The 144,179-nt window shown below is 44.0% G+C and overlaps 3 protein-coding genes and 1 pseudogene across 4 annotated transcripts; all 4 read right to left on the bottom strand.

Moving 5' to 3' along the window:
- Positions 1-23,300: 23,300 nt before the first annotated feature.
- LOC126177045 (cuticle protein 18.7-like) lies at positions 23,301-50,848 on the bottom strand. Of its 2 annotated transcripts, none has more exons than XM_049924280.1 (2): positions 50,822-50,848; positions 23,301-24,156 (listed from the first exon to the last, which is right to left on the bottom strand). In XM_049924280.1, the coding sequence occupies exons 1-2, from the start codon at positions 50,831-50,833 to the stop codon at positions 23,428-23,430; spliced, it is 741 nt and encodes a 246-aa protein (XP_049780237.1). In that variant the 5' UTR covers positions 50,834-50,848; the 3' UTR covers positions 23,301-23,427. The 2 variants fall into 2 exon arrangements, with proteins under 2 accessions (XP_049780237.1, XP_049780236.1); XM_049924279.1 differs by lacking the exon at positions 50,822-50,848 and adding an exon at positions 28,775-28,908.
- On the bottom strand, positions 47,862-76,044 carry LOC126177046 (cuticle protein 18.7-like). Its single transcript, XM_049924281.1, has 2 exons — positions 75,979-76,044; positions 47,862-48,564 (listed from the first exon to the last, which is right to left on the bottom strand). Exons 1-2 carry the CDS (start codon positions 76,027-76,029, stop codon positions 47,950-47,952), a joined length of 666 nt encoding a protein of 221 aa, XP_049780238.1. The 5' UTR covers positions 76,030-76,044; the 3' UTR covers positions 47,862-47,949.
- Positions 50,240-50,356, bottom strand: LOC126177781 (5S ribosomal RNA; annotated as a pseudogene).
- Positions 76,045-88,461: 12,417 nt separating the features above from the next.
- On the bottom strand, positions 88,462-92,519 carry LOC126177047 (cuticle protein 18.7-like). Its single transcript, XM_049924283.1, has 2 exons — positions 92,468-92,519; positions 88,462-89,167 (listed from the first exon to the last, which is right to left on the bottom strand). Exons 1-2 carry the CDS (start codon positions 92,477-92,479, stop codon positions 88,571-88,573), a joined length of 609 nt encoding a protein of 202 aa, XP_049780240.1. The 5' UTR covers positions 92,480-92,519; the 3' UTR covers positions 88,462-88,570.
- Positions 92,520-144,179: the final 51,660 nt, after the last annotated feature.

Here is a 144,179-nt window from a genome sequence, read left to right on the forward strand (position 1 = left end):
AACATCTCATTAATAACTTAACCACCGCACGGAGTGGCCGCTCGGTTTGAGGCGCCATTTCACTGATTGCGCTACCCCTCCCGCCGGAGGTTCGAGTCCTCCCTCGGGCATGGGTGTGTCTGTGTTGTTCTTAGCATAAGTTAAAGTTAGTTCAAGTTGTGTGTAAGTCTAGGGACCGATGATCTCAGCGGTTTGGTCCTTTAGGAATTCACACACACACACAAACACACACACACACACATGCAGAACGTAACAAATCCATTAATCACAAACTAGAATTTACCTAAGTTCGTTTCCAGTGATAGAACTTCTTATGATCAAGGCAGGTCGGAGACAACAGGGTCAATAAAAAATATAGAATACCGTAGAGAGGCAACAACACGATAAGAATGCAGCAAAGTTAACAGACCTCCACCATGTTTTTGGAAGTCAAAGCAGAGGGGCATGGTACCTGATAGTGCGCAAGGAAATTAAGAAACCTAGCGTAAAGTAATAAATTGATGTATTCAAGTTAAGAAAAAAAAAAAAACAACGAAGTTCTTTCTGTGCTGGTGTATAACAAAAATTAATAAAACCACCAACAGACAATATTTTTAAACAGCACGCACATGATTTGAGATATCTTCGTTGTTTCCTGCTTTTGTGCGTAGAGTTACACACAGCGCTAACTTTAGGTGTGGTTTCGAAAAGAAATTTGACAGTTGCGTGTCTTGCAGGTTCGCAAGCGTACTATATCGCTTTTAAAACAACCACAGATTGACGAGTGACTAATATGAGGGAGCCATAATCGCTTCCTACTGGTGTTCGTCAGAAATCGGAAATCGCTCACGTGACGTCCCACACAACTTAATTTTTAAAAGTTCGTAGTTCGTCGTCTCCGGATTATAACTTGCATGATATGACAGTTTCAGGGCAGTGAGGCACTGAAGACTTATCACAAAAAGTCAGTCTAGATTCGATTTGTTATAATTAAATATCAGTTACGGACATATCAACTGTGAAAGTCCTTAGGAGATTTTAAGACGAACGACAATAATTTCTCGAAAGTGTAACCGATTTCTGCGCTCATGCGGTTGGAAATGTGCGATAGGAGGGACTACTCTGGGACTTTCTCATTCACGTAGCAGAATTACGTTCCGCGACGCTCGATCGTATCTGCATACAAGAGCGTGCTCTATCAGGAATTAGTTTCTTCGATTTAGTGACTTCTTTCGGATTAAAAAACGATAGATGACGCTGCTGTGAGTGAATCAACCAGCGATGACATTTATGTTCTTTCCTGTCCCAGATATTTCACCTGTTTTTCAGAATATTTCGTGATTTCAAAGAGTGTGGTTGGAAATAAAATTTAATGTAATTGTAGCGAGAGAAATGAGAAGCAATAGTATTTATATTCTTGCATGTTACAAATACTTGGTTATTTATTTCCGAATGTGTTGCTATATCCGAGGTTGTGGATACGAAGGAACCTAAGAGCACAGCTTGAATTGCTGCGAATGAAGAGAGCAGCTTTCATATTTACAGTCTCGTTCGCCATAAATATTTAGCTGCCATAGAATCCTTAACAACTCTTACGAGAATTTGGCGGTCAAGACCAAGATTTCACCAGGCAGCAAGCAGCTAATGTCACGTGACCGATTTCCGAAAGCCGGTTGCACGCGGCATTCCTTTCTCATTTAAACACTTGTACGCAGTGACTTCCGGAAGTCTGGAGCATAATAGTACAGTGCGGCACCGCAGGGAGCGCTGAACAACGTGACACAGCTGCTCTCTGTATACTCTCTTACGTGAGTGCTGTTGTGAAGAGCAACGACCTTCGACACAATGCAGCTGGTAACCTGGCACAAGGCACGCCTCGACCTTCAGAGCCGTACTGCAATTTTCCGGTGACCAGCCGTTACAAGAAAGACGAAACACTATTCTTGCAGTTACATAATACACTACTGGCCATTAAAATTGCTACACCAAGAAGAAATGCAGATCATAAACGGGTATTCATTGGACAGATATATTATACTAGAACTGACATGTGATTTTTTTTTCACGCAATTTGGGTGCCTATATCCTGAGAAATCAGTACCCGGAACAACCATCTCTAGCTGTAATATTGGCCTTGTTACGCCTGGGCATTGAGTCAAACAGAGCTTGGATGGCGTGTACAGGCACAACTGCCTATGCAGCTTCAACACGATACCACAGTTCATCAAGAGTAGTGACTGGCGTATTGTGACGAGCCAGTTGATCGGCCACCATTGACCAGACATTTTCAATTGGTGACAGATCTGGAGAATGTGCTGGCTAGTGCTGCAGTGGAACATTTTCTGTATCCAGAAAGGCCCGTACAGGACCTGCTATATGCGGTCATGCATTATCCTGCTGAAATGTAGGGTTTCGCAGGGATCGATTGAAGGTTAGAGCCACATCTGAAATGTAATGTCCACTGTTCAAAGTGCCGTCAATGCGAACAAGAGGTGACTGAGACGTGTAACCAGTGGCACTCCATACTATCACGCCGGGCGATACGCCAATATGGCAATGACGAATACACGCTTCCAATGTGCGTTCATCGCGATGTCGCCAAACGCTCATGATGCCGTAAACAGAACCTGGATTGATCCGAAAAAATGACCATTTACCATTCGTCCACTCAGGTTCGTCGTTGAGTACACCATCGCAGGCGCTCCTGTCTGCGATGCAGCATCAAGCGTAACCGCAGCCATGGTCTCCGAGTTGATAGTCAATGCTGCTGCAAACGTCGTCGAACTGTTCGTGCAGATGGTTGTTGTCTTGCAAACGTCCCCATCTGTTGACTCAGGGATCGAGACGTGTCTGCACGATCCGTTACAGCCATGCGGATAAGATGCCTGTCATCTCGACTGCTAGTGATGCGAGGCCGTTGGGATCCTTACGGCGTTCCGTATTACCCTCCTGAACCCACTGATTCCATATTCTGCTAACAGTCATTGGATCTCGACCAACGCGAGCAGCAATGTCGCGATTCGATAAACCGCAATCGCGATAGGCTAGAATCCAACCTTTATAAAAGTCGGAAACGTGATAGTACGCATTTCTCTTCCATACACGAGGCCGGAGTGGCCGAGCGGTTCTAGGCGCTACAGTCTGGAATCGCACGACCGTTACGATCGCAGGCTCGAATCCTGCCTCGGTTGTGGACGTGTGTGATGGCCTTAGGTTAGTTAGGTTTAAGTAGTTCTAAGTTCTAGGGGACTGATGACCTCATCAGTTGAGTCCCATAGTGCTCAGAGCCATTTGAACCACTTTTGAACAACGTTTCACCAGGCAACGCTGGTCAACTGCTGTTTGTGTATGAGAAATCGGATGGAAACTTTCCTCATGTCAGCAAGTTGTTGGTGTCGCCACCGGCGCCAACCTTGTGTGAATGCTCTGAAAAGCTAATCATTTCCATATCACAGCATCTTCTTCCTTCGCGTCTGTAGCACGTCATCTTCGTGGTGTAGCAGTTTTAATGGCCAGTAGTGTATATACAATACATCTTGTTTCGTAAAAATTCTTACAAAGTGATTTGATCCAATCCTCGCATAGTACAATGTTTCCGATGTGAGTTGTCAGACTTGAGCTTATTGCATGAGTCACGAAGTGCTTCATTTCTGTAAAACGAGAACGAAAACATTACGACTAAGGAAACATTGTTTCATAGATGGTCGCGTAATGGTATCGTAACCTCGTTTTATTATGTGCTTGAAAGGCAGTTTAGAGTTGAGCGATCATTTTATTTGTGACAGTAAGTGGATCACATACGTTTAACGTCATCACACAGTCACCTCAAACAGAGTTGTGTAATATCTCCGTCACCATATCACCAACATCAATACAGTGTACCGCATCAACCTCCGATCACACCGCCTGTCCGCGTACACCAGTCTAGGGGTCGAGGATGCTGGTGCGTCTGGTCTTACATGCCACTGTGGGCAATGGCGAACTGCATGAATCCTCCCCAAATATACAGCGATGTCTAGTGAATAAGTTTTTAAAATGTTGAGCGCTTTGAGCGACCGTGTACTCTAATCTATCAGACGTGGCGAAAAGATAAGCTTATCGGCGAAAGTGAAGCTCATAATCAAATGGAAATTTTAAATTCAAATAGTGATTCTCTTATTAATTTAAAGAGTGTTGCTAACACCACGTTAACATATATATGAAAGCGGAAATATCAAAACACTAAGATGAAAATCTACAGCACAGTGTTATGCCCAGGAGTAATGTGCGGTTCAGAGACACGGAGCATGACTAAGCGAGAAAAGGAAAAACTATTAATATTTGAAAGAAGAGTAATGAGGAAGATATGGGGACCAGTTTTAGATAACGGAGAATGGAGGAGGAGGAAAAACGAGGAAATCTACCTTCTGATGCGACAACCAACTATGCTACAGAAGATAAAGAGCTAAAGAATACAATGCGTGTGCCATGTCGCCCGTATGCCAGATAGAAGCCAGGAGAAGATGGCACTAGCGGGGAAACCAAACACCAAACGCCCCATTGGACGACCAAACAGCGCTGGATGGACGACCTGGCGAAGAACCTAGCAGCCCTAGGAATCGAAGACACCTGGAGGAACCGGCCACAAAACAGGAAGGAATGGAGGCAGTTTGTGGAAGCAGCGCCTGGTCTGCAGGGCCTGTGATCGCTGGATATTAATCTATCTAACTTCTATACAATCTTGCAGACGTAATTGTTAGTTGGAAGTGATGCATGGCTGCTTCAAGGAATTCTGAGAAAAGGATATTTTCGGGAACTTCACTGTTGGAGCTATTCCACCATACCAAGGGTTCAAATAGTAAACATAAGCCTCCTAAGTGACATAAGATACCTTCTATCACCTAGATTAACTTCTAAAGAGAGACGGTTGTACAGCATTCTCCATTAGAGGTACTATGCAAGAGTTGGAATACCAATTCGCGTTTCCGTTGGCTTCTGTCTCGTTAAATTTTCGCTGACAGCGTTTTCCATCAACTGTATTGACGTTTCATTATAGCAGTTTCAACACTGATCCTCCTGTTTTGCATCCGAGTACTGGAAAATCCCTTAAGGACAAAACTGCGATACTGATACTGCGTTAATTTCCTTGTGCTTGACGCATTATTTGAAACGGTAACAAGATTGTAAAATATGACCTGTTTTCACATTTGGACAATTTAGGCGTTAAACAGTTATCTAGTGGATAATTTAAGTGTTACAGGGCACGTTACTTACATGTGATTTCCCAGGTAGTATGAGAATTACGGATAGGTACGAAATAAAACTTAATCTTAATGCTATAATCTGATGTTCAGAATTGAATCACAAGAATAAAGTATATTCAGTGTATCTTACACATCCAGGCTAGTCATTGCAGTTCTCACAGAGAGACTCCAAATGCTATGCTATCTATGCTGTGATATCATCTGATTCTTCAATGAGTTCCAACTCCTTTTATCAGTTCCTTTAATTATCAACTTTTCGGCAGTGGATGTGGAAGTGTTCTCGTAATTGGAGATATACGATTTTAGCTGCAGATCTGCCTGTAAGGATGAACTGACGTTTTTTGTTGTACGTATGCTGCAATCTGTTTACACAGAATGCACGAAACCATCGATTTCATCCTTAGTCGGCTATTCTATTTAAACTTGTGGTTAGAAGTGTTAATGTCAGCTTTAGCTGTTTGAGAGTATAGAGGAATCATTCTTTTCCCACATCAACTTGACAGCTGATGGAAGTGAGAAGAAAGTGGATAGCTTCCGAGCCATGTATAAGGAGCATTCAAAAAGAAGCGAGCCGGATGCTGTAAAATGAAAACACATGGGAGTATTGTAATGTAATTGTCTGAGTAAAAAAGTACAGACCTCAAAAAAGGATTGAGAGCCCAAACTCACCGCTAGAGGCATACGGCCGCACATCCACGTGACGACAGAACGAGCACGTGCTTTCTTTCAGTCGTGCTGAAAGCAATGAATTGGGGTCTTCGAAAGAAGAACAAAGGGTCTAATGCGTTTCCTGACAGCGAAAGGAGTGCTACGAACAGAAATTCATCGAAGAATGGCACAAGCTTACGGAGAGCACTGCATGTCCTTTCAAATATTCAAGGCGTCTCAGCCGGCCGTTGTGGTGGAGCGGTTCTAGGCGCTTCAGTCTGGAACCGCGCGACCGCTATGGTCGCAGGTTCGAAACCTGCCTCGGCCGTGGATGTCTGTGGTGTCCTTAGGTTAGTTATGTTTAAGTAGTTCTAAGTTCTAGGGGACTGATGACCTCAGATGTTAAGTCCTACATTGCTCAGAGCCATTTGAACCAAGGCGTCTCAGAAGAGATTCGGTGAAGAACATATGTCGTCGGCCTATGATGCATTGTCGGAACGCCACGCCTCGTTATTGATGTCATTGTCAAACAGATAGATGCCTTTACCTTTCAAGAACAACAAGTTCCAGTAGCTGCAATGTCACAGAGATCGGAGAGGTTATCGAAAATGTTCAAGCTGTCATTAAGGACAGTATGAAACTGGGCAATGTGCGCCCAGTGAGAGCCTCAAGTCTTCAACCAGCACAAGAGGCATGCGGAATGGGATTCTCTCTTGAACGTGTGCAGCGCTATATTAAGGAAAGCAACGAATCCCTGTCACGAGTGGTCACTGCGGAAATGCTGTCGCTACTTTGGACCCAAGCCAAAACAGTGGAAGCACGCAGGATCGCAGTCACGCAAAAAATCCGAGGCTATCCACACAAGTGCGGGTAATCGTATGCTCGTTTTCTTTGACATCAAAGGCCTCCTTCTTATCGAAATTCTGGAGCATGGGACAGCGGCGAATGCGTAGCGATACTCACAAATCTTGACTTCCGTTGTAGAGACAAGTCATGTGGAACACATCGTGCAGCACACGTTTTTGAATACGGAGCTCAGCAGCTACGTCATCCCATGTAGACAACAACGACATCGTCACGATTGTAGCGGCACAGGATCATCGACACTGGATCACCCGTGGATCAATGAAAACGTCTCAACTGGTCGAATGAATAACATTTCTTGTTACTCGAAGTCGATGGTCGGGTCCGGATCCGTTATCATCCAGGCCAACTGCTACGCGAAACATGCATGGTGCAAGCCACTGAGGCAGCGTTATACTGTGGGGGGACATTCACCTGGGCTGCCACGGTACCTGTGGTTGTCATCGAGGGCACCATGACAGTTGTGGATCACGTGGATGTTGCATCCCTTCTTGATGACTGACGGTGAGAGCATTGTCACGGGGTGTGTCGTAAGTGCATAATCGTGCTACATTGGTTCGAGGATTATTATAGTGAACTCGCGTTGATGTCTTGGCCAGTAAATTCGCCTGATCTGTCTGATTTAACTTATCTGGGATGGTATCGAGCAACAACTCCGCGACCACGAACCACCGTCACGTAATTTAAGACATCGCACGATATCTGCGTAGACAGAATGTTTTCTCGAATCTATATTACGTAGAATCGCTGTCGTATAACGTATAAAAAGTGAACCAATATCCTATTAAACAGATGGGCATAATGTTTAGAATCATACTCTATGTTATGTGGATGACGTGAAAGTAGAGATCTGTATTACGAAAGGACTGCATTATGCTCTCCTAGAGACACCCCACTGGTTTGTATATTTAAACTGTATGACCAAGACTGTCCATGTCACTATTTTTTAAGTTTTCGTTCAATGGATTCAGCCAATGTATGCCATGTTCAAATCTATAATTTAATTTTATTTTATTTACACGTTAAGTTCCGTAGGACCAAATTGAGGAGCAAATATCCAAGTTCATGGAACGCCTCAGTAAACGAAATTACAACATAAAAGTAATAACAGATAAAAATTAATGTTTATGAACCCGAAAAAAGTCAGTCCGTAAGTTTAAGTAAACGCAATCAATAATACAATAAGAATCAGCTTAATTTTTCAAGGAACTCTTCGACAGTATAGAAGGAGTGACCCATGAGGATACTCTTCAGTTTCCATTTGAAAGTGCGTGGATTACTGCTAAGATTTTTGAATTCGAGTAGTACCTTATTGAAAATGGATGCAGCAGTATACTGCACACCTTTTTGCACAAGAGTTAAGGAAGTCCGTTCCAAACGCAAGTTTGATTTCTGCCGAGTATTAACCGAGTGAAAGCTGCTTATTCTTGGGAATAAGCTAATATTGATAAAAAAATGACAGTAAGTTATATCTATATATATTTTGAGAGGCCAATGTCAAAATACTCAGACCCGTGAACAGGGGTCGACAAGAGGTTTATGAAGTTACACCGCTGATTGCCCGAACTGCCCGTTTCTGAGCCAAAAATATCCTTTTAGAATGGGAAGAGTTAACCCAAAATATAATACCATACGAGATAAGCGCTTGAAAATAAGCAAAGTAGAGTAACATTTTAAAATTATCTGTATGCGATAAACAATAGTAAATGAAATAGGTATTAGTGAATGTCTGTCTCTACTTAAAAAATCTTCGTATACACTGGTGCACGTCGTCAACTGAACCATTAGCGGTGCCTGAGAGGTTATACATATAAAGGTAATTGTAGTATCCTGCCCATTCGTCTAATGCAGAGCGCCCAGGCAGCTGTTTTCTCGGATTTTGTGTATTCACAAGGGTATGTCGCAGCCAAATGGCGACATGCAAAAAATCAATCTCCTTTGCTACATACAATTTCAATACAACCAAAAGAATACAGTTTATAAGTCACTGCTATAGCGTTTGTATGACGGCTCATCTTACACTCCGGTCGCGGCTAGGCGGAGCGGCGCATATATTCTCTTCGTATAGATGCCGCCCCTGCCTTGGTGTCGTCCTAGTCAGCGTACTATTGGCTGACGTCGTCTCTCAGCCCTCTCTGCTGTAACGTTCCATGACGACGTGCCGGCTCCTGATGATTCCTCCCCTGCCTCCTCCTTCTCACAAAGCGACGGCCAGTCGTCCTCTAGAGAGCGAGTGCGACAACGGCGGGGGAGGGAGGAGGGTGGACGCTTCGCCGGACCAGAAGTTGTGGCTGCTGGGGACGCCAAGCTTCCAGTCGTACCCCGCCATCCGGCCTTCGCTCTGGCGGAAACGTCACCCGGAAAACGACCAGATACGTGCGCGACCACCCTCGGAGGACAATAACCAGATGTAGATGGCGTTGAGTGCTGCGCGGTGCCGCGGGTTCAGCTCCATCGGCAGGACGAGAGGAGGCGGAGGAAGCGAAGGCTCCGTCTCCATGTGGTCGTCACACGGTGTCGCGAAGACATCTTCTGGCTTCTGGTGGCTGCTGTGACCGCGGTGTCCTCGGGATCCATGAATCTGGGGGAAAAGACACAAAAGGATCTCTGCGCACATGACAGTGGCGAAGTTGATTGTGATGTCGGCGCTGCAGCCCTTCTGGACCTGAAATGAGATATATGCAAGCGGTAAGGCGACGGACGATCTCGCCACGCGCCCACCGTCTGCCGCCGCTAAAACTCTGTTCAACACAATATCGTGAGGCGCGAAGCGATACTTGAGGCCTTCCTTTGCCGCCGGATGCTGAGGAGGCTGGAGCAGGTGGAGCGGTGTCCGACGGCGGCGGCCGTGAAGCAATTCAAAAAAATTGAGCACTATGGGACTTAACATCTCAGGTCATCAGTCCCCTAGAACTTAGAACTACTTAAACCTAACTAACCTAAGGACATGACACACATCCATGCCCGAGGTAGGATTCGAACCTGCGACCGTAGCTGTCGCGCTGTTCCAGACTGAAGCGCCTAGAACCGCTCGGCCACCGCGGCCGGCGTGAAGCAATTCCGCAGGCGATGGCCCACCTCATGGGTGTGAATGATAGGAGGCGAGAAACTGTTGCAACGCTTGATACCTGGTGTGTGTGTGGAGCGAAGTGTATCCATCTACTGCTTGAAGCTTGTGACAAAACGTTCGCTTTCGCAGTCAGACACTGGACGGAACGGTGCACTAGTTAGATGGTTCAAATGGCTGTGAGCACTATGGGACTTAACATCTGAGGTCATCAGTCCCCTAGAACTTAGAACCACTTAAACCTAACTAACCTAAGGACATCATTCACATTCATGCCCGAGGCAGGATTCGAAACTCAGACCGCAGCGGTCTCGCTGTTCCAGACAGTACCGCCTAGAACCGCTCTGCCACCCCGGCTATACGCCATTGCGTTCACAGAAAGTTTCAGATTCATTTGACGTGAACTGAGGGCCATTGTCCGACACTATGACGTCAGGTAAACCTTCGAGGCTTAATACAGATGGCCGTGCGGTTCTAGGCGCTGCTGTCTGGAACCGCGGAACTGCTACGGTCGCAGGTTCGAATCCTGCCTCCGGCATGGATGTGTGTGATCTCCTTAGGTTAGTTAGGTTTAAGTAGTTCTAAGTTCTAGGGGACAGATGACCTAAGATGTTAAGTCCCATAGTGCTCAGAGCCATTTGAACCATTTTTTTTTTTAATACAGAGGACAACGCCTGAATTGTGCTACGTGACGTAGTCGAGTTCATTGGAACAGCGAAAGGAAACCACATTCGCCACGAGTGTTCCAAAATGGTCCCGCAAAGTTTTGTGCACAGATTTCCATGGCGATTGCGACCTAGGCCAAGCAGAGAATTTTTGCGGAGGAGTGCACTGATTTTCCGGGTATGAGTGAGACTGTGACGTCATATGTTCTGTTTGGGTGTCCATACCCAGCCAAGAACAGTGTCGTCGAGCTAACTGTTTCGTAAGAAGAATCCCCTATGTCCTTGGTGAAGTAACTGCAACGCTTATTTTTGCAAAACTTTAGGGATCATCACACGTGACTGCCCCAGTCATTTTGAACAAGAATCACATCTTTCTGTATAGCGAGGCTTTGCCGACGAGCGAAGCATCGGCGCACTACAGAATTCTATATGCTACGCAAGGAACGAGGCGAAGAATGCGAATCTATGTTAGCAAAATGTTGAAATTTAAGTCAGCTTCCGTGACCTGTGCAATTTTCCTATAGTTCAGCAGAAAAAACTGAGGCGATTCAGAATCCTGAGCATCGATGTGACAACAAGATGCAGCACAAGTGTGAAAGTCTGTATCAGGGCGAATTGAAAGACGTGAAAGTGTGTCCGCAGTACCATGTTGATCTGTCGGACGGTTCAGAGTCTCGTTCTGCTGCTGAGACAATAACAAAGCCCATCTTTGCAATTCTTGGGCAGTTCGTAGAGGAACCGGTTTCTTCGGATGATACACGGACTGCAAAGACTTGTGATACGTTACTAAGAAGAATTTCCTGCCATAGAAGTAGCGGTGAAATTTGGTGACACCATACACTATAGCCGAAACCTCTTTTTCTATTTGTGAATAGTTACCCTGAGCTTTAGATAACACTTTCGATGTGAAAGCAGTAGGCCTGTCTTTATCACCAATTCTATGCGAAAGCACTGCACCTATTCCGTAAGAGGAAGCGTCAACTTGCAAAACAACTGGTTTGTCAGGCTCAAAGTCAACTAAGCATCGATCACTCAGCAATGCAAAGCTACTTAGCACTCATCTGACCAAAGAAAGGGGACATTCTTGCGAAGCAAACAATGCAATGGAGCTGCGATTTGTGTAGCATTCGGTATGAATCGAATATAATAGCCAGAATGAGATTTTCATTCTGCAGCGGAGTGTGCTCTGATATGGAACTTACCGGCTGATTAAAACTGTGTGCAGGACTGAAACTCGAACAGGGGACCTTGTCAAGTGCTCTGCCATCTGAGCTACCCAAGCTAAAGGCGAGGTCCCGAGTTCGAGTGTCGGTCAGGCACACAGTTTTTACCTGCCAGGAAGATTCGAATATAACAGTTCATTCTCCCTAAGACTGACTACAATTCTGTGACATGGCGAGATACTGACAGGTCGCATGACTGAAGAGGATACTGTGCTGGAACGTCACATATATTTATTATAAAACAAATGGAGTTTTGTATTCTGATGAATAATTCGTCGTGTGATGGTAGAAGTGTTAAAGTGCGATATGTTTTGTGCAACGAACGTTAACATTTGGAAGACAAATCTAGAGAACTAAAGATAATGATACCGAACCTTCCTTATTTTATTTGTGTTGGTCAATGAAAAAAGACCAGAGACATTGTGCCATGTGACCCACTCTCTTGTCTTGGATTCTTATATGTATGATAGGAGCCATTGTACGCTGGATATAATTGTGTGTAAGTTCCGTAAAGCTATTCAGAATATAAATAATATTTCGATGTAATAAAATTTACTTTTTTACAGCTCGCACCTCTCACATCAGTGAATCAATATTTTCTGTAAATTCGTTGTTTTAGCGTGTGCTCTGGAGGGGACCACCATTTCTCTTGCAGCATAGGTCGGCCATTACGCCGGCAAAACAATTATTCTTATTAAATCATTTATTGAATGTAAGTGTAAATGTAGGAGAATTCCCTGTCTTTCTCATTCACTATTCTAAAGCCAATTAATTTAAAGTTACAGTCATTAATATTTTAGTTGCATTGAGTCTGGTAAATTTTCGATTCGCCGCTTAACAGCAGATGACGAGAATCTCCTAAGCTTTGCTTGCTAATGACAAATAAACGGATCATTTTATTACTTTTCATGAAAACAGAAATATCTCAGGTATTAATTGTTGTTTTAAATTGGCACATAATTAAACCAGTTGCCTCCCGAGAACTAATTTTTATTATTTATTACAACATTCCGCGTGATTTACGCAGATTTTTATTAGTAATAGCAGCCACTCAAGCAAACCTAACCGTAGGAGGCGATGAGTCGCGCGCAGTTTTTCAAAAGTTGTTACGCACGCACAGCGGAAAATCCAGGGTATATGTAAATGCTTGTGGCGGTATAGTGTTTGCATAACAGTCTCATGCTAGCCAAAATCAGAAATCAATGCAAATGATGACCACTTCTCTTTAAATCAAGCACCACAACAGAAATAGGAAATTATAATTTTACAGAGTATTCAGAGTATTATCACACACCACCAAATAAAAATTATTATTTTTTTATATATACCACCACAATGCACACATTGACTGTTTATGGCATGACCTAGATACTGCAAGTCAGGTTTAAGAAAATCACACTTGTCCAGTCTACACTTTAGTCCTGCATCAGACAACACAAACACAGCACATAAATTTGCAATATATTCTTCAGGTGTACGACCTGCTACGATAATATCGTCCTAATAGTCTGAACAGTTTGGTACTTGAGCAGTCAGTTGTTACAAATACCATTGGAAAATGGTGGGTGTGCAAGCGCTGCCAAAAGGGAAATGCAAATATTTAAACAAGCCTAAATCAGTATTCGTTAACACCACACTTTTTGAGATTCGTTATCGAGCGGTATTTGAAGATAAGCATCGCACAAATCATATTTGAAAAGTAGCAACCAGCACATAATCCGTCCATGAGATACGCTGGGCGTGGCAAGGAGTAAGTATCTGTTACAGCGTGTGGGTTGATCGTAGACTTAAAGGCAACACAGAGGCAAATGCGACCTGAAGGTTTGGGGAACAAAACCAGTGGACTTGCCCATTGACTAGCTTGATGGGCGCAATAGCTCCACTGTCTTGCAATTCTTTAAGTTCAGCAACGACTTTGTCATATAATGCAATGGGAACAGCTTTGGCCCGGAAAATTTCGGCTGAGTATTGTCTTTCAGAGTAATATGAGCAACAAAATTGTTAGCCCTGGCTAAACCTTAGGTAACGAGTTCCACGAATTCTTTCAGCAAGCTACCTACACTGTATTTTGCATGGAATGCAGATACTGAAAACACGTTGTCTTGAATGTAAAAGCCAAATGAATCAAGACCAAATATGTTCTCACTATCACATGTTTGAAGCACAGTAGAAGTCACTTTTTGGGTACGTGAGCGATACATGGCAGACAAAGTACATTTTCCGAGAATGGGAATGTCTTGTCCATTATAAGCTGTCAGGTGAGTGCTACTTTTGGACAGGCTTGGGGAGCTTAACATTTCATATGTGTGACATTTCAGTAATGTAACAGAGACACCCGTGTCCTACTGAAATTTTCCTCGCTTCCCAGAAAGAAGCGAATGAACAAAAAGTTCGTTGGACTGGAATAGCACTGAATAAACTGCTTGCTTGCTAGTTTTACTAATGCATGTTGCAAACTCTGAATATACTACATTAGTGACATCGGCCTTGTGACTAGATTTTTGTCAGTTGGCCGAATTGTTATGTTTGTTCCATTGTACATGTCCATTCTTGTCACAATCATAACACTGTGCTTGTTGAGAGGGGGTCTTGGCGTTCGTGCCGTGAATAGCATCGAGGGCATGACTTAATTCTGTCTGCCTGTTTAGCGAGATGTTTACACAGTGTGGAGAGTTGTTTACATGGCGGGCGAGTGCAAGCTGCCGCTGCCGATAGGGCGTTCGCAAACAAGGGAATGAACCCAACAAATTGCTGGCTGCTCAGATTTATAGGCCGACAGGACACCTGACTTGTACTAATCTAGTATCTGCACTGCTTGCTGAAATGATGGATAGGACTGTTTCAAAACCTGTTCTCTGAGTTTGACATCAGGTATACTGTATACAATCGCATCTCGTAACATAAAATCTGAGTATAAAGTATTGCAAGCACATTTGAATTTGCATATCCTCATCATACCCTGCAAATCCGTTACCTGCTCGCGATAAGTTTGTTCTGACCGTTTTCTGCAATTAAAGAATTGATAGCTAGCTGCTACCAAATTCACTTGTTGGTCATTATACACTCCTGGAAATGGAAAAAAGAACACATTGACACCGGTGTGTCAGACCCACCATACTTGCTCCGGACACTGCGAGAGGGCTGTACAAGCAATGATCACACGCACGGCACAGCGGACACACCAGGAACCGCGGTGTTGGCCGTCGAATGGCGCTAGCTGCGCAGCATTTGTGCACCGCCGCCGTCAGTGTCAGCCAGTTTGCCGTGGCATACGGAGCTCCATCGCAGTCTTTAACACTGGTAGCATGCCGCGACAGCGTGGACGTGAACCGTATGTGCAGTTGACGGACTTTGAGCGAGGGCGTATAGTGGGCATGCGGGAGGCCGGATGGACGTACCGCCGAATTGCTCAACACGTGGGGCGTGAGGTCTCCACAGTACATCGATGTTGTCGCCAGTGGTCGGCGGAAGGTGCACGTGCCCGTCGACCTGGGACCGGACCGCAGCGACGCACGGATGCACGCCAAGACCGTAGGATCCTACGCAGTGCCGTAGGGGACCGCACCGCCACTTCCCAGCAAATTAGGGACACTGTTGCTCCTGGGGTATCGGTGAGGACCATTCGCAACCGTCTCCATGAAGCTGGGCTACGGTCCCGCACACCGTTAGGCCGTCTTCCGCTCACGCCCCAACATCGTGCAGCCCGCCTCCAGTGGTGTCGCGACAGGCGTGAATGGAGGGACGAATGGAGACGTGTCGTCTTCAGCGATGAGAGTCGCTTCTGCCTTGGTGCCAATGATGGTCGTATGCGTGTTTGGCGCCGTGCAGGTGAGCGCCACAATCAGGACTGCATACGACTGAGGCACACATGGCCAACACCCGGCATCATGGTGTGGGGAGCGATCTCCTACACTGGCCGTACACCATTGGTGATCGTCGAGGGGACACTGAATAGTGCACGGTACATCCAAACCGTCATCGAACCCATCGTTCTACCATTCCTAGACCGGCAAGGGAACTTGCTGTTCCAACAGGACAATGCGCGTCCGCATGTATCCCGTGCCACCCAACGTGCTCTAGAAGGTGTAAGTCAACTACCCTGGCCAGCAAGATCTCCGGATCTGTCCCCCATTGAGCATGTTTGGGACTGGATGAAGCGTCGTCTCACGCGGTCTGCACGTCCAGCACGAACGCTGGTCCAACTGAGGCGCCAGGTGGAAATGGCATGGCAAGCCGTTCCACAGGACTACATCCAGAATCTCTACGATCGTCTCCATGGGAGAATAGCAGCCTGAATTGCTGCGAAAGGTGGATATAAACTGTACTAGTGCCGACATTGTGCATGCTCTGTTGCCTGTGTCTATGTGCCTGTGGTTCTGTCAGTGTGATCATGTGATGTATCTGACCCCAGGAATGTGTCAATAAAGTTTCCCCTTCCTGGGACAATGAATTCACGGTGTTCTTATTTCAATTTCCAGGAGTGTAGTTAGTTAGCGGATATGGAACCTGATCATACGAAAGTTCACTCGGAGTAGCGTTAGTAAATAACTTCTGTAGGAGGCAGAACACTGCACTGCCTACCATGGACAATAGATAGGGAAGTTTCACTGTACCTGGTACATTGTGGGCAATTACGTGGGCTTCAAACTGTTACAACCCCTTGAGCCACTCCTCTTCTTGTTCATGAAACTGCCAAAAAGGCGGAATAGCACTGGGAGTCGGTGTTTCTTGTGCTGCAGTAGTAGTTTGGTTCGCCAGGATATGCTGTACAGTGTTTCAAAAATGGTTCAAATACCTCTGAGCACTATGCGACTTAACTGCTGAGGTCATCAGTCGCCTAGAACTTAGAACTAATTAAACCTAACTAACCTAAGGACATCACACACATCCATGCCCGAGGCAGGATTCGAATCTGCGACCGTAGCGGTCACGCGGTTCCAGACTGAAGCGCCTTTAACCGCACGGCCACACCGGCCGCCGTACAGTGTTTAACAGCGAGGATATTTGCTGGCTCTGAAACTGAGACATGTGCATTAGCTGCATTGCATCTAATGCTGGCAGCGATGGCTCCTGAGAGGGAGATGGGATAGGTGGCGGGAGGGGCATATTGGAAGAGACAAATGCAAGGAACAGACAAGGCGAACAAGAAATATAAGTACAAAAGCAGAGAACATTTATGCAATGCTCAGCAGAAATCACTGATTAGCCAAAACACGAAAGGTATTAAAGCAAAGTCCGCAGCTCGTGGTCGTGCGGTAGCGTTGTCGCTTCCCGCGCCCGGGTTCCCGGGTTCGATTCCCGGCGGGGTCAGAGGTTTTCTCTGCCTCGTGATGACTGGGTGTTGTGTGATGTCCTTAGGTTAGTTAGGTTTAAGTAGTTCTAAGTTCTAGGGGACTGATGACCATCGATGTTAAGTCCCATAGTGCTCAGAGCCATCGGTCCTTTGGTAATGTTAACAAATGATGTTGTTGTTGTGGTCTTCAGTTCTGAGACTGGTTTGATGCAGCTCTCCACGCTACTCTATCCTGTGCAAGCTTCTTCATCTCCCAGTACGTACTGCAGCCTACATCCCTCTGAATCTGCTTAGTGTATTCATCTCTTGGTCTCCCTCTAGGGATTTTTACCCTCCACGCTGCCCTCCAATGCTAAATTGGTGATCCCTTGATGCCTCAGAACTTGTCCTACCGACCGATCCCTTCTTCTAGTCAAGTTGTGCCACAAACTCTTCTCCTCCCCAATCCTATTCAGTACCTCCTCATTAGTTATGTTATCCACCCATGTAATCTTCAGCATTCTTCTGTAGCACCACATTTCGAAAGCTTCTATTCTCTTCTTGTCCAAACTAGTTATCGTCCATGTTTCACTTCCATACATGGTTACACTCCATACATATACTTTCAGAAACGACTTCCTGACACTTAAATCTATACTCGATATTAACAAATTTCTCTTCTTCAGAAACGCTTTCCTTGACATTGCCAGTCTACATTTTATATCCGCACTACTTCGACCATCAACAGTTATTTTGCTCCCCAAATAGCAAAATTCCTTTACTACTTTAAGTGTCTCATTTCCTAATCTAATTCCCTCAGCATTACCCGACCTAATTCGAGTACATTCCATTATCCTCGTTTTGCTTTTGTTGATGTTCATCTTATATCCTCCTTTCAAGACACTGTCCATTCCGTTCAGCTGCTCTCTCAAGTCCTTTGCTGTCTCCGACAGAATTACAATGTCATCAGCGAACCTCAAAGTTTTTATTTCTTCTCCATGGATTTTAATACCTACCCCGAATTTTTCTTTTGTTTCTGTTGTGTATAGACAAGACAGCCTAGACACAATGAGAGGAAGCCGAAAGGCACGCCCTTAAGCTCACGCAGGCTGGCGTGAGGTCTGAAACAGGATACGTAATGAATTCTATAAAGAAAAGTACGTAGCTTCTGGAATACTTAACTTTAATCCACATTTGTAGAACATCGCTCTTGATGATACATTAATAGAATCTCAATATCAATTGAATTCGGCGCCTTGCTAGATCGTAGCAAATGTAGCTGAAGGCTATGCTAACTATCGTCTCGGCAAATGAGAGCGTAATTCTCAGTGAACCATGGCTAGCAACGTCGGCTGTACAACTGGGGCGAGTGCTAGTACGTCTCACTAGACCTGCCGTGTGGCGGCGCTCGGTCTGCCATCACTGACAGTGGCGACACGCGGGTCCGTCGTATACTAGCGGACCGCGGCCGATTTAAAAGCTACCACCTAGCAAGTGTGGTGTCTGGCGGTGACACCACAGTTTCCTTCACTGTTAGCTCAATATACAGATTGAACAACATCGGGGAGAGGCTAGAACCCTGTCTCACTCCCTTCCCAACCACTGCTTCCCTTTCATGTCCCTCGACTCTTATAACTGCCATCTGGTTTCTGTACAAATTGTAAATAGCATTTCGCTCTCTGCATTTTACCCCTGCCGCCTTCAGAATTTGAAAGAGATTATTCCAGTCAACATTGTCAAAAGATTTCTCTAAGTCTACAAATTCTAGAAACGTAGGTTTGCCTTTTCTTAATCTAGCTTCTAAAATTTGTCGTAGGGTCAGTATTGCCTCACGTGTTCCCATTTGATACAGTCAGTGACGTCCCAAATGATACAGTCACATTAATGTAACCGCCCCTTGTGCCCGATGTCAATGAGCAATAATCACTTACAGATGGTATGTGGCAACACTAGCAGTGTCAGGGGATGCGAAAAACACTGCAGTCTTTGTCGTAATGCGCAAACAGAGGCATTTATCTGTAGCCCAAAGGGGCGTGATTGGCTTTCTTGACAGTGGTGGAAGCATTTAGGAAATGGCTGTTTGTAAACTGTTCCCATGCCACCGTGGTTTAAGAATACCATACATGTCAAGATGGAACTACTGAAAACTGGCGCCAAAGGCAACCTTGACACACCAGAGGCAATAGATAACAGAAGTGAACGACAGCTGGGGAGATGTGTACAGACGAACAGAGATGCAATTGTTAAACGACTTAACACCAGCAACTAATCACACTGGTGAACCTGACAGTATCTCCCCAACTGCCGTTCAGCGAACGTTGCTGCGTATGGGCCTCCATAGCGGGCGCCTGATTCAGGCACCTGTGCTGACTGCTATGCATCGGTGACAAAGGCTGGAATTTGCACTGCAGTATCGCAAGTGGAGAACCACAAAGCGGCGACATGTGACCTTTCCAGATGAATCACATTCTATGTTCCATCAGGCAGATGTACAACTCTGCAGCAGTCGTCGCAAGATTCTAGGCCGCAAGAGAGAGCGTTATGGTCAGGGAATGTTTTCATGGCATTCCTTGGGTGATATTGTCCTTCTGGAAAGAACAAAGGATCAGCACTAATATACATCTGTCCTTGGCCACCATGTCCACCTCTTCATGTAGTTTGTGTTTTCCTTGTCACTAGGGCATCTATTAGCAGGACAATGCAACAAATGCTCACAGCTCACAGTGTAAATCGTAGTTCTAAGAACACTAGAATGAGTTTACCGCAGTGCCCTGAACACCAGGCTGCTCGGATTTACCCAATCAAGAATTTGTGGAACGACTTTGATCGGCTGTTCACACCACGTATTCTCTGCCAAGAAATCTAGCACAACTGGCCACGACACTGTAGCTGGCGTGGCTCCACACCTTTGCCGGTACCTTCCTGAAACTCACTGACTGCGTCTCATTATCGTGACTGAACAGTGTAGTTTGTGAATACAGAACCGTTATTTTCTTGTGAAAGAATAGTGAGCCATGCGTGGCTCGTGTTCATGCCGTTTATATTTTTGTCATCTTCTCTTTACGGTACTGCCGCCTCGTTTTCTTATTCGGTTTACTGACGTCACTAGGTTCCTGTCTTACCTGCCCGTGAGTGGCAGCAGCAGCGCTTATCGATAAGTGCACTGTCGTGCTATCTCTGGAGCGACCGTTAGTATTTCCGGCTCGTCGTCCGTCGGGAGTTCAGTTGGGGGGACGAAGCAGTCGGGGATGGAGCGCCAGTGAGGCGCGGACAGCCAGTACTTGCCGACTGCTGGCCACACATGTGAACTGTCAGACGGAAGGAGACTGGAGCGGGAACGACCGCCGATTGATCTCTCGGTTGGTCGTCTCATTGGGCGACGTGTATTTGCTCTTTTGACCGTTTTTGGCCCTCCTGAGTTGGTCATCTTGCCGGCTGTGGGTCGGTTCCTTCCTCGGGAAGAGATGTCGTCGCCGATGGGCAAGTGTTCCCTCTGCATGGGTGGGTTGGAGCCAGTGTGCCCGGGTCACCGTATCTCCGACTTCCGAACGGACATCGAGTTGAGTCGCGTTGGAGCTGCAGTGAGCTCCGGACATCCAAGACTCGCCCGACCGTTGCCGACATTCCTGACTTGAGTGGGGACGACCTTGGCTGGTCGTTCGGCCGGTCGTCTCATCGGACTACGTGTATTTGGTCGCCGACCGCTTATGGAAACTCTGTGTGTGTGTGACTTGTCATTTCTCCTTGTCGTTCCACGGTGATTGGTTTTAGGACTGTCGGAGTTTTTGGTGCAAGTGTTTACATGGAACTATCTGTAGCTTCTGTTATATCCGCTGAGCAGATGAATGCTGTCTGCGTACTGGAGTAGCCATTCAGTCGATTGCGACAGAGCAGCGTGGAAGGGAATTCATTAGGTTGTTGGTTGGTTCTTCAGCCGTCCCTAGGTCGTGCTGCCACCAGATTATTTAGTGTTACGCTTGGCCGCCTGTCTCCCCTAAACTGTTGTTAGAGTTTCCTCCCCAGGCCGACCCTTGGAACACTTCTGAGCACCACAGTTCTGTTGTTTGTGATTGTGATTTTCTTCTGTCGCAAGTACTGTGCCAGGCCTTCAGCCGTGTATTAATTCTGTCTGTTCTATGTTTAGTATATGGCCTTCAGCCGGACTTTATGTGAAGTATTTTAAGATTAGGCCTTCAGGCGTGTTTTATTTAAAATTATTGTTTGCTCTGGATTTAGGCCTTCAGCCGCGTTTGTGTTAAAATTTGTGGCTCTCAGCCGTAATGTGTAAATTCCTGTCTGTAATGTTTCTCTTTAATTATCTCGAATTCTTAAAAATGGCCTTCAGCCGTACTATGGAAATGCTTATCATAAGGTTTGTCTTTAATTATTTTGTATAATTGTTTGGGACTTCAGCCGTCAAGATATTCCAAGTTTTCTTAAGATGTTTTTCTTTTGTATTGTGTAACCGCTTGTCTAAAGGTTGCCTTTTATTATGTTGAAATATTGTTTTGCTTTCAGGCGAGGAATTAATTTAAATTTTCCTTAATAAGGCTCTTAGCCGAGATTTGTAGATGCTTGCCTTTGAAAGAATTTCCTTTGCTGATCTGAAATATTATTTGGGCCTTCAGTCGAGAAGATATTTTAATTTTACTTAAGTAAGGCCTTCAGCAGTTTGTCTAAATTCTGGTGCCTTAAAAGAAATTATTGAAGGATATTTTAATTGTACTTAAGTAAGGCCTTCAGCAATTTGTCTAAATTCTGGTGCGTTAAAAGGAATTATTTAAGGATATTTTAATTTTACTTAAGTAAGGCCTTCAGCAGTTTGTCTAAATTCTGGTGCGTTAAAAGGAATTATTTAAGGATATTTTAATTTTACTTAAGTAAGGCCTTCAGCAGTTTGTCTAAATTCTGGTGCGTTAAAAGGAATTATTTAAGGATATTTTAATTTTACTTAAGTAAGGCCTTCAGCAGTTTGTCTAAATTCTGGTGCGTTAAAAGGAATTATTTAAGGATATTTTAATTTTACTTAAGTAAAGCCTTTAGTAGTTTCTATAAATCCTTGTGTTTCAAAAGAATTATTTAAATTTTATTATTGAGAAGTTACTTGGGCCCTCAGCCGTGAAGTGATCCTTGTTGTTTTAAAGAGAAAACTGTGCACTGGTTTGAGGAATAAAGTTATGTGTGTTCTTTTACAAGTAACAGTAATTGACCTTGGCCCCTTTCCACAACCTGATCCACTCTGTCCTGCGAAACCACATTCCAAATAGCACAATACAGACCGAGTCATACTGTACTCCACTCAGCTGCAATAGTCAATTGCAACTCGGGCGAAGTAGGTAACCAAGAGGATTTTGCCGCTGTACCACCCACAACATGGACGTATATCCACTTGTATACTTGATGCTGTTTCTGTAATGCAGGTGGTAAAGGAAATATCCAAGTCTTTTTAATGACATACAAGTTACCACCAGGATATGTTGTTCACTCTGACATAACGATTATAGAAACCAGTACTCACAAGTGCATGCTTATCAAACCACGTTCGTCATACTTGTATCAGTTAGATGATGATCTTTCAGCCTGAGATATTCCCCGTTTTGAGGCTTTACAAATGTTATAGACTTTGGCTACTTCTACCTACTTGGCAAACAGTTGCATTACGTATATGATGCCATGCCTGTTTATGTACATGAAAGAAGAGAGAAGTTGGAATTCAGTGCCTGCATATCGTCTACTCCTTTCATAAAGCACGAAGATTTTCACATATGAGATAAATGGATTACCAGTAAGATTGTCAGTTGCCTGGATCCTGTGAAACGTAAGAGAGAAGTCTGCGTTTTAACAGAGGATATTATCACGTGTATCCCACCAGCTCTATGCCCTTGGTAACTAAATGCTGGTGGCGAAAGTTTCTACCAGTCTGAGGGTTGGACAGGGCCTCCTCTAGAACAACAGTTACTTCTCGAGCGCTGGAGAGATCGGCTGCTTGCACGACGCCTGTTGTGAGACTGCATACATGTTGAAATAATCCAGAGTATAACACATACTCTGAAGTAATGGCTAAGTATCCAAAAACAACTTATTGCTTGTACAGTTCCGGGCAGTAAAGAAGTAAGAGCATTTCGCAAGTGGAAGAAGCAAAGCAGTGACTACATGAGTCCATCAGCAGAGCACTCATGATTGGTTCAGGTAGATCCCATTTTCTCTGTACCTTCCAAGTTTTAGTTGCCTAAGGTTAAAAGAGAAAAGGATCTCTTATAAGAATGTCATAATGTACCACACAGTTTCATGAATTTTCAGGTGTTTCTTTTTATAGCTGGAAATAAATGAAAACTACTCTTTCTCAAGTAATTGAAAATGTACTTATAACTTATGATTTACATATGTACAGAAACATGATGGCGCAAGCGTGAGATGATTGTTCCAGGGTCGTTATCGAAGAATCACGTTCGTGTAGGCAGACAGTTCAGCCCAGCAGGTCACCGTTGCGGACCTTGGCTTCTACGTGAGCGACGGCGTTGGCCACCTTGCCAGCAGCTACCTCAGGGGTGTCCAGAGGCACACCGTTGGGTCCGATGACGATGTTGGCCGGGCCATAGGCGGCGTAATCGGAATGGACGGCGGAGTAAGCGACAGCTGCAGGTGCAGCGGCAATGGCGGGGGTAGCGTAGGCCCTAGCAGCGATCACGGCGGGGGCGGCGGCGATGGCAGGCGCGGCGTATGTCCTAGCAGCGATCACGGCGGGGGCGGCGGCGATGGCAGGCGCGGCGTAGGCCCTAGCGTCAATTACGGCGGGGGCAGCGGCGATGGCGGGGGCGGCGGCGACCACAGGGGCGGCAGCAACCACAGCGGCGCTGTTGATGATAGCGTCGCGAGCCCTGGTCTCGGCGACGGCGTTCAGGTGGGCGGCCTTGGAGGCAGCGACCTCAGGGGTGTCGAGAGGAGTACCGTCAGAGCCGATGACGATGTTGGCGGGGCCGTAGGCGGCGTAGCCGGCGTAGTTGGGGCCAGCAGCCACGACTGCAGGGGCAGCAGAGTAGGCCACTGCGGGGGCGGCGGCTGCGATGGCGGGGGCGGCGGCGTAGGTGTGGGCCGCGGCCGCGATGGCGGGGGCGGCGGCATAGCTGTGGGCGGCGCCCAGTCCCAGGTATCCGGGCTTCGCCACCGCCGCGGCCACCACGGCGCAGAGTATGACCTGGAATTGACAGTTATCGTGTCATCATTCGTCATCCTGATATGGATTTAAAATGTATCCAGTGGCTATATGGTTCGATTACAGATGTTTCCAAGGACTGTACTGTGATAGGAAGACAAGGTATGTGGATAGTATACAATACATGCAGGAACCAAGAAGGAACGATAAGAATGGAAAACCAAGACCGAGGAGGTCAGATTACAAACACTGTAAGACAGGGATGCTTCCTTTCTCCAACATGATTAAATCTGTACATCAAAGAATCAATGACGGAAATAAAAGTATGAGGACTGAGATTAAAATTCAAGATGAAAGAATATGAATAAGTAGACTCGCTGATGATATTGTTATCCTCAGTAGAAGCAGGGAAGAGTTACAGTACGTACTGAATACTGTAGAATGAACAGTCTACTGAGTATAGCGAATGAATTGAGAGGAAACCAAAAAAAGATAAAATTCATGAGGTGTTGCTGGAATGGATTCAGTGATACACTTAGCATCAGAATTGAGAACTATGAAGTTGACGAGGTTTGGCAGCTGGAAGCGATGAAGTAGGCGAAGAGAAGGAATTCTGCTACCTTGAAAGAAAATAATATACGACATACGAAGCAAGAAGGACAAATAAAGCAGAGTAACCTAGGCTTAGACTGCACTCATGACCGAAATAAGACTGCTAGTACCAAACAGTGACCTTAACTGACGAATGATTGAGATAGCTACTCAAAAGAAAACCGAAAGCTCGGTTTTGGAAATGCTCGCATCTACAATGTCCTAAGCTGAGACTGTTCTGTACTCGCATCCAGTTATATCACTATCCAAACGTACTAAAATCTTCTGCATATCCATTACACAGCCTACATGAAATGATTTATTTGTGCGCATCTAGACAATAGGCCAAAATGTTACAAAAGTTGTTTGTGTCAGAGATGTAAGTGACGTATGAGATGTAAAGCATAAGGCAAAAGAATAAATTTAGTAGTATTTTATACTATTACATCTGACTAGGTTCAGATTAATGGAATAATTTTAAATGCAGTGATGCTGCAGTATGTTAATTGCTAAGATAAAACAGAAAATGTAGTGGTACCATTCAAACGAAGAAGAAATCCATATAAATCTCGACAGAAAGTAGAGTGCAGATATATGAAAATAAGATTATGAAGACTTGCTAGGTAACACGGAAAAGAAATGAAACAAAGATGGCAACAGAAAAATGTTTGTTCCTGTAGGTGGGGTGAATTAAAGGAACCACTGCTAAGGCTTTAAGAAGTTAGTCTTATGACTGTTATGATGCGACCACCATGATTTCTTCTTGAGTGCCAGTATCCATCTCAGAGTACGACTTCTGTCCAAAGTTCTCAGTTGTTACGTATGTAATTCTTGCTTCTACACATTTTAACTACTACAAATTTTTCTAGGACCGTGAAAGTTATTCCCTTATGTGATATCACATATTCTATAATTTATCGTAGTTAATGTTTTCTATATGATCGTTTCCTCCCTGATTCTGCTGCGAACTTCTTCATTCCTTATCTCAAGTACACAGTTAATTATCAGCATTTTTTTGTGATACTATGTCTCAAGCTCTTCGATTAACTTCTTCCTAGCTTTCCCATCACCCGTAACTCCATACTCCACATGTACATTGCTGACAAACTGTAGATGTACACAAAGACTACAGTAAGTGAAATAGATTATGTAGTTTCCTTCAGAATTTCACATCGTTCCCCTGTTGCTTCGTTTCATATGTTCTACATCACATCAGAACTCTTTATCTAAAGACAGTTTTGGTTGCCAGGCGTAGCATGGTCAGCTGCAGGTGCTGCAGCGGCGGAAGGAAGGTACAGCCTAGAACGGACGTTGTATTCGACACGTGGCCATGTGGCCACTGTAAGCGCTAAACTATTTTCTTATAATTTGTTTGGAGAAAATGATTAATATATTAGCGAAAATCTCTTTATTAATTATTGTTATGATTTATACTGGCAACCTATCACTTACGAAGGTATAAGGCTATGTGCGAACACGACTCTGAAGTAGCAAATATTTTTCTAGTTTCGCAGACAAACGAAGATTCGTTACTTAGATACTGTCTCCTTCACACCTTCGCATCAGTCGATCGCAATGGAACGAACAGCAATGATTGATTAGGCTAACGACTCAGTCAGAGTCAGCATGGTGATGTAGGACGATACTAGATTTTACCTGATTTCGCAACAGTAAACACGGGTACTTTCGATGTTAGACGGATGTAAGCACAGGGTGTTTTGCAAACAAATTCAGTCGCTTAGAGACAGTATACGACATTTGTATGGTAGCGTACTTGCTTTCCAATCAAAGCTATGTTTTCTTGTACTTGCTTATACAGTCAGGTTACGGAGCAACGTAGAAGTATGGGAAAACCGACAGATAGTTCTTATCAGGTAGTGACTACTACAATGTTAGGTTCCCAGATATGGTAAGGTAGGTATTAAAATGTTATGAAGAGTGACGTGTTTCGTGGACGTTGAGATGAAAAGAATAACATTATTAAGTAAGTAACAGATGTCAAAATAAAAACTGTTATTAAACTGATGACATTAAAATGTGTAACAGAGAAAGATAATGGCATGAACAAATTTAGAGTCTAGTTGCTAGGATAATATTTCGGTAAGGTCTATGAGAATGTATAAAAAAATGGAGGACAGGTAGTTTTAAGGGGGAATCTCTGAAGGAGGGACGGCGTCATTTGCACAAATTTCTGATGGATAAATTTTGAGAACTTCTGTTCTAAGAACAGTGCACAGTCATAATGATACCGCCGTCGTATATCTTACGTGCCACGCGGGATTAGCCGAGCGGTCTTATTTGCTGCAGTCATGGGCTGTGCGGCTGGTCCCGGCGGAGGTTCGAGTCCTCCCTCAGGCATGGGTGTTTGTGTTTGTCCTTAGGATAATTTAGGTGTGTAAGCTTAGTGTGTAAGCTTAGGGACTGATGACCTTAGCAGCTAAGTCCCATAAGATTTCACACACATTTGAACTTTTTTATATATATATATCTTACGTAGAGACCATGAGAATAAGATACGAGAGATTTGGGGGCGAATGTCGTTGTTGATGCTGCTGTGTTCAATCGGAAGGCTGGTTTGTCTTGTGCAAGTCTCTTAATCTCTGTATAGCTACTGAGCCTACATCCACTTGATCTACTTACTTACTTTAGTCAAATCTAGATCTCTGTCTACAGTTTTTATCTCCTCCGCTCTTACCTCCATTACTAGTTTAACTATTCCTCAGTACGTCTCCTATCAACAGATCCTTTCCCTTAGTTAGATTGTGCCACAAATTTCATATCTTCCCAATTTCATCGAGTACTTCCTCATTTATTTTCTCATTCACTCCACTGATTTTGTGCATTCTTCTCCAGAACCACATTTCCAAAGCTTTTATTCGTATGCCAACTGTTCCTCGTCCATGTTTCAATTGCGTTCAAGATCTTATTCGATAGACGTTGAGGAAAGGCTCCTTAAATGTTAAATTAATGCTCGACGTTAACAAATAACTCATTTTCAAATATGTTACTCTCGGTTGTGGAAATCAGAGTGTTATGTCCTCTCTCCTACTGCCATCGGCAGCTATTCTGTCGCCCCAGTAGCAAATCTCATCTACAAGATCCAGTGTCTCATTTTCTAATCTAATTCCCTCAGCATTACCTGACTACTTCGATAAGATTTCATTACCCTTGTTTCATTTTTGTTGAAATTCGTGTTATAGCCTCTTCAAAAGCCAATATGTGTTCCATTCAAATGGTCTGTCCTGTTCAACCGATCTTGCAAATTCTTTGCAGTCTCTAGACTGGCTTTTCCACTCCCTCACTACACGACTCTACCACGACAGAAAAACTCTGGTAGTGGTAAGGTGTAGCATCAAGCACTGTTCAGTGTCTTGCGGAGTATACAGGATGATTAAACTGCCGAACTGCGCGACAGCTACGGTCGCAGGTTCGAATCCTGCCTCGGGCATGGATGTGTGTGATGTCCTTAGGTTAGTTAGGTTTACGTAGTTCTAGGTTCTAGGGGACTGATGACCTCAGAAGTAGAATCCCATAGTGCTCACACCAATTTAAACCATTTTTGATTAAACTGCGCCTACCAATGTGTTTTATGCAACCTGTAACGCCTTGAAATACCATGTGCATATTTACATATTGTCACTCTCACTACATGCAAACTGTTATTCTAGCAGAAAAAAATTAACAGAAATTTTTCTAGGAAGTTTAAGGTAGTTAAATTTTATACTTCGGTACATTTTCGCTAGAGACCGTAGCTTTAGAATTATTCAAGGAAAACGCAGGAAAGTGACCTTCAACATGTTTTCTCTTGAATAAAGTGGAACTGCGGACCCATGGAAAAACGTACCACACTACAGAATTTAGCAACATTGCCTACAAAAGAGACCTGTTAATTTTTTTTCTGTAGGACTGATCGTTTCCACGTAGCGGGATAACGATATCGGAATCTTCCAAGATGTTTTTGAAGGCGTTGCGGGTTGCATAAAACTTACTGGCAAGGGGAGCTGAATACCGCTGCATGTGTACAGGCAGATGCAGAAGACATTGGTGGGCAGTCTGAGGCGCCACTTACCAGGACCTTCATGCTGAGGAGAGCGTGTGGCGTCTGCAGCTGCTGAACTGTGGCTTCTTCAGCGCGCGTGACGTTTATATAGCGCGCTCGTCCGGCGTGAAAGGGCCGCGTCCTTCTGCCGGATCGGCCAGTTGGGCGGCCCCGGGTCTCGCAAAAACGACGACGACTGCCCCTGCCGCCTCTAGCGGCGTGGTGCCCACTTAATTATTTATTCCCGTAATTCCGGTGACGCCGACATGAGGGTTACGGTGCAAACCTCGCGACCGGCCGGCGTAAATTGGACCCCGGCCTGGCTGGAGTCGTGCTCGCCCAAGTACCGCCCTCGCTCAAGGCCGGGCGGCTACTTGCGGAGGTATTTCCACGGCTCCTGCACTTCGTCACGGCACCCAGTCCACTTGTTGCCAGCGCTCTCTCATTAACGTGATAGTTCAGATGCAGCAGTGGTACTCCAGTTCGTTACTGCGTCGGACTTGATCGTGTTTGGAATAGTCTACCACTTTAATATATTACTAGAGCTCGCTATAAATTTATTTGTGTTGATCGTAATATAGTTCTATAACACGTTTCAGCCTTTGAACGACCATCTTCAGTTCTCCAAAAAGCAAACAGAAACGATTATGGCTCTAAGTACTATGGGACTTTACATCTGAGGTCATCAGTCCCCTAGACTTAGAACTACTTCAACCTGACAAAGCTAAGGACATCACACACATCCATGCCCATGGCAGGATTCGAACCTGTGACCGTAGTAGCCGCGCGGTTCAGGACTGAAGCGCCTAGAGCCGGCGAAACGATTATCAAGGTGGAAAACCATACTGGGAAAAGCTCGGGGTACAACAAAGTATTCTTTTCGTAATATTTCAAAATTAAGACAGGGTAACGTATCGCAGCTCCCATCACTGGTATCGTTTATCAGATTGAGGATCGTAACCAAGAAGGGTGCACTGCATACAGAAAATTGTCCAGTCATTCAAATCGTGTTCACCACAAGATTGGCTCTTGTGCGTCACTGTCCGCCACCAGAGAACCGTTTCCAAATTCAACAATTAAGTACCGTTCAAAGTAACCCAATTACAATATAAGTATAATAACAGAAAGCACATTTAGAATTCCAGTTAATAGATACAGAAGAAAACAAATGAGGAAGCATATAACTTGTTAAATCTTACCTACTTGAATGTTACAAGAGATGTCACTCTTATTAAAATGTACATTCAATAATAAATTAATTATGACGATGATGAAGTCCCATACTCCTTGATAGCGCATAGGGGACGATGCGGCAGACCCGCACCGCTGCACTAGGCAAGGTCCTAGCGTTGGTGGTTTGCCATTGCCTTCCTCCGACCATAATAAGGATGAATGATTAAGACGACACAACAACACCCAGTCATCTCGAAGCAGGTGAAAATCCCTGACCACGACGGGAATCCAACCCGGGACCCGTGCTCGGGAAGGGAGAACGCTGCCGCGAGACCACGATCTGCGGACTAAATTTATTCGGACATACGAAAAATGTATCCCCAGAAAGAGAGACAAAACGAAATTTAGACGCTCCGTAGGTGAAGCTGCTAAAACCACAACAGTAAATATAATTCGTTGCTGCTGCGGTCGCAGGTTCGAATCCTACCTCGGGCATGGATTTGTGTGATGTCCTTAGGTTAGTTGCGTTTAAGTAGTTCTAAGTTCTAGGGGACTGATGACCTCAAATGTTAAGTCCCATAGTGCCTAGAGCCATTTTAACCATTTTTAATTTTAATTGCCGACACTAGAGTTCGAAAAAAATATAATGTAATTATGTACACAGAAGATGAAAATATTACGAAGGCGAAGGAGTAAAACTAAACAGCCAAAGAATCTGTTGATATCCACAAGTACACTGTCTCGGCCGCCTGCTACGTTGAAGGAAACAGTTCGTCACTTCCTACAGCCATAGCCCGCCGAGGAGCACTTGCGAATCAATTTCGAGGGACCTAAGGTTTGCTGCAAAATGTGGGTTCACCACAAATATTGAAAAAGTAAATGACGTAATTACATTTCTTGTTAAAGTTTTATGTCTGACCCTAAATAATAGAGGCATCAGTAGAAGACAGACGGAAATAGCTCCAAACAGGTACTACTTGAAAAAAAAGACGTAAATCAGTTACAAACTACGGAGTGCACACACTTTATCCAACATGTAGACGTCACTACAGATATTCGAATTTAGGTTATTACATGTTCGATATGCCTGCCATCATTGGCGATGATGTGGCACAGATGAATAGTGAAATTCTGCACGACCCGCTGAAGTGTCGGAACATCGATGCTGTCAGTGAACCTCTGAACGGCTGTTTTCAGCTCAGCAATGGTTTTCGGGTTATAGCTGTACGCCTTGTCTTTAATATATCAATATATCCTCACAAAAAATAGTCGCATGTGTTCATACCCGGAGCATTGGCGGCCAATCTAAACCCATGCCAGTGGCCTCTGGGTACCCCAGAGTAAGGATGCAGTCCCCAAAGTGCTTTTCCAGGACACTAATCACTCTCCTGCTTCGATGGGGTCGAGCTCCGTCTTGCATGAACCACATAGTATGAAATCAGAGTCACTTTGGATAATAGGGTTGATACCATCTTCGAAGACTTCCATGTGCCGTTCGGTAGTCACTGTGCCATCAAGCAATATCGCACCGATTATTCCTTGACTGGACGCTGCACACCACAGAGTCACCCATTGAGGGTGAAGAGATTTATCGATCGCGGAATGCGGATTCTCAGTCCCGAAATGAGTCAGTTTTGCTTACTGACAAACCCATCGAAATGAAAGGTGGTTCGTCGTTAAACCAACCATACAGCGCATACTAATTCTCATCATGCCCCTTGGCCAACCGTGTATTTTGAGCGCCCTAACGCAAACCGTTCAGAAGTTATGACGATTTCATTTCATACAGCTCAATAATTGTCACCCTGTATTTCAAAACTGTAAATAACGTTTATCATGCCATTACAAAGAGCATGTCTTCCTAGCCGAAATTTAATGTCCTCCGTTGCGTTTTTCCGTTTCTATGTGAACGATAATCTCAAAAACTTCTGTTGGGATTCTGATATGGCTTTCACCAATACAACGACTCACGAGGAAAGTATGTGTATATCACTACATATAATAGACAAATCGTCCAGCAGTAGTTACTGAGTGCTACCCGTGTGAAGCCAGGGCGAGTCGCTGAGACTCGAGCTCGGGATCTTTGCCTTTCGCGGGGAATTGCTCCAACATCTGAGCTACACAAGCATAACTCTCGACCCGCCCTCACAGCTTTACCTCCGCCAGTATCTCGTCTCCTGCCTTCCAAACTTCAGGAGAGCTAGTAGAATGTAAGATTAGCTACACAATGTCAGTAAGAATTGCACATCTCCTTAGTGAGGGCTACCATTGAACCCCCCTATACAAGTAAAATAAACATGGAGAATATGAGAAGTAATGCATTCGCACATCGAAATGTGGCTTCTGGAATACAGATGTAGGTGTAGAACAAGGATGGCAGATCGAACCGGCCTATCCTTGTGTGACTTACTGAAGACAACATCAACATTAGGATGGGTGCCCACTCCTTAGGGGAGCGATTCAACCTCTCAACCACATCACTGCCAGTTGTTGATGTTTAAAACCTTGCTGCAACATTTAATTTATTGCGCCATTGTGTTCAGCTACTTGTTGTAGTATCTAAATTTCGTTACTGCTTTTAAGGTAACGCTTCAGTAAGGCTAATAACCATCGATTTACATACCTCAAGCTCTATATTATATTTATATTCTGCTTAAAAAGCTAATGATTGGTTCAACTAATGTGAAGATAGTAGAGAAATAATTAGTTACGGAATTATCTCTAATCACCTTCGACCTCTTATCCCTGCCGTGGTTGACCAGACAATTTTGTTGAACTAGTTCCCAAATTTACAAACACACACACACACACACACACACACGTGCACACGAAAGCAGCACCGGAAGTGTTGTGGAGCTATGCTCATCCATGAAAGCTTTCCGGCATCCAACATTTGTAGAGAATTGTCGATGCTGCATCCAAGACCTGCACAACCTGCTCTATAGATTCCACAGTGTGTTCAAGAAGATTGTGGTGGTTTGACCTGTAAGCCAAAACTGAAACGTAATGTGCATGGAGTACGTTACCTAATTAGTGCGGCAAATTGACTCTGGTGTGCTGCACATGAAAAATAAGTTGTACATGATCGGCAATAAAGGACAATCGAGTAGTATCAACTGCCGTATTAAATCCTGTGTGAACATATCCCGTAAGAGAATACCTCAAAAATCGACATGAATGGTGCCCGGGTGCTTTTTGGCTTACTCATAGCCTTCCATTGTAGCAACGTGCACCAACATGGGCCGCCCCAAAGGATGTTCTTCCACTCGGACTGTCTCCAATGAAGTTCCTACACCCATGCATATTATGACGCGTTACGACAGGGCCGGCTGTATGTTTATTGTAGAAAATGCGTCCCTTCGATTAGACAAACAGCTTGAGCAATTCACGACCTAATATTTCTCTTTTGTCTCGCTGTAATCAATGGAAGCTGGTCGCACGCCGTTTCTCTTAAGCCCAAATCGTATCATGTAATAAACCTTGGAGCCTTTTTAACTGATGTGAGCAACAGGAAAATAAAAAAAGGAACAGGAAGTAAGGAGTAAACAAATTTTTAAAAGGAAAGTTAAATATGTAAAAAGGATAATGGTGTCGTCTACATTACGATAATTTGAATTTTAACCAGACATTTATTTAAAATAAGTTTAAAACTATGTGTAATGTTAGCTACTCATTAGACTAATAAATTAAATAAACAACATTCAAACCAGTGAATGAAATATGTTTACGCTATGCCAGCATATCATTTATATACAGTAGAAAGAGTAGACTAACCGCATAAGGCCATGCATTATTAGAATTCACAGCGAGATATAAAGTTCTTTATCAAGAGATTTATTGTGAATAATATCGAACAAGTTCATCCCTGAACTGAAATCACGCAATCATAGCGTGTAGGCTTTCACGGCCGGCGTCTTCAGTAATTAAAACTTCCGGGCTAAGAGGCCGTGGTCCAATAGTAGAAATACTTCTCCCTGACGTTTCGTTGCCAGCTGCGTGCAACATCATCTGAGGTGAGTCTACGACTGGCTGCTAGGCAGTGGAGGTTCTGTTTATATAGAGCGTGTAGAGGGCGCCACCACTCGTCACGTGTTGTCAACAGTTAAACTATCTCTTAGCCCGGAAGTTTTAATTACTGAAATCACGCAATTCGTAAAAATCACTAAGCTTCACAGCCGCATATAAACGGTTAAATAACGACCAAGTTCGCATGGTTGTAAAACAATCACTGAATGCAACTTGAAAATTCTACGTCCAATCAGAATTCAGCCCCCAGATATTTACAAGCATTCAACGTCCGATTACAATATTTTAAGTCCCACAAACATAGTCTGAATCCCAGCGGCGCTCTGGCCGCCCAAACACGACACAAGACCTTACCAAACTGAAGAACACCGTCCAAAAGACTATACGAGCCCTGCTCTGCATGCTTATTTAAAGATTCAGCCAGATGACCACTACGGTAACCATCATAAAACCGCAGTTCTATCCGTTTGAGATTAAACTTAAAATAGGCAGATATTGTAATACGGAATAAATATTCATTCTCAGTTTACAACATCGCTATAGAGTGCTTTTACATCATTATTAGCTTACGTGAACACATATATGCCCAACAGCCTTCAGATCACCGAAATTAAGCGCTGTCGGGCTGGGCCAGCACTTCCATGGGTGACCATCCGGTCTGCTGAGCGCTGTTGGTAAGCGAGGTACAATCAGCCCTTGTGAGGCAAACTGAGGAGCTACTTGATTGAGCAGTAGCGGCTCCTGTCTCGGAAACTGACATACGGCCGGGAGAGCAGTGTGCTGACCACGTGCACCTACGTATCCACATCCAGTGACGCCTAAGAGCTGAGGATGACACGGCGGCCGGTCAGTATCGCTGGGCCTTCATGGCCTGTTCGGGCGGTGTTAGTAACTTAGGACACATTTATGACTGTTTCGACACATCTGGCACTGTGGCGTGATTCTAATCAAAGCACCGATTTTAAATACATTAAAAACATCGAATAATAGTTAATTAAACGTGATAGTCAGTTGGCTAAGGAAGTGGGGTAGTCATAGTGGTCCGATGGCATATATTGATATGGAGGAATGTTAGTTTAGGTATGTCTTCGCATTGAGTAAGTTGTTTGTAATTATTCTCTGATTTGTGTAATTGTAGGACATACTTGTCTTCGTGATTGCTGGCAGGCACAATACTACCATAGATCACCTAACCGGAGCGCCCCCTGAGTTGGTGTCCTCCGCTCTCCACCAGGGAAACACCTCACTGATGGCTGCTTATTAATGCCTATCTCTCGCTGACAGGACCAGGCCTGGCTCATATAGTTTGGCCACAGTACGGCCACTTGTTGGCCACAAACCGCCCATTCAAATATTCAGCGCTCACACAAATACACTTGCGATCTAGTCGCTGGTAATCTCACAGCGTGGCGACCAGAGTTACACGTGTAGGGTGTTGGTTCATCTACACTACAACGGGATGGCCTTTCTGCCAGATATAAAAGTCTGTCGTAATCAAACGCGAACCATACGAGTTCTAAGTTCTCTGATTTTTTTTCTCTGGACTGGAAAGAGATGTTTTAAAATGAGGCCGCGTTCATTGTCAATACGTCCCAGAGATGGCAGCACCGTACGGCAGATGGAATTTTACCGCCAGCGGCGAGAATGAGAACTGTTTTAAATACCTAAAATGGTGACGTTTTCCTTACTTGAACAGCGTGCAATCATTCGTTTTCTGAATTTGCGTGGTGTGAAACCAATTGAAATTCATCGACAGTTGAAGGAGACATGTGGTGATGGAGTTATGGATGTGTCGAAAATGCGTTCGTGGGTGCGACAGTTTAATGAAGGCAGAACATCGTGTGACAACAAACCAAAACAACCTCGGGCTAGCACAAGCCGGTCTGACGACATGATCGAGAAAGTGGAGAGAATTGTTTTGGGGGATCGCCGAATGACTGTTGAGCAGATCGCCTCCAGAGTTGGCATTTCTGTGGGTTCTGTGCACACAATCTTGCATGACGACCTGAAAATGCGAAAAGTGTCATCCACGTGAGTGCCACGAATGCTGACGGACGACCACATGGCTGCCCGTGTGGCATGTTGCCAAGCAATGTTGACGCGCAACGACAGCATGAATGGGACTTGCTTTTCGTCGGTTGTGACAATGGATGAGACGTGGATGCCATTTTTCAATCCAGAAACAAAGCGCCAGTCAGCTCAATGGAAGCACACAGATTCACCGCCACCAAAAAAATTTCGGGTAACCGCCAGTGCTGAAAAAATGATGGTGTCCATGTTCTGGGACAGCGAGGGCGTAATCCTTACCCATTGCGTTCCAAAGGGCACTACGGTAACAGGTGCATCCTACGAAAATGTTTTGAAGAACAAATTCCTTCCTGCGCTGCAACAAAAACGTCCGGGAAGGGCTGCGCTTGTGCTGTTTCACCAACACAACGCACCCGCACATCGAGCTAACGTTACGCAACAGCTTCTTCGTGATAACAACTTTGAAGTGATTCCTCATGCTCCCTACTCACCTGACCTGGCTCCTAGTGACTTTTGGCTTTTTCCAACAATGAAAGACACTCTCCGTGACCGCACATTCAGCAGCCGTGCTGCTATTGCCTCAGCGATTTTCCAGTGGTCAAAACAGACTCCTAAAGAAGCCTTCGCCGCTGCCATGGAATCATGGCGTCAGCGTTGTGAAAAATGTGTACGTCTGCAGGGCAATTACGTCGAGAAGTAACGCCAGTTTCATCGATTTCGGGTGAGTAGTTAATTAGAAAAAAAATCGGAGGCCTTAGAACTTGAATGCACCTCGTATTAACAACACGTTGCTTTCCACGAAAGTTTGGTGGCGAGATTTTTCCGACAATCGAGCTACTCGCGATTTACTTCTAACATGCACATCCTGGAAGATGGAGTGTCACGGGCGCTGGTCAGTCGCGTTCTTGGAGTGCGACGAGTGCTGATCACTCACGATCTGCATAGGATCGGATTTGGTGTTGTGACTCATCAAATATTTCCGGCGTATTGAGTAGTCCTTGAGGTTCCAGGCTTTCAGCTGGATGATGTCGACATCTTGCCACGATGTCAGCTGAGAATCACTCAGCCATCTTCAGATTGATTTTACTCAAAGTTACTTGAAGATGGTTGAATGGCTGTCGTTCGAAATATCGTGGCAAGATGTCTAAATCAGCCGGCAGCAAGCCCGAAATCTGACGGAAATGGCACTGATGTCTTACTTCACGCTGATCGTATGCTTGTGTGGCAAACCGATGACCAGTAAAAGGTATTACAATATAAGTTGTAAAGTGATACTCGAACCGTGCTATTCTGTCACTTCGTTGCCGTGCATCTACAAAACATGGTACTAACCTGATCCCTCCGTTCATGTGGAAGGTTTTCATGCACATTCTAAGACAAAAAAGAGAGTACCATGAAGAAATAATCTGAATGGGACGCAAATTGGCACATCTGATGTACATGTATAGACAAATATATGATAACAATTTCAGAAAAATTAGATGATTCTGAAGCGGAACAAGTAGTGCGCTTCATTGACGAAAGTCACTGGTGAACAATATGATTGACAACTGCGGGTAGATAATGAATTGATTAGTTAGTTACAAGTTACTATTAACGCAACATCGGTCTTCATTTTTATTTTTTATTTGCATACGCCAACTCTTGGACATAGAAATGGAACAAAGCAGTGTTTTATTTCGATAAACGTAGTTCTGAGTCGCACTTCCTGATCCTTTCCATGACCCTCCTCCTAGGTGTAATAGCGTAATGATCTGTGAAAGAAATAAAAACTAGAAGGGTCTGTGTAGCTGCAAAGATAGGTAGTAGGGCAGTAGGCTTCTGAATGCAGAAACTAGCCAGGCTCAAAGCAGGAATGGGCTGCGGTGCTTGAGACAAATCAGTTGGGCTAGAGCAGAGAAGGCACCGGTCGGCCATCAGCCAATGAGAGCGAGAGATTCAAACAAGGAACGTTGGGTCTGGTCAGCAGCACTCTGCAGTGTTACCGTTAGCTGGAGCGAGCTGGAGAGAGGACGAGCCGCGGAGGCGCTGCGGCTACAGTGTGGTAAGATGAGGTAAAACTACTTCTGTAGGCGCTTCAGTTGGTTTCATTCTAGGAGTAGAGGTACTGAACGGGACAATAATTTTTCTAATTTTGGCAGATTGCTTGCTTTTCTAGGTCATAGTCATAACAGCTTTGTACTAGTAAGACCAAATAGGTCTTGGGGAGTTTAGACGAACAGCAGATAGCAGTATAGTTTTTGTCGTCATAGTATAAATTATTTCAGTTCGTGGTATAAATTTTGTGGGGAGAAATTAATTATTTACGGTATTTTCTCTGTGATGTGTATCGGGGCGCATGTTGGCGCGCTTTCCCAAGTGGCACTTTAGTGTCCAAAGGAAGGCATTCTGTGAGCAAACAAGGATAGGAAATGCTCTAGATTAAGGCCAGGAGTTGTGTTGCCGTAAGTTTTACGTACCTATTTTGTGAACTTTGATGTGTTCCTTTATGTGTTGTGTTCGCGCCACGTGTCGTGCAGACAGGAATCCGCGCGGCAGTAGTAACAGTATTTCGCTTTAGCAATGTTCCTCGTGTTAAGACATTAAGATAAATTTTCTGAAATAAGAGGGGCCTGTTTACTGCAAGTTTCGTAAATTTTCCGGTGGTTTTCTTTATGCGAACACTGGTGTTTGTTGCTCACACTACATGGCATGTGAGGGTGGCTCCTGACTTGGTGAACACATGGACACTACACGTAGCCACTTATTAGTGCAATTCTCAGTGTAACAATTTTATTTCCTCTCGTAACTTTTGCAAATTTTGTCATAGTTTTGTATCCGAGCCCGCCAAGATTGCGATACTGGACACTGTGACCACGTGATCAGTTTGTACTTTGTTTCGATAAGTACTCAGTACTTAATTATTTCGAATGATCATGGCACTCAGTCATACCTGTCGTATTTTACCTAGCCGGCCAGAGTGGCCAAGCGGTTCTAGGCGCCGCGCGACCGCTACGGCCGTAGTTTCGAATCCTGCCTCGGGCATGGGTGGTTGGTTGGTTGGTTTGGGGAAGGAGACCAGACAGCGTGGTCATCGGTCTCATCGGATTAGGGAAGGATGAGGAAGGAAGTCGGCCGTGCCCTTTCAGAGGAACCATCCCGGCATTTGCCTGGAGTGATTTAGGGAAATCACGGAAAACCTAAATCAGGATGGCCGGACGCGGGATTGAACCGTCGTCCTTCCGAATGCGAGTCCAGTGTCTAACCACTGCGCCACCTCGCTCGGTTCGGGCATGGGTGTGTGTGATGTCCTTAGGTTAGTTAGGTTTAAGTAGTTCTAAGTTCTAGGGGACTGATGACCTCAGAAGTCAAGTCCCATAGTGCTCAGAGCCATTTGAACCATTTTTTTTGTGTTGTTAATCCCAGAGCTTTTGCAGTATTATTTCCGATAAGAGAAGTTTCTTTGCTCACTCCACCAACTTACACTGGAATCGGCTCAGCCGCGACGGAATAAATGACAACAACTGCTGTAGAAACGCACTTTAATTCGATTTACTAACAAGTTGGATAACGAGTAATTCTTTTAGTCCACTCTTTGATTTTCCTTATGGAGCTCTGCACTTGCTGCTCATTGCGTAGCTTATCTGGTTTCTCGCATTTGCTCTTTGCGTAGCAAATAGAATAGCAGCGCCTTGAGATAATTTATGTGTTTTGTGGCTTTTTTAAAATGAAATTATCGGATTGGTTAGAGAAAGAGGAGAATTTATACCCCACCAACATCCCCATATTGTGGTCCACAGTAATTCAAGTAAAAGACCATCGGGATAGTTTATTTAGATTTGTGTATAGAGCCAGATGTGTGTAGAATCAAATGAACGAGAGATCTGTTTAAGTAATAAATGTAAACTCTATCTCAATCAAAATTATGAAGTTCTAATCGAAAATGAGATACGCTTCCTAACCAGATCACTCGATAACCAATCAATAAGCAATGAAGGATAGTACTACCCAATTAAAGGTTTCAGTGACAGTAATTCTCATAGGCCGTATTATTATCAGGTTCAGACAGTAGTTATATCCCTGGGTCAAGCATGCTTATAGCACGCAGTTATCGCCTACCCGTATGCGTTGGTTTGGTGTGCAAAGATAGTTATCCGTTGCGAACATTTTTCCTTTAAAAGTAATGAAATTCAGTTGTCGTTTATACGGCTTGCCTTGCATCTGTAACCATGGTATATGGCACGGGTGGAATTTTGTAGCCCTGTACCATAAACAAAGAGAATTAGAACCATCCAATGAAAATACAAGCTTTTACTGCAAGTCTGGCAAATTAAAATTTAAGGGCCACAGGCTAGAGGGCAAGGGCGCAGTTTATTCAAGGGAAGGAGATTCACAAGTTGAACAAGTCAGTAACGTGTTGGTCCACTTATGGAGCTAATGAAAGTAGTTATTAGCCTTGGCACTGACTGACAGAGTTGCGAAACGTTCTCTTGAGGGATATCGTGCCAAATTCTGCCTAACTGGCGTCTTAGGTGGTCATCCCGAGCTGGGTCTAGGGCCATGCCCATAGTGCTCCAAACGTTCTCAGTTGGGGGGAGATTCAGAGATCTAGCTGGCCAAGTCAGAGTTTAGCAAGCATGAAGACAAGCAATAGGAACTCTGGCCGTGTGCGGAAGGGCGTTATCTTGCTGAAATATAAACCCAGGATGCCTTACCATAAAAGGCAACAAAATGGAGTGTATAATACTGTTGACGTTCCACTGTTCTGTAAGGGTGTCGCGGATGACAACCAAGAGGGTCATTCTTTGAAATGAAATGGGACCCCAGACGATCACTTCTGGTTGTCGGGCCGATTGGCGAGCGACAGTATACCACAGCTCCAGAGCGTCTCCAGACACGTCTTCGGCCTGGTATAACAATGACTGGGGTAGAATTGTCTTCAGTGATGAGTTCGGCTTCGAAATAAGCCCAGATGGCCTGTGAAAGCTCCAGACTGCTGCGGGATTCCAACGCTATTGTCGCGGGCCATGCGGACCGACAACCAGTCGTGATGGTCTGGGGTACCATTTCATGAGGTGGGAGCGCCCTTCTGGTTGTCGTCCGCAGCACTCTTACAGCACAGTTGACGATATTCTACGCCTCGTTTTGTTGTTCTTTATGTCAAGCCATCCTAGGCCTACATTTTAGCAAAATAATATCACTAGCACCTTAGAGGAATGGTAAATGAGACTCTGTTGTCAGTAAATACATAAACAAGGCAGTATTTGAGTTAATTGCTTAAATATAAAACAAATAAACATATTCAGGAGTGTAATTTACATTTATGCAGCTAGAGTGTAATAGTTACAGCACCTATTGGCAGAAGATTAATCTTCTAGAAACAGATGCCTGAACAGTAAACAAATCTCATTCCTTACAACTGATGAGAAATTATTGGAGAAAAATTATTTTCTCTAATTGCTGTTCATGAGATGTCTGTAATTGGGCTCTCTAACATCGAATGAAAAGCTTGGAAAATTAATCGTGCATGGTGAGCGTGAAAATTATTGAGGATAAAAATGGTTCAAATGGCTCTGAGCACTATGGGAGGTCATCACTCCCCTAGAACTTAGAACTGCTTAAACCTAACTAACCTAAGGACAACACACACAGCCATGCCCGAGGCATGACTGTAGCGCCTAGAACCGCTCGGCCACTCCGGCCGGCCTATTGAGGATAAGGACTGGTGTAACCTATTCACGTACCTCTGGATTCACGAGTGTATGTGTGACGACTCTCGCAGATGTGTATGGGACGCAACGCAGTAACAATATGTTTCTGATGGATACAATACATGACGATTCCCACTCAAGATACCCGAAAACCACGCCCCACCCAGCCCGCCTGGCTAGCCTCGCGGTCTAACGCGCTGCTTCCCGACCGGAAAGGCGTGCCGGTCACCGCCACGAATCCGCCCGGCGGATTAGTGTCTAGGTCTGGTATGCCAGACAGCCTTTGGATGGTTTTTAAGGCGGTTTTCCATCTGCTTCGGCGAATGCGGGCTTGTTCCCCTTATTCTGCCTCAGGTATACTACGTCGGTGACTGCTGTGCAAACACGATCTCCATGTACGCGTACGCCATACTTGTGCTGGGGACCTAAAAACGACAGATAGGCTTCGTCCCCGCCGTAGCACACAACCCCACAACAGGCTACAGCAGTCCACTCACCCCACCGCCGCCCCACACCGACCCATGGTTATTGTGCGGTTCGGTCTCCCGATGGTCCTAATGTGGTGACTCATTACTCTAGATATCCGCTGAATAATGAGATTCTGTCCAAATAAGTATTTTATGTACGACAGTGGAGCAACACATCTGTGTTGTCAGCTTCACAGTTGCAGGTTGAAATCAAGATGCAGTTGTGGACGCCATCTTCTGTATGTAATCCTCATCAAACCTCAAAATTACTTTATCTCCCATTATTGAAGTTCTTCAGTACGAAAGTGATGTATGTTTGTGTTACCTCCCCATCTTCAGGGGATAACCACCCTTGGTTTAGCGATGAAATAATTGCACTCTGCATAATCTCGTGTTATCAAATGGTTCAAATGGCTCTGAGCACTATGGGACTCAACTGCTGTGGTCATCAGTCCCCAAGAACTTAGAACTACTTAAACCTAACTAACCTAAGGACATCACATACACCCATGCCCGAGGCCGGATTCGAACCTGCGACCGTAGCAGCAGCGAGGCTCCGGACTGGAGCGCCTAGAACCGCACGGCCACCGCGGCCGGCAATCTCGTGTTATCCTCAGATAAATTATTATTGCGGGAAGAAAATGTATCATGACATTTCGCATCTGTATCTCAGTCGAACTGCTATTCTTAAATCCAGACATCATATTATCATAGATCGACATAATGAGCACATCGCATTACAAACTAATCTAATACAAAATATTATTTAAATCACCAAGTGTACGTGTTGGCGACTTGTAATGTACTATTTGTTAATACTCTGTGTAGTGTGCAAGTTATATTACAAGAATTCTGGGACTGTGCGTTAAAGGAACTGAACAAGCTACAATACACACATATGAAAACCTATTTTCAGAACAAAGGAACATCGTCGTCGGTTGCTCTGATTATAGAGGATATACCAGTGTACATACGTTGATGGCTACGACTAAGCACGTTCTCACAAAACACCCCAGTAACGTGACTATCAGAAACTCTCTAGGACGTTAGAATAACAATAGTCATTCTCGTAGTACGCAACCTTACAATAATAAGCTACTACCAATTCGGAACATTAATACATACTGTTCAACAACAACACGGTACACTAGGTTGCAAGCTCCCCTGGAACGCATCTTTATTAGGAAAAATCTAGTTTACATGGCCTTATTGAGAAATTGTGCTGAAGACTTCCAAATAATACTGGCTTTCACAAAACGTAGTTGGAAGAGTCAGATTCAAATTCGTCCGAAAAGCTTCATGAATCCTTTGACAGAATTTTCTACCCGCTAACGAACACTGCGAAAAAATTATCTTTACGTAAGGAAATGTCAAATTATAGAGCTGAAGTATTTACAGCTTGTAAAACGTTTTCCACACTATGTTGATCATTGTGTTAACAGAATCCAATTCAAACAGTGGGCATACAAGCCAAACATACAGGCTAACAATTTTGCCAAATAACCTGTGTCGGCTGGAAGATAGATTTATCCTGATGCTCATTAATTTTGCGTCGTACTAGCCGACGTCATTGTTGGTTTTACTTTCCATTGACTTATATTTTCGCTTCCATTTTCCGCTGCCACATAAAATATGTTGCCACAAAAAAGAAGCTAACATACAGCATTCACAAAAAATTCTAGAAAACAAAAACAATGTGACAATGAATGACAGTGTAAATACTCCAAAATTTCTAGTTTGGTTACAAAATAAAGCTGTCCAGTCGTAATTTTTTCTGCAGCTAACTAACAGTTATATCTTTCGTTATTGCAGCTAATAGTAATATGCCTCAGACAGTTGGTCGTCTAGTACCTACAACTGTCTTTATCTACTAACTCATACGCCTTAGTTGGTGACACTGTGCAGTAACAAAGACTGTTCTGGTTAACAGCATTTGACAGGGCTTAACAATCTTGCAGGCACGAGATGCATTTCTTTATGTACTGAATCGTGGTTAGAGCAACTGTTCCAGATTTAAGACATGGAAAAAATGTTGGAGAGTCCACATAACGTATTTATTTATGGTACTACTGTTCCAGATTTAACAGACTGGGAAACAGTTGGACAGATCAGATAATAAATTTATGTACAATTCTTTAAGACTGTAATACATCGTTAGAAGTAGTATTCCGTACTTCTCTGAATTAATAAATGCGTTTCTAGTTCTCCCATCAAACACTACATGATATGCACGCAGGATTTTAGGATCGCCGTATTAAGACAGAACTCTTTTCTTGTCGTTCCTGCGTCTACTGTTAATTTCTGTAACATCCTTGGTTTCAATACACTTTTAAGGATTTAATTGTCAATATGACTAGGGAGGAACTACATGATGCTGTAATTTGTTGGTGCTTGATAGAAGGTTATTGATGAAGAAAAGAAAAATAATTCGCTATTGAACTGTCACCAGAGTTCTCAGTCATTATGTAAAAGAATTGTGTTGTGCAAGACATAGCTGCTTTGTAAAATCTGAATACTTTTTCTATGTATGTTACTTTTGAAATATAGAGTACAGTTTTTAACGGTTTAAAGTATTTAATCCCAGATAGAGGCAAACCCGCCAGGTTAGCCGAGAGCGCTAATGCGCTGCTTCCTTGACCCAGGTAGGCGCGCCGGCCCCGGATAGAATCCGCCCATATGATTAACGACGAGGCCTGGATGTGGTTTTTAGGCGGTTTTCCACATCCCACTTGGTGAACGCCAGGCTGGTCCGCGCGTCCCGCCTCAGTTGCACGACTGGCAGACATTTGAAACATGTTCGCACTATTTCACGATTTACACTAGACGCAGACAACTCAGCTGGGGTACACTGTCGGGGGGGGGGGGGGGGGGGGGTTACAGGGAGGCGGCAGGAAGGGCGTCTGGCCCCCAGTTCACACTAACATGGCCATATCCGATTGTAATGACACCGACACTGGGAAACCTGTGGTACAAAGGCGTCAGCAAAAGAAGAAAGACTCCCAGATAAAGGTATCATAAGTAATGACTACTCTCGGACTGCCAAAAATTCTGTATCTCCAGAAGATACTGAAAATATTACTACACATGGAAAATATCTGCTGTTCCTGAAAACTGAAACTCTGTGCTCAGTGTGGAGACAGCTGCAGTCTCGAATAAATACACTCCTGGAAATGGAAAAAAGAACACATTGACACCGGTGTGTCAGACCCACCATACTTGCTCCGGACACTGCGAGAGGGTTGTACAAGCAATGATCACACGCACGGCACAGCGGACACACCAGGAACCGCGGTGTTGGCCGTCGAATGGCGCTAGCTGCGCAGCATTTGTGCACCGCCGCCGTCAGTGTCAGCGAGTTTGCCGTGGCATACGGAGCTCCATCGCAGTCTTTAACACTGGTAGCATGCCGCGACAGCGTGGACGTGAACCGTATGTGCAGTTGACGGACTTTGGGCGAGGTCGTATAGTGGGCATGCGACAGGCCGGGTGGACGTACCGCCGAATTGCTCAACACGTGGGGCGTGAGGTCTCCACAGTACATCGATGTTGTCGCCAGTGGTCGGCGGAAGGTGCACATGCCCGTCGACGTGGGACCGGACCGCAGAGACGCACGGATGCACGCCAAGACCGTAGGATCCTACGCAGTGCCGTAGGGGACCGCACCGCCACTTCCCAGCAAATCAGGGACACTGCTGCTCCTGGGGTATCGGCGAGGACCATTCGCGACCGTCTCCATGAAGCTGGGCTACGGTCCCGCACACCGTTAGGCCGTCTTCCGCTCACGCCCCAACATCGTGCAGCCCACCTCCAGTGGTGTCGCGACAGGCGTGAATGGAGGGACGAATGGAGACGTGTCGTCTTCAGCGATGAGAGTCGCTTCTGCCTTGGTGCCAATGATGGTCGTATGCGTGTTTGGCGCCATGCAGGTGAGCGCCACAATCAGGACTGCATACGACCGAGGCACACAGTGCCAACACCCGGCATCATGGTGTGGGGAGCGATCTCCTACACTGGCCGTACACCACTGGTGATCGTCGAGGGGACACTGAATAGTGCACGGTACATCCAAACCGTCATCGAACCCATCGTTCTTCCATTCCTAGACCGGCAAGGGAACTTGCTGTTCCAACTGGACAATGCACGTCCGCATGTATCCCGTGCCACCCAACGTGCTCTAGAAGGTGTAAGTCAACTACCCTGGCCAGCAAGATCTCCGGATCTGTCCCCCATTGAGCATGTTTGGGACTGGATGAAGCGTCGTCTCACGCGGTCTGCACGTCCAGCACGAACGCTGGTCCAACTGAGGCGCCAGGTGGAAATGGCATGGCAAGCCGTTCCACAGGACTACATCCAGCATCTCTACGATCGTCTCCATGGGAGAATAGAAGCCTGCATTGCTGCGAAAGGTGGATATACACTGTACTAGTGCCGACATTGTGCATGCTCTGTTGCCTGTGTCTATGTGCCTGTGGTTCTGTCAGTGTGATCATGTGATGTATCTGACCCCAGGAATGTGTCAATAAAATTTCCCCTTCCTGGGACAATGAATTCACGGTGTTCTTATTTCAATTTCCAGGAGTGTATATCCTACTTCAAATCAGATAGCAATATTGTAACGACATTTAGTTAGGTTTACAATGCAGTGTCTAGAGAGGAGGGCCTGCTATTCGCAGATTTCCAAATATGTGTTCGTAATTTCATATTACTGATTTGTATTTTATTTATTACTACCACATGGTGTTGCTCTTCTACTTCTTGCAATTTACTACCTCTTGAATTACAACTGGAGGTTTCTGTTCCTAGTTTCTAATCTAACGACTAGGTACTACTAAGATTACTAAGTTTCAACCACGTTTGACAATCCAGTAAGTAGCAGTGAATATATTCAAACGTAGCTGAGCCAGAAAAGACCTATGTGATAGATGAGGACGAAGCAAAAGCAAATACAGGATGGTCAGAAACAGTCTGTATGGGTGTTTAAGGGGACGCTATGCTGATAAATAATTGTGAAGAAAAAAATATTGATACGCTGCGCCATTTCAGAGTTAAGTAGGGTGAATTCAGTCAGTCAGGTCGTGGGCGCAAATTGAAGCAGCCTGCCAGAGAAGGCGTTACCAAACATGAAACGTGTTCTTCGTTTAGTTTCCTCAAAACCGACCGAACATAGCTTTTTCTAATATGGCTTAAATTTGTCACTTCCGAAAAAGGCACGTTTTTACTGGCAATGAGAACTTGAACATGTTGTAACCTATGGGCACACAGATGTCTGATCGGTATCGCGTTTTAACATTTGCAAGTGCTTGAATTTCAAGTGCTTGAAAGCTGGCTACTGTGGCTGAGCGGTTCTAGGCGCTTCAGTATGGAACCGCTCGACAACTACGGTTGCAGGTTCGAATCCTGCCTCGGGCATGAATGTGTGTGATGTCCTTAAGTTAGTTAGGTTTAAGTAGTTCTAAGTTCTAGGAGACTGATGACCTCTGATGTTAAGTGCCATAGTGCTCAGAGCCATTTGAACCATTTTTTTGAAAAAAGGGCTTGAATTTCCTCATTGGACAACTTCAACGCTAAGTAATTCGTAAATGGCATAAAGTATCAAACTATCTTCTGAACAGTTACTTCTTAGCACAACCTCTATACTGCACCCTTCCAAGCTTTTCACACTCTTTCTGACCAACCTGTATATTGTACTTCAAATCAAGGGATATAATTTTTGAATGAGTTGAAAGTAAATCGTTTCTATGTAATGTACATGTTTTATTTACAGCACGAATGTTTGTACAGTTCTGAAATGTTGTGCAAGAACTCTTCAGAGCAGGACAGTTCAGATGATCAGACCGTTGCGGGCCTTAGCCTCCAGGTGGGCGACGGCGTCGGCCACCTTGCCAGCAGCCACCTCAGGAGTGTCCAGAGGCACGCCGTTAGGGCCGATCACAATGTTGGCCGGTCCGTACGCGGCGTACCCAGGGTGGACGGCGGAGTAGGCCACGGCGGGGGCGGCAGCATAGCGGAGGGCGGGGGCGGCGATGGCGTGGGCGGCGATGGTCCTGGCGTCGATGACAGCGGGGGCGGCGGCGGCGATGGCGGGGGCGGAGATAGCGGGGGCGGCGGCAACGATGGCGGCGCTGTTCACGATGGCGTCACGAGCGCGCGTCTCAGCCACGGCGTTCAGGTGGGCTGCCTTGGAGGCGGCCACCTCGGGGGTGTCCAGGGGGATGCCGTCGGCTCCGAGGACGATGTTGGCAGGGCCGTAGGCGGCGTATCCGCCGTGGATGGGGGCGGCGACGACGGCGGGGGCAGCGCTGTAGGCCAGCGCAGGAGCAGCACCGTAGGCCAGAGCGGGGGCGGCGGCGATAGCGGGGGCGGCGGCGATGGCGCGAGCTGCTCCCAGGTAGCCGGGCTTAGCCAGGGCCACGGCCAGGACGGCGCTCAGGACGACCTGCAAACGTCGAGATTTCACTCTCTCTTTCCATTGACTTTTGTAGACACTGTCGAACTCATTAAAATTTTCATATGAATAACTCAAGTGTTAAAGGAAACACTCTTCCACACATTGCAGTCATCTCTGTTGTGCCTTTAATAAATATATTTATTATAGAACTTTATTTTTCCCTTTTACTATCTACTTTTATGTCTTACTTTTCGAACTAAATGACTCTAGGTGTTAACATTTTTGGGCTATATTTCTTTTCTCCTCTACTAGTTCTCAGACGAACATATACTCATGCTTCCAGAATGAGATTTTCACTCTGCAGCGGAGTGTGCGCTGATACGAAACTTCCTGGCAGATTAAAACTGTGTGCCGGACCGAGACTCGAACTCGGGACCTTTGCCTTTCGCGGGCAAGTGCTCTACCGACTGAGCTACTGGCAGAAGTAAAGCTGTGAGGAGGGGGCGTGAGTCGTGCTTGGATTAATCAGTCGGTAGAGGACTTGCCCGCAAAAGGCAAAGGTCCCGAGTTCGAGTCTCGGTCGGGCACACAGTTTTAATCTGCCAGGAAGTTTCATATACTCAAGCTATTGGACTGTTCTATGACCATATAGGTGACTCAAGTGTATACTGAAAACATGCAGACCACGTACAACAGGTATCAGTCAGCCCTGACTACTACATTTTAGCAATTTCTCCCCTCTGCCCGTGTGTAGGGACCGAAGCAACACTTCTGGCAGTGAATTCCAAATCTGTGTCTGAAATTATGCACGTAAATAATGTAAATAACTAGCTTACATTGAAAGATAAGCAGAATGCTTAACTTGAGCAGTTTCTGTGGGACAGCACAGTATAATACAATTTGGTCTTGATAAGACATACTGCGCTTTTCCTAATCCTATTTAAGCAATGTAATCTACACTACACTGGCATAAGTCTTGAAATCATCGCACTTCCGATGTACAAGATTTAGAGTAGTTTGATCTAGTGATAGCAATGGAATAACAACTATGAAAAGTAGTTATATTTGCTGTATTATTTTCTGGAACAATTCTACAGACAGTGAAGCGAAAATATCATAGCACATTCTTTGGAATCATCATCAAACTGTAATCTCACCACTTTTCAATTATGAACAGGTCAATGGTCGTTCCTTCCAGCAAATAACATGTGACATGAGACTGAAATTCTTCCTATTCTATTATACTCACTGTTGAACCAGTAGTTTCACAGAAGATTGTAACTGAAGTCAGAATCCGTTACAGTTATATCCAGGACACGCTGACCACGGTAAGCAAAGCGGACAAAAATGAAAAAAAAGAGACGAAAACAATTCTGCATTGCAATCCGTTTCAGCAGAAGTACTTTGGCTGTTCTATAATGGCCTGTACAGGGGACAAAAATCATTAATAATGGAAAAGCGGATTGGCCTCTTAAAGCACGATGTTTAAATGTCGAGCTGCCATCCTGCATCGTCTTATAAAGCACTCCGTCTTCAGCGCTCGAGTGGCCTACCGGGACCATCCGACCGTCGTGTCATCCTCAGTGGAGGATGCGGATAGGAGGGGCGTGGGGTCAGCACTCCGCTCTCCCGGTCGTTATGATGGTACTCTTGACCGAAGCCGCTACTATTCGGTCGAGTAGCTCCTCAATTGGCATCACGAGGCTGAATGCACCCCGAAAAATGGCAGCAGCACATGGCGCCTGGATGGTCACCCATCCAAGTGCCGACCACGCCTGACAGTGCTTAACTTCGGTGATCTCACGGGAACCGGTGTATCCACTGCGGCAAGGCCGTTGTCCACATCTTACTATAACACACTGAATTATAAAATGCGAGTGGACAGAGAACGAGACCGGACGCATCTTACATATAACATCGACAAAAGGGAAGAGAACGATCAACTTCTCTACCATATGTTATGCATTGTGAAAGGCTTAAACTCGTTGGCATTAGCCTGAAGTGTTACGTTACTACATGTTTATCTCCATGATGAAATCTCGCGATGTGAGTTGAAAAACTACTACATCTTCAACTAAAATTTCATCGTATTCCTCACATCTTATCTTCCAGCGTTGTTCTAAGAGTCTGTCAGGAGTCGCCGGCGTAACTCCTTCCTTACAAGACTCCAGCAATACGTCTGAAGAAAATGAGAAGGAAACCTGACGAAACGTTCGCTCGAGACGACGCCGTTAACGGACGCGAGAACCAGCTGCCAGCACGAGCGCCTACCGACTCTACTGCAGCAGGTGTGGAGAGCACTCACCAGGACCTTCATGCTGCTGTGAGTGCGGGATGTGCGGCGCTACAGCTGAACTGTGCCGATTCGGCGCCCGCCTGCGTATATATAAGAGGGCCGACTGCCCGTGAAAGTTGCCGGCCGGCGCGTCCTTCCGTGGACCGGACCGGACCCGCCCGAACGCACTTGCGTGTGACCTCACGCCCCTGGGGCCTCCTCCAGCAGGCGCGTACGTGAGCCACCAACCAGGGCGTTGCCTACTGGCTTTTTTTTACCCCAAACTGTGCAATCGGTCTTTCAAGGACTCTCACTGTTGCCAACTGTTCACCGACGTTTCTTTTTAATGAAAGACTGGGACAGCTTCCTTTAGTTTGTCGGGCCTCTGTTGCTACTTTCGTACACTGAGTGTTATAGTGCAGCCCACATTATGAATTTTTACAGACAATTAATCGCAGCAAATGAAGAAAAAAATGTTCGAATGTGTGTGAAATCTTATGGGACTTAACTGCTAAGGTCATCAGTCCCTAAGCTTACACACTGCTTAATCTAAATTATCCTAAGGACTAACACACACACCCATGCCCGAGGGAGGACTCGAACCTCCGCCGGGACCAACCGCACAGTGCATGACTGCAGCGCCCCAGACCGCTCGGCTAATCCCGCGCGGCGCAAATGAAGAACTCAATTACTTTTTGTTGGGGGAGGGGGAGGGGCGTTCATCAGTCTTGCAGTTGCTTCTATGGCTCTGGCATGAATTCCTCCCATATGCTAACATACTCGTATCAGAGTAGCACTTACACCTTACCTTCTCAATTATTTGTTTGATGTATTCCAATCTCTGTCTTTCCCTTTAGTTTTTACACTCTGCAGTTTTCTTTAGTACGATGGAGGTTGTACTCTGATGTTGTAACACGTGTCCTGTTGTCCTGTCTCTTCCTCTTGTCCGTGTTTTCCATATGTTCCTGTATCCCTAATTCTGCAGAGAACTTCCTTATTCCTTATCTTATCAGTCCTACCAATTTTCAATATACAGAGTGATTATAATTAAGGTTAAACTTTCAAACCGCTGTAGAAATATCACCACTGGTCAGAAGGACGTCAAATTGCAACGGAATATTATTGGAGAAGGGGGAAAACGTGTGGCAGAAGAAAAATAAATAGCTACAAAATGTAGCAATAGCTGTAAGCATCATAATTTAATAGTGGTCGACTATAAATCACAAATGAATCATACAGTAATGCTTAAGGCGTACGTTTGACGTTAAACAAACTGTATTACTCAGTGTGCATGGGTGTGTAGGAGTGATACTGTTAGTTATGTAAGCCCATCCACCACGGCAAGGTCATATAACATCGTATGGGAAAAATCGGTTTTTAATTGTTCTGAGGCTAAAATTGCATAAAATGCATGAATCACATCGGCTTTTAATTGTACTGAGCCAAAAACCGCATAAAAAGCAACAATCAGTCTCAAATCGAATTATTAACTATCGTATGACTGGTGAAAAACATGTTTAATATGCTAATTGAATCAAGACCCTAAGCTGTTGACAGGCGTTGATATATACCAAAGGGGACAGTTGAAAATGTGTGCCCCAACTGAGACTCGAAGCCGGGATCTCCTGCTTACAAGGCAGACGCTCTATCCATCTGAGCCACCGAGGGCACAGAGGATAGTGCGACTGCAGGGATTTATCCCCTGCACGCTGCCCGTGACACCCACATTCCCACCTAATTTCGTAGTGCCACTATATTCGTAGTGCTCCTCCCATCACACTCATTACTCGCGGCAGACAATCTTACCGAGTCCCCTAAGAGTTCCGGCAATGCGTGTGCATCCAGCAGAGAAGAAGAAGGTCAATGGCCGGTTAGACTTAACTACATGAAGATGTTATCTGTTCTCTGTTCTGTGCTGGATGCACACGCATTACCCGAACTCTTACGGGACTCGGTAAGCTTGTCTGCCGCGAGTAATGACTGTAATGGGCAGGGGCACTACGAATGTAGTGTGTGGACATTAAGTTGGGAATGTGGGTCTCACGGGCAGCGTGCAATGGATAAATCCCTGCAGTCGCGCTATCCTTTGTGCCCTCGGTGGCTCAGATGGAGAGAGCGTCTGCCACGTAAGCAGGAGATGCCGGGTTCGAGTCGCGGTCGGGGCACAAATTTTCAACTGTTCCCATTGACATATATCAAAGATACCAGAACAGATACCATCTTCACATATGATTAATATGCTGTCCAACGTTTTCTGCAACAAGTTGAAATCGAGAAACAGCATGTTTCACAACTGACCGAAGCGTTTCCGAAGTCACGTTCAAAAAGCGTTGCGCAATACGTGCCTCCAATGCAGCTAAGTTTGCAATCGGAACACTGAACACAACATCTTTCAGATAGCAACACAGCCAGAAGTCACACGGATTAAGATCGGGTGACTGAAACGGCCAGGCTGTAGAGAAACGGCGGCTGATAATTTTAACATTTCCGAAATGGCACTTCAGCAGCTGCTTAAGTGAATTGGCAATGTGCGGAGGTGGCCATCTTGCATAAAAATGTTCCTATCCAGACATCCACGCCGTTGGAGAGCTGGAATGACGTGGTTGCGCAAAAGACACTCATAGCACTTACCAGAGACGATACAGGTTACAGGACCAGAAGCACCTGTATATTCGAAAAAATGTGGCCCCATGATAAATGAGGTTGATTTGCGTGTGGCTGTCCACCCGCTTAGCTGAGTGGTAACGTGCTCGCGTCCCAGGCAAATGGGTCCAGGTTCGATTCCCGGTCGGCTTGGAGATTTTCTCCGCTTGGGGACTGGGTGTTGTGGTGTTCTCATCATCATTTTATCCTCATCACCGGTGCGCAACTCGCCCAGTGTGGCGTCGACTGAAATAACAATTGCACTTGGCGGTCGAACATCTCCAGATGGCGCCTTCCGGCCAACGATGCCATAAGCTCATTTCCTTTTTTTTTTTTTTTCCTTCTCTCTTTTCATGTGGATTTCCCGTTGCCCACATTCGACAACTCTGTGTATTGACATACCTATCAGATGGAAGTGGGCTTCGTCTGTCCACAAAATCTTCCACGGCTAATTACTGTCCACTTTCATGTGAGCAAGAAACTCTAAAGCAATGGTCTCTCTTACTGGCAGGTCAACAGGAAGCAACTCGCGCACATGTTTCGTAGGATTTTGCGCATCGTGCTCACGGGTATGTCCAAAGATCGGGCAATTCTCTGGGCACTACACGTTTGGGCACCACCACTCGCCTCCTACTGCACTGCTGGGCCACTGCCTCCACTGACGTCGAATCAATACGTTTCCTTCCTCTACCAGGTTGGACGCGAAAAGAACCCGTCTTTTCGAATTTCCGAATCATTTCCTCCAGACCCACAGCAGTCATCGGACCAACGCCTTTTTTCAAACCCTTCATTGTCTGGAATATCTACAGAGCGACGTGTGCGCAATCACCATTCTCGTAATACAGCTTTACAAGCAGAGTGCGATCCTGCATTGAGACAGTCTTGGCGAACGTCACACACACGAAAGGAGGAAAATCCGTGTACCCGGCGTGTTTATACAAACATGAGTCTTGCGCATGACAGATGTTTTCATTTACGTATTCTGACACATACAGCAGCATCTGTTGATCAATTTTAACACTATTTTCTTTCTTCTGCTACTCCGATAAATTCCGTTGCAATTTGACGTCGTTCTGACCAGTGGTATTATTTCTACAGAGTCTTTAAAGTTTAACTTTAATTATAATCACCCTTGTAGCACCAAATCTCAAACGCCTCAAGTGTCTCCTGTCCAGATTTTCCCATCGTTTATGATCACTACCATACAATGTTGTGCTCCAAACGTACATTATCAGAAATCTCTTCCCCACATTAAGGCCTCTGTTTGATAGCTGTCGGCTTCTCTTGGCCAGAAACGCTCCCTTCGGCCTCCTTTCTTCGTCTGCCGTGGGTTTTTTGCCTCCAGGGTAGCAGAATTCCTTCACTTCATCACATTCGTGATTGTAAATTTTGAATTAAAGTTTTTCGCTGTTCTCATTTCTGCTACTTCTCATTACTTTTGTCTTTTTCCGGTTGACTCTCATTCCATATTCTACACTCACTAGACTTGTTCATTACATTCGGTAGATCGCGTAATTCCTCTTCACTTTCAACCAGGATAGCAATGTCATCAGCGAATCTTATCATTAACATTTTTTCACCCTGAATTTTAATCGCCGACCCTGTGACCGAGCGGTTCTAGGCGCTTCAGTCCGGAACCACGCGGCTGCTACTGTCGCAGGTTCGAATCCTGCCTCGGCCATGGATATGTGTGATGTCCTTAGGTTATTTGGGTTTAAGTAGTTCTAAGTCTAGGGGACTGATAACATCAGATGTTAAGTCTAAAATGGTTCAAATGGCTATGAGCACTATGGGACTTAACATCTATGGTCATAAGTCCCCTAGAACGTAGAGCTACTTAAACCTAACTAACCTAAGGACATCACACAACACCCACTCATCACGAGGCAGAGAAAATCCCTGACCCCGCCGGGAATCGAACCCGGGAACCCGGGCGTGGGAAGCGAGAACGCTACCGCACGACCACGAGCTGCGGACATATGTTAAGTCTCATAGTGCTTAGAGCCATTTGAACCATTTCAATTTTAATCCCATTCCAGAACCTTTCTTTTACTTTCGTCATTGCTTCTTCGTTATACAGACTTAACAGCAGGGGCGAAAGACTACATCGCTGTCTTAAATGTTTTGTAATTGGAGCACTTTGTTCTTGGTCTTCCACGCTTATTGTTCCCTCTTGGTTCTTGTATACCGGCATATCGCATATTTTCGTACAGATGATGTCTATTTTTCTCAAAATTTGAAACATCCTGCACCATTTTTCAGTGTCGAACGCATTTCCAGGTCACAAATGCCATTGGAAGTGTTTGATTTCTCTTCGTCTTGCCTCTGTTATCAACCGTAACGTCAGAACTGCCTCTCTGGCTCTGAGCACTATGGGACTTAAAATCTGAGGTCATCAGTCCCTAAAACTTAGAACTACTTAAACCTAACTAACCTAGCAACATCACACACATCCATGCCCGAGGCAGGATTCGAACCTGCTACCGTAGCGGTCGCGCGGTTCCAGACTGTAGCGCCTAGAACCGCTCGGCCACCTAGGCCGGCTTCATCTAACAGATCCTCAGTTTTCTTTTTCGTTCCTTTGTATATTATCCCTGCTAGTTGCTTGTAGATCTGAAATGTTAAGCTGATTTTTCGCTAATTCATGTACTTATCGGCTCTTGCTATCTTCGGAATCGTGTGGATGATATTTTTCCAAATGTCTAATGCTTTGTGGCCAGTCTCATAGATTCTATACACCAACATGTGCAGTCGTTAGTAAAAAACACAAAAAAAGCCGTTTGCTGTGAGTTCATCTCCATTTCATTTTATAGCCTACCGGTTTAAGCAATGTAATACATTATCAGGCCATAAACATCAAATTTACAGCGGTATTAACAACCAGAATAATATAGAGCAATGATACTATTTTGACCTAAATAGAGGCCGTTATTTTACTACCTTATGTGATTTACATCAATTTCATCCATCGTAACCTGTTGTGTTTTCCGTAATATTTGATTAACCATTTCTCATTTTAACGCCACTAGCGTACACCTTTCATTGAGGAGGCTATTTAAGGTATCTTCAGTTAGAAAATACAGTGTGCCCATACCACGACAGAAAAAATTATGGTTAATGTTATTCGAATAATTTGCTACTTAATCTAGATACTAGGTCTACATACGCGCAGTATAGTGCATTCTGACTGGTCAGTTTTGATGTTTCATTATAGGTGTAGATGTCATTGTTAGTGGTTTGTTCTCTTTGAAGTGCATGTGCGCATTCACGTCTCTTCTGTCATACAACTCCTGAGGTGTATAATATTTCTTCAGATGTAGTACTGCTACCACTTTATTTATTTCTATTTCCTTATTTCATGTGAGTACAGTACAAGTAATACATTGTAGTCATTAATCTGATTCAAGCCCTTTGTTTCTGTCAGTCTGCCTACGAAAACGGCAAAGTTTATTAAATTTGTATTTTTAGGGACTTTATTGTATTTAATGAGGATGGCATGTGCTGATTAATATTATAAACATACCTTATACCTAGTGAACTATGTTGACTTGACAGTATACAGCTACGAGGGTTCTCACTTCTAATAACACATATATTTCAAACATACACATCGTTTCATTCTTTCCAGTCTCTCTCATACAGCTTCTACTCTATTTTTTATACCGAATAAGCAGCTTCAATTGCATACTTTGAAACGTCCCCTTAGAAAAATTGTACAGGACTGAGCTTAAACTGACACACAATATTTTTAGCGCAACGCAATCTGACTTTCAAAAATCCCTACAAAAGAATGGCCCTGACTAACATTAACCTATACCTTTCACAAATCACTTACCTCACAAAAATCTTCATTACTCGAACTACTGCAATACAGCGAGCGCCACTACTGCCAGCTAAATAAAAGATTCAAACTACGGAAGGCACTAACTACTGACAGGCATAGTTAGCAAATGAAAGATTTTAATAGAGAACAAACACTGTATTTACTTAATAATCATAATATATATATCAGTTCATGCCATCCAGTATTACAAATTTCAAAACTCCGTCATCTCTCTCCCCACATCCACCACTGCTGGCGGCTCACCTCCAACTGCGCAACGCTACGCGCTGTTCACATCCAGCTGCCGCTGCCCAACACTATAATGGCAGACAACAATGCAAACTAGCCACAGACTGCACACAGCACAGCCAGTGATTTTCATACAGAGAGCGCTACGTGGCGGCGGCGTTTCCAATATAAGAACCTAAACAGCCTACTTACATAGCCTACTTACAACTTGTAGACATATAACGTTTCAGTTTTGATCACTCTTTTCGCCTATGCGCTTTTTCATCTGCTTTAACAGTGAAAATCCCATTGCACTCTCAAAGTTACCACCCCTGCTTTTAATTTTACCGAGGGTTGTTTGACATGTTGAGTCAGTACTCCCGACAATTTTATTTTTTGGTTTTTTTTTTCGATTTCCTCACATTTCTTCCAGCTATTTCCCCTTGGGTATCCTACACGTCCTATTTCATTCGTAAGCGACTTATATGGATGTTTTACTCTCTTTCCCTACACATTTTCAGACTTTTGTCTTTCGTCGATCAATTTAAGGGACAGGAGAATTGTATATTTTCCATAACTAGAAGGTTTCGGAGTTTGATTATCATTATTTATGCGAGTAGTCTTTGCTCTTTATTACACACTACTGTCGCCTTCCTTGTACCTATGTTTCTCCGTCCAACATTTGTGATTTTCCTATTGAGAGATATCCACTCTTCTACTGATCTGCCTACTGTGCTATTCTTCATCGCATTATCCACATCCCTAGCGAACTTCAAAAGCGTCTTATCATGCATCAGTAATCCAGTATCCCACCTCCTTGCGCACTGATTCTTCCAGACGATTATCTTACATTTCAATCTACTTTTCATCATTAGTGCCGATATTGACTGCATAAGATTTATTTCCAATTTACTACGCTGGACGGGTGTCAGTGCATCTCCCGAGCAGAACGCTGTATCCATTTGTTGTAAGAAGAATTCCGCGATCAGTTGCGAATAATCTGAATTAATTGCAGATGATTTCGACTGTAGAGTAGTTATCATCAGTACATACATCCCCTGAAGTGCTCACATCCAAGTTGTGTTTAAAGGCATATATATTCCAAATTTGAATATATAGGCAGACCTATAAACATAAAGAGAAAAAGAAGCGGCGTATGTGACAAAATAAGAACATAATACCGCGTTGGGTGATGTATGCACTGATGATTGCTATTCAACAGTCGAAATCTATCTGCAATAAATTCAGATTGTATGCAACTGATCGCTGTGTTCTTCCATTCGTATACCCAACGGTCGCTTCACACGGGAGTCTTATGGATTCCAACACAAATGCTATTTACCTTTGACGAGCAAATAGGATGTGGACAGTCCTTTTTGTACAAATGCCTCGGTATTGACAACGCGGTTGTATGTCGTTCATGAGGTTTTTCTTTACATAATCCATTGACATGTCGACAAAGTCATAATACGAGGATTGGCAAGAAAGTAATGCACCGCATTTTTTTCTTCTACTATTCTTTGTCGAACATAGCGAGAATTACACACACGAAAGAACAGATTTTCATCTTCACGCGCTATTTTTACAGGTAATCTCCATCCCGTTCTATGGCCTTCTTCCAGTGCGAAACAACGGCGTGTATGCCCTGTCAGCAGCAATCCTTGTCCTTGTGGCGGAGCCAGTGCTCATCGTCCTCAAAATGCCTTCGATGAATTGACAGATGCAGTTCCAGCAGCCGAGTCGTAATGCGTCTGTCCTCGCGAATGGCAACATCAGATCGATGCAACAAGTTAGCTGTGAAAGCCGTGGAGGGTCTCCTCGATAGTTGCAAATCGTGGAGCTCCGCCGAACAGTCCTGCGACTAAGTGTACTACTGTCGGCAGCAGATTCTCCATAGACTCTGTAAAAGCGTTTTTGAATATTCCCCACAGTTTCTTTCTCTGCAGTGAGAAATCCAATGACGTCACTTTGCTTGTAACGTACATCACCTGCACACGCCATTTTAAAACTGTCCTGTAGCTACGCCATCAGTCGGTAGTGACGCAAATTGGCGCGCTCACTCAGGAGACTTCATATAACACATAAGTAACGTTTCGCGTTCATAGAATTGTTTTCAGCTGAGTTAAAATAATGTGATGCATTATTTTCTGGACAACCCTCTAGTTACTGCCCCCCGACGAGTGCTCTGCAGCCTCTTGCGAGACCAGCGAAAGAAAAAACTGTAAATCCCTAAGCGCACAATATACTGAAACGCTTTAATGGAGCAACGAAGCTGTGTCAACTGATTCGTCAACCATGGGATGTCTGGTAGGGTTAGTATTAGGGCCAACGCATTTGCAGACCATCTGGCGAAAATTGTCCAGTATCGACTTTCCGCCCACATAGCCCTACAAGGCAATGATTTTCATGGTACATTCGTCAGTCAGGCAAATACATAGTGGACAATGTTAGTGGACAATTACCATAACGTCAAAGACGCCAACAGATTGTAACGAGTCATTACTTAAAATCAGTAATCTATCCAAACTGTGGTACCTGCTGCACTGATAAAGACATTGTACATGCTGTATATTAACAGCATGTGAGGAAAACAGTAATCCAAGAAAAAGTGCACAATATAATATTTTAAAAATAAAAGATAATTTTTTCTCTTACAGTAGATCTTATTTCCCTGAATAGTTCAGCTGCCAAACGTACACGCTATTTCATTCATCCTTGTCAAAGGTAACTTTAAAATCTGAGAAACTTTTCCCACGTTCCATACTGAGCAGCGCTTTCCCGTGTGTGGATGGGGGTACTCTTGGCTGCGGACAATATTCGGTGAAAGAAGCGGACTTGACAAGGTTTTATTGAAGCTCATCAATTCCATTTGGTTTTGTACAAATTTAAGAATATATTCTGTATAACCAACTACATTAAGCACCAAGAAGGGGAGGCGAAGACAAAAATAAAATTTAATTGTTGAAAGGGTGGACGAAGTTAGTGACAACAAAATCGAGACGAAATATACAAAGAACTTGGAAGTGTGAGCCCATTGCTCGGTACGACGTTGCAGTACTCTGGTCTGGATGCTTGCAGTGACTGGTCTGGTATGGGTGTCATAAGGCTGTGTATCCTCCCCTAAGGCAAGGTCGCCAACAAATGTTGTAACTGGTGCTTGACATTCTAGACACTGACACTGGAACGGAGTTTACGTTCCACAAATTATTGGGGACAGATCTAGGGAGCTCTCTGGCCATAGCGGAACCTTAATATCGGCCGGCTGGTGTGGCCGAGCGGTTCTAGGCGCTTCAGTTTCTAACAACGCGACCGTTACAGTCAGATTTCGAATCCTGCCTCGGCCATGGATGTCTATGATGTCCTTAGGTTAGCTAGGTTGAAGTAGTTCTAAGTTCTAGGGGACTGATGACCACAGCAGTTAAGTCTCATAATGCTCAAAGCCATTGCTGAACCTCAACATCACGCAGGCAGTTTGTAGAGACACGTGGCATGTGTAGACGTGCGTTGTCCTGTGGAGAAGTGGCAACATCATATTGCCGCATGAGAAGTTACACATTCGGAGGCAGTTTCTTCGTCACATACCACGGAGCCGCTAGAGTTCCCTCAATCAGCTCCTCCCGTGACACGAAGTTATTAATAGCTCTCCGCATTATTGCAAGAGCAATACTGTTGTGCTTCTCCGAAATATTGAAAGAATGAGCTATGTGGCCGGCACATACGATTACGACGGTCGGCCGGATAGTGCGACATTCGGTTCATTATTGAACACAATGTGACGCCATGCTTCTCGCGTTTTTATGTCAAGTACCAAGTAAACAGAACTCCCAACCTCGAAAATCGTGAAACTATAACAAGATTTGTCTCGTATGGTCTCAAGTCTGGAGCACCTCACCAGTTCGAAACAAAAACAATATTGCACTTGCCTGAAGTCGTTGCATCACTATCTCCTGGCTGTCTGCCCAGAAAACAGTGAGAGAAAAGCAGTGTTCTAAGCGTCACGTTGCCTAGCAAAGTCCTGAAGTGGGCGGTGTGACAAGCACTCATTTTGCTAGGCTTATGGCACATTAGGAGCGAGTCCCTCACTGAAGAAGTACTGGTGTACTCGGAGGCTGCCTCACGGAACTGGCTCACTCGGCGACACGACACATGGTGAACTACTTGCCGCACATGATGTGGTGGCGAGAAATACACTCCTGGAAATGGAAAAAAGAACACACCGGTGTGTCAGACCCACCATACTTGCTCCGGACACTGCGAGAGGGCTGTACAAGCAATGATCACACGCACGGCACAGCGGACACACCAGGAACCGCGGTGTTGGCCGTCGAATGGCGCTAGCTGCTCAGCATTTGTGCACCGCCGCCGTCAGTGTCAGCCAGTTTGCCGTGGCATACGGAGCACCATCGCAGTCTTTAACACTGGTAGCATGCCGCGACAGCGTGGACGTGATCCGTATGTGCAGTTGACGGACTTTGAGCGAGGGCGTATAGTGGGCATGCGGGAGGCCTGGTGGACGTACCGCCGAATTGCTCAACACGTGGGGCGTGAGGTCTCCACAGTACATCTATGTTGTCGCCAGTGGTTGGCGGAAGGTGCACGTGCCCGTCGACCTGGGACCGGACCGCAGCGACGCACGGATGCACGCCAAGACCGTAGGATCCTACGCAGTGCCGTAAGGGACCGCACCGCCACTTCCCAGCAAATTAGGGACACTGTTGCTCCTGGGGTATCGGCGAGGACCATTCGCAACCGTCTCCATGAAGATGGGCTACGGTCCCGCACACCGTTAGGCCGTCTTCCGCTCACGCCCCAACATCGTGCAGCCCGCCTCCAGTGGTGTCGCGACAGGCGTGAATGGAGGGACGAATGGAGACGTGTCGTCTTCAGCGATGAGAGTCGCTTCTGCCTTGGTGCCAATGATGGTCGTATGCGTCTTTGGCGCCGTGCAGGTGAGCGCCACAATCAGGACTGCATACGACCGAGGCACACAGGGCGAACACCCGGCATCATGGTGTGGGGAGCGATCTCCTACACTGGCCGTACACCACTGGTGATCGTCGAGGGGACACTGAATAGTGCACGGTACATCCAAACCGTCATCGAACCCATCTTTCTACCATTCCTAGACCGACAAGGGAACTTGCTGTTCCAACAGGACAGTGCACGTCCGCATGTATCCCGTGCCACCCAACGTGCTCTAGAAGGTGTAAGTCAACTACCCTGGCCAGCAAGATCTCCGGATCTGTCCCCCATTGAGCATGTTTGGGACTGGATGAAGCGTCGTCTCACGCGGTCTGCACGTCCAGCACGAACGCTGGTCCAACTGAGGCGCCAGGTGGAAATGGCATGGCAAGCCGTTCCACAGGACTACATCCAGCATCTCTACGATCGTCTCCATGGGAGAATAGCAGCCTGCATTGCTGCGAAAGGTGGATATACACTGTACTAGTGCCGACATTGTGCATGCTCTGTTGCCTGTGTCTATGTGCCTGTGGGTCTGTCAGTGTGATCATGTGATGTATCTGACCCCAGGAATGTGTCAATAAAGTTTCCCCTTCCTGGGACAATGAATTCACGGTGTTCTTATTTCAATTTCCAGGAGTGTAGTTCTGCGTGGGCAGCAACATCTGTGTTTCCCGCTAGCGCGCTGGTGTTGCGACCACCGCCTGGCGGCAGAGGCGATCTTCCGCGGAATTCGCTGTCAAAGACGAGCCGTAACTCTTTCTGTGCGGTGGTCGTGCCACTGACTCGCAGTGCTGCCGTTGCTAGGAAACACAGCATCTCCTAGCAATGGTGCAGGATGACACACAATCTTGTAGGGACTCCATTACTAATTTTTGGATGGCAGGCGCGAAGGAAAAGTGTCGCGTAGCACGACGATCTGGTGCAAGTCTTTCAATTGGACGCCGCTTTGGCAACTTGTGAGCCTGAGAACCAACGGTTTTCCCCGGATGGTCACCCATCCAAGTACTAGATGAGCCCAGCGCTGCTTGACTTCGGTGATGGGGCGGGGCCCGGTGTTACGAATGTGTATAGGCCTTTGCCTAGGTCTGTAGGGATTCCAGTGCGCTTGACGCACGTTACAGCAAACCTCCCTTCTGGTGGTCAGACGCTGTCGACTGGAACCTCGACGACAAGTATGCCTGCCCAGAGTTCCCTTGCAGTCCAACATCTGGCCACTGTCAGAGTTGAATGCCCCACAAATCTCTCTATTGCACGATGTGACCATCCAACCAAGTGGAGTTCCGCAATGGCGCTCCTTTCAAACTCTGCTTTGTGGTGATAAATCTGACTCGCAGGAGTACGCAGCCTCTCAGTATTCTGCACAGTGACAACTCAACACATGACGCTGCTCTTTCCCCTTATATACCTTACTAGTTCTGGTAATAATAATAATAATAATGAGCGTATGGCATTGTTGGCCGGGAGACCCCTCGCGGGGCGGTTCGGGCGCCGCTCCAAAAGTTCTTTAACGCCACTACGGCAATTTTTGAGTGAATGAGGGTGAAGTGATGATGAAATACACACAACAGCCACTCATCTGGAGGCAGAGAAAATCCCTGACCCCGCCGGGAATCGAACCCGGGACCGTGTGCGCGGGAAGCGAGAACGCTATCGCAAGACCACGAGCCGCGGGCAATGGTCCTGGTAATGTCATTTTACACAACAACAAAAAAACACTAAAGCAGTATTGTGTTCTTTCTGCCTCTCACAGACAATACCAACTCTTGTCGTTTACATACCCCCGATGATGCGATTGTGTGCCAGCTTACATTTACATTCGACCATGAGTTCTGGGTACTTAACTTTTATGTAAGGCAATATATTTATACGTATGTATGTATGTGATACATTGCCGATGTAGGTATGTAATATAAGGGACAATCAAAATGTTTATACTAACCCGTAGCGTACATATCTGTGCTTATATACCCGCATCGGAGTCGCACAGGGTTGAGTATTCGCTGCAGCAACGCGTTCAAACGGAACCTTCTTGACCGCTTCTCATACACTGCGTGCCATATTTTGTAATGAAGTCAGACAAATGTTCTCTGTCTTTTCTTATGTAAAATAACTGCATTTGGTGGATGGGCCTTTCCCAAGTCCAGTAAATAAATAAATAAATAACATTCCTTGGCTGTGTCTTCGTCCTGTGGTTATTGTGTACTTCAGGGCTAATTTGTGGTGAATAGTGGTAAATGGGGAACCTGGACTTTTCCCATCACAGCTACAATGTGCCAGTCTCTTTCTAAATCTACTAAGTGGGTTGTGTTGTAGACCTGTGGCATGTGGTCAAAGGCGAGTGGTCTTCCCAAGACGGCAAGAGTTTCGCAGCAAGTATTTGAAATCAGTTATGGAAAGACCGTGGCACAAAGTAACATTTTTTTTTTTTGTGATTGACGTAAGAAATTTCCATTATAATTGACTGTTTGCGGCTACCGTGTCTGGCTGGCCGGAAGGCCTGACTGAAACACTTTTCTCGCAGTAGTTTGTTGCTCGCGGTATTAGAAGTCGATCGACAGCCCTCTTTGGTATTACAAGTCCGACCGTCACACCTTCACCTGCCCACCGTCACACCTTCACCTGCCCATGTTAGGCAAAATTTCTGCCTGACTCATGTAGTACTATCACCGTCAGAGGGTGGTACGGGACTACACAGTTACACCGCAATAGATCGGTGATGCTGTATCGAGGGGTATGTTTATGTGCGTGGGTGGGGTATTGTTTGCGTCCTTTTCTGCCTTTTAGGTGAACAGACACGTGTTCATCAGGTAATACTCGTTGACCAGACTAAGAGGTGATACTCAGTGAATGAAGCCTGACGAGATTTAACTGAAGCTCATAAATTCTATTTGTTTCCGCGGAAATTTGAGTGTGACGTTTTTGTATGAATATTTTCCCACTGACGTCAAACTACATTCCTGTGTTGATTGTTGAGCAGACTTTTACCGGAAGAGTTGGGCACCAGCAGGAGTCGTACGAATAGCTAGTAATGTGCACCTACCGTTCCAGTTGTCAGATTTGGGAATGTTTCTGGAAGTAATAAGATAGCGTCAGGTCTGCAGTTATTGTCTTTGGAGCAGTCGGAAGTTTACCGAGTCAAAGCAAAGCTGGCTCCTACTGTTTAGAGTAATTTCGTGTGTATAGCAGTATAGAGAATTAGCCCGAGTCTGCCAGTAAATTCCGAGTAATTCCGTCGATAAATACGTCGTGTAATTCGTCCAACGCACGGCACATCGCGAAGAACGTGTGGATGCCGACAGCTACCGTTATTGGGACTTCACGAGACTCCACGGAAAATCCGAGGCAGCAAGAAAGGACATAGGCGTAAAGAGAGCAATGAGAAAAGTGTTCAGTGACTTCAAAAGTAATATTTTCTCAAACTATCTGCGCAGAATCCCCAATAGGTTTTGGTCTTGCGTAAAATCAGTAAGCGGTATGAAATCCCCTATTCATTAGCAGCAGTTTACCGCAGACCGCTGGAGCAATGAAGGGTACCTAGCGACAAGATAACAGTGCAGGTCATTCCGGTTTGCAAGAGGGCCATGGGACATACGCCCATAAGTATAGGCCTTTATTGTTGACGCCAGTCTGTTATAGAATCATGGAACACGTTTTAGCTCGATAATTATGAAGTTTTATTCTCCATCAAAGTGGCTTCCGCAAACAGAGATCTTGCGAAACGCAGAGCGCTCTGTTCCTCTATGAGATCCATAGCGCTGTGGACAACGGCTCTCGGTCTGATGCGGTGTTATTCGACTTCAGGAAGGCGTTTCACATTCTCCTGCACTGCTGTTTAGTGGAAAAAAATACGTGCTTAACGAGTATCGCTCCAGATTTGCGACTGGATTCAAGACTTGTTTGCAGACACATCTCAACACGTCGCACTTAACGGAACAAAGACAGATATAAAGATAAGTTTCTGAATACCCCAAGGAAGTGTGCTAGGTCCACTACTGTTTGTAGTGTATGTAAATGATCTAATAGAAAGCGCCGGAAGCTCTGTAAGATTGCACGCAGTTGATGCCAGAAGACTGTATCGACAGTGTCCCTGAGAATGGCATATGGCCCATTACCCTTCAGGCATAACAGCATAAGAAAGTTTGAACAAGAAAACTAATTGATAGACTTCCATACCTTTTGGTACATATTGTAACCTCCCCCTCACTTATCGACCTTAATGACAGTGAAAAATTAAACCGCGTGTACCTAATGGAAATTTGGGAAAAGCAATCGCCACCGAAGTTAATTTGTCGGTAAATGAAAGGAAAAATGCTAATGAAACTGGTGGAAATTAATTTTGAAAAGGGGTAAAGTTAATAAAGAAAGTAAATGTGCGGCCGTTACGTTAACAATTAACTAGCGGTAATTAGATATTTGAGACTTGGGGGAAATTACGGTCGCCAGTCCTAAGGACAATTACTATAGTAACTGAAAAGGAAAGGTTATTACACATATAATTAGCACTAGAAGCGCGGCAACTGAAGGTTGACATGTGTAGTGTGAAAACTGAAAGTTTGTCAGAAGTAATAAATTTCGCTACACTCTGAATTAATTTAGCAAAAGAATTAATAAAATCGGAAAATCGAAAGTTAATTTAGTGACTGAAGTTAATAGTGAGCTTTCTTTCTGAAGCACAACGAAATTCAGTAAAATACGGTTAGTCTCGGACTAACTCAACAATCATTTCAAAAGCTACTTGAATCTACGCAATTTAGAAATAAGAGATTTTGAATTAAATGATTCTGAACAATTAACAATAGTAAAATTTAGTATGTACCAAGCTGAGCTGCAGTCACAGGTAAGCTAAAATACGGTAACAAAACTCGCACTCTTAATTTGTGCTTGTGTAATCTAAATAATGTAGCCAGCTATGAATACCTTAACTGAACTTTGAAATTAAAGCAGTGAAATCGAATGATGCTGGCGTTTGAATTTCAACGACACTCGGGTTCATTCCGGAATAGGAAGGGACCCTGCTTGGTAATGCAATTGGGACAATGAGCAACAAAGGTTCATGCTAAGTTGCTGTAATTTTGTGATGCAACAATTTTAAAACCTGAGGTCAGCCATACAGTTCTGAAACTTTACGTGCTTTTAGTCTTCCTTGTTGGTTGATTGAAGGTTTGAAGTCGTCGATCGAGGAGGTGGCGACAGTCACTCATGGTCGGCCGTCGCTGTTGCAGAAGCTGGATGTTGGCGCGCCTTCTTCTCGACACGGTCACCAGGTGAAACGGGTTCTTGATGTGCGCAGCTAATGCTTCCCGTCCGCGACACCGTGTCAGGAACTATCATAGCAAGTCAAGCGCAATTACATGCTGCCCAACTCCGAAAGCGCGGCAACTCGCGGGAGCGTCACACAACACACCTGCTCCACTACACCACCCCAGCCAGACTCTCCCTCTGCCCGCGCTCCACGCGACCGAGTTAACACTACCAAAGATCCTAAACACTTTAGATCTCCACACGACCTATCGTTGTAATCTTTCGATTGCATAGTTTTCCCTAGGCCAGAACCAGCGTCAAAATGCAAATAATCTTTACACAACAAACCAATTATACATCGACATAAATGCATATATATATACAAATAGTAAAGCAATTACACAGAAACGTCATATCTTCAGGTAACAAAATAAGGGAAAAAAATTATATTACAATAGATGGAAATAGGAGGATATGCATTTCCTGTGTTACAATATCTCCAAGAGAGAGAGAGAGGGAAGGTTATATATTTAGGTCTCATTAATGTTGACACTGGTAAACACGAATCACCGTAGAAAGAAATCGGCTGTGACCTTCTTTCAACACTCATCCCAAAAATTGCCTCCAACTGACAGTAAGAGACACACTGGGGGGGGGGGGGGAGATGGGTGAGAAAGAGGGTGAGGGGTGATAGTTCTGGATACGGAATTTTAAACGTGCTTCTTCTGAGAGCGTGAGTAAGTATTTAATAGTTTGAGATTTTGTTTTTATCTTTTTAGCAGCGTTATTCAGCCGTCTGGATTTACGTTTTTCTTCATTTCTGGACAAACGTGGCAGTGGTTTCAGTAAAAAGGACAGTTCCTTTCCTCTCAACCATCTGAGCAAGTTCTTCGTCTCTAATGAGTAGTACGCTAATTCTAAATTAAGCTTCTAGGTTTCCTTCTCTTAGCGTCTATCAGGCACATTATCGTTTCAACGAAATTTTCTTTCAGTTCTTAAACATTTTAACAATAAGCATAGAACGGATGTGAAAGCGCCAGTTGCTTACAATTGAAGTGCAGCTATTTACAGAGGCCCAATGTGAGCAGTAATCACCGTGTGGCAGCGAAACTTAATGGATTTGCTAATGTATTAACGCGGAACGAACTTACGCTGGAAAAAAAATAGTTCAGATTTTGTTTACAAATCTGGCGCTGTACACTGTTTGTATGACGGTATGACATCCACACTGTCACTTGACAAGCCATAAGGTGAGCGAACCTTATGACTGTGGAGAAGAGAGGGCGTGCGCTGCTAGTGAAACTGTTTTATGTGAACGGCAGGAATTACAGTAGAGCATTGAGAGAGTATCGCCGACTGAAAGGCCTGAGTGAGGCCCGATGTCATCAAATGATTTAAAGAAGATGATGATGAAATTCGAAAACACGCGTGAGCCATTTGTGGCATCTCGGCTAGGAAGGCCTCCTGTTTTAAATTGGCTCTTCGGTTTCTGGCACGTATTGAAGCTGATGACACGTGGCCAGAAAGTATTTTATGGAGTGACGCGGCACATTTTACACTAAATGGAGCAGTGAATACACAGAACTGCCGAATTAGGGGTGCTGTTAAGCCGCGTGTTGTGCACGAAGGGCCTTTACACTCACCGTTTGTGACTGTGTGGTGTCGATTCGCAAGCACCTTCACTCTCGGTCCATTCTTCTTTCAAGAGAATACACCCAAAGCGTCTGTCAGACGTACTGTGACATCTGCAAGTCATCGACACCTCCTTGTACAGCACGTGATTCCTGCTTTGGAGAGCGCAACTGTGTAGAAATCACTGTTTTCATGCAAGATGAGGTAACATCTCACGTTGCTCGCCCAGTGAGAGATCTGCTTAAAGCAATGGTCCACAAACGTGTTATCTCCACAGGTTTTCCAGGTACACGGCCTGGAAGACAACCTGATCTGGCTCTCGGGATATCTAAAATAACGCGTTTACTAGGGACAAGTTCGGGCTTTACTTGATCCGAAGGCCAATATATTGGAACACGTTGCTCAGATACCACTGGAACTTCTACGAGCAACTGTTCATCACGTCGTCTAACGAAAGCGTATCTTTTCGACGTCTCCAGTGCTCATTTTGAACAAACTGTGTAAGCAGCGCTTAATAACAAAAATCAACGTTATGCCTTTCTCACTTGCCTAACCTTTTCTGCACGCTTCTAGTTCCTAATCCATTATATATGAAAATATTTCTAAGCGTCTTTCTTGCATTCACAGAGCCATATTTGTATCTGGTAGCCAAAAAACTACTTTTGTTTTTGAGCCTAAGTCGTTTGCAGATTGACACATTAAAATATCTACCAAGTTTCGCTGGAATACAATTACATCCCACGCTGGACTCCTGTGAGTAGCTGCACTTGTAATTCTAACGAATCAGTACAAAGCTTTCGTAAGTGCATCATTCCAGCTATCAAAAAAATTCGAACTAATTTCATCACAAAAATTGGAACAAATTTTTAGCCACTGGTAAAAAATTATGAGACACTATGTCGTTTACGTCACTCAAAAGTTTCTAAGGCTGTCGACAGCAGAAATTGAGAAGATGGTGTTGGTTCACGTGAGATAAGATCCGTCAATAAGCACAACTGAGCTTTCTGTAGAACACAAACTTCGTGGAAAAGTATGGAGAGAGTTCTGATAGAGCAATAATTACAGTCCGGTCACAAGCAGTGCGCTCAGACAACGGGATTAAATGATTTGTAATTCGAAGTACAGTTCGGTCGATGGATCATCGAGGGCACTACTGCCACAGCGTACTATAAAAGTCGTTTTGTCCGTGTATGAGGTCTAATCCAACCGTGATGTTGTTTTCAACTGCCGCAAAATTAATATGTGGAATATTGAAAAATTATATTCCTTGCTCGTCCCCAGTCACTAGCAACTACAATTAGGCAAGACCAACAAATGTAACCTTAATTAATGCGAACTCTTTTGAATGAATGCATGTTATCAGGTGCTCATCCAAAATGTGTTGCCATAGTGGGTTGAAACAGTGTCTTTGTTACTTGCAAGAACAAGTGTTTTCAACGTGACAATAGACCATACCACTTCTCCAGTCAACATCTGAATAACTGATTGTCACTTTTTTCGGCAGGTATAAAAAACTATGGATTTTATATTATGTGGTTTTGTGAAGTCTTTGGTCTGTGAAATACTAGTATAAACAGAGGGGAACTGGACGATAGCGCCCTAAATGTCTGTTTAGTCTGCAGATAGTAATCACCTTTGTAATGTATACCAATCATTACTGAGTACAGTTTCCATGTGTTGTAACTTCCTTTGCACGCTTTTGGTTCTTTAGTGGATACAGGAGCGAGGAACTACACTTGTTCGCCCACTGCTTGAATACTGCTCACCGGTATGGGATCCGTACCAGATAGGGTTGATAGAAGATATAGAGAAGATCCAACGGAGAGCAGCGCGCTTCGTTACAGGATCATTTAGTAATCGCGAAAGCGTTACGGAGATGATAGATAAACTCCAGTGGAAGACTCTGCAAGAGATATCGGTCAGTAGCTCAGTATGGGCTTTTGTTGAAGTATCGAGAACTTACCTTCACCGAGGAGTCAAGCAGTATATTGCTCCCTTTCCACGTATATACCGCGAAGAGATCTTGAGGATAAAATCAGAGAGATTGGAGCCCACACAGAGGCATACCGACAATCTTTCTTTCCACGAACGAAACGAGACTGGAATAGAAGGGAGAACCGATAGAGGTACTCAAGGTACCCTCCACCACACACCGTCAGGTGGCTTCCGGAGTATGGATGTAGATGTAGATGTATATGCAGTTCGTAGACAGATGATTCAGATATTAGTTTAGTCTACATCTAATACCAAATATTAAAAATGATACATAACTTTGCCGTAGTTGCAGCAACAGTTCCTAACAGTAGATTTGCCTCTTGAAGTACATATAGAGATACGAAGGTTTGCAGATCAAGCAGTCTTCAATACAATGACTATTTCGTAGACGTCGAACCCTGACCACTATGAAAGTCTGTAAATGCTATGAAGTGGCAAACACACAAAAATTGGGCTGTGTGCGTCTATGTTTGAACTTAGGTAAACCCGCCGTTGGGGCTCCAGAGAGAAAATCCTTTCATATCATTGTATGTATTCGTGGCAGCACCCTCATGCAGAAGTGACTGGCGGTGCGCATATTTTAAAGTGCGGCCGACCGTATGGTGACCGATACCGAACTAAAGTTGCCGATGTGACCTGTAAGTTGTATAAAAAATAAAGGCCGACATATTCATTTATGACAAATAGTTCCGTATGGAAAAGTACTTAGTGAAAGATTTTCTGCCAATATTCCCCAGAAATACTGAAACACACTGTCTGTGAGATATAGATGGTAGGGGGATTGCCCACCGTAATATGAGAGTCCCAGTATGGCATACAATTTTAATACGTCGCCATGGGTCATAGCATCGCAAACTTCACTGAAGATTGATTCTGATGCCACTAATGTTTCATAAAATAAGCTGGCTGGGAAGCTTTGTAGGGAGATGCCAGTTTTCTGCTTAATTTTGACCTTTTTCTCATATTTTCTCATATTTTGACCTTTTTCACATATTTTCACTTCCTGACTAAGGATTACAAAACTACAAACTCATTTGATGTTGACTGCCTTTCAGTACTCTTAAGTGATGAAAAATCTGTAGCTACTGATCATTTTCACTGTTTCCGCTAAAATATCTGTTTCCAGTCAGGCAAAGAAACACTGTCTCTGATGGTAGGTTCTACAAGGCGAAAGGCATTGGAAAAGGCTGTTGTATCTGTTGCACTGCCAATTATCTGGCTTGAGTTATTCTTTTCTTTCTGTTAAATTCCACTTACTTTTTTCCTAAATGTTTTTAATCGGTACAGCGGTTTCATTTGCTTTCATAAAATTTCTGACTTTGAACTGTCTCTTATATACAAATTTCCTATCTGTCAAGAAATATTGAGGACCTAATATTAACAGTCAGTTAAAGCGTATCAGGTGAAATATTTCCGCATACTTCCACGCACAGAGAACAGTCTGCTAGTATCGAACTTATTGCCTATATGATTCAACGCCACTGTCCCAGTAGCCATCATATGATGGCGAGTTCCTTCCATAAAATGCTTGAAATGCTCTCAGTATTGTTGTAGGGATATCCATTTTGATTTACTTCTGTCGTAAAATGAAAGTAAACGAATGACAAGAGACAAATGTGAAATGTATAGTTTTATTCAGGTATCACAGCAACATTTTCAAAAAAAAAAAAAAAAAAATAAGCCTCACAGGTACAATTGATTGCATCAAGTCGTCGTAACGCCATCGGTGACAGTTCAGATGATCAGACCGTTGCGAGCCTTAGCCTCCAGATGGGCGACGGCGTCGGCCACCTTTCCAGCAGCCACCTCAGGGGTATCCAGAGGAACGCCGTTGGGACCGATCACAATGTTGGCCGGTCCGTACGCGGCGTACCCAGGGTGGACGGCGGAGTAGGCCACGGCGGGGGCGGCAGCAGCATAGCGGAGGGCCGGGGCGGCGATGGCGTGGGCGGCGATGGTCCTGGCGTCAATTACGGCGGGGGCGGCGGCAGCGATAGCGGGGGCGGTGATAGCGGGGGCGGCTGCCACGACGGCAGCGCTGTTCACGATGGCGTCGCGCACGCGCGTCTCAGCCACGGCGTTCAGGTGGGCTGCCTTGGAGGCGGCCACCTCAGGGGTGTCCAGGGGGATGCCATCAGCTCCGAGCACGATGTTGGCAGGGCCGTAGGCGGCGTATCCTGCGTGGATGGGGGCGGCGACGACGGCGGGGGCAGCGCTGTAGGCCAGTGCAGGAGCAGCACCGTAGGCCAGTGCGGGGGCGGCGGCGATAGCGGGGGCGGCGGCGATGGCGCGAGCTGCTCCCAGGTAGCCGGGCTTTGCCAGGGCCACGGCGAGGATGGCGCTCAGGACGACCTGAAACAAACAGTGGCTTGGTAAACCCGCTCTTCGTTCTCAGCACCGATGAAAAAGTACAGTGCCTTCAAGTTCAAATGGCTCTGGCTATTGTGCAAGTATGTTGATGAACAATTTCAAGTATGATATTATTGTTTGTAAGAGGACTGAGTCCGCTTGTCAAGAATTTGCGAAAACTTCCTCATGAAATCGATCTGTAATATTTCATACTCATTATGAATATCATTCTCTGTAGCTATCTGCCACGATTATTTATACTACTTATTTCATATTTTTACCACTTATTGCAAAAAGAACATATTCGTACTACATTCACAAATATTTATGAACTGTCTCATGTACTGGGAAGATTTTAATATCTCCTCAATATCTTTATTCTTATTTGGTATGTACTATCAGAACTATGCAAGTATACCAGTGAACAATCTCCATTATATAAATACTATTGGTCTAAATTAAATGTGATTGTGTGGTCTTTGAGAGAATTTCTGATAACTGCTTTTTTCTATAAATATGTGCTCTAGAGAGAACGAAACAGGATACCTACCTTGTTTCTACTTTATATCTGCATCACTTTATAACTGCGAAGTTAGCTTTTAAGCAGACCGTTTCAGTTGTTCTGTTGCCAAACTTTTTATATAGGAACGATAGGACAAGGCACAAACTACAAAGCTGTACATATTTATATAGCTCTGAGGGTTACTGCGAGGACACACATAACCTTAAATAAGTTTAGCTTGTTATTATGTGTATGATAAGTACTGAGACGTCTGTTGTATTTCCTTATAGTAATGGTACCCATATCCGAAACACGAATATTATCAAGAAAATGATAATCAACCACTCATATTCTACATTATCTTTCTTTGCTTCTTAAGTAGCACTATGAGTTGCAGTGGCGTGTTGTGTTCAACACATGTGTAATATTTCATACTTTCCTGACTGAACCGATTCGGAGTAGGTATTAAAATCCATGGAGAAGAAATAAAAACTTTGAGGTTCGCCGATGACATTGTAATTTTGTCACAGACAGCAAAGGACTTGGAAGGACAGTTGAACGGAATGGATAGGGTCTAGAAGGGAGGATATAAGATGAACATCAACAAAAGCAAAACGAGGTTAATGGAATGTAGTCGAATTAAGTCGGGTGATATTGAGGCTGTTAGATTAAGAAATGAGACACTTAAAGTAGTAAAGGAGTTTTGCTATTTGGGGAGCAAAATAACTGATGATGGTCGAAGTGGAGAGGATATAAAATGTAGACTGGCGATGGGAAGAAAAGCGTTTCTGAAGAAGAGAAATTTGTTAACATCGAGTATAGTTTTAAGTGTCAGGAAGTCGTTTCTGAAAGTATTTGTATGGAGTGTAGCCATATATGGAAGTGAAACACGTACGATAACTAGTTTGGACAAGAAGAGAACAGAAGCTTTCGAAATGTGGTGCTACAGAAGAATGCTGAAGATTACATGGGTAGATAACATAACTAATGAGGAGGTGTTGAATAGGATTGGGGAGAAAAGAAGCTTGTGGCACAACTTGACTAGAAGAAGGGGCCGGTTGGTAGGACATGTTCTGAGGCATCAAGGGATCACCAATTTAGTACTGGAGGGCAGTGTGGGGGGTAAAAATCGTAGAGGTAGACCAAGAGATGAATACACCAAGCAGATTCAGAAGGATGTAGGTTGCAGTAGGTACTGGGAGATGAAGAAGCTTGCTCAGGATTGAGAAGCATGGAGAGCTGCATCAAACCAGTCTCAGGACTGAAGACCACAACAACAACAACCGATTTCTACTTTGACTAATGTTCTAACATCTCTTCCTCGGTTTCTCCTTCTCCAGGCTGAACTGCAGTGTTTGTCAATAGCTGTAACTTTCATGTGCTTTTTAACTACATTGTATTGACTGCATTTTTTCATATTTCAGCTCATCTTCTGTAGTTTTATTGCACAAATCAGTGTAACTAAGTTCTCATTGGTAGTCTAGTTCAGTTAACTGCGATCTTCCTTTACGATTGCTGTGAAAGGTACCACAGTCCTACTAAATAAATTACTAAGGCCTTCCTGCAAGTGGGGCGATCGCTTTTTTGAACAGGTACTTCTATCGGAGCAACGATTTTGTTTGAAGAACCAAACAGAGGCACTGTAGAACGCTTTAGAAATCCAAACTTTGCTCAAAATGTTTGAACCTGTAACTTGTGGCAGAAGTAACGCCTTCTATCTTCTTATGTATTCGTCAGTGGTTATTCATTACTACAGCCGAAAAACTAGTATCAGATGGCTTCCTCTGGCGGTAAGGAGCCCGCACTCACCAGGACCTTCATGCTGCTGCTGCTGCTGCTGCTGCTGAACTGTGCCCCCATCGGCTCGGCAGACGGTATATATAGCAGGCCGCGACCCCGACCGTGAGAACGATGCGGGCGGCGGGCGGCGGTCCCCCTGGTAGAGAGGGAGGCGTCGCCCATGGCCGGACCCCGCCCTGGCGCAATGCCGGGTGCAGGTGGACCGGGCGGCCGCTATTAGGCAGCGGCGCTCAGAGGAGGCTAATGACTGCCCAGGTGTCTGGACACCTCGAGGTCACGTGCTGGAAAGCGCTTCTCACTCTGTGACGCTACAACGCAGTCCTTGCTATGAATTTTTTTATTATTATTTTGAGCTTTTCCTCATTACAGAGGCGTATCTCCAACATAATAATTAACTTGGAAATTACAATACAAACAATAAATGTTCTTAAACTATACAGGGTTATTACAAATGATTGAAGCGATTTCACAGCTCTACCATAACTTTATTATTTGAGATATTTTCAAAATGCTTTGCACACACATACAAAAACTCAAAAAGTTTTTTTAGGCATTCACAAATGTTCGATATGTGCCCCTTTAGTGATTCGGCAGACATCAAGCCGATAATCAAGTTCTTCCCACACTCGGCGCAGCATGTCCCCATCAATGAGTTCGAAAGCATCGTTGATGCGAGCTCGCAGTTCTGGCACGTTTCTTGGTAGAGGAGGTTTAAACACTGAATCTTTCACATAACCCCACAGAAAGAAATCGCATGGGGTTAAGTCGGGAGACATGACATGAATTGCTGATCATGATCTCCACCACGACCGATCCATTGGTTTTCCAATCTCCTGTTTAAGAAATGCCGAACATCATGATGGAAGTGCGGTGGAGCACCATCCTGTTGAAAAACGAAGTCGGCGCTGTCGGTCTCCAGTTGTGGCATGAGCCAATTTTCCGCGGGCTACGCGTGAAACTTGCCCGCACGCGTTCAACCGTTTCTTCGCTCACTGTAGGCCGACTCGTTGATTTCCCCTTACAGAGGCATCCAGAAGCTTTCAACTGCGCATACCATCGCCGAATGGAGTTAGCAGTTGCCGGATCTTTGTTGAACTTTGTCCTGAAATGTCGTTGCACTGTTATGACTGACTGATGTGAATGCATTTCAAGCACGACATACGCTTTCTCGGCTCCTGTCGCCATTTTGTCTCACTGCGCTCTCGAGCGCTCTGACGGCAGAAACCTGAAGTGCGGCTTCAGCCGAACAAAACTTTATGAGTTTTCCTACGTATCTGTAGTGTGTCGTGACCATATGTCAATGAATGGAGCTACAGTGAATTTATGAAATCGCTTCAATCATTTGTAATAGCCCTGTATTTTCAAAATATTCCTCCAGGTGTTTCGATCTTGTGTGTCCTCTTCCTCTGCGCCCATTCCCCTCACTGTGTGCTGTACGTTTTGGAGCCAGGTGGTCGTAGGTCGTCCTCTTCTTCTTCTCCCCTCCGGTTTCCACTCCAGTATCAGTTATCGTATTCTGGTTTCCTCCATTCGTCGTACATGCCCGTACCACTGTAATTTCTTCCTATCCGTTACGTCATATATTCTTTATTTTATTTCCATTCTCCTTATTATTTCGGTGTTCCTTATCTTTTCTTTCCTGGATATTCTTGCCGATCTTCTCCAGAAGTCCATCTCTAGAGCTTGTAATTTTTTTAATGTGCTTCATGTTAATTGTCCAGGTCTCCGTTCCATACAGAATCACACTCTTTAATATGGATTTGCATATTAATTTTTTAGTTCTGCTCTTTACATTCCTGCTCCATAAGACTGAGTTAAGCATCCCAATGACCCTCCGTCCGCTACTAATTCTTTTATTGATTTCTGACTCTCATTTTCCCTCGATTTCTAAAATGGATCCCAAATAACAGAAAGTTTTTATCTTTTTAATTTTCTTTCCTTCAATGTATAGCTCATCTGAATCATTAGTCAAGTATTCTGTTTTTTGGTAATTAATCTTCAAACCCCAAGTTTTTATGCTACTGCTAGTTGATTGCACATATAGTTAGCATCCTCCCCATCTTGTGCTACGACTACTTGATCATCAGCAAACAATAAATGATGTAGGTAAACTCCATCTCTTATTTCCAATCACATACTGTTACATTTACGAGACCATGTTCTAGGGCTAGTATCTATATAGATTTTAAATAATGATGGTGACATGGAACAGCCCTGTAAAAGGCCTTTGCTTGTTCTAAATTTCTGTGAAAGTTTATTACCAATTTTCACTTGGCAAATGTTATCTTTATACATGTGTTGTATTATTTTAATCAAGGAAGGGTTTATGTTTGCCATATGTAGTGCTCTCCAAAGTAATTTTCTTGGAACAGTATCATACGCTTTTTCTAGATCTGTGAAAATTAATCCTATATTTTTGGATTTTTCCATATGTTTCTCCAAAATCTGTCGTAATGTGAAAATATGGTCTACACATGAGCTCCCAGCCATGAATCCACATTGTTCTTCTTGGGTTCTAAATTTTTTTTTCCAGTTTGTTTTTAATTACTTTCGCAAAAACTCTCATTAATGTGTTTGTAATCCTTTTTTTTATTTTTTTGCTTACTTAAAACATGAAACTGTTTGTATACGATGTATTGTCTAGTGTAAGTATGTATTGTAAACACTATGTTTAAATTATGTAATATTTAACACTGGCAAGTCAGGGCACATTTAGTTAACGTTGAAGTCAGAGAGATTGTTTTGTCGTGCCGCTGGGCGCGGGAGCGCGCCAGCGGGCAGTAGTAGCAGTGACGCCGTGCTCGGAGTAAGAAGTTCAGTCGAGTGCTGCTATTCCTAGCTGTGTTACGTCTAACGGCTAGTGTGTGTATCTATGTACGACGGGAAAGTAGTGGTCGGCATATCTGGAAGCATGGCCGGGCAACTTATTATGGATTAATGGGTATAGTGCTGGAGAAACGAGGGCTTAAATGTGAAGCGCCCTGTGGGCCCAAGTCCCAACAGTAAAAGCCCGCTGCCACATTGCGTCGCCGCCGTGTACTTCCGTCGATCCACCGACCACGAGCGAGGTAAGATCTACGTAATTTTCGTAGGATAAAATTGTAGAATGCTTGCCAGTGACTGTGCTTTTCTCTGAAGTTCAACAATTAATAACAAGCACTTCATAATCGAAGTGTTGCAGTTACATTCCACCCGACAATAAAACCAAGTAGGTTCCTTCCGATCCTTACCTTATTGAACCGAGTGTGTCACGCCATTAACAAGAGAAGATATGTTAATTACTTCGACTATAAATATAATAGAGTGGCCCTGACGTCATTTTCGTGGCTCCAACATCTCTGGGCTAAAGTCACGTGAATGTTGGCAAAACATGGTTGTTTCGTGTTGCGCTTATGGCTGTACTCAGCGTTTTGTCGGGGAAATTGCTTTACATTTCACGTGTAAGTGTTTCTATGATAGTGCAGATGCCTTTACTGAAATCTGCTGAAGTGACTTTTATATGTTTTTTACGCTTGCAATAGAGTATAACGTAAATTAAAGTGTTGAAAGCGATGCCTGTAAAGTCAGACTCATTTTACATTTTGGAAAGTATCTGTGATAATTCGGTTACAGAAGTAAGTATAATCGTTTCTCGTTCCTAGTCATAGGTCCCGTGAGGATGAAAACCGAAGGCAGCTTTGGATACAGGCCCTGAAACGGAAAAACTTTAAGCCGTTTGCACGTACGCGCCTTTGCTCGAAGCACTTCGCGGAGAAGTGTTTTGATAGGTTAGTTATTATGTACAATGTATATCTATAATTTGTATTTACACTGTCTGTCATTTTTAAACCTAGGCTCCAAAATTATTTTCTGAAATTGCAAAGTCTCATCTTTCATCTAAAATATCATTTTTTTTAAACTGATAGTTTAAACTTTTGTAAAAATAGTGGGAACTGAACCTTTGAAGTGCACCTAAAATTGATACTCTAAAATGGACCTGCTCCTAAAGTAAACAATTTTGACACCTATAGTTGACATAATTCCCATAGCCAATTTCTTTCATAAGTGACTAGAGCTCGAAACGTTGCGAATACAATGTTTAAAGTTTTGACACGAGCCCACTCTTACTGTTTAAAAGAATTTTAACGACGTTTATAGTAATTTCGTCCCGCTGCCCACCAGAGTGGCGTTCGATGTATTTGTTAGATTTTATAAATGGTACTTTGAACAAATCCAGGTCAAATGTAGTTCTGGCATAATTTTTCACAAATAAAAAAGTAGTTTTTGTTGGAAGCGTTTGGCAGTCAATTGAGAAATGTGGGGAAAATCCGATACAAACATAGGATCGCAGACCGCTGATTTGAAATCCCGCCACGTTTTGCCAACAGTCAGGTGGTTTATGTTGGAGCCACACCAGCCCCATAGCTTCTGGACAGCAAGGCCAGTCTACTAGTATCTATGGTCGAAGGTTAATTACCAAATTATTTGCATAGACGGTGAAGAGTAAATTTCAGACTGTTTTGAACGATTGGTTATCGTAGTTATTTGTTGCACTTAATAAGCTTACGCCAACCGTAGTAACTTAATAATAGACTGATGTAATATATTTCATTATTAAGATTTGTTTCAATGCATATTCAGCTGAAGTTAGTTCAAGGATATTTCATGAAACTATATAGCTTATTCCACCTGACAATCGCTCAATTAATGAATTATTATCATTCAAAACATAGTTAATCAATTATTGGTAATATATTTCATTATCAGTAGATTAAACCGTGCAAAGTACGTAATTCTAAAGACAGAATGACAGTCCATTATTCAAAATCTCGATAGATAATTATCTGTGTTGTCAGCATTGCACTTTGCTGACAAATTATGAACAAAATAACTATCAAAATACTTATTGAAAGTTGACCATTAATGTTTATGTGTAGTTAGATTGTTATGACACTATTTTATATGACTACTGAGACTGACACAGCACTTACGTAAAAGTTCCAGTTCCACCTGCTGCGCTACAAACAGGTAAACTTTATTTTTGACACAATTATTCACGTACTTAACAGTACTGTCGCTCATCAGTTGAGCTGGCGACAGATTTTTTAATTCCTTTTAAAATTAATCATTCTTTTCGGCAAAATTTCCACTGGTAAAATTTATTTCCAAATTATTTTCATTATTTCATTTACCGATCGTTATTGAATGAAATTACTCATTCAATAACGATCAAGTTATAACGTCTCCTGTTTCCAGTGGAATAATCATTATTTACTTCCGATTCGGATGCCTTATCCCGACACGGGTCAAAATTCATAATTCACTGTCATTGTTAACTTGTAATTTCGCTAATCCCGGGAAGCAGAGGGGTGTTATAACTCTTTGATCGAAAAACACTTACTCTGATTGGACAAAGTGTTATTCACTCCGCTAAAACAGCACGCTGGCAGCTTTGAAGCACCGTAGGTAGTGTAAGTGGCCTTGTGACCCTCCGCCAAATATGTAAGTAATAGCAGTGGAATGGTGTCCCGGCAGTAAAAAGGAAGAAAATTATGATTCATAGAGAAGAGGCGTCGTGGATCAATTCGAGCTTTAACTGAACTACATCTACATCTAGGTGATTACTCTGCTATTCACAATAAAGTGCCTGCCAGAGGGTCCAATGAACCACCTTCATGCTGTCTCTGCTGGCCAGTGTGGCCGAGCGGTTCTAGGCGCTTCAGACAGTAGCCTCCAAAAATGCTTATTACAAGGAACCGCTAGTTTTGATAATCCTCTGGCCTTAGCAGCACTAGTGTTCACAATAAGGAAAATTTTATTACAAGGTACTCGGCTATTTGGACTTGTGTGGGATGGACTTGTGCGTAAACATCATGCCACTCGGTGACGCACTTGGATGTCAGCCCTTCCTAGCCTGTCGCACATTTATGTATAAAGCTGGACCAAAAACACCGACGAGCGAAGTACTGGATCTCATGTTTTTGGAGCTGCAACAGAGCCAGCATCTGGTGCGGTCTTTTTGTAAATAACAATTTTCACGTCCAGTTGTGGAACAAACGCAGACTGGGAATTCTGGCAGTGTTAATGAGACTCCTACGTTATTTCTACAAGACTATACACACAAATGTAATTAGTACAGCTCTTTGGACTGACTCCAAGACGACACTTGGTTTTGAAATTTTCAATCCACAGGTCCTCGCCGGCCGGGATGGCTAAGCGGTTAAAGGCGCTACAGTCTGGAACCGCGCGACCGCTACGGTCGCAGGTTCGAATCCTGCCTCGGGCATGGATGTGTGTGATGTCCTTAGGTTAGTTAGGTTTAAGTAGTTTTAAGTTCTAGGGGACTGATGACCTTAGAACTTAAGTCCCAAAGTGCTCAGAGCCATTTTTTGGTCCTCCTTGCGAAGACATCGAGCCACAGGTAGATACTGAAAAATTTAGTTCCTACTGGACACTTCTGCGAGTCCTAGCCATGGTTTCTGACTGAAAAGAAAACTTATTGACAATGTGAACTTGCACGGCGAATTTAACGGGGAAGAAATGCCAACAGCTTGACGTAATTGGAGGCTGTACAAGAACAAAGATTTTTTTCAAGGCTCTGAAGGAAACCACGCCACTATCAAATGGATCTCAAGCCTCTTTTGGGTGAGGACTTGTTGCTTCGAGGTGGTAGTCTGCATTATATGCCAAATTAGCCACTGAAGTACGACATCCACTTATCCTATACTTAAACGATCACGAGTCTTTTAGTCCTTCATACTCACATCCGTTTACACCACCTTTGAGTTAGAATTGTGCTTTCGGAGCTTCGCTTCTCTTTCTACATAATGCACGCATATCGCGCAATAAAGAAGGTTATTCATCGCCGCATTCCATGCAAAATATCGTGTGGCCTCGCCGGCCCAGTAATAGAAGTTCCACTATCACCGGTGTTACGTACCATTTCAGGTCACTTGCGTTGATTCTGCAGGTCCGTTGTACGCCAGAGTAGCAAGTATGACCACCAAATGCTACTGTACTGTTTATCTGTGTTGTGATTAGAGCCATTGACCTGGAATTAGTCCGCATTGCAGCAACTGATCGAGTCTTCTGGGCACTACAAAGATTTATTGGCATATGCAGCATTCCGCACATCATCCACAATGATAATAGCCAAGCATTCCACGCAGTAGACGAACGGAGAGCTAAAACGTGTACAGACATCTCTGCTGATAACACGCACTAAAACCTCGCTCAACAAAACTTAATTTGGAAGTTTATAGCTCCACGTGCGATTTTGTGGGGAGGATGGTGAGAGAGAATGGTAGATTCAACCAAAAGATGTCTCAGAAAAGTATTCGGGCGCTCCAGTGTGGACGACAAAGGTCTATACACTGTGCTCTTTAATTGTGAAACTACCCTCAACTTGAGGTCAATCTCTGAAATTGAAGAGGAAGTGTTCGCTCCAACACACTTTCTCCTGGCAGAGAAGCTCAGGATATTGCAAACAGTATGCGAGCCACCAATCGTAACATATTTCACAAGAGAGTTCAGACTCCGTCAGAAAATGACAAAAGATTTCTGGAAGCGCTGGAGTACGAAGAATCTCATGCTCTTGCGCAACTTACATCAAGTCAAACACCCAAATGGAAGATCCATGAAGATTTGAGACGCTGGCATCCTCGTTCTGCAAGAAGAAGTTATCCCACAGCACACGTGGAAGAAGACAAGAGTGCCAGCTGATAGAAGGCACAGAGTCAAACCTGCTTCTCCTTACTTTTAAATTATAGTTAGCAGGTTATGACTTACCTCGCAATTCAGTTATTTGCATTTGTTTGCGTAATGCATTTTGCAAGTAAGAGAAACATGTAGAATTGATCATTTATTAGTGGTTATGAACATAATTAGTTGGCAGTTTATATATTACTTAACTCCTTTTCTTGATTCGATGTTTTCGTTGTCTTTGTTGACTTGTGCAGAAGTATAGAATTCTTGCATGCCCGCGGGTGACAGGGTTTAACTTCAGAATAGGTACTCGAAATAAACTTGTTACACACAATTTTTCTTTTACACAAAACGGCATATACTCTTTGACACGTGAGAAAAGAATAATAACTTCTTTACAACCAAATCCAATTTCCATCATACAATAGCACATGAACTCTTTACAAGCACAGTATCAACCATGAAAACATACACCTGCTCCAAAACCGACTCGGATAGAAAGAGATCAGTAATGTTCACGTCGCATCGCCACTTTAGGTTGCTACATATACATGTTGTTTACAATGAAAGATACTACTTATAAATTAGTAATAATTTATGACCTATACACCGCAGAAGCTCTTCAAATTATAATCTAATATTTATTGCAATAGCTGTTAATATAGAGTGGAATCATTTCAAAAGTTTCTCTCAAATTTGTGTGAACGCAACTTTTCACGTTTTGAAATATTATCTTATTGTAAAGTTTAGTATCTTAGCACCAAAGTGACATAATTTTCCATAATTTATTTAAGCATAAGATAAAATGTAAGACTTCTGAAATATTTTTGTCTACCGAGTAATCTAGTTGTTTGAAAGTATTGGGTACTCCGAGCATTCAAATTTATCTAATATTCCAATTTTTTGACTGGATCACGTGTTACAGTTCGTCGTGGGATTAGGGTTATTGACCAGTTTCATTACAAGATGAAGTTCCAAGCACAGTCATCCTCGTAGCTGCCGATGGAAGACACGTCACCAGGTCTGTAGTGCTGGCCCTAGCAGAGCGGGTAGGACGTGAGGAACTGCTAAAAGACATCTTTGAATAGTATTGTGATGAAGGATGTTATGCAACTTCCTTGTTATAGAAGTTCCGTGTAAATAAACTTGGATGTTATTTGACGCTGCAGTCACTTCTTGTTGGTTCTGAAGATTCCACACCTTTCTTAAACTTCTACATGATCCATGCGCTATCGTAATTTCTCTTCTCCTATCCTGGTTTCGATTTTAGGCACCGAATCATCTTTACTTCAAACAATCTAAGTCCATATCAGCGCCTCCATATAATCTAGAGTCCAGTATGTGGTTTACGAATTTGTATCTGTCTTTGTGTAGAGCTGTGGATATGTTTCCATGTTAGCGAGCGTAATTTGCTCATACCATTTCTTTTTAAATTTGCAAAATTCCTATATGCACTAACATATTTAAACCTTTCAAATAACACAAATCTCCTTCTCATTCTAACTCCCTCTCTTCGATGCAACTAACTCCTTTTCCAGTAATAATCCCTCACTTTCCAACGACACTATTACTCAGCTGTTAACGATTATTACCAGATTTTCATTTGTATTTTGCACATCTAATTACTTATTCTTGTGTATTATTCTCTATTTCGTAATTTCTTCTTGTTGTGGGAACACACAGTTTCACAATGGTAGTTAGCGTAAATTGTCTGGATGATTTTGTTACAGTGGTGGTTAGAATGTCTCATCTGCTTAGTTCCTCATTCCTCAGTCACTCTGGTTACGGCCTTCACAAACATTGTTACACGGTTCATCCACATTAACGTGACCACCGCCCATCATCGTGTGATAACCAATCGGAGACGGTAGGTGGAAGCACTAGCAGTGGAGGGTATAAAGCGTGTGAAGACGGAAGCACGTAGTACAATCGTTGTCATAATGTGGAAACGGAGCGATTTATTTGACGTCCAAAAGGGCGTGAACCTTTGCTTTCAGGCCAAGGGTGGAATCATTTCCGAAAAGCCTGGGTTTGTACACCGTTCATGTGCCGCCGTAGTTTAAGTATACCATGCGTGGCAAAATGGTGCTATGCAGAACCGGTGCCGAGGCAGCTGTGGTATATCACGATCCATAGATACAAGAGTGAGCAAGGACTATGGAGATATTTACGGCCAAACAGACGTACAACTGTCGAGCAACTGACCACCCAGATGAACCAAGGGGCTGCCAATTGTATGTCCTCAACGACCATTCAGCATATGAGCCTCCACTGCAGGCGCTTAGTTCATCCACTCATTCTGATGAGTTTCGTCGACAACGAACGCTGGAATGTGCGCCCCAAACACGCAGTTGGACGTCAACTGGGTGGCGATAGTTGGTTCTTCCAGGTAAATCACGTTTTATGCTCCATCAGACAGGTAGCCTTCTCGTGTATGGCCCCGCAACAATTGTGGAAAGGATCCAGGTGTGAGGAGGCAGCGGTATGATCTGGGGAATGTTTTTATGGCAATCCCTGGGTGATCTCATCACTCTGTAAGGTACAGTGGATCAACACAAATATGATTGTATGCTGTAGGACTATGTCCACCACTACATGCAGTTTATTTTTTCCTCTGCACGATAGCATCTATCAAAAAGACAATGAAACGTGTCACACAGCTCGCAGCGTACGTGCACCAGTATGAGTTTACATTACACCCCTTGTAACCTCCCCACAAAAATGTAAAACTAAATATTTTAAATGTCAATGGACATAGAGCCAAGTGTAACCTCCCAAGTGAAATTTTATGAAACTATTATTAAATATGAATGGAATCTCAATGACAATCAAAACGCAAATAGACCGAAATGTCGATCTTTAGGCCCTGATTAAACTCAAATTCTTACCTCAGTAATATTGCATCTGCTTTTATTTTTCGCCATAGCTTGGAGGAAATGCATCGCAAATATTTTTTTTTTAATTTAAGAGAAACTTTTCTTTAAGGAAATGCAAGAGAAATATTATTTCAAAAAGTATTGTTTGTTAAAATGGTTGGTTTAACAACAAAATTATTATTGGGGCTATTCTTGAACAAATTAATTACACTTAAGATCCATTACATTATCAGATGAGCGCAATGCTGCTTCATTACCTCTTATTTAACAATATACCTCGTCCTGAATCCCGACCAGAGCCATGTCGACGCCCGCCGACTCCTCACACACAACACTACTGACTCGCAACTGCAACTACCGACTCCCTACTTGCAACTGCACTGAACTCTCGCGCGCTATTACTCTCTCGCAACTGCTGACTACATGCTCTCTGGTCAGAGATTCTGCGGCTCGCCATCGCTGCCTATGAAACGTACGCGTTTCACCCTATTCATCGAACTTCCCGGAGCTGTTGCCAACAACTCACCCTACTCTTTACTTTAAAAAAGTATGCTGCTCTCGTTATATCATATTCTGATGGTGCTGGTATTATCCTGTATTCATGTGAGCACAAATCCTTACGTTCTATCCATTCTACTTCAATGACTCCTCTTGCATTTCCTCTTTCAGATTTTCAAAATTTTTAGTACTCTCAAATTCGAAGAAATTGCCCTTCATTGGATTTCAATTTTTTCTAATGATCACATGCATCTTAGCAATAACCGCCTGTACATCTGAATGAGGACTAAAACTGATTTTCTTTATCAGTAATGAGATCAGGGTTCGTCCAGTGAAAGCGAGACAGTTGACCTCCGGTGGTTACAGTGTCGCTTAGTTCAGAGACTTCTTCAAGACGAATCTTCGTATATCCATAATTGAAACGGGCGACTTGGGACGTCAGCTAGTCTAATATATGTTAAAAAACGACGAAATTCCTCCAGGTGTGTTAAGGTGTTGGTTTTATTGGCAACTAGTTTCGATGTTGTTACAACATCATCCTCAGGCCCATACTTGTTGACAGCAACCCTATGTGTCTAATACTAGTAGTCAGTGGTGAGATAGGCGTGTTACTACCTGCCTTCCGCATGGAACACGCCTGTCTCACCACTGACTACTAGTATTAGACACGTACGGTTGCTATCAACAAGTATGGGCGTGAAGATGATGTTGTAATAACATCGAAACTAGTTGCCAATAAAACCAACACCTTAACACACCTGGAGGAATTTCGTCGTTTTTTAACATATCTTCAAGACGAGGTGGGTGTGAGTGAGAGTGGTGTTGTGCCTCACTGAACCGTTGCTAGCCTTCACTCCAGAGTGCCTGTTTATATACTAATCAGGCATTTCTACGTGCACACAAATTGTAGAAACCTATGCAATGTTTTTAAATAGGCGGCAGTAAACATCCTTCCTCTTGTCTTCTATAAGCTTTTCTTTTCTCATCTATTAAGTACTTCTTTTTAATCACATCACTCTTCAATACTCTACTGTTGAGTCCTGATCTCGACAGCTGACACATGTGACTCCATATTTTGTATGAAGACATTTCTTTTTGATGTTCGGATGATATGCTGTGACCAAATTACGTCAATAAATAAGAACTTTTGAACAGCAATTGAACAGTTATCTGCCGACCTATTCGACAGTGGTGTATGTCTCCTCAAGTATCAACAATAAGTACTCGAATTCGTTTCTGGTTACAACTCATTGAAGGTTGGGACACATGTCCAGCTTGTAGTGTGTTATAAGAAGAACCTGGATATCAAACTTACGTGAAAGTAACATAGTTATTGAATTCGAACAAACATACAGGAGGGAGAAGGGAACGGGTAGTACTTCATCAGATTTTTTGCGTTCTTGCACGCAAGGAAAGTAAATGAAGAAATGTTAAGTATCTTTGTACACAGCAGTTTATTTAAATATCACAGCAAGTAGTCCAAAATGTTGTAGCTCAAATCTTCGGTATACACTTTTGCAGTTTGTCAAGATATTCGTGACAGTTCAGAGGATCAGGCCATTGCGGGCCTTAGCCTCCAGGTGGGCGACGGCGTCGGCCACCTTGCCAGCAGCCACCTCAGGGGTGTCCAGGGGCACGCCGTTAGGGCCGATCACGATGTTGGCCGGTCCGTACGCGGCGTACCCAGGGTGGACGGCGGAGTAGGCCACGGCGGGAGCGGCAGCAGCATAGCGGAGGGCCGGGGCGGCGATGGCGTGGGCGGCGATGGTCCTGGCGTCGATGACAGCGGGGGCGGCGGCGGAGATGGCGGGGGCAACTATGGCGGCGCTGTTCACGATGGCGTCGCGCACGCGCGTCTCAGCCACGGCGTTCAGGTGGGCTGCCTTGGAGGCGGCCACCTCAGGGGTGTCCAGGGGGATGCCGTCGGCTCCGAGGACGATGTTGGCAGGGCCGTAGGCGGCGTATCCGCCGTGGATGGGGGCGGCGACGACTGCGGGGGCAGCGCTGTAGGCCAGTGCAGGAGCAGCACCGTAGGCCAGTGCGGGGGCGGCGGCGATAGCGGGGGCGGCGGCGATGGCGCGAGCTGCTCCCAGGTAGCCGGGCTTAGCGAGGGCCACGGCCATGACGGCGCTCAGGACGACCTGATGAACAACAAGAATGCAGCTGACAATACTGAGGAACTCCTCATTGCGCGGGATTAGCAGAGCGGTCTAAGGCGCTGCAGTCATGGACTGAGCGGCTGGTCGTGGAAGAGGTTCGAGTCCTCCCTCAAGCATGGGTGTTTGTGTTTGTCCTTAGGATTATTTAGGTTAAGTAGAGTGTAAGCTTAGGGACTGATGACCTTAGCAGTTAAGTCCCATCAGATTTCACACACATTTGAACTCCTCATTTTTGAATGCCGTTTCGAAGTTCTGCTGACAGCTCAAACATAATCTGCCAGGAAGTTTCAGCTCAGACATAATTTCTATATACACTCTTCTATCCGGTGGCCGAGCGGTTCTAGGCGCTTCAGACCGGAACCGCGCGACTGCTACGGCCGCAGGTTCGAATCCTGCCTCGGGAATGGATGTGTGTGATGTCCTTAGGTTACTTAGGTTTAAGTAGTTCTAAGTTCAAGGGGACTGGTGACCTCAGATGTTAAGTCCAATAGTGCTTAGAGGCACTTGAACATTCTTCTATCTCAAACTTGTTCCAGTCCAAATGATCTTGACACGTTAGTATCTGGCTGGTAGATTTCTTATGATTTAATCGTAATTGGGTTGGTATTCATTGGTAAGAGCAGATATGCTCACTTAATTGCTACTTTTTTTCTGCATTTCAAGATCCACATCTGAAGATTCCAGAATAAAGCAGCAATCAGTAATTCCTCATGACACACGTGTTCATGTCACAGTATAATCCTCCATTTGAGGCCTGAACTCAGTTTTAGCTAAACTGCGAATTACTCAGTAGCATGTACAGCTTTATAAACGCATTAAGATTAGATTCCTTGGAGTCTCATGTGCTAGGCGTATCTTTAGGTCCAATTTTGACTTGATCATCAAATATCTAAGCTTTTGTTCCATCATTATTAATCCCACTGTGGGATTAATTGTTTATGTTTATATAGCAAAAACACTGCTACTGTAATGTCTTTTAAGCAGCGCTATATATCTGGACTCTTAGACTTTTTTGGAGCCAAAAGGAATATTTTAGCACTGTAATCATCAGAGATCTTCACACCTTGTGGGGGCAGTTGTTGTTGTAATGTTGATGCACGCAAGTCACAGTGTGGCTGTCTTTCCCCTCAGAAATTCCTATCGGTGCCAGCCACCGTGGAAAAGTTTCCCCTGGAGAATTGCTGAAATAGTGAGTTCTTTGCCTGCAGCGTGTTAGCAAAAATGAAGTTTTTGGCGTAAGGATAAGGCGTATAACAAAGGACTGATAACTATATACATTAAAGTGTAGTGGTCTGACGAAACAGCAAACTTGTATATTACGAATTAGTTTGCTCACATTTATGAACTGAACGTAAATACTTCTGGTGGCGGTTGAATCGTCCTCACAGTGCAAAGACCAACAGTGAGACCTCTCCTTAAGGACGAAGACGTCATTTGTTTCATTGGTTTACGTCTGTTGTCGTTTTATTATCGGACTCAGCTTGCTTTGTTGGCGCCTGTTCAGTCGACTACTCTACTCTGGGCAACGACTTGCTTTCCAAGATTTGTACAGTATTGTTACGCTGTTGGGTGAACTCTGTGTTACATCCCCTAGTTCATTGCGCCATGTATTCGTGCAATAAAGCGTGGTTGTGAGATGTTTTAAAAGTATAAAAGTAACAAGGACTGTCTTTGAAGTAGATGGTATACAACTGCAAACGCGATAAAAAGTCTGAAAGTTAGAGAGTATTTCTTTCTCTTTTTTTTCTAAAAGGGGTTCCTTCCAATCTTTGTACCAGCGTCAGAATGACAGGTATCTACGGGACAGAAATTCAAGTGAAAGTGCTAAACACAGAAAATTCCCCAGGATGTAATAGGATACCTATGGGGTTCTAAGCAAAGTTTACCAAAGAACTTGCTCCTTTCTAGCAGCAGTGTACTGTAGGTTTCTCGAGGACCGATACGTTCCAAGTAATAGGAAGAGAGCGCAGGTCATTCCCGTTTCAAGATGGTGCAGGCCTATATTGCTGATGTCTGTGTCTTGCAGGATTGCGAAACATGTTGTCTGCTCGCGTATTATGACACTTATGGGGACCGAATGTCTTCGTAAAAATCAATATGGATTCTGGAAACAACGGTTGTGTGAAAATCAGCTCGCTATGTTCGTCCACGAGACTCACAAAGCAGTACATATCGGTGCCCAGGTTGATACCGATGGCCGAGAATTCCGGATGGCAGTTTGACATAGTTCTGCACTGCCGCATAATGAACAAAATACGATCGTACGGAATATCATTCCAGCTGTTCGACTGATTGAAGAATTCGCGGTAAAGATAACACGGGACGTCATGCAAAAATAACTCCGAGCGTAGACTGATGGAGTTTTGTAGGCCGCTACTTTTCACAAGATATGTGTACAACCAAATGGATAACATCGGAAGTTCTATGAGGGTGCTGTTGCATCGCTAGGAAACTGTAACGAAATAAAAAAGTCCTGCAAAGGATCGGGGACAGGCGGCTGACAACACGAAGTAATTTGACGTACTGCGCATAAACTGACATAAAGATCGATAGTTGCATGATTACATGACTGCAGAACAATCAGCGAAAGCAGTAACATTCATTGAATACCTAGTAGTATGCGTACAGAGTGACGAAAAGTGGAACTTTGACAAACTGCAAGTAAGGCATATGCCAGACCGAGATTTATTGGAAGAATCGCCAGGATGTGTAGTCCACCAACACCACCCACAGATGAGGTAGCTTGCAAAACCCTCCTTCGACCGATACTTGAGTACTGTTCGTCAGACTGGGATTCCTGCCAGATAGAGCTGATAGAGGAACTAGACAAAAAACCAACGAAGAACAGCGAGTTTCGCAACAAGTGCATGTAGTAAGCGCGAAAGCGTATCAAAAATCCTCCAGTGGCAGAAGGTACAAGAGAGAAGTTCTACTTCAAGGTGTGGTTTACTCTGGAAGTCGCAGGAACAAGCAACTAATATATTGCTCCGTCCTACATTATCTCGAGAAGAGACCTTAAACGCTAAACTAGAGAGATCCGGACACACAAAGATGTTTACCAACAGCTGTTCTTTCTGCGGATCTGGAACAAGAAAGGGCGTAAGTTACAGCTTTACGAAAAGGACCCTCTGCCATCGATAAGGTGGTTTGCGGAGTGTAGATGTAGAGGCAGATTTAGATGTGGGTGAAGTTCCATCCGACCACCTAAGCTATTGACACTTGCTGGAAGAAGTATGCTATGCGTGCGCCTCAGATAGCGATGGAGGGGGCGTGTCCACTCACCAGGACCTTCATGCTGCTGCTGGTGGTGGTGGAGGTGGTGCGGCTGCTGAACTGTACCGGCGTGGTCAGCGCGCCCCGTATATATACGGAGAGGCGCGGCGGCCGTGAGAGGCGTCCTTGGGGGGGGGGGCTACCGCCTGCCCGCGCGCTGACGCCTCGGCTGCGGACTTCGGCCAGACCGCCGGCCCGGGTCGGCCCGCCGGCTCGTCATTACGAGCAAGGGCGCCGGGGGCACCGAAAGCTCGGCCGCGCCGCCTCCGGTCAGCCAGGAAAGCCGAGCTGCAACACCTGCTGAGCAGCACAGAATATGCGGCCAGGAAATATACCTGCAGCAGACTCTAACCCGTACTAGAAATTTACACTCCTGGAAATTGAAATAAGAACACCGTGTATTCATTGTCCCAGGAAGGGGAAACTTTATTGACACATTCCTGGGGTCAGATACATCACATGATCACACTGACAGAACCACAGGCACACAGACACAGGCAACAGAGCATGCACAATGTCGGCACTAGTACAGTGTAGATCCACCTTTCGCAGCAATGCAGGCTGCTATTCTCCCATGGAGACGATCGTAGAGATGCTGGATGTAGTCCTGTGGAACGGCTTGCCATGCCATTTCCACCTGGCGCCTCAGTTGGACCAGCGTTCGTGCTGGACGTGCAGACCGCGTGAGACGACGCTTCATCCAGTCCCAAACATGCTCAATGGGGGACAGATCCGGAGATCTTGCTGGCCAGGGTAGTTGACTTACACCTTCTAGAGCACGTTGAGTGGCACGGAATACATGCGGACGTGCATTGTCCTGTTGGAACAGCAAGTTCCCTTGCCGGTCTAGGAATGGTAGAACGATGGGTTCGATGACGGTTTGGATGTACCGTGCACTATTCAGTGTCCCTTCGACGATCACCAGTGGTGTACGGCCAGTGTAGGAGATCGCTCCCCACACCATGATGCCGGGTGTTGGCCCTGTGTGCCTCGGTCGTACGCAGTCGTGATTGTGGCGCTCACCTGCACGGCGCCAAACACGCATACGACCATCATTGGCACCAAGGCAGAAGCGACTCTCATCGCTGAAGACGACACGTCTCCATTCGTCCCTCCATTCACGCCTGTCGCGACACCACTGGAGGCGGGCTGCACGATGTTGGGGCGTGAGCGGAAGACGGCCTAACGGTGTGCGGGACCGTAGCCCAGCTTCATGGAGACGGTTGCGAATGGTCCTCGCCGATACCCCAGGAGCAACAGTGTCCCTAATATGCTGGGAAGTGGCGGTGCGGTCCCCTACGGCACTGCGTAGGATCCTACGGTCTTGGCGTGCATCCGTGCGTCGCTGCGGTCCGGTCCCAGGTCGACGGGCACGTGCACCTTCCGCCGACCACTGGCGACAACATCCCACGTGTTGAGCAATTCAGCGGTACGTCCACCCGGCCTCCCGCATGCCCACTATACGCCCTCGCTCAAAGTCCGTCAACTGCACATACGGTTCACGTCCACGCTGTCGCGGCATGCTACCAGTGTTAAAGACTGCGATGGAGCTCCGTATGCCACGGCAAACTGGCTGACACTGACGGCCGCGGTGCACAAATGCTGCGCAGCTAGCGCCATTCGACGGCCAACACCGCGGTTCCTGGTGTGTCCGCTGTGCCGTGCGTGTGATCATTGCTTGTACAGCCCTCTCGCAGTGTCCGGAGCAAGTATGGTGGGTCTGACACACCGGTGTCAATGTGTTCTTTTTTCCATTTCCAGGAGTGTAGCTATCCATATTTAACAATACACACGTTATTACTGTTCATATCAGCACACACTACAGTATATTAGAAAACGTCCGATGTCAGTTATTTATGTATGTGTGTTCTGTGTGCAGGAAACTGAAGTGAGAAATGAATGAACCGAACATCACTAGCCGATTACATTATTAAATAATTTGTTTTTAAAGCAGCATTGCACGCTAGAGGTAGCACTGTTTGAAACAGAATGGCCTTGTATTTGGGAGGGTGGTGGCTCCCGTCTTCGTGCTGCCATCCTGATTTAGGTTTTCTGTGGATTCCATAAATTAGTTGAGGCCAATGCTGGGGTGGCCGATTACGTACGCCACATTTGTCAAACTAGACCTGCAAAGAAGTAAATGTTTGTATATCTCAATTTCGATATGTTTCTTGTTCTTAAACTGTAATAACTTGACAAGTAGTGTAAGTAGGCTGTTTAGATTTTCTTATTGGTAATGCCACGTAGCGCTCTGTATGAAAATCACTGGCTGTACTGTGTGCAGTCTGTGGCTAGTTTGCATTGTTGTCTGCCATTGTAGTGTTGGGCAGCTGGATGTTAACAGCGCGTAGCGTTGCGCAGTTGGAGGTGAGCCGCCAGCAGTGGTGGATGTGGGGAGAGAAATGGCGGAGTTCTGAAATTTGTAAGACTGGATGTCATGAACTGCTGTGTATATTATGATTTTTCAACACTATTAACGTAAATACATTGTTCTCTATTAAAATCTTTCATTTGCTAACCATCCCTATCAGTAGTTAGTGCCTTACGTAGTTTGAATCTTTTATTTAGCTGGCCGTAGTGGCGCTCGCTGTATTGCAGTAGTTCGAGTAACGAAGATTTTTGGTGAGGTAAGTGATTTGTGAAACGTATAGGTTAATGTTAGTCAGGGCCATTCTTTTGTAGGGATTTTTAAAGTCAGATTGCGTTGCGCTAAAAATATTGTGTGTCACTTTAGTGAATGTTTGAGTACGTTCAGTTTTGCTCAGCTGTTTGAAAAGCAAGTAGTGTAAGAGGTTTATCAGCACATTAATTCAGAAATTTTTCTAAGCGGACGTTTCAGTAGAATATCCTTGTAAAAACGGTGTTAGTATGAATAAAGCTATTGCTAATACAAAGTATGTCAGGTGGATGATTAGTTTATTTCCAAGCGCTCTTGCAGTTAAAAGAGAAGCAAAAGTAATTTAATGGGTTGAACATCTCATTTATATACTTTTTGCCCGCCCGGTTAGCCGCGCGATCTAAAGCGCTGCTTCTCGAGCGGGAAGGCGTGCCGGTCTCCGGCACGAACCCGCCCGGTGGATTAGTGTCGAGGTCCGGTGTGCCGGCCAACCTGTGGATGGTTTTTAAGGCGCTTTTCCGTCTGCCTCGGCGAATGCGGGCTGGTTTCCATTATTCCGCCTCAGTTACATTACGTCGGCGATTGCTGGGCAGACACTTTCTCCCCGTACGCTTACACCGCTGGAGGTCGAACCGCACAATAACTTGCGTTCGGTGTTTTGTGCGGGGTGGCGGTGGAGTGAGTGGATTGCTGTAGCCTGTTGTGGGGTTGTGAACCACCGAGGGCTACGGCGGGGACGAAGCCTCTCCGTCGTTTCTAGGCCCTGACTTCCATACAGTACAGTACAATATATATTTCTTCTAGCTCAAATTTTCATCAATATTACTCCTTTTCATGTTTTACAACTGCTGTTGGTATTTTTTGTACGAAACTGAATATAGTGTGTCTTAGCCAAGTTAAGGGAGGCCATTTTCAGAGAACCACTTGACAATCCCTGAAAAACATCATTTACAATTTCTTGGGTTGTTTTGTCACCAATCTGATTTATTATGTCGTAGTCCCATATGCAAAAAGTACCAATTCTGCTTGATCAAATGGCAGACCATTCATATGTAGAACAGAAGTCAGTCCAAATGTTAAAGCTGTGGGACTCCGGGATTTCTCGACAGCAAATAAAATCTTTTCTCCTTCGAACATTATTTGAATTATTCAGCTGCACTTTTTACATTCTGCTTGTTAAGTATGATTGAAACCAATTGCTTTAAGGCCATCATTTCTATAAATCTTAAGTTTTTCGAACGTAAGAGAGTAACTTCTAGGTATTTTACTGTTGTTACTGTGTCTACTGTTTTCTCCAATAACGTAATCGAACAGTAATGTATCTCTGTGCTTGTTTAGGCAAGGAACGGTAACTTCATTTCCGTTCAGGATTAAGTGCCAGGAGCTCTACCGACCATCGATCCTCCGCAAGTCTTCGCGTATTTCACTGCAGGTCATCTGCTAGGATGCCACCTTCCTGTAGACAACATCTTCTGCAAAAATAGTCATGGAACTTCCAACATTATGAACCAGATCACATACTTATTGTAAACAGTAATAGTCCCCAGAATGAGATTTTCACTCTGCAGCGGAGTGTGCGCTGATATGAAACTTCCTGGCAGATTAAAACTGTGTGCCCGACCGAGACTCGAACTCGGGACCTTATCATATCAGCGCACACTCCGTTGCAGAGTGAAAATCTCATTCTGGAAACATCCCCCAGGCTGTGGCTAAGCCATGTCTCCGCAATATCCTTTCTTTCAGGAGTGCTAGTTCTGCAAGGTTCGCAGGAGAGCTTCTGTAAAGTTTGGAAGGTAGGAGACGAGATACTGGCAGAAGTAAAGCTGTGAGACGGGGAGTGAGTCGTGCTTCGGTAGCTCAGATGGTAGAGCACTTGCCCGCAAAAGGCAAAGGTCCCGAGTTCGAGTCTCGGTCGGGCACCCAGTTTTAATCTGCCAGGAAGTTTCATATCAGCGCACACTCCGCTGCAGAGTGAAAATCTCATTCTGGAAACATCCCGCAGGCTGTGGCTAAGCCATGCCTCCGCAATATCCTTTCTTTCAGGAGTGCTAGTTCTCCCTTGAGGTACTCCTGGCATTACTTTTACATCTGTCCATTTCGTCATGTTAAAAATTACTTAATGAGTTCGATCTCTCAGAAACCTCCACATCCAGTCATTAACCTGGTCAGATATCCCGGAAGCTCTTATTTTGCTCACTGAATGAGAATGAGGAACGGATATCGAATGCTGTCCGGAAGTCGAGGAACACTGTAGCAATCCAGGCTTCTTTGTCTACGGCGCTCTACATTTCATCCACGAAGAGAACAAGATGCATTTCGCAAGATCTCTTTTTACGGAATCCGTGTAGGTTTTTGTACAGGAGATTGTATTGAAAACGGGAATTTCTTCTTCTTCTTTCCATTCGTTTGGTAGGCTTCGTTGTTCCATCAACGTACGATAAACTGGAGCCAGAAGGAGAGCAAGCTCTTTCCCGTAACCTCTGTAGACACTCACAGTCATCTCATCTGGTCCAAATCTCCTTTCCCTATTGAGTGATTTCAGTTTAATTTCTATTCTGTGGTCCTTTATCTCAATATCTGCCGTTTCGGTGTACATGCGATGACTGAAAGGAGGTAACGTATTAACACCACCGGCAGTGAAACAACTTCGGAACACTAGATTCAGTGTTTTGGATTTATCTCCGTCGTCTTCCTTTTCGGGGTACTTACGATCATTCATCTACATCCATACTCGGCAAGCCATCTAGAGGATGAATAGATGACTTCGACATTCTTACTGCCTTTACGTGCCAACGGCCTTGCAGCAGTGGTAGCACAGGTTCCCGTCAGATCACCGAAGTTAAGCACTGTCGGCCTGGGCTAGCACCTGGATGGGTGAGCATTGATAAGTAGCGGTTCCGGTGTCGTAAACTGACATACGGCCGGGAGAGCGGTTTGCTGACCACACACACCTCCATATCCGCATCCAGTGACCCCTGTGGGCCGAGGATGACACGGCGGCCGGTCGGTGCCGTTCGACCTTCCAAGGCCTGTTCGGACGGTCCTTTTTTTTTTTTTTTTTTAAGCTCTCACTTCGTTTCTTAGTATAATACCTTTAAACTTTGAAACTGCGCGTGGGCAGTCGACTACGTGGTGCAACGAAATGGAACCCTACCGCCTCTACCATAAGAGCACAAACATGGTCCTGCTCTGTCATTCACGGTCATCTATCAGACACGGAAATTCAATTCACATTGCGTTAAGAAACTAAGTCGGTGCCTAGATTATGCTTGACTGAATTCGACGAAAAGACCCAAGAATGTGTGGCAATGTTCTGGCAGCATCAAACGTTGAGGCCTGATACAATATGCATGTAAAATGACGCCGGTCACTTTATTTCGCAATAAATAACCGTTCTGTTGCGTCACGAAATATTGTTAAGCCATATGGTATAAGATTAAACATTATTTAAAAAATACAGTAGATCAAGTAATGAGATGTTGGGAAATTGATGAGTGAAATCTTTAGGGAAGAATGTAGTTAATATGTTGGAAATAATTTGAAACATTTAAGAAAAAATGAAATGAGCGTTTGACGTCATTGGCCGGGAGGCCCCTTACGGGGCAGGTCCGGCCTCCTTGGTGCAGCTCTTACTACATTCGACGATACATTGAGCGACCTGCGCGCCGGATGGGGATGAAATGATGATGAAGACAGCACAACACCCAGTCCCTGAGCGGAGAAAATCTCCGACCCAGCCGGGAATCGAACCCGGGCCCGTAGGACACCAATCCGTGACGCTGACCACTTTTTTTTTCATTTTGTTCGTTGTTGATCGCTGTGTTTGGTCGTTGCGGACGCCATATGACATCCGTTCAAGTTCTTTTGTTGATCCTTCCACTCAGCTTTTCATTACAGAGGTCAACTGGCTAACTGACCGAACACGCTTAGCTACCGTGCCAGCAGCACTCAGCCACTGGGGCAGACAAACATTTAAGAAGAAGTGCAGAGGTCACTGTAGACTGGAATACCGTTAGAAATTCGATGTTGGAAGGATCACGAATAGAAATTGGAGAAGTGGAAAGAACAAGCAAAAAAGTAAGAGATGATAACAGGAAGTATGTCTTGTAGAGACCGGGTCGTACGACCTCTACAATGGCAAGCAAAGCTGGCAGTGATACGTCAGGATGCAGTGCAGTTCGGCGTTGCTGCAGTCGTGTGGCGGCAGGTGCTGGATAGGAACACCTCATGAAATCATTTCAATTTGTGTAAGTCTTTTATTCCTTATCAATTATAGTGGTGGAGTCGGAATTGGAGAGGCAGTCAACTGCCTCCGTGACGTACGCGACAACGGTCATCAAAGTGTGTAGGGGTCAGCAATAGGCCGTCAGAAGGACGGTGAACGTGGTTTTCGTTCAGGCTGAGGAGGCTTATGGCTAGGTGGTGATCTCAGCCTGGTGCCAGCAGGTGTTGAGCCAGTGACGGTGCCGGTTCTGTGCCATGGCGGGACAGCACATGGCATGGCCCTTCTACTCTCTTCTATGTGCACCAGGGCAGGCGGTATCAAACTACGACCTACCACATGGAGAGTGTCAGTTGCGCGTGCCCTCACTTGGCAGACAGTATCAGCATATAAATGCCCAGGGCGGTAGATTGGGATACTGCCACCACTGGGCCGGTGCTGGCTGCGCAGCTGGGTCGTCAAACTCGAACCCAGGCTTACCAGGGAGGCGACCATCAAACAGGTCATGGTCGCCCAGTGGGTGGCTTGACGGTACGAAAGTTCCAAGTGAACAGCAATCAGATCCTGCTCAGGCAGTGGCCTGCAGCTATTGGCAGCAAAGTCGGACGATGCCAGCTTGCTGGTTCATCTCTGACTCTGGGTGAATGTGGACCCCTTTCCGTGACCAGTGACTGGTGTTGATTTGAGGATGACTGACACTAAGAGTCTAAATTAGGTAGTAGACGGATTGACTAGTCTTTCTCAGACAGTAGTGTGGTGTCACCGCCAGACACCACACTTGCTAGGTGGTAGCTTTTAAATCGGCCGCGGTCCGCTAGCATACGACGGACCCGCGTGTCGCCACTGTCAGTGATCGCAGACCGAGCGCCGCCACACGGCAGGTCTAGAGAGACGTACTAGCACTCGCCCCAGTTGTATAGCCGACTTAGCGAGCAATGGTTCACTGACAAATACGCTCTCATTTGCCGAGACGATAGTTAGCATAGCCTTCAGCTACGTCTGTTGCTACGATGTAGCAAGGCGCCATTACCAATTGATGGAGATTGCACTTATGTATAATCAAGACCTATGTTCTCCAATTATGGAATAAAGTTAAGTATTACTTCAACGACGTACTTTATTTGCTATATTAATTACCTTGTAATGTTCCAGACCTCACGCCAGTCTGCGTGAGCTTATCGCGTGCATTTCGGCCTTCTCTAACTACAAGGTGTTGGCACTTCTGCCAACACTTCAAGTAGCACTCCTGGTGTCTAAGCCATAACAGAATGTAGCTGCTGAAGGTAATCAGGGAAATCATGACGTTATTTGCCCGGGCTTTCCTGTCTTGACAGCCTCTCGAGAAGTCCCGTCGGTGTTGTAATGGGTCACAACTCCGAATTTCAGAAGCGCAGTGTCAACGTCCTGAATATTTCTTCTTGTATACTTGGTCTTGTCCCACGGCACCTAGTTACCGAGCCGACGTGAATTAACCTCCTTATGATGTCGTTCACCCGAGCAGACATCACCGCAGCCGTTCACTTCGTCAGGTGGAACCATCGTGCTTCAGCTGGATAAAATGGATGAGCGCAAGAAATGGAAATACGACATTTCGGAAGAAGGCAGAAGGCAGTATACACCGGCGGTATATAAAATTCCTTGTAGTTGTGGACAGGTTTATATCGGTACCACAAAGAGAAGCGTTAACACTCGTCTTGTTGAACATAAGAGGAATTGCCGCCTGAGTCACACGGATAAATCGTCCGTTGCAGAACATGTTTACCAGGAAGGTAGTCATGAAATATAATTCAGTGAGACGAGCATCATATCTAAAACCTCGCATTATTATGCGCACACGTATAGAGAGGCTATCGAGATTGATAAACACCGTAATAATTTTAACAGGAAAGAGGAAGACGTTAAACTAGACAAAATTGGGATGTCAGAGTTGCACCGGACGCGTCAAGATCGATTACTTTCAATCGAGAATGTTAGCATTACCGGAGACAGTCTCAAAGCCGACGCCACGTGATGGACAGCGGCGCCTTCTGCACTGCCTATATAATCAGCGCTTCCTCGAATTCTCTTTGCAGTTCCTCCCTTTACCTCGAAAGATGTCTCCCGCAGTAGGATACGAAACGGCAGGGGAGAGTTTTATACATCGACCACGGCCTATCAGCCCGGAAGTTTTAAATGAAGCCAAGATGTGACAGACATAACATTGCAATCAGCGGTTTTTTCCACTTCGTGTATTCCAGTGCAGAGGTGGAGTTTGTTGAGCTTCTACGTAACTCTTTCGTGCCAACTACACGGTCCCGTAAAGAAAAACGCCGCTCTTCGTTGGATTTTCTCTATTTCTTCTAGCCTTTCTGGTATGAATCCCAGATAGATGAACAGTATTCCATAATGGGTTGATATAGCGCTTTATAAGCCACTTCCTTCGTGGATGAGTTACATTTCCTTAAGATGCTTCCTGTGAATCTGAGTCCGGCACCTGATTTTCTCCCTATTTGTTTTATACGATCATTCCACTTAAGGTCGCTCCGGATAGTTATTCCCAGATATTTTACGGACGGTACTGTTTCCAGCGGTTTGTCATCAATAGTGTAACGATACAGTAGTGAATTTCTGTTCCTATATATGTGCAATATGTTACATTTATTTGCGTTCAGGTTCAACTGCCTGGGTCTGCACCATTCATCAGTTCTTTGGAGGCTGCAAATCGTTGCTACTTTTTGTTGACAACCACGCCATCAGCGAACAGCCTTAGTGATCATCCGACGCTTTATACTACATCATTTGTGTATATTGTAAACAGTAACGGTCCTGTCACACTTCCTTCGGATACACCGAAAATTACCTTTATATCTGTCGATTTTGTTCCGTTAAGAGCAACGTGTTGAGTTCTGTCTTCAAGGAAGTATTGAATCCAGCCACAAATTTGCCCCGATACTCGACGAGATCGTATTTTTTGCACTTAACGGCAATGCGGGACACTGTCAAATGCCTTCCTAAAGCGAAAGAAAACGGTATCAACCTGAGCGCCATTATTTAAGGCATTGTGGATCTCATGGAGGAGCCGAGCGAGATGAATTTCACAAGATTTCTGTTTGCAGGATCCATGTTGATTTTTATAGAGGAGATTTTCCTTCTCCAAGAACGTCATAACTCTTGAGCATAAAACATATTCCATAATTCTACAACAGATTGACGTCAAGAATATAGGTCTGTAATTGTGTGCATCTGCCCTGCGGCTCTTCTTAAAAACGAGAATGACCTGCGCTTTCTTCCAGTCGATAAGTAACCTTCGTTGCTCAAGATATCTACGATACATTACTGCTAGAAGGGGAGCAAGTTCTTCCACATAATCTTTTTAGAATCTTATAGGTGTTTGATGTGGTCCTGACAACTTTCCACTACAAAGCTATTGTAGTTTTTTTTCTGTGATATGTTATCTCAATGTCTGCTATTTTGGTTGGTTGGTTGTTTTGGGGAAGGAGACCAGACAGCGTGGTCATCGGTCTCATCGGATTAGGGAAGGATGGGGAAGGAAGTCGGCCGTGCCCTTTCAGAGGAATCATCCCGGCATTTGCCTGGAGTGATGCAGGGAAAGCACGGAAAACCTAAATCAGGACGGCCGGACGCGAGATTGAACCGTCGTCCTCCCGAATGCGAGTCCAGTGTCTAGCCACTGTGCCACCTCGCTCGGTCTGCTATTTTGACGATCGTACGACGATTGAAAGGAGGGACCGTGTTACGATCTCCCGCAGTGAAACAAATTTGGAAGAACGAATTCAATATTTAGGTCTTCTCTCTGTCACCCTCCGTTTCTGTGCCAGTATGGTCAGTGAGTGAATTAATAGACGATTTGGACCCACTTACTGAATTTACGTACGACCAAAACCTCTTAGGTGTTTTACTCAGATCGGTTGACAATGTTTTAGTTTCCAAGTCATTGAACGCTTCTCTCATTGCTCTCCTTAAGCTCATTTTCGTTTCTTTCAGCTTCTGTTTGTCAGCTGGGTTTTTACTTCGCTTGAATCTGAGGTGAAGTTCTCTTTGTTTACGTAACAATTTTATGACACGTCTGTTATACCATGGTGGGTCTTTTCCATCCCTTAAGACCTTGCACGATTCCTTTGAATTTTTTTCCATTTGTTTTCCACATCCTCGTCCTCATCACCGAATATTTAATGCTGATTGCTCAGATACTCTGAGATTTGTATCCTGTCACTGTTGCTAAGTAAAAATATCTTCCTACCATTCTTAACATTCTTTCTTAGATCCGTTGTCAGAGATGCTATCACAGCCTTATGATCACTGATAAACTCCTCTACGTTAAGTGATTCGATAAATCCAGGTATGTTTGTTGCCAGGAGGTCTAAGACGTTACCCTCTCGACTTGGTTCTCTATCTGCTAAAAATAATTTTCGAACAAGACATCCAGAACAGTGCCACACAAATCTCTGTGTCTGGCACCGGTTTTGATACCATGACAATCCCAATCTATACCTGGCAAGTTGAAGACACCGCCTATTACAACGGCATGATCCGGAAAATTACTGACGATATTCTGCAAGTTCTGCCTGAAGCGCTCTACCACTAGAGCTCCTGAACCAGGCGGTCTAAAAAAAGCATTAGTTACCATATTTGGCCGAAATTTGATACTTAACGTCATCCAGATTAATTCACAATCTGAATCCGTGATAACCTCGCTAGATTTTATAAAATTCTTTACTGCAATAAACACCCCGCCAACAATGGCGACTAACCTATCTCTACGATAAATATTCCAATCTGAACTTAGAATTTCGTTGTCATTAATGTCCGGTTTCAACCAACTTTCTGTTCCTAATACTCTCTGTCCTTTATAACCTCCGGTAAGTGATACTAATTCTGGGGACATTTCTTGGATGCTCCTGCAGTTTACCAAAATAATATTAACCCTTTCTGTCTCTAATTTGTGACGACGATCGTTCTCTGAGAACATTGGGTCTAATTTTTCTGACAAATCATCTTTGATCCCAAGGCAGTATTTCTCCACTCTAAAAAGGTCCCACGTGCACGCCACACGTGTACTGCTATCCTAATAACCGCTTCTTGCGTGTAGTGCACGCCAGACGTATTAAGGGGATCTCTGCAATTCTATACTCGATATCTGAGGTCAAGAAATTTCCATCCAATACCGTCGCTGAGTCGTCTGAGCCCCTGGTTTAGACCTTCCACTGTACTCGCAACCGAAGGACTCCGATCAACTCTGGGAACGACGTACAAATAGACAGCTTAGCCTGCTCCCCACGTGCGGTCCTAGTAGCCATCGGCCATCCGCAGAAAGGAGCCGGGGAATCCCTCAGAACCAAGCAGAAGGCGTCATTCGCGCCAACATGTGGCACTCTATGCAGCCGGTTTCACCCAGAGTGCTCGATAGCTGCCGGCAGGGCCTCTTCCACATCCGGGCGAGACTCCCTGGCAGACATACCGAGTGCATGCGGCATTCTTCATGCCTTGCCTATTTCCCTGAGGGTCTCCATCACCCACCTAACAGTGGAGCTCCCAATGACAAGGGTACCCACCCTCTGCACTTGTCTGGATTGCGCAGGAAAATCGGCCGCTGGCCCTATAGGAGAGGCATCTCGTGCTGGCACACAGTTATCTTCAGCACTGGGTAGCACCTCGTACTTGCTGCTAACGCGTAGCAAGGCAGCCGCGTGATCTGCTCCCTCTTTCGCGTTCCGTCCAGTGACACACAAACCCACCACTGTCTGCCACCCAATCTCGAGAGAGGACGGGCCGGTCAGATGTTGCGAACAGAAGGTGGAACGACATCCGGGCACGAGGGTATTCCAAAGCCACCGAAGGTGTCGTAGGTCTTGTCCACGGCGTTCCTATGCCGCCGCAACTTTGAACATTTGCCAGAAGCAAGTCGACGGTAGCCAACGCTGCTTCCTTCTGTTTACTGACAGCAGTCAATTATTCTTGTGCCCGCTCATAAGAAGCACAGTTCGTAGCCATATCGTAGAGTGTAAAAATAGATATAAGATCTCAAATGGCGCTCCGGCCGCGGTGGTCTACCGGTTCTCGGCGCTCAGTCCGGAGCCGGGCGACTGCTACGGTCGCAGGTTCGAATCCTGCCTCGGGCATGGATGTGTGTGATGTCCTTAGGTTAGTTAGGTTTAAGTAGTTCTAAGTTCTAGGGGACTGATGACCATAGGTGTTAAGTCCCATAGTGCTCAGAGCCATTTGAACCATCAAATGGCGCTACTGAGCTTGGAATGTACGCCACATGTTACGAGGAGAATAAAAAAAAAACTAAACACTGCACTGCAGATTTCTCGCTATGCCCTGAGACTGCAAGCTCTTAAATAGAAATAAATTTCTCTACTGTAGTGGATGTCTCTACAGTTACCTATCCCTAGAAACAGTGCTTACCCGAAAGCTACCGCACGAGATAAGTATGCAAACTAGAATGCACTGGTCTAAACTATATGCTATGTACCAGCATGAGATTTAAACTTAGTGGCGTGACGTGGCGATCTGACGGCGGAAAGATTACACAAGAACATGCACGTAAAAACAAAGACTTACAGTAATTCTCTAACTACTAGTCTACACAGTAAAATACACAGGTACAGTTCACTGCCTTACAGAAGCACGTTAAGAAACCAGAAACTAGATTACTATGTATCGGTCAAATGCTACTGTTGCTGCTGCTGCCGCTGCTGGCGCGTCCGCACGGCTCAGCGTATGCCAGTACGCTGGGAATAAGAGAGGAGAATGACAACTGAGTTCTGCAATGAATTTCAGATGGTAATAGGGAATATTCTGGTAAATAATCACAAGAGGACGAAGTGTACTTAAAAGACCAGGAAAAACAGGAAGATTTCAATTGGATGATATCTTGGTTCCACAGAGATTCCGAAATCAGATATTGGATTGTAAGGTGTACCCAAGTGTAGATATAGACTCAAAACACAATTTAGCAATGGCGAAGAGCAGCCTGAAATTTAAAACAGGAATCACTGTGTAATTTAATAGAATACTGAAGTACTGAAGAATGATAATATGAAGGGCTTATTTCAATAGTGGTACAAGTCCATTACCTCCACTTTTCTGTCTACAATGCTTTTGACACTAATGGTCCAAGCAAACAGAAAGAAAGGTATATCTGTTGCAAAAAGCCATATGCTTGAATATTTCTGGTATCTCAACTGCAGATTTTTCAGCACTCATTTAACTTTAGGACTCTGTATCTCAGAATGAACAAAAGTGGACTTGTACCACTACTGAAATAAGCCCTTCATATCCATTTGAAATTCGCGAAGTTTGTCGACACTACAATAAGCAATACCAGCGTAGGTACTTCACTTGAAGGAGGAGTGGACATCTTTGAAAAGGACAATCACAGATGTCGGACAGGCAAGTTAACTCTGAAAGCACCTTGTGAAGGAAGTTCATCGAAAGAAGGAAGTACAAAAATATGAGGGGGAAAACAGGAGGACAGTAACTTGAATAGGAGGTATAGGGCAGCCAAGTCGAAATGTGTGAGGGAAAGATGTGAAGAAATTTGAAAAGAAGTAGTGGGAGGCATACCGTAAAGTCAAAACAACCTTCGGCGAAATTAAATGAAAGGATGATAACTGTGGTATCACGTATCGATACCACTCCACGGTCGTCTTACAGTTAGAGACGGCAATACAAGTTTCCGTCAGACGCCGACAGCAGTCGTGTGGGACCTGGCGGACCCAATGGTGCGCGCCCACTGAGCCATGGCTCCAGCGGCTCCGGACTACCAGCGCGCCACTTGCCGCCATGATAGAGAGCTACGCAGCCACTGCCACTTGGAGCCAGTTTGCCATATGACGCTACACAGGCACCGCCTAGTCACGGCTCGAACACAGTCGTTCGTGCTATGGTTCACAGAGACTCATATTTATTGCTATTTTTTTAGCTGTGTTCTACTTCTTGCTGCTTTGTTTGTAATGAGTCTTCATACGCTTTGATAAACACAAGTTAAGTAAGCCTTCTGCTTACTGTTCTAACTTGCTTGCCAATCATTTCTGCTGCTGTCCAGATATCCTCCGACGACAGATGCTTCACTACGCTGTAGCCCACCTCTCCTTAGCAGCGTGTACGAAGGGCAATGGGAATGTCACTATAAAACAAGGAGGATCTGATTGGTGAGAAGAGCATAGTGAAAGGTTCTCTAAGGGGGAGGATTCGTTTGATGACATGATGGAAGAAGAAATTGTAGTCAATAGTGAAGACATATGGGATCCACTATTATAGACAGAATTTAAAAGATCTGTGGAAGACTTGAGATCAAATACTGGAGAAGGGATACATAACATTCCATCGGGATTTCTAAAATCGTTGGGGGAAGTAGCAATAAAATGACTGTTCAAGTATGTATGTACAACCTGTGAGACTGGCCACATACCATCAGACTTTTGGAAAAATATCATCCACAAAATTCAAAAATAGCATCCACACAATTCCGAATATAGCATGGGCAGATAAGTGCGAGAGTCATCGCACAGTCAGCTTAACAGTTCATGCGTCAAATCTGCTGACAAGAATAATATACAGAAGAATAGAAAAGAAAAGTGAAGATCCACTAAATGACAAACAATTCGGCTTTAGTAAAGTTAAAGGCACCAGATAGGTAGCTCCTACATTACGCTTGGTAATGGAAGCAAGAGTGAAGAAAACTCAAGACATGCGCATAAGATTTGTTAACCTAGAAACAGTGTTTCACAACGTAAAATAGTGCAAGCTGTTCGAAACAAGGAGAAAACATAGGAGTAACCTATAGGGAAAGACGGGTATTATACAATATGTACGAGAACCAAGAGGAATCAATAAGACTGGATGACCAAAAAAGAAGTGTTTGTGTTGAAAAAAGAGTGTAAGCTGGAATGCTATAGTCCCTACTGTTGAGGCTGTACATCGAAGAGGTAATGTAGGAAATAAAAGACTGTTTCAAGAGCGCGATTAAAATTCAGAGTAAAAGGATATCGATGATGGGATTTGCTGATGGCAAGTGAAAGAAGCATTACAGGACCTCTTGAATGGAATGAACAGTCTAATGAATACAAAATATGGATTACAGTAAACTGGAGAAAGGCAAAATTAATGAGAAGTAACAGGAATGAGAACAGCAAGAAGCCTAACATCAAAACTGGAGACGAAGTAAAGAAATTCCGCTACCTTAGAAAGCAAAATAATTCTGGACGGATGTAGCAAGTAGTAAATAAAAAACAGACTAATACAGGTAAAGAGGGCATATCTGACGGCCAACGAAAGAAATCACTCTTGTGGGTACTATCAAACTTACTTTTACGTCTAGATATATCATCTGGACATGCGGCTTGCTTAAGCTTTTGCTTGTCCCATAATCCTCATATCCAATTTATGCCAATCGTTCATTACAGAATTGTCAGAAAATCAAGTAAGAAACAAACTGCACAGGGTATTTACTTCATACGCTCTATTTAACCCATATCTTAGGATTCGCATAAGCAGTTTCTGTGAACATTCCATAGTACAGTGTCATTCTCAACGTGAATTAAGCTTTCATCGGCTCTTCATTTACAAAACATGTGTTGTGACGAATTATTCCTAGTGTATATTTTTCCTTTCGTCGTTTTTCTTTATTTAATGTCTCTGTCATATCTGAATTATACACATTTGCATGTACCCTGAGGTGACAAAAGCGATATGAAAATATATAGATTGCACTGTAGGAAACACTGAAACTAGATACAAGTTTTTTAAAATGATTTTGTTCTACCATTATTATTTCCGGACCGGGGCCTATCGTCAGATGGTAGCGATGACTTCTTTGCAAATTTTACGTTTCGGTCCTAAAATATAACAAAGCTTTTGTGATGCACAGTTTACAAAAGATTTTACAATTGCGTCCTAAAATATAACAAAGGTGCTGTGATTGTATACTTTAGCGCTTATATATGCTCTATACATTTTACGTACTCCATAAGAAGCCCTCCTTTACGTATTTAAAGTCAGAGGATTGATGAGTGTGGTATTTTTTTTAAAAAAACACACACATGAAACCTCTGCCTTGTAATACGTAAAGGAAGGCTTTTTCATAAAGTAAGTACAATGTGTAGGCTAATTGTAAGTGCAAAACCATACAGTCACAACAATTTATTACATTTCAGGACGCAAATGTAAAACCTTCCGTAAACTATACATTACAGAAACTTCGTTAAATGTTAGGACACAAATATAAAACTTTCAAAGAACTCAACGCTACCATCTGACGATGGACTCAGCCACGAAACTAGTAATGATACAATAAAATCGTTAAGAGAGTCTGTAACTGGTTGCAGGTTTTCCTACAATGTAAGTTACAAAAACATCTGCAGTGTTCTACAACCAAATTGGATAAAGTAATATATACATATGGCGATAGTAACGCGTACACAAGATATAAAAAGTTAGTGCATTGACGGAGCTGTCATCTGTACTCTGGTGAGTCAAGTGAAAAAGTTTCCGACATGTTTATGGCTGCAAGACGGGAGTTCATAGACACTGGACACAGGGTCGTAGTGAGATGCATGGGACATTACTTTTCGAAAATCATTAAGGAATTAAGTATTCTGACATCCACAGTGTCAAGAGTATGTGAAGAATGCCGAAGTTCAGACATTATCTCTCACTTCGGACAACGCGGTGGCCGACAAGCTTCGCTTAACGACTGAGAGCAGGGGCGTTTGCGCAGAATTGTCAGTGCTAACAGACTAGGAGCTTTGCATGAAATAACCGCAGAAATCAAAGCGGGACGTACGACGAACGTATCCATTAGGAGAGTGCGGCGAAATCTGGTGTTAATGGACTACGGCAGCAGACAACCGACGCGAGTGCCTTTACTAACAGCACACATCGTCTGCAGCGCCGCTCCTCGTCTCATGATCATCTCGGTTGGAACCTAGGCGACTGCTAAACCATGGCTTGGTCAGACGAGTTCCGATTTCAGTTAGTAAGAGGGTTCGAGTGTTGTGTAGACCCTGCAAATCCGTGGACGCAAGTTGTCAATAAGACATTGTGCAAGCAGATGGTGGCTCCATAACGGTGGCTCCATGGTGGCTGTGTTTCAATGGAATGAACTGGGTTCTCTATATGTTCGGCTGCTTAGAGAACATTTGCAGCCATTCATGAAGGACAAATGTAAGGATGTAGAGGCTTATCTCACTAGGGGTAAGATAGATACTGCCTACAGGAAAATTAAAGAGACCTTTGGAGATAAGAGAACCACTTGTATGAACATCAAGAGCTCAGATGGAAACCGAGTTCTAAGCAAAGAAGGGAAAGCAGAAAGGTGTAAGGAGTATATAGAGGGTCTATACAAGGGCGATGTACTTGAGGACAATATTATGGAAATGGAAGAGGATGTAGATGAAGATGAAATGGGAGATGCGATACTGCGTGAAGAGTTTGACAGAGCACTGAAAGACCTGAGTCGAAACAAGGCCCCCGGAGTAGACAACATTCCATTGTAACTACTGACGGCCTTGGGAGAGCCAGTCCTGACAAAACTCTACCATCTGGTGAGCAAGATGTATGAAACAGGCGAAATACCCTCAGACTTCAAGAAGAATATAATAATTCCAATCCCAAAGAAAGCAGGTGTTGACAGATGTGAAAATTACCGAACAATAAGTTTAATAAGCCACAGCTGCAAAATAGTAACACGAATTCTTTACAGACGAATGGAAAAACTAGTAGAAGCCGACCTCGGGGAAGATCAGTTTGGATTCCGTAGAAATACTGGAACACGTGAGGCAATACTGACCTTACGACTTATCTTAGAAGAAAGATTAAGGAAAGGCAAACCTACGTTTCTAGCATTTGTAGACTTAGAGAAAGCTTTTGACAATGTTGACTGGAATACTCTTTTTCAAATTCTAAAGGTGGCAGGGGTAAAATACAGGGAACGAAAGGCTATTTACAATTTGTACAGAAACCAGATGGCAGTTATAAGAGTCGAGGGGCACGAAAGGGAAGCAGTGATTGGGAAGGGAGTGAGACAGGGTTGTAGCCTCTCCCTAATGTTATTCAATCTGTATATTGAGCAAGGAAAAATTCGGAGTAGGTATTAAAATCCATGAAATAAAAACTTTGAGGTTCGCCGATGACATTGTTATTCTGTCAGAGACAGCAAAGGACTTGGAAGAGCAGTTAAACGGAATGGATAGTGTCTTGAAAGAAGGGTGTAAGATGAACATCAACAAAAGCAAAACGAGGATAATGGAATGTAGTCGAATTAAGTCGGGTGATGCTGAGGGTATTAGATTAGGAAATGAGACACTTAAAGTAGTAAAGGAGTTTTGCTATTTGGGGAGCAAAATAACTGATGATGGTCGTAGTAGAGAGGATATAAAATGTAGAGTGGCAATGGCAAGGAAAGTGTTTCTGAAGAGGAGAAATTTGTTAACATCGAGTATAGATTTAAGTGCCAGGAAGTCATTTCTGAAAGTATTTGTATGGAGTGTAGCCATGTATGGAAGTGAAACATGGACGGTAAATAGTTTGGACAAGAAGAGAATAGAAGCTTTCGAAATGTGGTTTTACAGAAGAATGCTGAAGGTTAGATGGGTAGATCACATAAATAATGAGGAAGTACTGAATTGTCTTGGGGAGAAGAGTAGTTTGTGGCACTACTTGACCAGAAGAAGGGATCGGCTGGTAGGACATGTTCTGAGGCATCAAGGGATCACCAATTTAGTATTGGAGGGCAGCGTGGAGGGTAAAAATCGTAGGGGGAGACCAAGAGATGAATATACTAAGCAGATTCAGAAGGATGTAGGTTGCAGTAGGTACTGGGAGATGAAGAAGCTTGCACAGGATAGAGTAGCATGGAGAGCTGCATCAAACCAGTCTCGGGACTGAAGACCACAACAACAACAACATGAACTTCATGTTTCGGGACAATAATGGAATGATTGTGAAAGATAATGCGCCATGTCACTGGGCCCTCAGTAGTTCGCGGTTAGTTTGAAGAACATTCTGGACATTCTAACGAATGATTTGGCCACCCAGATCGCCAGACATGCATCCCATCGAACATTTATGGGACAGAATCAAGATGTCAGCTCGTGGACGAAATCCTGCGCCGGCAACACCTTTGCACTTGTGGATGGCTATAGAGACAGCGCGGCTCAGTAATTCCCCTTGGTACTTCCAGTAACATACTGAGTTCCACGCCACGTCGAGCTGCTGCAATACGTCTGGCAAAAGGCAGTCAGACAAGATATTAGGAGGTATGCCATGAGTGCTGTGAAATGGTTCAAATGGCTCTGAGCACTGTAGGACATCTGAGGTCATCAGTCCCCTAGACTTAGAACTACGTAACCCTAACTAACCTAAGGACATCACACACATCCATGCTCGAGGCACGATTCGAACCTGCGACCGTAGCGGTCGCTCGGTTCCAGACTGAAGCGCCTAGAACCGCTCGGCCACACCGGCCGGCCTGACTGCTGTCATCTCAGTGTATATTGTGGCTGACAACGTCGAAGAAGTACAGCGGGAAAAGCGAGTAACGTGTTAGGCTGCAGACATAAGCCACGAGGTTAGCAGCAGCGACCTGTTTGCGCATGTAGCGGCCACCGTCGCCACCGCACAAAGACCTTCTAAAAAATAGCTGGACTCACTTATAGCGCTGCAGTCGCGGTATAATTTGAACCTTCGGCTGGACGCCATTATAGTGGTTGTAGTCTGATGTGTTGTGTGGTATTGTTGTTTATGAAGACCCTGATTCAACGTTGTATATTTGTTGGGGCGTACATACAGTATTTGTTACTCGTAATTCTACTGTCTGTGCGTTCCAATCAAAAGAAGTACATTGGTGAAGAGTTGTGCAGCGGTTAATTGTACAAATGAATTCGAGAAAGGAACGAATATTACATTTCACAGGTGTGTGGATATTTTAAGTTGTTTTGTATGTCAGTGCACTTGCTTAATAAATGTTTTTGTAGCACGGTATTAGCATAATGTCTGTGCATCTATTTGCAGGTTTCCTTTCTCAAAACCACAGCTGTTACAAAAATGGTTACACGCTGTCGGGAGGCAAGATTTCCGACCGACGGAATAACTTTTTATATGTTCTGATCATTTTGAAGAAAGTTGGCTGATCGGTAGTATTTTCATGGTCTAGGTTAGGTTGAAACTTGATAATTTGGTCGTGAGTTGCCAAAGCACTATGCCATATATAACGCACTTCTCGTCATAAAATCTAAAGGAAGGTAGAGTCAGAAAATATCTATTGATATAGTGGGCAAATCTTCGAGTACTTTTATGCCTTTTTCGTACATCTATAGTAAATGAACTACGAAAAATGCTAGGGGTCCAGTACATAACTTTTGGCAACGGCAGATTGCATGTAGTACGTAAGATAAATTCATAAACAGTGACTAGTTGCTGTTTGTTCATAAATTAAAAAGTATATTGTAGTAACGTATTTAAATGAGGCATTATGTTTGTGACCTAACTCAAGGAAAGGCATTTTATAACCAAAAGCGATGTATAAACATTCGTTTACCACTCTAATAGCCGCCGCCCAGCCATTCAATTTGTCCGCTATTCACAGTCGACCGCTCGTGCGGTTGTGGGGGCCTGCCAACGCCACACACACGTGGCCCTCCTCAGACAGCGGTAGCCAGCCGGGCACGCCCCGCACAGGTGTGCAGGCGGAGACCACAGTGAGGCGCGGCGCTCAGACGGCCCTGAGCGGCATTCGTCCTCGCGATCTGAAACTGCCTGACTCTGGAACAGGGAATTTCGTCACTTTCTTTTTGTCCGCGGAACTTGCACTTCTTGATCGCCAGCTTACTTCTACACTGTATTATCAAAAGTATCGGGGCATCCATTAGTGGACATTAATTTGTGGGGTGTCCACTCTTCGTCTTTATGACGTCTATTCCTCTTCAAGCGGGAAGGTGTCGTCGTTGAGTGACTGTAGGAGGATACAAGATGACTTGGACAGGATTTGTGATTCATGTAAAGAATGGCAGCTAACTCTAAATATAGATAAATGTAAATTAATGCAGGTGAATAGGAAAAAGAATCCTGTAATGTTCGAATACTCCATTAGTAGTGTAGCGCTTGACAGTCACGTCGATTAAATATTTGGGCGTGACATTGCAGAGCAATATGAAGTGGGACAAGCACGTAATGGCAGTTGTGGGGAAGACGGATAGTCGTCTTCGGTTCATTGGTAGAATTTTGGGAAGATGTGGTTCATCTGTAAAGGAGACCGCTTATAAAACACTAATACGACCTATTCTTGTGTACTGCTCGAGCGTTTGGGATCCCTATCAGGTCGGATTGAGGGAGGACATACAAGCAATTCAGAGGCGGGCTGCTAGATTTGTTACTGGTAGGTTTTATCGTCACGCGAGTGTTACGGAAATGCTTCAGGAACTCTGGTGGGAGTCTCTAGAGGAAATGAGGTGTTCTTTTCGTGAATCGCTACTGAGGAAATTTAGAGAAACAGCATTTGAGGCTGACTGAAGTACAATTTTACTGCCGCCCATTTACATTTCGCGGAAAGACCACAAAGATAAGATAAGAGAAATTAGGGCTCGTACAGAGGAATATAGGCAGTCATTTTTCCCTTGTTCTGTTTGGGAGTGGAACAGGGAGAGAAGATGCTAGTTGTGGTACGAGGTACCCTCCGCCACGCACCGTATGGTGGATTGAGCAGTATGTATGTAGATGTAGATGCAGAAGCGCCAAACCCAAAGAAGAATGTCACGTTGGGCGCTGATTTATTGAGTGAAGTCGACTTTCTAACTCATCCCAAAGGGTTCCCATTGTGTTCAGGTCGGGACTCTGGGCAGACCAGTCAGGAATGTTATTGTCCACAAACCATCGCCTCAAAGCTGCCGCTTTACAAGTCGACCGCGTTGTCTTGTTGATACAGTCATCATCTCCGAGCTATTCCTCTACTTTACGCAGTACCAATGCTGTAATGTGTGTTCATATCGTTCCGGATTTAACTTTTTCTTAAGAGCAATAATGGGACCACACCATAACCACGATGAATCAAGGCATTCACCAAACCCAAACCCTTCCATCGACTTGCGACAGGATACTTCAAGATTCATCAGTCCAAATCACTCGTTTCCAGTCATCCACTGTCCATCGGCGTCATTCTTCACGACGATTCAGGCGTCGCTGAGAACTGACTACAGAAACGCGAGACTTACGAGGAGCTGCCCCATTCTTTTAACTTCGTACACACAGTCATTGTGCCAGCTGGACTGCTGGTGGCACTTTGGCACTCAAGAATGATTCCTTCAGTTGATGTCATGGGATTTTTTATAAGCAGCTTCCGCAATACTCGATGGTTCCTGATCGTAGGTACATAAGCTTTCTCTGGTCTTGGTTTATCTGTGGCTCTTTCTTCAAATTTCTTCTTCGCAACCATGTCGAATTGGGGAGGTTTAGATATTTGGAAGTGTGCATGACGAAACTGTCACCTAGGTGACATCGGATGACTGAAGTTGCACAGCTCTAATGACCGACATATCTTGCTGTTACCGCTTGTCTAATGACATTATTCCACACCTGCTTCTTTTGGGATGGGTCAGCCAGTTGTGGCATGAGCTGGCGAATTTCGCATTACATCAGGGTGTCTGGATGCTTTTGATCAGATAGTATGTACTGGAAACCTTCACAAGCTGCGACATGGTCGCGAATTGAACAATGACCCGAAAATGGAACAAATTTCCTTTGCCTCACGTCTATGGTTACAATGTTTATGCGATCAGACTACGGTTTCGGTCTATGATGACCATCTTTAGTTCTGCTTTATAAAAACAGTCAGTCAAATTTTTATGTCATCAGACTACAGGTTTCGGTCTACAACGACCATCTTCAGATCTGTTTTATAAAAACCGGTACTCTGATGAGATAAAAATTTGTGACCATAGACGTGAAGTAAAGGAAATTTACTTTACACAGGCTTCTATGGTAGTATTAGTAGCATCTGCAACATGATAAACTATCTTACGAAGTGGCTAAAACCAGGGAAACTAAGAAACCACTATTGACATCTCTTTTCATCAAACCCCTTCCTGTATTAAGTTCCTTGTATCTATTTAGCCAATCAAGGAAGTTTTGCATCGAATGGTATTTCTGGTGAAACGGACCCTTTCCTTATGAAATTATTATAAAGAATATGTTATAGTTTATTTACGTACATGTCTGAAAGAAAAGACTCTGTTAACGGTCCACAGCTTTCGGAAATACTTCGCAATTAATTTGCTGACTTTCTTGAAATGATTTGTGTTACGTATAAATCTACTACTCAGCAGTGACATACGAAAGTTTGTGTCCAGCTGGGAATCGAACCCGGCCAAAGCGATCGCTCGCGATTAGCCGAAAAATCCAGGATGAAGCCCCCGTCCGACACAAAGAATTCGGTACCAGATCTGTACCTTTCGAAATATAGTTCGTGATGTTACGACTGTCACCGCGACAATTTCCTCTGATACGTGATACAATTTAACTTTGAAACATCAAAATGGTAAAAGAGCAAAATTCTTTCGTACAGTCTCTGTCAGAAAGTATCGTAAATTACAGTTATTTGTTTTCTCCTTCGCCCAAACAATCAGCAACTCTGTTTGAAAGGGCACTCTACAAAATTGGTTAATCGTTGTCATCAGTGCACGCAGTTACATTTAAAACAAATATTTTTCAGTATTCAAGAGACCACATATAAAGGTTTCCTCATTACACAGGTCACTATTCTCGTAAACATAATCCTCACAGGAAATACCTGTCGCCAGAGTTACCTACCTCAAAAATGTGTATGCTTTATATTAAGAAGTGTGAGGAAGAAAAGCCGGCCGTGGTGGCCGAGCGGTTGTAGGCGTTACAGTCTGGAACCGCGCCACCGCTACGGTCGCAGGTTCGAATCCTGCCCCGGGCATGGATGTGTGTGATGTCCTTAGGTTAGTTAGGTTTAAGTAGTTCTAAGTTCTAGGGGACTGATGACCTTAGAAGTTAAGTCCCATAGCGCTCAGAGCCATTTTTTGTGAGGAAGAAAACATTTTGCCAGTAAGACCTGAATTTACCGTTAAGTGTTCAATTCTGAATTTAATCTATCATTTTATAAGCTAAGGAGTGACACCTGCAATGCTTGTGACCGATTAGAAAATTTAATCAAAGCGGAGGTAGATACCCGTAAAATAAACAAGCTAAAGCTGGAGAAATAACTTCAACTAAGGAACGTTTGGCAATCAAGAGCCGCTAAGAAAGTAGATACACAGAAGGGTCAACATGTACTTACTTTCGACCTTGAAAAAACATTTCCAACTCCAATGCTAGCAACCATTGCTATTTACTACAAGAGACAGCTTTGGACATTTAATCTTGGAATACATGACTGTAGAACAGATCATGCATTCATGTATAAGTAGTCTGAAAATACTGCCTCACGTGGACCTTCAAAAATTGGTTCTCGCTGACTAAAGTATGTAAAATCATTACCACCTGATATTAAACATGTTATTGCCTACAGTGATAGCTGCGGTGGGCAAAGCAGAAATCAAATAATCACCCGATTTTGGCTCTATACTGTTGCTCATACTGCTACTGAAATTGTTGATCATAAGTTCCTAGTGCCTCGACATCGTTACCTTGAAAATGATGCTGACAGTATTCACATTAAGAGGAAGAAATAGTAAACCCATTTTATATTTGTGCCACAGGATTAGGCGAAGCTTGTAGATAATGCCCGGGCGACATTCCGTGTGAAAGAAATGAAGCAAGATGATTTCTTATCTACAGAACCAATTGCTAAACTTCTCATGAAGAGAGAGATAGACATTGAGAAGCAAAAGCTTAACTGGCTGACACTGGGAAGGACGCAATACAGAAAATCTGAAACGTAAGCTTTCTTCATCAGGAGACATTGAATGAAAACATACAATTTCGAAAAGTAAATGTTGCACGTCGATGTAGGTCTGGAACAATACCTGAACAACTTGCACTAGTCCGCAGCTCGTGGTCGTGCGGTAGCGTTCTCGCTTCCCGCACCCGGGTTCCCGGGTTCGATTCCCGGCGGGGTCTGGGATTTTCTCTGCCTCGTGATGACTGGGTGTGTGTGATGTCCTTAGGTTAGTTAGGTTTAAGTAGTTCTACGTTCTAGGGGACTGATGACCATAGATGGTAAGTCCCATAGTGCTCAGAGCCAGCCAACTTCCACTACTCGACATGGACCACTATGTTTAAAGCAAGCAAAAGCTGATGACGTCATTTTTCCAGTTTATTCCTCCAGTGTACCGCAACCACTTTAAGGGTCTAACACCGATCCAGAGCTCACCAGAAAACCAGTGAGGACTTCGTGGTCGCTCTTGTGGTCGTCCTCGTGGTCGTGGCAGAAGTCAGCATCATCTTTCACACTTTCCACATTCCACTGCACAGCCAGGAGATGAAGAGTGCTACCCTGACAACTGTGATAGTGATTAAGTGAATGAAAGCAAGTAAGAGGATAGAGTTTGTTCTTTAAAGGCATAGTGCTACAAGTGACATTTTATGAAGACATTTTGAAACCATAATGGCACCAGTGAACTGTATCGATATTTTGAACTATAAGGCGTTACACCAAGGACCTTCAGATACTTATCAATTATATGTCCCCCAAGTGTAAAACTTGTTTCATTTTGAATAACCTGTGACTTCATGTACACACTGAAATGTTTAAGTCGTTTTTCTCACAATAAACTCTATGCTACTTATACCATTATGATTTTCACCTATTCATTTAGCACACAAGTCACCTAGCAGGTTGGATGATAAGGGTTTCAAAAAATGGTTCAAATGGCTCTGAGCACTATGGGACTTAACATTTGTGGTCATCAGTCCCCTACAACTTAGAACAGCTTAAACCTAACTAACCTAAGGACATCACACACATCCATGCCCGAGGCAGGATTCGAACCTGCGACCGTAGCGGTCACGCGGTTGCAGACTGAAGCGCCTTTAACCTCAAGGCCACACCGGCCGGCGATAAGGGTGTAACATCCCGTTGATGTCATTAGAGATGGAGCGCAATGTAGGAATGGGAAAAGGTGGGAAAGCAAGATTTTCCGGCATTTGCAGTTAACGAGTTATGGACCCCAGGCAAAAAGACCTGTTTTCTTACCAATGCATTTAAATGTGAAAAATTAGTATTACTAACATTGGCGATAGATGTAAGATATTCAATGATTATTTCTTATCTGTTATGCGTAAACTGAAACAAAACTTCTTACATCACAATTACCTACTTATTTCAAAAATATTCTCGCATTCGGGAGGACGACGGTTCAATCCCGTTTCCAGCCATCCTGATTTAGGTTTTCCGTGATTTCCCTAAATCGTTTCAGGCAAATGCCGGGATGGTTCCTTTGAAAGGGCACAGCCGATTTCCTTCCCAATCCTTCCCTAACCCGAGCTTGCGCTCCGTCTCTAATGACCTCGTTGTCGACGGAACGTTGAAATCTAACCACCACCACTAAAAAATATTTTAACGAAACATCAGGATCTTCTGTTGGACAGAAATAGGAAGAAAAGCAGTTACTGAGTATCTTATTCACAATGACTTTAATGTCACGTAGGATAGCGAAGATTTATGCACGCTACAACAATACCGTTGTTACTTGTGCGAGACGTTTTAGTTTCCTAGCGAGCCTCGAAAACACGCAAAAAATTCCTTACGTAACACCAATGTACTCCTTCTTCTGAGGCCCAATTTTTGGTTAACTTCCATCCTCGTCAAGTCTTCATCGGTTCACTTTCTATTGTATTTGTCTAGTTACTACTCAATATTCTTTTACAATATCATATACTCTCGAATTTTCTTTGCTTTCTGCATTCTTCCCAGAAATAAGAAACATTTCTTCAAATCTAGGTCACAGTTTGAAAGCAGCAGTTTTTTTTTTTAATATTTGTTTGGTCGCATAATTTATTTACTCAATCCACAAACATTCTGAGGTTCCTCGACTGGCCATCCTTTTATGTAAATGATGATAAAAACATGATGGCTTTCTTAGACTGGACGCATTGTCGTAAGAGTTCAGTGTAGGTGCTCGCTCAGACGAGGTATTGGGCAACTGCTAAGTAGGTCTACGATTTAAACTGGCAGGTACGCATTGTTTCGCTTTCGCTTTACCATTCGACGAGCAAGCGCTAGTGCACCAGCCAGACTCTAGTGCGTCGGCCCGTTTGGCACGGCGTGGGTGAAAGCTGCCACCGGCCGTAAACACTGCGCGGCGGTGGATCCTGGCGCTGGCGTCTCTGGGTTTACGTGGCCGTAGCTCCTTCCGTGCTAATGGTATGCAGCGAGCGCACCTAAACAAACGGCCAGTGCAGCATGTGACGTCACCCACTGCTGGTCTCCTGGGAACCGCGGCACCGCTTTCTGGATGCTGCCAACGTCCTGTGACTTGGCTACCGAGGTGAATGCTACACTCACATCATAGCTTATCGTGTTGTTCACACATTAATAAATGAGCCTTATGAAGTGTCATGTGACGTACTCGTTTAAAAAACTCTACATTCTCCAGTGCATCTTATTAGTTAACAGGGCCAAAATTTTATATACTTACTTATTTATTCATTAGATGAACGTAGACATATCTTTATAACGTATTATAGCTGCAGAAATATATGTTATACAGGGTGATTATAATTTAAGTTAAACTTTCAAAACGCTGTAACACCACAGGTCAAAAAAAAAAAAAAATGGCTCTGAGCACTATGGGACTCAACTGCTGTGGTCATAAGTCCCCTAGAACTTAGAACTACTTAAACCTAACTAACCTAAGGACATCACACACATCCATGCCCGAGGCAGGATTCGAACCTGCGACCGTAGCGGTCGTGCGGTTCCAGACTGTAGCGCCTTTAACCGCGCGGCCACTCCGGCCGGCACCACTGGTCAGAATGACGTCAAATAGCAACGGTATGTTATCGGAGAAGGGGAAAACGTATGGCCGGCCGGTGTGGCCGTGCGGTTCTAAGCGCGTCAGTTTGGAACCGCGTGACCGCTACGGTCGCAGGTTCGAATACTGCCTCGGGCATGGATGTGTGTGATGTCCTTAGGTTAGTTAGGTTTAAGTAGTTCTCAGTTCTAGGGGACTGATGACCTCAGTAGTTAAGTCCCATAGTGCTCAGAGCCATTTGAACCATTTTTTTTGAAAACGTATGGCAGAAGAAAAAAATAGTGTGAAAATTGACGAATAGACAGCGCAGTATGTGTCAGAATACGGAAATGAAAACACCTGTCATGCGCGCGACCCACTTAAGGTGGTATAAACACGCCGGATACAAGGCATTGCCGGCGCTTCAGTCTGGAACCGCGCGACCGCTACGGTCGCAGGTTCGAATCCTGCCTCGGGCATGGATGTGTGTGATGTACTTGGGTTAGTTAGGCTTAAGTAGTTCTAAGTTCTAGGGGACTGATGACCTCAGATGTTAAGTCGTATAGTGCTCAGAGCCATTTGAAGCATTTTGAACAAGGCATTTCCTCCTTTTGCGTCTGCAACGTTCACCATGCCTGTCTCAATGCAGGATCGCGCTCTGCTTGTAAAGCTGTATTACAAGAATGACGACTGTGCAAACGTCGCTCTGCGGACGTTCCGCACACTGAAGGGTTTGAAAAAAGGTGGTCGCCCGACGACTGCCGTGGGTCTGGAGACAATGATTAGGAAATTCCACTTTTGGTGTGCAACCTGGTAGAGGGAGGAGAAGAATTGATTCGACGTCAGTGGAAGCAGTGGCCACAGCAATGCAGGAGGAGACGAGTGGTGGTGTGTAGACGTGTAATGCACAGAGAATTGCCCGAATATTGGACATACCCGTGAGCAAGGTTGCGTAAAATCCCACGAAACATCCTTCTTTGTATCCATTCAGAATTACCCAAGAGGACGAGTTGTTTCCTGTTGACCTACCAGCAAGAGAGACCTTCCCTCTAGCGCTTCTTACTCACATGGAAGTGGACAATTATTGGCCGTGGTTGATTTTGTGGACAGGCGAAGCCCGCTTCCATCTGACAGGATATGTCAATACACAGAATTGTCGAATATGGGCAACGGAAAATCCACACGCAAATCAACCAGAACCACTTCATCCTGAAAAGATCAGTATTTGAAGCGGGTTTACAGCATCTTTTCTCAATAGGGCCATATTTTTTTGAAGAGACAGGTGCTTCCGGTCCTGTTACCTGTACCGTCACTGGTAAGCGCTATGAGTGTCTTTTTCATTCCAGCCCTCCAACAGAGTGGACATACGGATGGGATCATTTTTATGCAAGATGGCGCAACTCCGCACGTTGCAAATCCAGTTAAGCAGCTGCTGAAGCGCCATTACGGGAATGTTAGAATTATCAGCTGCCATTTCCCTACAGCCTGCCCGTCCCGATCACCTGATCTTAATCCGTGTGACTTCTGGCTGTGGGGTATCTGAAAGATGTTGTGTTCAGTGTTCCGATTGTAGACTTAGCTGCACTTAAAGCACTCATTGCACAACACATTCTGAACGTGACACGGAAACACATCGATCAGTTGTGAAACACGCTGTTTCTCGATTTCAACTTCCTGCAGAAAACGGTGGACAGGATATTGAATATGTTTTGCGCCAGCCACACGGAAATTAATAATTCGATTTGATTTTCATTGATGCTTTTTATGCGATTTTGGCCTGAGGACAATTAAAAACCGATGTGACTGATGCTATTTATGCGGGTTTTGGCCTCAGGGCAATTAAAAACCGGTTTTTCCCATCCGATGTGATATGGCCTTGCCGTGGTGGATGGGCTTACGTAAATAACAATATCACACCCGTGCACCCATGCCCACTGAGCAGTACAGTTTGTTTAACGTCAAACGTGCACCTTAGACATTGTAGCAAGATTCATTTGTCATTTGTACTCGATCACTATTAAATTATGATGTTTACAACACCACCTATTGCTACATTTTATAACTATTTATTTTTCTTCTGTCATACGTTTTTCCCTTCTCCGATAGTATTCCGTCATTCTGACCAGTGGTGTTATTTCTACAGTGGTTTGAAAGTTTAATTATAATCACCCAGTATTCAGCAATTTTATGTATCGTACACAATGTGTGGCAGGTCTTTTTCCGGGTCCATTCAACCTTGAGAGGCCAACTGAGGAACTGCTCGACCGATTACTAGCGATTCCAAGATCAAGAAACACAAGTGTGAGCAGGAGAGCGTTATGCTGACCATATGCCCCTCCATACCGCAGTCAGTGGCGCCATTGACATAGGATGACACGGTGGTTGGTTGGGCCCAATTCACCCGACTAGCGCTAGAATACAGAGTTTAACTTGTTGTACGGGACCAGTGGTCTCCATACATTAGTTACTGAGTAAAAATTTATGGTCTTTAAGTAAATGATTTATCGGTTTTGTTGCCCCAGTTACCCTCATTTCGGCGTAAATACCTAAAAAGCAAAATATTACCACAAACATGTAAAACATAGTACTTGTAAGTAACCATGTCCAGACAGCAGTATAACCCTTAGTAGTTCTGGCGAGAAAAAAATACGAGTCACAATTGATCAGTACTGAATGAAAGCTTAGACCGAAGTATAAGGTGGGCATCACCGTTGCAGTAGAAATACTGTGAATGAATAGGACAACTTCGTTCCCAAACATCACAAACAATAGAACCCCTTGATATTTCCACTGTTGTGCTTAAATTATAATACAGATACAAATGTCAGTGGAGTTAAGAAATCAAACAAAATACCATTCATCTGTTGTAGACCACCGAACACCGTACGACACTTAGGCCACAATACTTAGAAAATATCCTCGAAAATGTTCCCAAATGCTGTCGATGAGTTTAGGGTACTTTCCCTATAAGCACGATTCCGCATTACTAATGAACAATTCACAGTGTTGGCCAATAATTGGACTACGATATTCAAAGAAGAACGAATAAAACAATCGCTAGTAGCAGGTTACCGAACCTCCCAGAAGCCTAGAGGCGTAATAAAATATTCAGGAATCAAGTGTAGTGGTCTCAGCAAATAAACTGCAGAACGTTGCTGCCAATCAGTTGCATCTACATCTACATGGCTACTCTGCAATTCACAATTAAATGGCTTGCAAATGGTTCATCATACCACCTTCAAGTTATTTCTGCGCCATTTCATTCTCAAACAGCACGCGGGAAGAACGAACACTTAAATCTTTCTGGGCGAGCTCTGATTTCTCTTATTTTGTTACCATTATCACACCTTTCCTAATAAGTGGGCGTCGTTTTCTGCGACCACCAGCGACTTCCACTATACCCACTGTAGCCACTATACACCGTCAGAAAAAGGGATCATTCGCCTGAAGTACTCCTCTATGATCCTTATCTCGTGTACCGGGATTCATCATTCAGTTCTCCTCATATTTAAATCCCATACACATGTTGTCATTCCACTTTCTATACGAGTATTGCACAACACATTCTGCAACTCACAGAAAGGAGGTTATCCTGTCGGTCAGAAGTGTCAGTAATCCACCAGTGCGTGACCACTCTACCTGCTGTTATAATTCAATATATCCAACATGGACGTCATACAAATGTCCTTAAAGATGAAAATGGGCGCTTATGGCTCAGAGTTTCAATTTTTCGAGTTGCCTGCTGAAATAACGAACACAGGTAATTGAAATTATGGCTATTTCCTACCAGACGAGTAATGTCCGAAACATATCAGCACAATGAACTGGTCGAGAGCAAACGGGTGCTGTCTGTCTTACTTGTAACTGTCACTCTTACCAGAGAAGAATGGAACTGTATCTATTCAGAAACGTGGCTATGTCGAATTCTGTATTTCTTGACAGCACCTACTCTGATAATCATTGCCCACCCGAGGCTGCATGCTGCCTTGTGGCGTTGTGGTCACCTGACGCGGTAAAAACATTGTACATGGTGGTTCAACTGCCCATACCTTTGTCGTTTTATGCAACCCGCAATGTAACATCTCCTTCATAAGCCATGTGTGAGATTTTCATAGTGTCTCGCTCACTATGCGCAAGTTATTAGCCCTACAGAAAGAACAAGCAGTACTTTTGGCAGGAAATTTAGTGTAGTTAAATTATGTTCTGAGATAAGTTTCCCTAGAGGGCATAGCTTTCGATTTATTGAAGAGAAAAGTATAAAAGTGACCTTCAAACGCGTCCGTATTCCTACATTCTGCCCCAACGATCAGGATTTCTAGTATGTTGTTCATGGCTCTCCCCCCCCCCCCCCCGCCACCACCACCACCTCCACCCCACCACTACCATTGAACAAATATTTGCAACTGCATGAAATATTTCCCCACATTAGAAATTTTTTGGTAGTCATTGTTTCGCCTTATTACGTCACAGGATTATTCGGGCATTAAAAAAGTGTAAAATTGGAATTTTTGTAAAATTTACCTAACAGTTTTGTGAATTTTAACCACATGAAATAAACACTTACATCGTTGTGTTCGCCGGGCCTAATGACTACGATGCTACTCTGCTTGTAAGGGTTGAGTTTGGATCGAACTCTCGACGTAATTAGTTTTAGCGTAACGTGTATAGCAGTTATTTATCGTTTATATCTCAGTGCAAAATTTAACGACACTAAAATTCCTGCAAGAAGATACTGCTTTTTTTCTGTAGGACTAATAGACTGCGCGTAACGAACGAGACAGTATGAAAATCTCGCGCGTCGTTTCTGAAGGGGAGATATAAAAATGCAGGTTGCATAAAACGACACCGGTAGGGGCAGCCGAATCATCTTGTATAAGCGGAGCAGAGGTAAACGAGGAACCACAGAAGAGTCGATACAGGCAGCAAATGTGTAAATGTACTCGTATAAATCAAATGGTTCAAATGGCTCTGACCACTATGGGACTCAACATCTTAGGTCATAAGTCCCCAAGAACTTAGAACCACTTAAACCTAACTAACCTAAGGACATCACACGCACCCATGCCCGCGGCAGCATTCGAACCTGCGACCGTAGCAGTCCCGCGGTTCCGGACTGCAGTGCCAGAAACGCACGGCCACCGCGGCCGGCCGTATGAATCACTTTGACTAAGTGCGGGCTGTTCTGCCTCAGTGACTTGGAATGGGCATATCGGGAACGATGGAACTGGGCACCCATTAGCATGGTACTGCCGTGAGTGTCAATGGAAAAGTGTTGAAAGACATTGAAATCAGTTGTAGGTGATAAGGTATTGGGTGTTCACCCCTCATAATAGAACGTGGAGGTCGCAGGCTTGCCCCCTCTTTGAAACAGGATAGGCGTGATTAGGCGTGATCTATGGTGGATTTGACAGTAGAGTACTATACCGGTGCAGGAACGAAACGCACAGTTCGGCATACACTGTTGAACATTGGATTCTGGAGCGTACAATCTCTACGTCTTTCCATTTCAAGCCAACTATGATTGCAGAGAGCACGGGAATATCGAGATTGATGCGTGGATAGGTGGAAAAGTATCGTCTGATCGGACAAAACGGTTTTCTTGTTGTACTTACTCGATGATCGTATCAGGATAATCCGCCGTCCAATAGAAGGGCCGCAGGTTGTTGGAGGTAGTATTGGTTACGGGAGACATTCACTTTGATTTCCATGGTATCTGTAGTACTAAGTGAATGGTCTATGGCAGCTGTAGACTACGTGAACATTTTCGCGAAGCATCGGGTCCATTCATGCGTGATGTCTTCGACGACGATGGCATCTTCCAACAGGATTCTTGTCCGTGTTACTATGGCATCACCTTGTTGCAGTCGTTTTTACAGCATTATGGTGAAGTCAGGTTCACATTTTGGCAATCAAAATCGCCTGATCTGAAACCGAATTGGAATTTACAGGAATTGCGGAACTTGTCAGAGTATCGCCTGGTACCATAAGGAATTGTCATGACCTGCTGAATGCGTGACATGCAGAGTCACATCTGTATTGTGTTCAAAAGACGGACAAACCAGCAACATACACTACTGGCCATTAAAATTGCTACACCACGAAGATGACGTGCTACAGAAGCGAAATTTAACCGACAGGAGAAGATGCTGTGATATGCAAATGATTAGCTTTTCAGAGAATTCACACAAGGTTGGTGCCAGTGGCGACACCTACAACGTGCTGACATGACGCAAGTTTCCAGCCGATTTCTCATACACAAACAGCAGCTGACCGGCGTTGCCTGGTGAAACGTAGTTGTGATGTCTCGTGTAAGGAGGAGAAATGCGTACCGTTACGTTTCCGACTTTGGTAAAGGTCGGATTGTAGCCTATCGCGATTGTGGTTTATCGTATCCAGACATTTCTGTTCGCGTTGGTCGAGATCCAATGACTGTTAGCACAATATGGAATCGGTGGGTTCAGGAGGGTAATACGGAACGCCGTGCTGGATCCCAACGGCCTCGTATCACTAGCAGTCAAGATGAGAGGCACCTTATCCGCATGGCTGTAACGGATCATGCAGCCACGTCTCGATCCCTGAGTCAACACATGGGGACGTTTGCAAGACAAGAACCATCTGCACGAATAGTTCGACGACGTTTGCAGCAGCATGGACTATCAGCTCGGAGACCATGGCTGCGGTTACCCTTGACGCTGCATCACAGACAGGAGCGACTGCGATGCTGTACTCAACGACGAACCTGGGTGCACAAATAGCAAACCGTCATTTTTTCGGATGAATCCAGGTGCTGTTTACGGCATCATGATGGTCGCATCCGTGTTTGGAGACATCGCGGTGAACGCACATTGGAAACGTGTATTCGTCTTCGCCATACTGGCGTACCACCTGGCTTGATGGCATGGGGTGCCATTGGTTACACGTCTCGGTCATCTCTTGTTTGCATTTACGGCACTTTGAACAGTGGACGTTACATTTAAGGTGTGTTACGACCCGTGGCTCTACCCTTCATTTGATCCCTGCGAAACCCTACACTTCAGCAGGATAATGCACGACCGCATGTTGCAGGTCCTGTACGGGCCTTTCTGGATATAGAAAATGTTCGACTGCTGCCCTGGCCAGCATCTTGTCCAGGTCTCTCTGCAATTGAAGACGTCTGGTCAATGGTGGCCGAGCAACTGGCTCGTCACAATACGCCAGTCACTACTCCTGATGAACTGCGGTATCGTGTTGAAGCTGCATGGGCTACCTGTACACGCCATCCCAGCTCTGTTTGACTCAATGCCCAGGTGTATCAAGGCCGTTATTACGGCCATAGTTGGTTGTTCTGGGCACTGATTTCTCAGGATCTATGCACCCAAATTGCGTGAAAATGTAATCTCTTTTCAGTTCTAGTATAATATATTTGTCCAATGAATACCCGTTTGTCATATTCATTTCTTCTTGGTGTAGCAATTTTAATGGCCAGTAGTTTATGAAAGAGACGAGAATTCAATAGAGAAACCCATCTTGATTTTATACATTTCGAAAAGGTATTTAGTAAGGTGAATAGAGAAATGGTACGGAATATAATGGTTGGACGAGATTATCCATCTCACCTCATAAATGCTGTTAAAAATCTATACACAAACACTGTAGTTGTTATGGATCTGAGAAATATGATCACAAAGCCAACAAACACAAACAAAGGTGCGCGACAATGATGCTGTAATTCTCCGACACATTTCAACACATATGTACAGGAAATGACGAGTAAATGGAAAACAATTAATAGGAGAGAAGTGTGTTTAGAACATGACACTAGACTAAATGTGATTTTATATGCAGATAACCCAATTCCGATTGCAGAAAATGAGAATGACGTTCAGATGGGATTCTACTCTGAGGTGAAAAAAAAAAAAAAAAAAAAAAAAGAGTCGTGGGATAGAGATATGCCCTTATACAGATGGCAGTAGTATTGCGTACACGCGATATAAAAGCGCAATGCATTGGCGGAACTGAACGTTGAAGTACATTGAACAAAGGGCAGTCAAATGAAACCCAAACACCCGCCACAGCGGGAGCATTGAATAGTTCCATGCAAAAGTAATCACCCACGCGTTCAGACATTTATCCCACTGCGAGACGAGACGATGAATTCCGGTTTCGTAGAACGCAGTGAAGTGCGGACGGGTCGGCAATCGCGCCCAGTCTTGCACTCCCTGATCCGACTGAAACCGACGTCCAAGCAGACCTTATTCAAGTCGCAATAGATGTGAGAATCATACGGTGAAAGATCCGGGCTCTACGGAGGATGTTGCAGTGTCTGCCAACGAAGTAGCTGAATCGTAGCCTTGAGTCCGATTGGCATTCTGGGGACGTGCGTTATCGTGCAACACGATGCTCCCTATACTCGTCAACGGACAAAGACTACGCTTCAGCGATTTGGTTGGCAAACATTACACCATCTTCCGTACAGCACGACTCTTCCATCGTGTGGTTTTATAAAAATAACTAATTAATGCAACCCATTTTCGAGTAAAGCCTGCTTCTATGCGAGCAAGATTTATTTAAGAGGTTAATTAAAAACCTTTTCTCTTCCAAGACTGAGCAGATACTGTGCAGGTATTCTTCTCTCTTTCCTTCTTCTTCATTTTGTGTATAAGACAAAATGCCTGTTACGGTACTCCACGTCACAGATGGCCTTCCTTCCACTCCTATATTCCCGTATTTTATTCGTTTAGACTATATTTTCCTAAATCATTAAATTCCCAATTTTCTTACGATCTTCCCTTGTACAAACTTTCTCTCTCATTAGAAACCTAATTTCTTCAGCCTGCGTCTACCAACTTGGTGACTTGTCGCCTATTCATCACTTCGAAAAATTAGTAATGCTATAATTTTACGAAACTTCAGCTGGTTGTCTTTCCTGGCTTTATGCTTCAAACTTTTAAGGATCGATCCACATACGTATGTATATTTCTTTATTTTTTTGTCTAAGTCGTGATTATATTCGTACTTAGATGATGCCGCAACCTAGACATTTAAAATGTTTATTTTCTCCAAGATTTTATTATTCAGGACTGTTTTATATCTTACTGATTGTCTGCCCTGATATGCCATCAATTTAGTTTTATCAATAGACATCTACATCTACATGATAACCCTGCAATTAAGGCCTGGCAGATGGTTTAAGGAACCAAATTCAAGCTATTTGTGTACCGTTCAGCTCCCTAACGGCTCGTGGGAGAAAATATTACTTAAATCTTTCTCTGCGTGCTCTGATTTCCTTCCATTATTATGATGATCATTTCTCTCTATTTAGGTGGGAGCCAACAACATATTTTCGCAATCGGAGGAGAAAGTTGGTAATCGAAATTTCATGAGAAGAGCCTGCCGCAACTAGAAACGCATTTCTTCTAATGACTGCCACCCCAATTTACGTATCATGTCCGTCGCTCTCCGTCCCCTATTTCATGATCACACAAAACTAGCTGCGCTTCATGAACTTTTTCACCATAGTTCCATCTGATGCGGATCCCACACCGCACAGCAATACGCCAGAAGGCGGTCAGGTGTGGTGTAGGCTGTCTCTGTAGTAGACGTGTTGCACCTTCTAAGTGTTCTGCCAGTAAGTCGCAGTCTTATGTTTCATTTCCCCCTCAGCATTATCTAAGTGCTTGTTCTAATTTAAGCTATTCCTCCATAATGAGATTTTCACTCTGCAGCGGAGTGTGCGCTGATATGAAACTTCCTGGCAGATTAAAACAGTGTGCCCGACCGAGACTCGAACTCGGGACCTTTGCCTTTCGCGGGCAAGTGCTCTACCAACAGAGCTACCGAAGCACGACTCACGCCCGGTACTCACAGCATTACTTCTGCGAGTACCTAGTCTCCTACCTTCCAAACTTTACAGAAGCTCTCCTGCGAACCTTGCAGAACTAGCACTCCTGAAAGAAAGGATATTGCGGAGACATGGCTTAGCCACAGCCTGGGGGATGTTTCCAGAATAAGATTTTCACTCTGCAGCGGAGTGTGCGCTGATATGAAACTTCCTGCCTTTCTAGAGCACTTGCCCGCGAAAGGCAAAGGTCCCGAGTTCGAGTCTCGGTCTGGCACACAGTTTTAATCTGCCAGGAAGTTTCATATAAGTTATTCCTAATTGCAATCATTAAGTATTCAATTGAAATTTACAGCCTTTAGATCAGTGTGATTTCTCGTGTAACCGAAATTTTGTGGATTTCTTTTAATACTCATGTGGATGAATTCACAGTTGTCATTGTTTAGAGTCAGTTTGTAATCGGAGGCTGACGCCTGCAGCTTACACACTGAGGTGACAAAAGTCATGGGATACCTCCAAATATCGGGTCGGACGCATTTTTCCCGGCGCAGTGCAGCAATTCGACGTGGCACAGCCTCAACATGTCGTCGTAAGTCAAATAACCGTTCGCTAGGATGCGTGATGAACAATCTGGGTAGCAAAACAATTCGCCCGAATTGTCCAGAATATTATTAAAACCAATGGCGAACATTGTGGGCCGGTGGCATGGCGCAGTCATCCATAAGAATTCCATTGTTATTTCGGAACATGAAGTCCATGAACGGCTGCAAATGGCCTCCAAGTAGCCGAACACAACCATTTCCAGTTAATGATGGGTTCACGTGGACCAGAGGATCCAGTCCAGTTAAAGGAGACATATTTGCTTTTCTTCTCGCTAAAGCGAGCTATTAACATTTGTGCCACTAGCGGGTTGTTTGAAGAGAAAGAAACTGTAACGGAAAATAATTAAGACTTGGAACCAACAGAGATCTGGACATGTAATGGAGATGGATTTAATATACAATTTCCTTCATAAATAAGGTTTGTGACCCCTTTTATTCTGGAGTGAATGAACGAATGAGTTCTTTGTCTGAATCATTGATGATCGCGTTGGCCCGGTAATTAGTGGGGAAGTTTCAGCTGTGTCGAAGAGAGCCTGCAATCACCGAGTCTTTGTTAAATCGTCCAAAAAGGCTTAGTACACATCTGGAATTCGAAATCTTTCGTAAAAGGAACGAATTGTTCAAACGATTGATTTTCCCAACTGAATGCAGCGCTTAACAATAATAATAATAAATGTAAAGATCTCTTATAGCCAGCCAGCCGCTGAATACTAAGAAGAAGGGCTCCACCAGAGATTCTATTTGGCTGATTTCACGTAATGAAATATTATATTTAAAACTGTACATACACAAAGGAGAGAGAGAGAGAGAGAGAGAGCGAATGAAAATTAGAGAAAATACTAATAATCCTCCATTAGTCTAATTTTTAGCCTGTCTTATCGCGGATCAGCCTAAAGACAAAACGGGAGGCCCTTACTTTACTGTATAGATTTATGTGTGAAAGTTAAGGGATCTTAAAGGCAACAGATACACGTCTATACAGACAAGACATTACACAAAGTTAGCGGCAAGCTGCATGCATTCATCATTCAGCATCTATTCTTCTTACATTAATACATTATAATGGACGATTTAACAAAGACTCGGTGATTGCAGGCTCTCTTCGACACAGCTGAAACTTCCCCACTAATTACAGGGCCAACGCGATCATCAATGATTCAGACAAAGAACTCATTCGTTCATTCCCTCCAGAATAAAAGGGGTCACAAACCTTATTTATGAAGGAAATTGTACATTCAATCCATCTCCATTACATGTCCAGATCTCTGTTGGTTCCAAGTCTTAATTATTTTCCGTTACAGTTTCTTTCTCTTCAAACAACCCGCTAGTGGCACAAATGTTAATAGCTCGCTTTAGCGAGAAGAAAAGCAAATATGTCTCTTTTAGAAACCCGTCAATCTTTCAACAGATACTTCCGAAGCTGTCCTAGTTACCACTCTAACAACCTTGGAGAATACATACATGTATCTCCGTTATTCCAAAAAAAATAAACGTACTAGAAAATACTTTGGCGTCGACGAGCTGTCGGCGCATATATTACTAGAAAATCCGATCAGATACTTTTCCAAAGTGAATAAATGTGGATGATTTGATTGACAATGATTAACTGGTGCGTGGTAGAGGTAATTTTCTGTGGGGACATTACACAGTCTATGTAAGCACAGCTGACATGATTCTGGAGCCACCACCAGCTTGCTAAAGCCTTGATGAAAACATAGGTCCATGGCCTCTTACTGTCTACATCACGCTCGCACCATACCATCAGCTCCATCAAACTGGAATCGGGACTAATCTGATCGGGCCACGGCTTTCCTGTCGTCTGGTGTCCAACTGATATGGTCACGAGCCCAGCAGAGGTGTTGCAGGCGATGCGCTGATAGCAAAAGTACTCGCGTCAGTCGTCTGCTGCCATAGCCCATTAACGTCCTATTCTGCCGCACTGTCCTAACGCATACGTTCGAAGTACGTCCCACATCGATTTCTGCGGTTTCACGAAGTAATGCTTCTCTGTTAGCCCTGACAACTCTATGCAAACTCTTCTGCTCTCAGTCGTAAGGTGAAGGCTGCCTTCCACTATATTCTCCGTAGTGGTAATGCCACAAATTTGGTATTCTCGGCACACTATTGACGCGGTGGGTCTCGGAATATTGAGAACCCTAACGATTTCCGAAATGGAAATCGATAAGTTGCCTAACTGGCAACGCTAAAATTCTTACTTTTTCTCTCTGAACTTTGATTACCTTCCAAATAGCATCGGTTCAAATGGTTCAAATGGCTCTCTGCACTATTGGACTTAACTTCTGAGGTCATCAGTCCCCTAGAACTTAGAACTACTTAAACCTAAGGACATCACATACATCCATGCCCGAGGCAGGATTCGAACCTGCGACCGTAGCGGTCACGCGGTTCCAAAGTGAAGCGCTTAGAACCGCACGGCCACACCGGCCAGAAAATAGCATCGGTAATAGGCTACAACACTTTCTCATGCCCATCTCAACTAATGTTTCACTTCTATGTCTTTCGACTCCTCTAACTGTAGTCTCGTACCACTACAAGCTCTATACAATCTTTCGGTTTCACCATTTCATATACGCTATCTCTGGACTTTTCAAAATGCTTTTTCCAGTGAACACAGTCAAACGCTTTCACTAAATCTACGAATACTGGAAACGTAGGTGTGCCTTTCTTGGATATATCTTCTAAGGTAAGTGAAAGGGACAATATCGTCTCGTATATTCCTTCACTTCTTCGTAATCTAAATATAAACATCGAGATCTACTTTTACATGTTTTTCCGTTCTTCTGTAAATAATTATGGACCATAGCTTATTAAACTATTGGCTCTGTAATAGTCACACAGGTCTGCACATTCGTTCTTGTGCAATGGAGTTATTACATACTTCTAAGGCCTGTCAGATACACTTTGCACACCGGAAGAAGTAATTTTGTGGTAGCTGGCAGACCTAATGGTCTCAATTCTGAGAGAACGTCGCTTATGCCAGGGATTCTGTTGATCCTAACGGCTTTCAGCACTCTCGTATCTCTTCTTTTCCTATTGCTTCTTGTCTTTCTATAACACTGTCCTCAAGTTTATTACTCTTTTTTCCCTGCTTCATTTCCTTTTGGCCAGTAAAATTATGTATGTCCTGTGTTATTCAATATTTCGACTTGTCTATGCTATTTCACTTAGTTGATTCTTTGCTGCCGTCACTATTTCGTCTGGAACTCTCATCAGCCTCTGGTTCCTCCAGTTTGTTTAGGCTCATCTCCCTAAGATCTTACCTTCTTGTAACGTCTTTTGCTTTGACCCGTAATTCATAACCACAAAATGTGGTCTGGTTCAAGATTTACTTCTGGGAATATACTGCAATTTAAAACCTAGTTGCGAAATCTCGGTATAACATTATATAACCAATCTGAAACTTTGAGATATCTGCAGGTCTCTTCCATATATACAACAATCTTTCATGGTTCTTAAACCAAGTGTTAATAATGATTAAATAATGAACCGTGTAAATTTGAACAAATTTCCATCTCCTTACGTTCCTTTCTCCCCGCCCATGCTCTCCTGCTATTTTTTCTTCTTTTCCTGTACCTGCCATCGAATTCCATCACCCATCACAATTACACTTCTGTCTCGTTTAGCTAACTCAATAATTTCTTTTGTCTCATCATATATGCTTTCGATCTCTTCATGATCTGTGAAGCTCGTTGGCACATAATCTTGTACTAGTGTGATGCCGGCCGGGGTGGCCAAGCGGTTAAAGGCGCTACAGTCTGGAACCGCGCGACCGCTACGGTCGCAGGTTCGAATCCTGCCTCGGGCATGGATGTGTGTGATGTCCTTAGGTTAGTTAGGTTTAAGTAGTTCTAAGTTCTAGGGGACTGATGACCTTAGAAGTTAAGTCCCATAGTGCTCAGAGCCATTTGAACCATTACCAGTGTGATGGCCTCGTGTCTATACTGATTATGAAAACCCGCTCACTATGCTGTTCGTAGTAGTTTACCAGCAGTTCTATTTTCTTATTGGAGCTGACTGGCACTCAATGCCGAGATTATCAGTACCATATTGTTATTCATAATTAGACCTACACCTGCATTTTTCCTACTTTATTTTGTATTTATTGCCTTGTACTGACCTGACCAGATGTATTCTTCCTGTCACTACATTTCAATAAGTCACATAAACCTGTCCATTTCGCCTTTTAAATTCTTTAAACTATCTATTCGGGATTTACTTGTCTAAGCTGCCATCCGTAAAACGTCAGTGGGTGACGAGATACTCCTGAGTAGTTCTTGCCCAGTGATACGATTGGAGGTCTGTTTGACCTCCGGAATATTGTACCCAAGTGTATATCACCGTCATTTGGCCATAAAGAAGACTAGTTGCACTCAGGAAACTGACGGCCGTAGTTACCCTTGCTTTTAGCGGTTCGCAGTATCAACGCATCCAGGGCACGTTGGCTAACGTTACAAGGCCAGATTATTAATTCACCCTTACTGTTGCCGGTAATAGCTGCTGAGAAGACTGCTGCGACTCTTCAGGGACACTTGGTTAATGAGTTGTCTTCACAATCGTCCCTCCACTGTAGTAAGGGCATCAGTATCGCCGAGGAACAAAAGCCACCCCACCTCAGCAAGGACCGTGGTTCACGAGTAAAATACTGTATTGTGAGATCGGGTTGATCTTTCTGAAGATACTCGGTATTTTGGTCTGAAGTCGAGCAGAAGAGATGGAAGCATGTAGTGCATTCACCAGTTCTTTTTTGTAGAGGGTTATTAATGAAGGATAAAGGTGAGACGATTAGTTAAACTACTCTTCTTCAGTGATTTTCTCAGCCTGTTATACCTGAAATGGAAAGCTGAGACGCAAATGACTCACATAAAAAGTAATTTTTTTCCATTTCTTGTCGGCTAGCTGACAAAAGAGAGACTGTGACTATAAGCTACTTTAATGAAGATTGTGAAGTTCGTAATCTACACCTACATCTACATGGATACTCTGCAAATCACATTTAAGTGCCTGGCAGAGGGTTCATCGAACCACCTTCATTATTCTCTATTATACCAGTCTCGTATAGCGCGCGGAAAGAATGAACACCTACATCTTTTCCGTACGAGCTCTGATTTCCCTTATTTCATCTTGGTGATCGTTTCTCCCTATGTAAGTCGGTGTCAACAAAATATTTTTACATTCGGAGGAGAAAGTTGGTGATTGGAATTTCGTGAGAAGATGCCGTCGCAACGAAAAACGTCTTTCTTTTAATGATGTCCATCCCAAATCCTGTATCATTTCTGTGACACTCTCTCCCATATGTCGCGATAATACAAAACGTGCTGCCTTTCTTTGAACTTTTCCGATGTACTCCGTCAGTCCTATCTGGTAAGGATCCCACACCACGCAGCAGTATTCTAAAAGTGGACGGACAAGCGTAGTGTAGGCAGTCGCCTTAGTGGGTCTGTTACATTTTCTAAGTGTCCAACCAATAAAACGCAGTCTTTGGTTTGCCTTCCCCACAACATTTTCTATGTGTTCCTTCGAATTTAAGTTGTTCGTAATTGTAATACCTAGGTATTTAGTTGAATTTAGGGCTTTTAGATTAGACTGATTTATCGAGTAACCGAAGTTTAACGAGTTCCCTTTAGCACTCATGTGGATGACCTCGAACTTTTCGTTATTTAAGGTCAACTGCCACTTTTCGCACCATTCCGATATTTCCTCTAAATCGTTTTGCAGTTTGTTTCGATCTTCTGATGAGTTTATAAGTCGATAAACGACAGCGTCATCTGCAAACAACCGAAGACGGCTGCTCAGATTATCTCCCAAATCGTTTATATAGATAAGGAATAACAAAGGTCCTATAACACTACCTTGGGGAACGCCAGAAATCACTTCTGTTTTACTCGATGACTTTCCGTCAATTACTACGAACTGTGACCTCTCTGACAGGAAATCACAGATCCAGTCACATAACTGAGACGATATTCCATAAGCACGCAGTTTCACTACGAGCCGCTTGCGTGGTACACTGTCAAAACCCTTTCAGAAATGCAGAAATACTGAATTATCTGACATCCCTTGTCAATAGCACTCAGCACTTCATGTGAATAAAGAGGTAGTTGTGTGTCACAAGAACAATGTTTTCTAAACCCATGTTGACTGTGTGTCAATAGACCGTTTCCTTCGAGGTAATTCATAATGTTCAAACACAATACATGTTCTAAAATCCTGCTGCATATGGACGTTAACGATAAGGGCCTGTAATTTAGTGGATTACTCGTAGTACCTTTCTTGAATACTGGTGTGACCTGTGCAACTTTCCAGTCGTTGGGTACGGATCTTTCGTCGAGCGAACGGTTGTATATGGTGGTTAAGTATGAAGCTAATGTTCAGCATACTCCGAAACGAACCTAATTGGTATATAGTATGGACCAGAAGACTTGCTTTTATTAAGTGATTGAAGTTGCTTCACTACTCCGAGGATATTTACTTCTACGTTACTCATGTTGGCAGCTGTTCTCGATTCGATTTCTGGAATGTTTACTTCGTCTTCTTCTGTGAAGGCACTTCGGAAGACTGTGTTTAGTAACTCTGCTTTGGCAGCACTGCCTTCGATAGTATCTCCATTGCTACCGTGCAGAGAAGGCATTGACTGTTTCTTGCCCCTAACATACTCCACATACGACCAGAATCTCTTTGGATTTTCCCCAGGCTTCGAGACAAATTTTCGTTGTGGAAACTGTTATAGGCATCTCGCATTGACGTAAGCTCTAAATTTCGAACTTCTGCAAAAGATCGCCAATCTTGGGAATTTTGCGTCTGTTTAAATTTGACATGTTTCTTTCGCTGTTTTTGCAACAGTGTTCTAACCCGTTTTGTGTACGAAAGAGGATCAGCTCCGTCGTTTGTTACTTTATTTGGTATAAATCTCTCAATTGCTGCCGATACTATTTGTTTGAATTGAAGCCACATCTGGCCTACACTCATATTATTAATCTGGAATGAGTGGAGATTGTCTCTCATGAGTGCGTCAAGTGAATTTTTGTCTGCTTTTTTGAATAGGTATATTTTTCGCTTATTTTTCGAGGATTTGGGGATTACAATATTCAGTCTTTCTACGACAGCCCTCTGTTCACTAATCCCTGAATCGGTTTTGATGCTCGTTATTAACTCAGAATTATTTGTTGCGAGAGACTAAACCGTGCCATTGAGCTAAAAGTGGTTCATTCACGGTGGGACTTTCCACAGGAAGTGGAAACCAGATAATTCTGAAGCATATTCCCTTCGTTATCTGACACGCTTCGGCCGAGACGTGTCACGGTCACACAGCGTGCATACTGCATTAATCACTATAGAAAATGGCGCGCCGGCGGCCAAAAGCGTCCGAGTCCTTGTCTGCCGCCACCACTTTTTCTCTCTCCTGTGTAAAGACCTCGCCTGGAACGCCGAGGTCAGTCTGAAAATTACCCAGCGGTGCAAAGACAATTTCTCTTCAAGTACGACTGGAATTTAAACGCGTTCCATTTAATTTCAGTGAATTCCTTAGCCGGAGGTTTCACAGAGATTCCCACAACTTCTTCATGCAACAGGTTGGCTCATTTGTCATAAATGTAACCAAGTTTCTCCCATTAAATGTACATGTATTCTGAAGCCAAACATTCGAAACAGTTCAGTCCCTCTACTACTTGTGCATGCATGTACAGATATGTTTAAGGCAGAAGCTGTGAATATTCCTTTGGCTAGTATACGCTTAACCTAATTCCCCAACTTTCCTTCCCCATCCTCTTTCAATCCGACCCTGTGTTCTATTTGTGAGGACCATGTCGTCGACTGAATGTTAAAGGGTATTTCTGCATTTCGTTTGGTCATAGGACTTATTTGATACCATATAATTGTTATGAGATTAGTCAGCCTGTCAAACTCTAAGTTTACTTCTTCTTCCATTTATACTCTTGAAGCGTCAGCTTTTTACCTTTGAGATATCCATCTTTCCCTCGGTCTTCCTTGACTATTAATTCCCTCACGTTTGTACTTTAAGTTTTTGATAACACTTGGCTACTAATCAACACCCACACTTCCATCTTCATTGTCCTGGCAACTCATATATTCGCACATACTGCTTTGAGACTACTTCTCAATCTTTCACTCTCGAATAGCACGTGGTAAAAATGAACACTCAAATCTTTCCGCACTAGTTCTGATTTCTCTTAATTTCTTACAATGATAATTTCTGCCTTTGAAAGTGGGAATCAGCAACATATTTTCACATTTGCAGGGAAAAGATGGTGACCGAAATTTCGTAAAATGATCTCGCCACAACGACAAACGCCTTCGTTCTAATGATCGCCACGTCAATCAGCTCAGCATATTAGCGACACTCTCCCCTCTTTCGCGAAAATACGAGGGTTGAATAATAGTGGCAACTATTTATTTACAGCTCGTACAAAATAGGCAGGTGTTGCAATGTTTTACTGACCTTCAAAGTAATCACCAGCATTGTGTATAATCCGTTGGCAGCGATGTGGAAGTCTTAGGATACTCTTAGCAGTGCCAGTTGTGATGACGGTTCGAGCGGCGCGGTGTATTGCCCGACGAATTTGTAGCAGTTCCGAAGCGAATGCCGTGAAGCGTTTCCTTCAGTTTAGAAATCGAGTTGAACTTACGAGGGCGTAAGTCAGGGGAGTGCAGTAGGTGGTATAGCACTTAGCAGCCCCATCAGTCAAACAAATCAGTAACAGATTTCACTGTACGTGCTTGAGCATTGTCCTGCAAAATGATGGTCAGATCCTGTAGAAAGTGTTATCACTTCTGTCTCTATGCTGTTCATTTTTGGAACACAACCTAGAACCAGCTTAGACACAGAAGTGGTGACACTTTCTGCAGGACCTGACCATCATTTTGCAGGACAATGCTCAAGCACGTCAAGTACAAGCTGGTACTGATTTGTTTGACTGATGGTGTTTCTAAGTGCTATACCACCTACTGCACTCCCCTGACTTAAGCCCTCGTGAATTCAACTCGATTTCTAAACGGAAGGAAACACTTCAAGGCATTCGCTTCAGAACTGCTACAAATTCGTCGGGCAATAGATCGCGCAGCTCGAACTGTCATCACAACTGGCACTGCTGAGAGTGTCCTACGACTTCCACATCGCTGGCAACGGGTTATACACAATGCTGGTGACTACTGTGAAAGCCAGTAAAACTTTGAAACACGTTTCTATTTTGTACGAGCTATAAATAAATAGTTTCCACTATTAAAGTTCCAACCCTAGTACAAAACAAGCCGCCATTCTATGAACACTTTTAATGTCCTTCATTCCTACCTGCTATTCATGCCGTAACGCGCAGCGGTACATCAGAAGAAGACGGACAAACGTACTGTGGGCAGTCTCTTTAGTAGTTTTTTGTACTTTCTATGTGTCCTGTCAAAAAAACTCAGACCTTGGTTCGCCTTCCTCAGAAAGTTTTCTATGTGCTGATTCTAATTTAAGTTACTCGTAATATTGATCCCTAGGTAATCTGTTTAATTGATAGCTTTCAAATCTGTGTGATTTGTCGTGTAGCGGAATTTATTTTTTACTCATCTAGAAGACTTCAAACTACTCAAATTTTAGAGTCAATTGCGAGTTATCACACTTGTCTAAATCATTTTGCAATTCTTTCTGATCTTCTGACGAGTTTATTAGACGGTAAAAGACTGCACAATCTGCAAACAATCTAAGTCATCCGCCCAGATTGTCTCCTACATATAAAAAAAGATTAGGAACAGACTACAAACATGAGAAGGTCTATAACACTTCTTTGGGAACCTCAGATATTACTTCTATGTCAATCAATACTTTTATTATATTCATTCTACTTTGTCATGTGTTCATAGATTTTGCCACCTAATTTATAAATGTTTAGTACATACTGTAAGTAGACTGTATAGGTTTTTCGACTCCTATAATTCTGAACATCAAACACACCATTAATACTACCGAACATATATTCTATACCCGCTCTAACCTCATTCAAAAGCATTTTTTCCTTCAATTTTATATAACAATGCAAATGAGTGGAATTACCTTGAGCAAAAGGTTCCTCTGAAACACAATATTCCAAAACAGTCCAAACAGAAAGAATAGTGTCAACAAAGTGCTGTTTTCCAGACACACTGCTAGCATCGACTGTAATAAGAAAGCTCTCACTCCGCCTTTTATACCCCTGTCGGCGAGAAGAAGTTGCACCAAGTATTTCGCAGCTGTGCTTGCAATTAACTAGATATTATTTTCAGTGCTATGTTAATGTGTTCTCTTATTTTTGCTCTTCAAATTGTGCTTTTCTGTGTTATCGTGTGAAATATTGTGACAATAATGGCGTGTGAAAAACGTAACACTAGGCTCCAAAGTAAACTGAGAAATAATAGTGACGACGAGCGTAGCTTATCAGCACCACTGTGTAGTGAATTAACAGACATTCGAAGTAGTAATTTGGTAATTGTGCATAGGGAAATGCAGCGGGCGGCAAATAATGGTGTAGACAGTGAAACTGGTAGTGAACAGGGAAGCATTGTCGATCGATCGGTCGGCAACAGCTCGCCTCAGGAATCCGAAATGACACAACACAATATTGCAAATACTGTAGATTCAGGTTTTGCGTCCTCACCGTTTTCTCAAATAAGTCAAGACACATTTTCAGCTTGTCAAAATGTGAATGTTGCCGGTGCAAAGGCACTGCCGGAAAGCGTAGAGGAACAGATTCCAGACACTAATGTATTGTTATTACAGCTAATGCAACAAATGGAACAAAATCAGAGACAAACACAGCAAAAGCTTCAAAAGTTAGACGCAATGGAACAAAATCAGAGACAAACACAGCAAAAGCTTCAAAAGTTAGACACAATGGAACAACACCAGAGGCAAACACAGCAACAGTTAGACGCAATGGAACACAAGCTTCAAAAGTTAGACTCAGTGGAACGTAAGCTTGAACAAACACGTGAAGATTTAACTACTGAGTTACATAACATTGAATCGAAATGTCAAAAAGTCTGTAATTATGTAAAAACACAAATTTGTGAGCATTTTCAACCTATTTTTCGCGGCATGAAAATGCATTACAGAATCACGAAGCCGCCATAAAAGAACTGCAAACTATTGTTCATGAAAATCATGAGACCTTTCAAGCTAAAATTGACTCAGTTGCATCTACCGATTCGGTTACGCAACTTGCAAAAACTCAGGAAAACTTAAAGGACACAGTAGATACTCTGAAAATTGGTTCAGAAAGACACATGGAGGAAATTAGTTCATTATCAGAGAAAGTAGTTGAACTTTCGGATCAGCTAAATAATTTATCTACGAAGGTAGATGATAATCTGAATGACACAAAACCGGTAGTCTTTAATGACACAGAAGAGTGCGAACAAATTAGGAAATTCAAACAAAATCAGAATCAAATAAATACGCAACACCAAAGAGAAATCCGGGAAGTACAAGATCAGCTGACACAGGTAATACAAGAATTACGTATTTCAGAGGACACTCGTGCCCCAATACGGGAAGAGGGACGTAGAAATACGGAACAGCCACAAAATAATAACACAGCGCATTTCGGAAATTATGAAAGAAATTGGCAAGGTGCACCGAATTTTGAAATGGAACCGCCGAAACGACGTAACAATGACCGATATGCGACTCGCTGACATGATGATTTTGACTATAAGCTGTTCATTACTACACGTAAATTTAAAATGTTTAAGAATTCTGGCAACGACATTCATCCACAAGCGTGGCTCCATCAATTCTCTCATTGTTTTCCTCCCAACTGGTCGTTAGAGCACAGATTAGAATTTCTGTGTGGCTACTTGGAGAATGAACCAGCTGTAAGAATACGATCGGTCATTCACGATTGTCATAGTGAAGGAGAATTTTATCATGCCTTCCTCTCAGCATATTGGTCTCAAGCTACACAAGACCGAATAAAACATAGCATCATGATGATGAAACACTTTGAACAATCTGAATTTTCCAGTCTTGTCAAATATTTTGAAGACATGTTGCATAAGAATCAATATCTTTCAAACCCATACAGTCCTTCAGAAATCATCCGCATTTGCTTAATGAAATTGCCTGAACATTTAAGAAATATTATTTTGGCAGGGCGTTGCAAAGACGACATTGAAGTTTTTCAGGGACTCTTACAAGAATTAGAAATTGACACAGACAGTCGCAGGATGCGAAAACAGGAAAACAATCACTACAGGTCACATCCATCACAATTCCATGACGACAGAAACAATAACTGGACACGACAAGCCTATTCTTACAACGTAAATCGTGACCAAAACAGACACCACCTGTATGACAACCACTGGCAGAGTAATATTTACAGAGAAAGATCGCATTTCTGTAGTAATGAATATGACAGAGACAATCATAGAAACAGGCAATTTGGCAACCAGAACTTTTATTATCACGGGAGACAGAATAACTTCAGACGCAACGGTCCACTGCGCAGTGATAATTCAGGGAGAAATTCTCCACCACTTAACCGACAAGAAAGA

This window comes from Schistocerca cancellata, chromosome 3, assembly GCF_023864275.1.
Source record: "Schistocerca cancellata isolate TAMUIC-IGC-003103 chromosome 3, iqSchCanc2.1, whole genome shotgun sequence".
NCBI classification, from domain to species: Eukaryota; Metazoa; Arthropoda; class Insecta; order Orthoptera; family Acrididae; genus Schistocerca; species Schistocerca cancellata.

Excerpts from the sequence above, each read along its gene's own strand:
- LOC126177046 (XM_049924281.1), bottom strand. The coding sequence starts at position 76,029 with ATGGGGGCACAGTTCAGCAGCAGCAGCAGCAGCAGCAGCATGAAGGTC. Across the intron at positions 48,565-75,978 it reads GCAGCAGCATGAAGGTCCTG|GTCGTCCTGAGCGCCGTCCT; the intron begins GTGAGTGCGGGC and ends CGACGTTTGCAG.